This window comes from Ornithodoros turicata, chromosome 1 (assembly GCF_037126465.1).
Source record: "Ornithodoros turicata isolate Travis chromosome 1, ASM3712646v1, whole genome shotgun sequence".
Lineage (NCBI taxonomy): Eukaryota > Metazoa > Arthropoda > Arachnida > Ixodida > Argasidae > Ornithodoros > Ornithodoros turicata.
This window is the reverse complement of record NC_088201.1, coordinates 189,269,610-189,413,788: the sequence shown is the minus strand read 5'-3', so window position 1 is coordinate 189,413,788 and position 144,179 is coordinate 189,269,610. Positions and strand designations below refer to the sequence as shown.

Here is a 144,179-nt window from a genome sequence, read left to right as displayed (position 1 = left end):
GAAGCAAGCGAGCTGGTGAAGGTGACGCATAATGTAAAACCCCGAGACTAGGTCTAAGGTAAATTTTCAGGGAATATTTCTTCCGGTGGCACTTTTTACGGGAACATTTTTTCTGCTCCCGTGTTCTCCGACTACGAGCGAGGAAGAACCGAAAGGAGAGCTTTGATCACGTTTGGGATCAAGGTTTTGGGTTCTGTTTGTTTTTCTTAAATTGTAAATAACTGCGCATTATTTTATTAGGAATTCGAAGCGTACTCTGGCAAAAAAGTCGTTTCGAAAACTTGCGCTGGATATGCGCACGTCTGTGAGCAGTGAAACTCATTACTGGTTTCCATCTGTTGCAGCTAAAGCACCCCGAAGAATTTAAGCAAAAACAAGCATCGAAAAAGCAAAAGACGCTTCATGACTCTGTTGCTGTCTTCCCGAAAGAAGCCGCTGAATCCACAAAACTTGCACCGTCAGATGCCGTCCAGCAGAGATTTTACCGGCTTACTGAAATGATTGCCGTTGACGGCCTGCCTCTCAACATTACGGAACGGATTGGTTTCAAAAGACTGGTGCAATTTTTAATGCCCCAAATTAACCTTATATCTGCAAGGTCTGTGGGTCGAATCTTGGAGGACTTGGCGAAAAAACACGTCGAGCGAGCACTAACCAATGAGCTAGCTGCAGCCCCAGATAAGGGACTTCATTTCATTGTTGATATGTGGTCCAGCCGTACAAGGAATGCTGTACTTGGCATCAAAGTTCAGTTAATCAACAGCGAGTGGAAGTTACGATACGCGACTCTCGCATTCAAGTATTTCGAGTATTCAAGTATAGTCGTCGAGGAGGTGCTGACAGAAAGAGGCGTGAAACCCGCGAAAATTGGCTGTATAGTAGCTGACAATGCCTCGAATATGAGTAAGGCATTCAACATGGCGACCCTATTCCCCGATAGTTGGCGTCTCGGCGACAACGGGGAACAAGATCAAAGCCCCGAAGATTGCTCTGCAAGTGAAGTTTCGGTCAGTTTAGTGTCTGTAATGCAATAAGTTTACGAATTTTCAGGTTGTCGCGATGACCTCTAGTAGAATTAGCTTTTCTTTTCTCAGTCGTTATGACTCTGATTAATACAAACAAAACGAAATCTCCGTTTTTTGTACCTTTATTCTCATTCTCAAGTTAGTTACCCAGTGTAGTTACCGAACTAAAGAGCAGCAAGATGTACACAAGGCGTTTGAGTGCTGTGTGGTTCTGTATGCTTTGCACGCGATCCCATTACCGTGATACTAAAGCAAAGCAAACACTCGCTGGAATCAGCTCTCTTAGGTGTATACGACTGGTTAAAGGCTTTTCCGCTTCTGTCATCAGTTGAAGTAGCAGTGACACGTAATATAACGCTTCTACTACATTTACTGTATTATATGCTTGTTATACTGTTATACAGGAGAGCGTTTTCTCCGCCGTCGACGCCATTCTCCAGGGACACGATGAAAGTCACCCAAGCAAAGCCATTAATGTGGTGCCCCCGGCGGTAACTTTACGTCGACTGAAAGAAATGCGCGAGCCTTCAAGCCTTGTGGCATTGCCACTGATCGTCTGCAGGCCGACGGCGTCACATCATCAACGTTGAACTTATGCATCGCAACTTGTTACCTAAACGTTGCACATCAGATTTGTAGCGAGTAAGTAACTGCTAGGAGCCTAAATAACAAGACGAGAAACAGTGACCAGAATTTGACTGCTTCCTTTGCAAGATATCAATGACCTTGTCAAAATGCAAATTCATGAGCTTTCATTTCACTTTCCTCTGTCTCACAGCTTTTCAGATCTTCAGTCCAAGCTCCTCAATCAGCTCAAGAACCGGTTTCGGGAACCGCTGGAAAACGATTACGTCGTTGCTGCTAGCGTGTTGAACCCGAGGCAGAAGCTGAGGTGTTTCCAGGCTAGGTTTGCCCCTCAGCTCTCAAAGCCGACAGCTCATGAGGCCAAGGCAACTGTTATGGTCCTGCTCCAAGACTTGTGCAAGGTATGGAGCTATATGAACACTGTTATATCGTATTCGTTAATAGCGACATCACTACCAGCTCTATACTGATAAGAAAGTATGCGTAGCAATTTCTTCTGTAATGGCGCGCGATTGGCAGGGCTTGCCTGTAAAGAATATTCGATTTTTACCATCGTGAGCCTTTTATCCTTCGCTTGTTTCTAAGTTTCACATTGTCTAAGATGATTGGCTTTTCCCGTGTACCGTGTGGATGTCCCGCATTGCGTCATAGTGTTTCATTTATTGTTATAGGTGATTCTCAAATAATTGTTATCCCCCGAAATGAGGTACAAGACTTACAGTGTAAAATGTAATGTATATTGGCGGCAAGAGCACTGCTACAGTATCGTATTTATTTTCATTTGAGGCCCTGATCTCTATTACTTCTTGAGTCATAGCTCCAGTGCGGGCTTGATACATAGTGTGCTGTGCTGTGTGGTTGCTTCTGATTCTCGCTACGATTCCACAATAGGACCCTGAACCCCAACCTGGGCCCTCACATGTTGTGGATGCACCTCTACGCCTGCCGGAAGTGATGAAGACCCTTTATATAGCTTGCTGGACGATGCGAGCCCAGCAATTGTATCTCGAGAGGACAACGAGGTAGAGTTATTCCTGCAAGCGCCCTACATCTCTGAGGATCCCCTCGTATACTGGGGGAAAGAACCGGGCAACATATCCAGCTTTCCCAGGTTGCTGCTGTGTGCTTTGGGGTTCCTGCGTCATCGGGTTCTGCTGAGCGACTGTTTTCCATTGCGGGAGCACTGCAGAGGGCACGCCGTTCATCTCTATGCCCAAGGACAATTGAGCACCTCATACTTGTTGGAGAGAACGTGAGGTGCAAACTCAAGTAAAGACTGCAAGGAGCCGGGAACCAGCAATTTATAGTCCGTGCAAGTGTTTTTCTTCTCTGTCTGCCTTTCCTGGTCTGTGAATAAATATGCGTCGACACGGATTACAACAATGCCCACTCTTGCCTGTTCTTATCTGATATTTGAAACAACACCTCGTCATAATCACTTGACTGAAGTGTTCGTCACTTTTAGAGGTAACTGCGCCAAAGTATCGTGAGCAAAGCTAGAAATTACTTTCTATTTCGCTTCATGTCCAAGCAGGCAGAATGAGCAACGCGGACTCCTGTCTTCTTATTTTGCCGCTGAAAAATCTGACGACAGTGACAGGGTCCCTTGCACATGCGCGGCGCCAGCCTGTCTGCTGCGCGATGTACTGGATGTACGCTACGCTACCACGATTCCGACGTGTTTCTGAGTCACGTCGGAGCAGAGGGCTCGGTTTTTGTTACTTGTGCATTTTTTAATGCGGGATGTGATAAGGCCACACATGGCAAGGTTCCATGAAATGTGCGCGAAAAGAACTCGCAGAACTTGGAATTCCAATTCTGCCCAATAGACAAAGTATATTCGGCCCTTCGCTCCTAACTTAATTTTGGCATGGTAGCGAGAACTTTCATTTACCACTTAATTTCACTTTCAGAACTTGAAGGTTGTAACTTTGTAACATAAATAGCGTATGAATAGTGTACAAAAATGACGTAACCCGTAACTAGCAACATTTTGTGGTACCGTAATTAACTTCCCCACCTCTACTGAAATGTACTTTATTGGTGATGCATACCTAAGAAATAGCAGCTACGTGCCCTGATGGAACACTTGTGTCTGATAGATGCTACATGCATGCGGAACAGATAATCCCCAAAACATGAACTATACACCTCAGATATATAAGAGACATATGATGACTCCCGTGTATTGCATTTAAAATAAGAGACATCTACCGAGTACCCACACACACACACAAAAAGAACAAATGTCAACCCGATTTTGTCCTATTTGGATCCGAATCACACAAAGTAAAAAAAATGAAATCTACGAACACACAAAATAAGTCTAGTAAAACCACGTCGTCAGCACGACAGCAGTCTACCGTCGAATAGTAAAATGCGCATACGCGACCGAAAGTGAAGGCCAAAAAGTCCGTTCAAAAAGTATTATTCCCGTGAGAAGTTTTCACGCTGAACCACACACATTGATTTTGCATGGTGCGCATGTACTCGGTATTTTACTTTCTGGCACTATCTTATTCCTGCTCAGGGCATGGCAAGCATTACCACAAGGACAGTAAAGATACACACAGGCCGCTCGTGAAGCCATACTGCAAGAATACGCTATGGACAAAAATCGTCCAGGCAAAAGCACGCAGCATGAAAAGCAGAAATACCCATCGAATATACATATATATATATATATATATATATATATACAGGGTGTCCACGCTAACTGTGAACATATTTTTGTAAAATATGTATAACACTTTTTTTCCAAGATGAAATCATTGCAATATAGCATATGCTGAAGGGCACTCCCTAGCAGGGCATTAGCGAAGTCCAAAGGCAATGTCTTAATTAACTTTCATTAATTAAGTTTTTAATTATAATAGTTAAAACGTTGTCCCAATGAGAACATCTGTTCCTTTCGGTCACCTGATACCGTAGCCGTTTTCAGAACAAAAATCCGTTCGATAGATCGCCCGCAAAAAATTCGTGAAGGAATGCCATTTTTTCTTTATTTTGTTCATTGCGCTTCTTAGAAGACGTGTCTTTCTTTCACCCCCAATGTGAGAGGGAGAAAGAGCACACTATCGCCTCTCGCGTCCTGCAAGACAGATTAAAAGGAAACAGAAAACGCAACCCAAAATAAGGCCAGTTCCGATAGAGTCACCCGATACATTTGTTTTTGTTTTGTTTTTCCTTCATCCCCGTTGGGGATGAAGGAAATACGGTCACCGAAGATGCGCAATGAACAAAATAAAGAAAAAATGGCGTTCCTTCACGAATTTTTTTGCGGGCGATCTATCGAACGGATTTTTGTTCTGAAAATGGCAACGATATCAGGTGACCGAAAGGAACAGATGTTCTCATTGGGACAACTTTGTAGCTTTTATAATTAAAAACTTAATTAATGAAAGTTAATTAAGACATTGCCTTTGGACTTTGCTAATGCCCTGCTAGGGAGTGCCCTTCAGCATATGCTATATTGCAATGATTTCATCTTGTACAAAAGTGTTATACATATTTTAAAAAATATGTTCACAGTTAGCGTGGACACCCTGTATATGTGTGTGTGTGTGTGTGTATATACGCCCATTATAGCTGTAGGCGAGCAAAATGAATCAAACAGAACGACCGCAAGGTAGAGACCGCGCTACCGAAGAACGCCAAATTGCTTCTAATATAATCTACGGTTTACATTTGCAACCTACAGTTGCCTCCAGCTACATAACATTGCCCACCCCAGGCCACACTACGCGAGAGAGTAACGCGTTCAAACCACTTTCCCTCTTTGCGTCCACCAATACACAACGAGGGGGAGGGAGTCCGCTAGGCATCTGCAGTGCAGGCCCATACTCCCACACCAGACACGAAACGCGAAGCGTTTATGTTAGCTCGGTGCACTCCAATACACATTTGCCATTCACTCCGCAGTCCGCACCCGTTCGCACAAGTAACACTGTAACAGTCACGACACATGGACGTCAGACATCGGCTAAACATTGCCGGCTTCAAAACCTATTATGACAACTCCGCAACCTATCCATCATCTTCAAAATCCATCGCGCAGACTTCGCCTTCAAGACCATCGCGCTGACTTCAACTTCAAAACCCATCACGCGGACTTCAACTTCAAAACCCATCACGTGGACTTCAACTTCAAAACCCATCACGAGGACTTCGACTTCAAATCCCATCACGCGGACTTCGACTTCAAAACCCATCACGCGGACTTCAACTTCAAATCCCATCATATCACATCACAGTCCTTCATTCAACTTCAACTTCACATCACATCATAACCCTTCATTCAACTTCAACTTCACATCACATCATGGCCCTTCATTCGACTTCACATCACATCATGCCGTTCAATCAACTTCAACTTCAACTCCACATCACATCATCCCCTTCATTCAACATCACATCGTTCCTTATGAGGTGATGGTGAATGAAGTCGGTGAAGGCCATCATGAATGAATTCGCCGACCTATGCTCTCCAGTGCAATTGACATTACCTTCCACTTTCCTGATATACCTGCATACTGGGAAATCTGGCACGACACCTGCTTGTAGGCAAATGTGATGAAAATGAAGCAGTTGTCACTGCCCCATTTTCATCACACTTGCCTGCAAGCAGTTTGCACCAAAACGCACCTGCACAGTGACAAACTGGCCTTCTTTTCGTGCATCTCTCGCTTTCTTTCCCGAAGTCATGGACATCACGAGTGCCATCAGCTCTGCTTTAAGCACTGCAACACACTCCGCGCAAGTTTCACACTTTTCACCCAAGCCTGGCCTCAAATTCCTCAGACTATGTGCCGCACGTCGCAAAGCACAAAGATTGCTACGCAAGCACCACAACACAACCACTGCGCTGCAAGGCTGAAAACCTTACCAACTACAGACGCATCTCCGCCTGTCTCCGGCGCCACTCGAACACCCTACTCCGCACCCACTGGCGCAATTTTCAAGGACGCTCACCAGCCATACCCCTGCCAGGAACGTTGGAAAATCTGGAACACAATCAACTCTCTTATGGGCATGCACGAGAACTCCAATCGCGTCGCCTCACTAGCCCTTGCTTGGGGCTCCTCCCTCCCAGAACTAGCAGAAAACTTCGCCGATAAATTCCACAACGCAAAAGGTACCCCTGCGAAAGCCACCACCGTCTCTTCCAGCTGCTCCCTTGACCACCCAGTCTCCCACCACGAATTACAGCAAGCCATCCGCAGCCTGAAGACTAAGTCGCTCCAGGGCTGGATGGGATCTCGAACCATGCTCTTCGAAACCTCCCAAAAGAAGCCTTCTCCAGACTCTTGCGCCACGTCAACGTACACTGGAATCTTGCCATGCCTACACCCGCTTGGCAGGAAAGCGCCGTCGTTCCCATCCTCAAGCGCGGCAAGCCTGCCGTCGATCTGAGCTCGTACCGCCCCATATCGCTTACCTCCTGCTCAGCCAAAGTTGTAGAGAGGACGATCCACGCTCGTCTCTCTTGGATCCTAGAGTAAAAGTCCTTCCTGCTCATCTGTATGACTGGCTTTAGGCGAAACCTGAGTTCCGAAGATTCCATCCTTGACTTCATTTCTGATGTTGAGGAGACACTCAAAACCGGCCACAGAACAGCTGCTGTCCTTATAGACATAAAACCCGCCTTTGATAATGTTGCCGTCCATGTTGTTATGGAAGCTCTCCACACTGCTGACATTGGGGGCAAGACAGCCACCTTCATCCATGGGCTGCTCTATAACAGCTTGTTTAAAGTACGTCTTGGAATGACCCTCAACACTCCAAGAAGTCAGAACGTTGGCCTCCCCCAGGGCAGCATTTTAAGCCCGCTACTGTTCAACCTGGTCATGGCTGCTCTTCCAACTCAATTGCACAACATCAACAAAGACATCAAGCTCTCTTTGCACGTTGATGACATATGCCTCTCGATCCGTGGTGTGTGTGTGTGTAGTTGGAAGTTTAGTGGCGCGAGGGCAACTAAGGCCAAAAAGCGCCAAATCAACGACTAATGTGAGCTCTAGGTGAATTAATGGGTATGGGTGGATTGGTAAAATTACTGTTTAGCACGTCATAAAATAGATGCTCTAAAAACTGTTAAGATCCAAGCTTTTACAGGCTATTCATAAGCTTAGTGGTCTCTAAAAATTTGATTACATTTATGTGTGGCACAACTGGTTCCTCACTCAGCAGGAGAGAAGGGTGATAAGGGATGTGATATCGATAAAACGTCGAGAAGTATGTGCGGCGATGATGTTCATATAAAGGACATGTCAGAAGAATATGTATTACTGTCAAAGGTTCGCAACAATGATGGCATTCTGGCTGTTCTTCACCTAACAGTAAGTGACGATGCGTCATGTTGGTATGTCCAATCCGAAGTCTTGCAAATGTTACTTCATAAAATCTGTTTTTGTTGTGACTGCTACCCCATTCATTAACTGCTGGTTTAATCATGTGTAACTTGTTCTTTATTTCTTTATTCCAGCTCTCGTGCCACAACAATAGCATGGCTCTCTTAAGCACTGTTAGGTGATCCTGGAATGGTATAGCCATAATTTGCACCTCAGTTTCCGCTCCTTTCGCCGTAGCATCGGCAAGCTCGTTCCCTGAGATACCAACATGGCTTGGTACCCAACAGAAGTGTATAATATATCCTTTCTGGATAAGTCTTTGGATACACAACAAAAGATGGCGAAAAAGTGCATTTTTAGCTGGTTGTTTTGTTTTGATTGCCATCATCAAACTTTTGGAGTCTGTGTAGATGACTGCCCTTTTCTCCTTTCCTTTTTCTATGCATTCAAGTGCAAGCAGCACTCCGTGTATCTCTGCAGTGTATATGCTGGCTTTGGGATTAATCTTGACAGAGCTCACCTGACCTGTCTCTGTCACTGCTGCTGCAGCAACACGGTAAGGTGACTTAGAGCCATCTGTATAGAATTCTGCAAAACCTCTATAAGTGTTCTTTATTTCCAGGAACTCTGCTTTAATGACAAAGGAAGACGTAAGTTTCTTGTCGTATTTGCCCAGCTCAAAATTACACCTGATCTCCTTTTTCTTCCATGGAGCAAAGGCATCCCTGTGTGAAAGAATGTGTTCTGGTGTGAGCTCCAACCCTAATTCCTCAGCTATACTTCTAGCTCGAACTGCAATAGTTGGGATGGACCTTGGTTTATTTTGGAACAAGGCCCTTCTGCGATTGTTTTCAAAGATGGAATGACAAGGATGATCTGACAGTGATAAAACCTTTTGGACATAAGATAGAGTTAAAAACTTCCTTCGAAGTGTTAAAGACGGTTCAAAGCATTCGACATATAAACTTTGGACTGGAGACTTGCGATATGCCCCTGTTACCATCCTGATAGCCGAGTGGTGAACAGGATCAATGCACTTGAGTGTGGATGGTCGAGCTGACCCATAGACGATACTTCCATAATCTATCTTGGACCGTATCAAAGACCGATATACGCGGAGTAAGCATGCTCTATCGGTACCCCATGTCTTGTGAGAAAGAACTTTGAGAATATTTGATGCTTTCTGTGTACGTATTTTCAAGTCACGAATGTGTGGTCCAAATGTTAGCTTTGAGTCAAATATTAAGCCAAGGAACTCATACTGAGGTTTAACCGGTATCCTCTCTCCGTGAAGAGAAAGATTGGGTTCAGGATGCACACCACGTTTGCGCGAAAAGCAAACACAGGCAGTTTTCTCAGTGGAGAACTTAAAGCCGTTCTCCTCTGCCCATTTAGTCAAACGATTGATGGTAATCTGCACCTGCCGTTCACATATAGCAAGATTACAGGAAGCAAAGCTTATCTGTAAGTCATCCACGTACAAGGAGTAATGAATCGTGGAGGGAATAATTCTGGCGACTGAGTTAATCTTGAGTGCAAAAAGTGTGACACTCAATACACTTCCTTGAGGGACTCCGTTTTCTTGCACATACACATCTGAGAGTGTGTTTCCAAGGCGAACACGAAACGTTCGTTGAGAAAGAAAGTCTTGAATGCATCGGAACATGCTACCTCCTATTCCACAATTTATAAGGTCTTGAAGGATTCCGTATCTCCATGTTGTGTCGTAAGCCTTCATAAGATCAAAAAATACAGATAAGCAATATTGTTTACTCACATGAGCTTGTCTAATCTGTGTTTCCAGTCGAGTTAAGTGATCGAGTGTTGATCTGTGACGTCGAAACCCACATTGGAAACGATCTATTTTCTGTGTAATTTCTAAGATGTAGACTAATCGGTTGTTGACAAGTCGCTCAAATGTTTTGCAGAGACAACTTGTCAGTGTTATTGGGCGGTAATTTTCTGCGCAACATCGGTCCTTATTGGGTTTAAGGATCGGTATGACGATAGCAGTTTTCCAATCTTTGGGTATTATGCCCTCCTTCCAAATTCTGTTAAAGAAACCAAGCAATGACTGAAGAGAGGAACTGGGAAGATTTTGTATCATACTGTAATGGATACTATCTGGGCCTACGGCCGTGTGTTTACAACTGGATAGCACAGTTTCCAATTCGTGCATCGTGAACTCGCAGTTGTATTCAGCCCTGTCATTGGACGCTAAGAGTTTCTTTCGCTCGGATTTTTCTTTGTCCCTTATAAAATTGTCTGAGTACCCAGCAGAACTTGACACTTCAGAAAAGTGTTTACCCAAAAGATCTGCTTGATCTTTTAGTGAAGTGCTGCATGAATTATTTGCCGTAAGAAGTGGAACAGTGAAAGCCCGATTTTCACCATCCATTTTTCGTATTTTCTCCCAAACAGCTTTTGCAGGAGTCTGGCTGTTTATACCTGAGACATACTTCTGCCATGAAGATTTCCTAGCTTGCTTTCTAGTGTAGCTTTCGCTTTTGCCCTTTTGAACGATATTAGATTGTCCAGTGTTGGATAGCGTTTGAAAACGTTCCACGCCTTGTTCTGAGCCTGCCGCGTTTTACGACATTCCTCATTCCACCAAGGCTTTGGCCGTAGTTTTATCGTCCCACTGGTTTGTGGGATGGCTTTTATAGCTGCGTCGAGGATAACCTTTGTGATAGTATGGTTTTCTTGGTCTACCGGTAAGTGTTTTGTCATGTCACGATTGATTATGGCATGCTCTCTGAAGGCTGGCCAGTTCGCCTCTGACAGCTTCCATCGTGGAGGACGTACCTGTAGAGTTGGAGGACTCACTCTCGTCTCCAGAAGAACCGGAAAGTGATCGCTGCCATACGGATTTTGGATGGCATTCCAGGCATAGTCTAGCGACAGCCCTGGAGATGCAAGTGATAGATCAATACAAGAAAAGCTCCTGTGTGTTGAGCTGTAATACGTTGGACTACCATCATTCAAGAAAGAAATGTCTGTGGTGTCTAAAAGTTGTTCAATTAATTTCCCACGTGCATCTGTTCGCTCACTGCCCCAGAGTTGGTGGTGAGCATTAAGATCTCACAATATGAGGAACGGTTTTGGCAGCTGTTTGACTAAATTGACAAGATCACAAAATGTAGGATGGCTATTTGGTGCCATGTACAGGGATACAACAGTGGTTAGAGTCTTGAGCTGCGCCCTAACAGCTACTGCTTCTAGAGGAGTGTTTAGTTTAACTTCTTTGACGATTACACCAGAGTTCGCTATTATAGCTACACCTCCTCCAGAGTTGTTGTCCCTGTCCTTGCGGAAGGTTGTGTAATGTTTGAACAGTGTTGTTTGTCTTTTACTCAGCATTGTTTCCTGCAAGGAGAACAAATGTGGTCGATGTCTGTCTAATAAGTAGCAGATATCATCATAGTTATGTATGGCACCACGACAGTTCCACTGTAGAATGGAAACAGTCATCATACATGAAAGTAATAGATGTTTAAATCTGAAAGTTCTGTTTTGCATGTTATGTTGATGATGATGATTGGGATTTTTTTGCCGCAGCGGCAACGAAGGTCATAATGCGCCAAGGTTGGTGAAAGTTAAAATTGTAGTGATTTATTTAAAACCACAAGGTAGCATAGATAAAAGAGCAAGCGGGATTAAAAAGTTACAACTTGTCGAGTATACCGACGTCTCTAAAAAACTTAAAAACGTTCTCAAAATGAACAAGAGGTTCATCACCCAGTAAAAGAGCTGGATGAAAAGGAATAAAGTTCTTATAAAAGTGTTGAAAGTAGCGTTGACGATGAAAATTGTACAAAGGGCATTCTATGAGAATGTGTATAATGGAAAGTTGTGTATCGCAGTTCATACAATGTGGTGGATCCTCTCCCTCAAGTAGGAACCCATGTGTAATATGTGTGTGTCTTATCCTTAGCCGGCAACGTGTTCTCTCTTGAAGCCGGTTTTCAAGAGGATAAGTAGACCTCCCAATTTTACCTTTGATGAGACGGAGTTTATTATTGGTTTGAGTTTCCCAAAACTGCTGCCACTTCACCTTCATTTTGTATTTTAACACGCGAACTAAATCCTCAAACGGCACATCAAAAGGGGTAACATCATCGGACTGCAGGATGGCAGCTGCAGCCCGGTCAGCACATTCATTTCCTGCAATGCCCACATGGCTGGGCACCCAGCAAATGGTTAGCTTGTACCCTTTGCTAGTGATCAATGATGCTAAATGTCTCGCACGTTGAATAAGGAAGTTTTTTTGTTTTATGGAAGCTACATATCGCATGCAAGGCACTAAGAGAGTCAGTGTAGATGACTGATGATGTGATATGATTCTGTAAGATAAAGTTAAGCGCCAAAATTATAGCATAAACTTCAGCGCTGAATACCGACATCACCAGATTTAGGCGATGTGCCCTTGTCGATGTTGTCGTTACCATTGCGCACGATACGCCTGTGCTTGTTTTTGATCCGTCTGTGTAAAGGTCCACATGATCACCAAAACTGTTTCTGAGGTGTTTAAATTCTTGTTGCAGTACAACTGAGGAGGTATCGGTTTTCCTGTATTTGGTTAATGAGCAGTTTGACTGTGTTGGTGCTGACCATGGAGGAAGATCTTTGCCAGATTCGGATACCAAGGAATTGTATTCAGTGAAATTATAACATTGAACCTGGTGTGCAATACGCATGGACAAGGGACATGTAGCAGAGGGTCTGTTAAGAAACAGCTGTCTAAGACGTGTACTTTTGACACATGGAAGCGCCGCATGTTGAGGGTAACTTTTCGTCCTCAACGCATAACGGATAGCGAGATAAGTACGTCGCCCCTCGAGGGACATCTCACCACTTTCAACATATAGGCTTTGTACTGGTGAGGTCCGGAAAGCTCCGAGGACTAGTCGTAGCCCTTGGTGATGTATGGGGTCCAGACGTTTCAATGTGGAGGGGCGTGCCGATCCGTAGACGATGCTTCCATAGTCTAGCCTTGATCGGACAACAGAGGTGAAAATACGGTGAAGAATCTGTTGATCTGCTCCCCAAGACCTGTGCGAGAGGACTTTTAACAGATCCAAAGATTTTGTACATTTCACTTTCAGGTTACTTATATGTGGCAAGAAAGTGAGTTTCCTATCAAAAATTAGGCCCAAGAATTTGTGTTCCGGCCTGACTGCAAGAGATATCCCGTTCATATGAAGAGATGGATCAGGAAGCACCCCTCTCCGCCTTGAAAAGGGCACGCACACAGTTTTGTCTCCTGAAAACTTGAAGCCGTTCTCAGTGGACCATTTACTCAGTTTGTTAATGGCAAGTTGCAACTGTCTTTCGCATGTGGCTAAGTTAGAGGATGAACATGAAATCTGTAAATCGTCGACATAGAGTGAGTATGTGATAGTCGTGGGTAACGCTTTGGCAACAGAGTTCATTTTGAGAAGAAACAGGGTGACACTCAGCACACATCCCTGCGGTACGCCATTCTCTTGTACAAACGGGTGGGAAAGAGTTGTACCGAGTCGCACCCTAAACGTTCTTCCAGTGAGGAAGTCCGAAATACACTGGAAAAGGCGCCCGCGTATTCCGCACGATTTGAGATCAAGCAATATGCCGTATCCCCAAGTCGTGTCATATGCCTTTTCTAGGTCAAAAAAGATTGATACACAGAGTTGCTTTTTAACGAAGGCTTCGCGAATAGTAGTTTCCAGACGAACAAGATGATCAGTGGTAGAACAGCCAGCCCGGAATCCACACTGGTATCTGTCAAGCAGGTTATGTTGTTCTAGGTAATACACGAGGCGGCTGTTCACCATTCGTTCGAATGTCTTTCCTAAGCAACTCGTGAGTGCTACAGGCCTGTAGCTTGTTGGGTTTGAAGCTTCTTTCCCTGGCTTCAAAAGCGGTATGATTGTTGCAGTCTTCCAATTGGAAGGAAGGTGCCCTTCTTGCCAAATTAAATTGAAGAAATATAGTAGTGCTTCTTGGGAAGTTTTAGACAAATGCTGGAGCATGGAATATGTTATACGATCTGGTCCAGATGATGTTTGCTTTGTTATTGGCAGAGCTTTCAAGAGTTCAATCATTGTGAAAGGCATGTTGTAGAGGCACCTGTCACCTCCACTGCTTTGAATTGTTGCTTTTTCAGCACTTTGCTTAATTTTTATGAAGTCTCTACTGTAATGTGACGAACTGGAGACGTTTTGGAAGTGCTCGCCAAGGACATTGGCCTGTTCACTCATGTTTTTGCAAGGTACTCCATTAACTTGTAAGAGTGGTATTGTGAATCCTGTGTAATCGCCCTTAATTTTTCTAACTCTGTCCCAAACCACTTTAGAAGAAGTGTTGCTGTTCAAAGATGACAAGAAGCTCTTCCACTATGCACGTTTAGCTTCTTTTCTTGTCCACTTAGCTTTCGCTCGAGCTCTCTTAAATTGGATCAGGTTGTCTGGAGTCGGGTACCTACGAAAGATACCCCACGCTCGATTTTGATCTTTCCGTGTTTTCCCGCATTCATCTGTCCACCAAGGTTTGGGACGCTTGGGGAGATGGCCAGATGTCTGCGGGATAGATCGCTCAGCAGCATTTATAATTATCCCGGTGACAAAACGGTTTGCATCTTCAACAGACCTACCAGCTAAGGATGATGCCACAAGACTGGCTTCCTTTTGGAACAAGTTCCAGTCAGCCTTGGACAGTTTCCATCGTGGTGGTCGTGTAAGAAAAATGTTTGTGGAACCACGAATTGTCAGGACTACGGGGAAGTGGTCACTCCAACGAGGGTTCTGTTCAACGGTCCAGTCAATACAATGATAAATGGAAGGACTACTAAGAGATATGTCTAAGGATGAAAAACTTTGTGTTGAGGAGTTTATATATGTATGTAATCCTGTGTTTAGTAGACAGACTGGTCGTGAAAGGAATAACCTTTCTACCATTTTTCCCCGGCTATCTACCTTTGAACTGCCCCACAAGGGATTGTGGGCATTCAGGTCACCTAGAATTAGGTATGGCTGAGGAAGTTGGTCACAGAGCTGTTCCAAATCTCTCTGTTCTATTACCACTGAAGGGGGCAGGTACAGTGAACATATCGTAATGACCCTGTCCAGGCATACCTGGACAGCTACTGCTTCCAAATGTGTCACGAGTGGGATCTGTTTTGCAGGTGTGGATAGTGGAAGGACCACAGCCACACCTCCAGATGTACGTGTGGTGTTAATACGATCCTTTCTGAAAACATTGTGTCTGCGAAATGGGTTTACACTTTGTTCATTCAGATATGTCTCTTGTAAGCAAAAACAGACTGCATTGTATTTTTCAAAAAGGTCGTGAATGTCATTTATATTTGAAAAGAGGCCTCGACAATTCCACTGAAGGATTACCTGTCCCATAAAGAGTGTAGTGATAAATAGCAACAAAGAGAGACTGTACATTATGTGGGAGGTGTAACCCTTGGGGGCTTATGTTTCCCTAGGGACGTACTACCCCTGCCTCGGCCTCCTTTTTTCGTTCTCTGTTCCTTCCATGGGGAAGGATTGGGGGGAAGGCTTGATGATGATTTCTGCGACATGCAGTCATCATCGTCAACATCCATCGTGTGTGTGGCAGCCTGGGATGAGCCCCCTGTGAGCCCGTCCCAAACTGACAGCTCGCCATCAACCTCCGTAGAGGTTGTGGCCAGTACTTCCCGGCTGCCCACCTCAGCAGCTGGTGCCAGCGGAAGCAAGCTCTCCGCAGGCTTTTCTTGTGTGGGGGGAGTGTGGGGTGGAGACCCAGAAGTCTGCGTCTCCACAGATTTCCGCAGTGGTGCCACTCCCCGGCGCACCACTTCGGAGAACGTGCCTTTTCTGGCAAATTCTACCTGTGTCTTTGCTTCTCTGTATGAGATATTCTGTGTTACTTTCATTTTGAGTATTTCTTTCTCTTCCTGCCAACGGGGGCAGGACCTGGAGTAGACTGGGTGGCTCCCTTTACAGTTTGCACAGTGGACTTCGTTTGCACAGGACTCTGCAGAGTGGTCCATGCCAGCGCATTTTGGACAGATCGCGTGTCCTCGACAGACCTGCGAACCATGTCCAAAACGCTGGCACTTGAAACAGCGTCGCGGATTCGGGATATACGGACGTACATGGCAGTTAAGATAGCCTGCTTTGATGGTCTGAGGAAGCCTGTGCAATTGAAAGGAAAGGACAATGTGCCTCGTCGGGATGTCTTTACCATCCCGACGCATCACAATTCTCCTCGCCGTCACAACGCCTTGGTCTTTAAGCCCTTCCTCGATCTCAGTGTCTGAGCAGTCAAGGAGTTGAGACTCTGAGATGACGCCCTTCACGATGTTAAGTGTTCGGTGTGTGGTCACAGTGACTGATATATCGGCAATTTTGTCAAGTGAAAGGAGAGCGGAGCTTTGTTGCCTTGTGGTTACTTCAATTTGGAGATCTCCTGTGGTCAGCTTTCGAGCATTATAAGACTTCCCTATTGTCCTTTCTAAGTCTCTTGCAATAGTGAATGGGGATACCTTAGCCATGGGTTTGGTCTCATCTTCCGAGTGGACTATGAGGAACTTCGCAAACCAAGGTTCAGGAGTCAAGTCGAGGATTTGCATAGCTGGTGCATCGGTGCAGCGCCTCTTTTGGCGCTGATCATGTTTTTTTATACGAGATGAATCCATAAAAGAGAAGACTGATTCAGTGCAGGAGGTGTGTCGCCCACCATCGTGCCCAACGAGGGAACGTGTCCCACACGCTAACACTTGCCTCTGCACTATACCCAAGTGCAGCTTCTGGAGAGTGAAAGACTGCCCAAGGTTGACCCTTGCCGCCAAAGAAGGCGAAGAGAGGAAAAGGAGAGAAAGAAGGAGATCAAGGAAGAGAAAGTAATGAAAAGGGAGATGGCGACTAGCTGAATAATCCTGGCCGGGTCTTCCAGGACCACCCGACTATGGGAAGCAGGGGCCAAAGCGGTGTGTTGCTTTCCCGTAGGGGCCCAGAAGGGTCCTAAACAACCTCCGGGTCCACTCAATCGCCAGGATCCCCCTTTCCCCAGACACGGGAAAGCCACGCACAGCTATACGTGGGGGTCTCCCTCCTGCGGCGACCCAACCGTTGGTGCAGGAGGGGGCTACTGCGGCTGCTGCCGGGCGATGGGAGCGCCAATTTCCCGACGCCGGGGCATGTTATGTTGAACTGTCCTTTTTGGGTCCTGTAATTCGTGGTTTCCTTCCTTTTTCAGGTATTTGTCGTGGTTCTTTCGGTGTCAGAGTTATGTTAGTGTTATGTTGTGTGCCTGTGTGCCCAGACGTGCTGGGACTGGTCTCCATAGCCTCCTCCGTTGGCACACAACCGAAGGGGGATCGATCAGGCGGGTTTCCTGGTTGCTGTGGTTCTCTGGCTGGCACGGAACATGTCCGCGCCTGGGGGGCAACTGGTGTCCCACTGGACTCTCGGGGAGTCACTGTGGGTGATGTACTCAGGCCTGCTGTTGCCCCCTGGCGCACAGCCTGAGCATAAGGGGTACTCTTGAAGAAGGATACCCTTCTTCGAGCTTCAGGGAAAGAAATGTTCTCTTTGATTTTCAGTGTTACAATTTCCTTCTCAAGTTTCCATTGCGGGCAAGAGCGTGAGTATGCTGGGTGTTCTCCTTTACAACTGATACACCGTACTTTCTGGTTTTCGCAGGTGTCATTACTGTGATCTGGTTCGGAACATTTCGCACATGTCAGCTTCCCACGGCATACCTGTGAGCTGTGTCCGAAACGATGGCAGTGGAAACATCGTCTCGGATTTGGTATGTACGGTCGCACTCTACATACGATATAACCGGCTATCAGTGTTTCCGGTAGAACAGTTGACTCAAAAGTTAGAACAAGGTGCTTGGTGGGGATTTCATTTCCATCTCGACGGATCATGATTCTGCGTACAGAGGTTACATTCTGGTCCTGGAACCCTTCAAGAATATCATTGTCAGATATGTTTAACAGTTCGTTGGAGGATATTACGCCTCGAGTAGTGTTCAGGAAGCGGTGAGCTGTGACTGCTATCGGAATATCCACGATGGTGGTCATTTTCAAGAGGTTTGTACTTTGGATGATATCCTGGACTTCCACCAGCAGGTCCCCAGAAGACAATTTCCTTGCTTTGTATTTTGGGCCTACAGCGTTGCTCAGTACTTTACCAACGATGAAAGGGGATATGCTGCCCACAGTGGTTTGTGTGTTTTCAGAGTGTATGACTAGAAACTTTGGGAATGAGTGTTGGGGTTTGACAAGCCCTACAGAGATTTCTTCGGTGCGTCCACGCTTAGGAGGACGATCAGAAGCTTGAATTTTCTTTGAACCCATATGATTGCAGATTGTTTCGGCAGTGGTGCCGGCCGCCCACCACCGAGCCCAACGAGGGAACGTGATAAATGGTTGACACGTTAGCCGTACACCGCTGCTATAACCCTATGCAGCGTAACCAATGGTGATTCGATGCACAAGGTTAACCCTCGCTGCCTGGAATGAGCGGAAATCAGGAAAAGGTAGGAACTAGGACAGGCAAAGGCGACAGGAAAGTAAAAGAATTGAGGAAGTTAGGAAAAGGCAACTGGCTGATTTCCCCCGGTCGGGTCACTCCGAAGGTACCGTCTGCGAGAAGCGGGAGCCAAAGTGGAGTGTTGCCTCCACTGAGGGGCCATAACGGTCCAAAACCTCAGCATTGGCTCAGCCACCAGGACCTCCTTTTCCCCGGTTACGGCTAAGCCACGCACAGCCGTCACGTGGGTGGCTCCAAACCACTTGTGCTCGGGTCCGTGGTGTCGCAACCCACCAAACGCCTGCAAGGGCAGACGCCCCTGCGGGTTCGATCCGTGGTAAATCTCCGGCAGCTCACAGAAATGTCTTATAGGAAGCCATCAGTGCCATGGCTGATTTTCTACGTAGCAAGGGCCTCGCCATATCCGGGGACAAAACCAAGCTAATGCTACTCGGACCCGGCCCAAGCTGGTCACACCTACCCCCTGTAACTGTTCAACGCTACTACAGCCGCGAAGACACTTTACGATCTACGATATGCCTGCCTGAGCACTTCAGCACTCGAGTCCCAGCAGAAGCTATACAGAAGAAGACTGCGCCACGCCATCGGAGTACCCACTGCTGCACAAAACGAAGCCGTCCACGCTGAGACTGCCACACTACCTCTCCTTTTACGCTGCACGCAACTACTACTCCTACAGCTGTCCAGACTCCATCGATCTAGCGCTGGCACCAGGGCTCGGAACCTTTATATTGGGGGGTTCGGTTCAAGTTCCGGTTCAAGGTTATCAGTTCTGTTCGGGTCCGAGTTGAGCGGAACGAAAATAACGGTTTGAACCGCTATTAATCGTTCGAACCGGTTTACGTGTGATGTGCACACCAGCGTACCACATGTGAGAGGTAATATCAGGTTCCGGAGATGGCTTGCTCCTCCCTCTTACTCCCTCGCCTCTACACTTCATAGGTACAAAGGACCATGCAGTTCACAGCAGATCATCCTTTACTGTACCGAAAAGTGCTGGGAAATGGTGTACGGCATGCCATTGAAGTTCGTTGCAAAAGGCCATCGCCAATTTCTAAAGGAAAAAAAAAATAGAGAAGGCGGCGGTCACGTGGTAGATAGGAGTATTCCAGAGTCCTATGCGCAGGCCGGTACGCTGCTCCCCGTCGAAAACAGGGCGAGAGGCCATCCTCCATGCTCTGGACCACAAGCCAACCTCTTTCACGTGGTCGCTAGAGGTCCGCGTTGCTTGTGGACGTCACTGTGAACTATTAAATTTTACGTCGCCTCCACACTGCGATGCTGAATGAAAGGAAGCAGCCGAGTTGTGTAGCACATCTTTTTTCTTTCTTTTTTTGTTTTACACCTCGAGTCACAAAAATATACAGGGATGTCGTGAACCTTTTGGAGATGAGGTTGTAGGAGGTGCACGGACACACCACATCTTAGTTTATCACTTTGTCTGCTCTATGAATTCGGGAAGATTGCGAGCGATGCAGGGAGCTGGCGTGCGGCAGTCGAGTGGGAAGGTATAGGCGTTTTTACCGTCTGGCGAACCGGTTACCGCATCATATTTTTTTCGGTTCAGTTCCGGTTCGTTCAAGGGGAGAGAAAAAATGTTTACGGTTCGGATCGGCAAAAAATAACTTTTTTACGGTTTTCGGTTACGGTTCCGTTCCGGTTTCGACCCCTGGCTGGCACATCGCTCATTAGTCGCATCAGGGAAAGCAACCACAGCCGCTTTTCTGCCACACTGCTCACGTTCTCCGAGCTAGATCCATCCACCCCATTACTCCCAAAGAAGATCCCACCCTGGGAACTCAGCTTACCGAGCATCCAGCCACACATCAAGGGAATTTCCTGCAAACAAAAGGTTCCCGATATAGTCGCGCAAGCACTCACTGCAGACTGCATACAAAGAAGCTACCCAGGCTACACCGAGGTGTTCACCGACGCATCCATCGACTAAAGCCTGAACACAAGTGCCATCCCCTCCCGTCAGTTCAAACTCGCTACCTGTTTCACTGGCCCTACCGCCTCCTCTGATGCCGCACTGCTGGCAATCCGCAGAGCCACCAAACTGATCAGCCAACTAGACATCACAAATGCAGTCATCCTGACCGACTACAAAGGTGCCCAATACAGGACTTGCTCCATCGCCAGCCATACCCGGGACAACATACAAGCCCTCATCAACAAAGGTCTAACCATAAAACTCCAGTGGATGCCCTCACATAAAGGTATACCCGGAAACGAGACCGCCGATGTACTACGTAACAGAGGCATACGGACGCCTCCAACTGCCGCAGCCCTGTCCACCAATGCCACCATCAGAAAACGCATTCGCAAGCACCTGTGGCAACTGCATCCAGATAGGCCTACTGCCAATGGAACACCTCCTCCCCTATGTGCCACAGCGGATCTCTCCCGTCAAGATGCAGCCTTGCTCTTTCGATTGCGCATATAATCTGCCCATACGAACCAGCTTCTACATGTTCTCAACCGCACCGACAGTCCACTCTGCCGACACTGCTCATTCCCTCAGTCCATCCCTCATCTCCTGGAGCACTGCAGTGCCACCTCCTTAGCAAGACTGCAACTCGTACAAGCACGGAACAACGCAGGTATCAAGGATATCTCTACTGTACACCTGATCTACCCACCGCAGAATAATCCAGTATCACCTGCTTATGTTCCTAAACGCATCTAGCCTCCACCTACGACTGTAGGAAAGGTCACCCACAAAACTACTGGGTCTTCTTCCCCGTCTGCCTTCAAGCTACCCCCCTCACTTCACTTCCTTCACTCCCTCACCAACCCTCCCCTTTTCACAACGAGCGAAACGTGCCATACCCTGGATAGGCAGACCTCGCTTGCTTCGCTACGCCACTGCAGTCCACGCAAAATGCTCGCAAAAATTGCTTGGTTTCCTCTACGCCCCCAGTTCGCTTGCAGCTTCGGCGGTGAGCGGACGTGTCGTCTCTTACTCAATGCTTTGTACTGACCCCTGTTGGTGTACCATGGGAGGCTAGCTGACCCCAACCTCAAGCCACTTAAGTAAGAGCCCTCGTGAGGGCTCCCTCATTCTCGCCGAAAAAAGCTCTTCTCAGAGCTAGTCGCCGCTCTTCTCGCCACCTGAGTTTGTCAACCCAGAAAACTCAACAACCGCCAACGTTGTTTGTTTTTCTTGTGTTGTGCAGTGCAGCTCTCTGTTCACCCTCCCTTCTCGTTTGGTGTGTGTGCTGTTGCGACTGTGCTGTGAGCCCCTAACTCTCTTGTTTGCAACAGTGCTGTGTCTTGTGAACTATCCCTGAACTTTGTGAGTTTTGTGAACAATGCCCGCCGCCCACATCCCACGCCCTCCCGATGGGATGGCCGCTCCCTTCCACGAGCCACAGCCCCCCAGGAACGGTCCCTCCAACGTCGAAAAAGCGGAAGACCCAAGAGGGCTCTGACGACGAAATGTCAGACGCCCGCTCACGTGACCCGAGCCCACCCCGAGTGCGTTGCTGGAAGCACTGCCATCATGCCACCCCAACCTTCGGGCAAAGCGGCCTGAGCCAGCGTATTTGAAGTGTTCCCAGCCCCATCAGGGGTCCTGCTTCGTTGAACAGCACTTTTCAGTGCTACCACCCATCTTACGTGTGCAGCCCCAGCTGTCTACTGGGGCGAATGCGTGTGTGTGCAGTGATGTGCTGTTGATGATGATGATGATTGGGAGTTTTGTGGCGCAGCGACAACTAGGATCATAATGCGCCAAAACTCAGTGATGTGCTGTGCAGTGCAGTACTGTGCGCCCGTGTGGATTTAGGCTATCACACAGCCGAAGATGGCCACAGCCATGGAACTTTCCAAGGAAGGCGGCGACCAGACCTCTTCAAATATAGCAGGTGGGACAGCCTCCACTCTTAAGAGACCTCGCTTTGAATCAGAGAACTCCTCTGTAGATTCCTCCATTGAGTCGTTAATCGCAAACGAGGATCCTGAAAAAATGAATGAGGATAAGGATGAGACTCCATTCATAACGGTTGTCCATAAAAAGACCAGGAAATGCGGAATTCCTGTCATTCTAGCTCCCGTTAAGAAAGAGGATTCTTTCTTAACCGTAAACCCAAATACCCTAGCTAGTGAAGTGCTTTTAGCAACACAAGAGCGGATAAAGAGCCATCACATCTGTAAAGATGGCAGCCTTGTCATCACAGTTGGCTCTCTGTCCGCCGCTAAAGCCTTACTGAGACTCACATGCCTAGGCAATCTGGCAGTGACTACTCGCATACCGGTCGTAACGTTGGCAAGATAACTGGCATTCGCACGCCATACTCGGATGACCAGATCCTCGAATTCTTGCGCCCATTCGCGGCCATTGAAGCGCGCCGTCAGCGCAGATACCGCAAGGACGACCACGGCGACACCTCCTCGAGGCCGTCACATAGTGTTATTGTCACCTTCAAATCCGACATCCCTATGCCCGAGGAGGTGACGCTGGGTTTCAACACATACAAGGTGTGGGAATTTTTCTCACCAACACAGTGTTACCTCTCGTGAATCTAGCCTGGCCAGAACCATCCTAAAAAACAACAACAACCGTACCGAACCATACCGTAGTCCAGCCTGGACCGAACTGTAGACATGTAGACCCTGTACAATGTTTCTCTGTCTGCTCCCCCAAGACCTGTGAGACAGGACTATTCAAAGCCCTCAGCTAACAAACCCGGCTCCCCAAGCCGGGCAGAAGACAATAAACAACGGAAGGCTTTCTCCTCTACACAGGCCACCCAAAAAGGAGCGTCCCCTTTTTACAGTAGCACCGTCTAGGGCCGTCAGCAAGTTGAGTCAGCAGCCCCCTCCCACTCAGAGAAGCCCGCTCCACCGCCTGCTTCCACCAAGCACCACAAAGAACCACATCACACAGCACATCTCCACCAGGGCCTCACTGAGCTAACCGCCTGCTCCTCGGCGTAGCCGACACTCGTGGCCATCATTGAACTCGCCTTCACCCTAATCAATGCCTTTACAGAGTGTCCGGGGATCCAACGGGTCTGATAACAGTCCTCTGCCTCATCATCCCGCTCCAAGATGTCATCACCAGCTAATTTGCCGCCTGAGCCCACCCTCGTCGGCATACAGAACCTCGACCTTTCTCGGGCACACCGTGCTCTTAGGCACCATCATGGATACTCCACAACACTCGAATAAACCCTTCCCCGTGCAATTATCCAATGGAACTGCAGGGGCCTATGAACAAAGCCCAAGGAGATGAACCTCTTTACAAAAAAGTACACAGCACCCATTCTTGCCTTCAGTGAATGCGGATTGAAAGACGACAGCACCATCCAGGGTTACAGGAAATATGTCAAACCGACCATCCCTTCCTTCCCCACTGCGTGTGCCGCCCTCTTCGTCCGGAGCAATATATTTCGCAAAGGCGTATCGATATTTCGGCGATTTGCTGTGGCACCGCTGAGTTTGTAGCGGTCAAGGTCTCCCTAACAGTGCTCCCTATACAGTCCTCTCGCTCGTCTGTGTATATGTAGGGTTCCTCGTTTTCGGGTTAAACCCGGTTTTTCACGATAGTTCCCCCCCCCCCCCCCCGAATAAGTTTTCAAGAATCCAGGTGAAACACAATATCTACCCGAAATCCTTGAGGTCCTTCAACTTGTGGTTGTAGGTAGGCTGTGGGAAAAGTGAATCATAATGTCAGCAAAGAAAGCTATTTGTGTCAACCTACTTGTACTTCTTTGATAATCCCCTCCCGCAGGAGAAACCAAAAACTTTTGCAGGGCTCCGATATGTGTTTGAATACCACGGTCATTCACTGCCACAGTTCCAAGCGGGAATATAAAGATTATTGTTTGTCGTCCCATTGTCACAGCAGTGGCTTGTTTCATATGCCTTTTGTTTCACCCGAAAATTCCCCGATGACATATCAGATAGAGATCGAAGTGCCCGATTTCTTCCCCATTTCTCTTATGCAAATAGCACCCGATTTTTACTCCGGGTTTTACTACTACCCGTTTTACTACGGGTTTTATGTTTTTGAAAAACACATAAAACCCGAAAACGAAGAACCCTATGTATATGTTCCCTATTGCCTCCCTCACAGTCTCCTCGCAGAATGCATCAAGTCTATCTGTGCCCTCTGCCCGGACAACCTTATCATCTGTGGGGATGTAATTTCACCTCCCCTCCTCTGGGGCAGTAGCACGTGTTCCCCCAGCGGGGGGTAGAGATTTCGCACGCTAAGGATGACTTGGAATTGGCCCTGGCTAACTCTGGAACCCCCACGTTCTTCAGGCCTCCCAGCACTTACTCCGGCATCGACATCGCCCTGCACTCACCAGGCCTGCCGGTCCTCCGGGAGACAGGGAAAGACATAATGGGCAGCGATCACTTCCCCGCCTTCATCTCCCTCCCTGGCATTTCCCCGGAGGCCTCTGGGCCACGTAGAGCAGGGTAGTCCACTGGCCCGCTTATTTCCGAACCCTCCTCGCTAAAGGAGCCACTGCAGACCTCACTGCCGACATCAAGTCTGCGCTCAATGGGGCCTCCAAGTCCGTCGCCATCCGGGCCTCTGACTCGGTACCCGACCTTAATACCTCAACCTCTCCGCCGCCAGAAGACGGGCACAAACGCGACTCCGGAGGCCCCCAACTGCCGAGAACCGCACCCAATACAACCGCATCACAGCGGTACTGAGACGCTACACGACGGTACTCCGACGCTTCCAGTGGAGGGGTTTCTGCTTAGCTCTCTCTCCACACACCCCAGGGTCCAAGATCTGGAGGGTGGTCAATAAGCTCTCGGGCAAAGCAATGGGAAAGCACCCTTTCTAGCACTTTGCCTTGGCACACTCCATCTCGCTCAGCGACGTAGCTGAGATCTTTGCCGAACTCTTCACCCTCTGCACGCCAAGGCACCCGCCGGTTCAGCCACCTGAGGACACAGCCCTCCCCATGGACGCTCCTGTTACGCAACATGAGCTCCTCTCCGCCCTGCACAGCTGCACCCGCCGCACGAGCACTGGCAAGGATGGGATCTCCTACCAGGCATTAAGGAACCTTCCTCCATCACCCCAACAACGCCTCCTAGCCCCCTACAACCACGTCTGGGCGACAGGAAGGATTCCGAACACATGGAAACACTCCATCGCCGTCCCCATTCTTAAGTAAGGAAAGCCCCGCTCAGCACTAACTCCTACCGCCCAGTCTCACTCACCTCTTGCGTCGCAAAGCTCATGGAGCGCAAGGTCCTTGCGAAGCCGCACTGGCATCTTGAAGGAAACATCCTCCTCCCCTCATCGCTCACGGGTTTCCGAAAGAAGCTTTCTGCTGTCGACACCCTCCTCGAATTCGTTTCCTCGGCTTACTCCCCGACGAAACGCAAGCGCTCCCTGGTGGCAGCCTTCCTGGACGTGCACAAAGCCTCGACAACGTCACCGCCCAAGTTGTCGTTGCCAGGCTCCAGCAGATCAAGGCCGGCGGCCGCACCATCCGTTTCATTACTGTCTTCCTCCAAGGTAGGACCATTCAAGTCAGGCTAGGCTCATCACTCAGCAGATTCAAAAACAGTCCGTCAGGGCTCCCTCAAGGCTGTATCCTCAGCCCTGCTCTCTTCAACGTCGTTATGGCCGGCCTGCCCTTCTCTCTCACCATGTGCACTCTGCCGGTCCACATAAGCATCTGCGCAGATGACATCACCATCTGGACGTCAGTCAAGAGGTTTCCCACCCCGAGTAACAACCTCCAGAAGGCCACCAATGCCTTCACGCGCTACCTTTAACTACTCGGCCTGTCTTTCTCCGTGGAAGAATCCACATACATGCTCATCAACAGAAGGGGCAGAAAAGACCCTGCCAAGCTGAACATCGATGGAGCCCGGATTCCTCGAGTGAAGAAGCAGAAACTTCTCGGACTCACACTAGACGAGAGACTTACCTGGGTACCGCATGCTAAGGCATCGCATCTTCCGCAGCCCACTACCGCAACGCCCAGAGACGCCTAAGCTCCACCACTTGGGGCTCATCTGCTCACGGTGCACAAGGCACTTGCTGTCTCCAGGCTCCTTTATGACCTCCCCTACATCCTACCGAGCAACTCCTGAATGGAGCAGCTGGAACGCATCCATCGAGCGGGAATCAAAACCGCCCTCGTAGTCCCTCATGCCACACACAGCAACCAGTCCTATTCTGAAGCAACAACCTTCAATCTCAGACTGGCATCCACTCAGAAACTCCTCTGCCAGTTTGATCCACTCCGAGAGTGTCCCGCCGGGACCAGCATCCTCAAGCGACTTGCACACCATTCTGCTACCCGCTTCCTCAACCTCGTCCACACTTTCAACCGCTTGGCAAAGCCCGCCCCTGCCCCACCCCCTCCCCGAGCACCGTGGAAAACCTCCACGATCCACTGCCAGCCTCACCTTCCCCACCTGAGGAAGAAGAGCAGCACCTCTCCCCAGGAGGCCAAAACCATCACCCTCGACCATCTTGAAGAACTCTTCAGACGGCATCACAGAATGTTCACAGATGGTTCAGTTAGCCACCAGTCTGGCACCGCCTCTACCGCCTACTTTATTCCTTCTCTGGGAATTGAATGGAGCTGCAAAATCCTAAGCAAGGTCTCTTCTACCACTGCGGAGCAAATCGCACTCCTCGATGCAAGCAAGGAACTTGCAGTCTACTGCACTCACAGCCGACTGTCATCCTTTCACACTCCCGCACTGCACTAACCCGCCTTCTTACCCCCAGGCACGACGATTCCCTTTCCTGGAATATCAGGAGCGCCATAGAGCTGCTCGAGGGCATCGTTTTTTCCATCAGCATCCACTGGCTCCCCCCTCATGTCAACATCTCGGGAAACGAACACGCCGACCTCCTGGCGGCTGAGGCACACCTGAAACACACAGGCATATTGGCCCCACCAGATCCCCATGCTATCCGCAAGGGGATTGCTGCCTACCTCAACGTTTTGCATCGGGCTCTCGGAGTCCCAGAACTCGAGAAACCTCTATGCCCAACTCATAGACTCGCAAGAAAAAAGGCGACACTCCTTCATCGCATCCGCACGGGCAGCGCACGCACCCCTACCTTCCTGCACAAGATTGCAATCACTGATTCCCCATTTTGCCCAGGCTGTCAGGTTCGAGCGCACCTCGACCACCTTGTCTTGCACTGCTCCACCTACGAGAGGGAGCGCACCTCCCTTCTCTAAAGCCTACCTGTCCCAACAGCCCCTCCTGCCTGTTCGGATATCACTCACCTCGATGGAAACATGGCCACCAGAAGGCGAATGCGCGACGCCCTCCTTCAGTTCCTGGAGGACACTGGTCTGCAAGACATCTTTTAACCCCTCCCATCCAACCCCTTCCCCTCTATCACTTTTCTCCCCTCACCCCCTCCCGAAAGAAGCGAACCGCGCAGCCATCCTTGAGCAGTCAAGCCTCGCTTCGTTCCTTCTCAACGCCACCGCCGCGCCATTTGCACCTTCCTGTCTTTCGAAGCGAGCAGACAATGGAGCGGACGCTCTTTTCCTTCGCTCCTTCAGGGCCAGCCATCTCCCCGATGGCCTGATTCCGGGCTCTCCAGACCACAGGAGTGACACAAACCCACCATATTTGAAGCCACCCCCAAGCGGTCACTTCTAGCAAAACCGCCATCTTATCGTTGTCTCCGTCGTCCATTCGCATGCCTTGATTTTTTTATCGGGCTCTGTCATCTGATTCGTTTCTCCTGCGGACGGATACGTTTCCGCAGTTTTTGTTTACATGTCTGAGTGGCAATCCTTTACCTGTGACGATGGTTGTGTGCTGCTATGTTGGCTGTAATAATCAACGCGCGCCAGCAATTAGTCTGGCGTAACTTACCACCAGCAAGTACTCTCACTATGTGCGTAGCTCTTCAATCGCCGCTTACAGTTTCCGTTTCTCCATCGTGTTTGTTCGACGGTACCATTTAGCTTTCCCCGAGAACCCTGTCTGCGATTGCAATGGGTCAACACGATGGGGAAACAGGACCGGACGCCAACAAAGAACAGCGCTGTGTGTTCGGCACATTTTCGAAACGTGGGCTTCGACAGGACATCGCTGGAAGAGTGCGCTTGAGGGAAGGTGCTGTCCCGGTCATACATACCTCGGTCCGAAATCAGTAGGTAAATGCGCAGGTAAGCAGCTATGATGCGTGATCTGTTTGACGTCGGTCGCGACATCGTTGTGAAATTGGCAGGTGGTGGTGCTGCCAAGCGTCCCTGGACTGGGAGGGCAACAGCTCTCAATTCCACAGGTAGACAGCCATAGTGCACGTATTCTATTTGATGTCGGTTGTTACGGTGTTGTTAAATTGGCAGATGGTGGGTTTGCCACGCATTCCAGGGCTGGGAGAGCAACAACTCTCAACTGATGTAAGCATGGTGTTTATAGCATCATATATGGTGTGATGAGCTTGACCCTGTCATTATACAGGTGTGTGGAACTCTGGGTCCACCTATTGCCCCTGTTGTAGGTGTCACACATCCCTTCCTTCGCATCCAGCAGGTAAATATCCAGCTTTTGCATGATCACCTAGGAGCTCTGGTGTGTGTTCAGGTTTGGCGCAGCTAATCACGTTTGTCAAATCATCAGGAGCGAAAATCATCAAATCATCAGGAGAGCTTGGAGCGAACAAATTGCCCCTGCTGTTGGTGTCACGCATTCCCCTGTTGACATTCAGCAGGTAAACAGCTGCAGGGTGTGTTCAATTTTAGCTTAACTCACGACGTTGTTGTGAAATCCGCAGATGGTGGGCCTATCAAGCATCCTAGCGACGGGAGGACAAGATCTCTCAGCTTATGTGAGCATATGCTAAAAAACATGCATTGTGGTATCATGAACATGACCGTGTCATATTACAGGCGTGTGGAACTATGGGGGCACCTGTGGACCCCGCTGCAGTAAGTATCACTTTCTAGTTACTACTTTGATATTAGTGTACTCCAATTTTTATTTCCTTCCAAATTCATACCAATAAGATGAGTCAATTCATTCACACATGCCCATTTTGCAGCAGGGCACATCATGTTGTCCCCTTGATCCACAGTTCAGTGGAATAAGCGTTCTCAAGTTTATTGAACCATCCTCTACAAGTTTGCAAATACCATTTGCATAATTATGAAGCATTGGACAACTATCAGGACATAATGCATTTATAATACAAGGCATATATGGCTTTGGGATTTTTAACTGTGCTTACCACAATGTACATTAGCCCGAGTATCACGCATCTCTTTTCTAGGTGAGCACCGGACTTGGCCTCGGTACCACTTCAGTGTCCAGTGAATAGCCTGACACACCAGCACCAGTAAGATGTTTGCTGGTTTACTGCCTTCATGTAGTTGTTATTCACATTACTGGGGGCTGGCCCGTAATGTAGCCACCTGAATTGTTTTGAGCATGTACTATTGCGCCCTGCCTTTTCAGAGCTTCATCAATGAAGGTGAAGCCAGTCCCGAGAGAGAAAGGCAAATGTTGTCTACAGGGTCCCCTATGGTATGCGTTTCAAAATAATTTGCTATTTGCACGCTTCCAAAAGCTTATATTGTTGCAAAAGGAGAAGGAAGAACTGGGTAGGGCGCGTGATCACGGTCAATCAAATCATTTGTTGGTTTTCGTTGGGCAAGAAGGCGAGCAGTCGTGGTCCCCGTTACTTCGTTTCGCTAATTCGGAACATTTGGTGTCGAAACCCAGGAAGGAACCAGGGACCTTTACAATGCCCGGGCGGGCGAAGCAATTTTCCAGATGAGCGATGGTGCGGGTGACCATCCCACGGATCCCAGCTCGAGTCCTCTTGAGGCGATCTAGTTGACCCTCGCGGGGCATTGTCTAGTGAAGTCGTCCTGGGTTTCGGCACCAAATGTTCCGAATTAGCGAAACGAAGTACGGGGACCACGACTGCTTGCCTTCTTGCCCAAGGAAAACCAACAAGTGATTTTATTGACTCTGCTTCGCCGCCGGGTTCACCGATAGGGTTCACGGATGCCTGTCAGGGATAGACCACTGTTCCCACGTTTCTTGACAGAGTTTAAGGCTGCCACTTTCCCAGCAATTACCGAATCCATCCTGGGTCTGTTTCAAATAGCACGCTCCATCAGAAAGCTGTTCTCCCGACGGTTCCATCGAGAAGTCTCCCGGTCTATTCAAAAGTGAGAGCAAAGATCAATCAAGCGGCTCTCCGGCAGCGGGAGGATTAAAGGATCGGTGTTGTGGGAGTGCTCCTCCAGACAAGCGGACCTACTGAGAGACACATCCTGGGGGCGGCTCTGTGTCGGGACCACCATTCCCCACTCAACTGAGCTTCTAAGTAATCATCAACCGGGAACTGCTGTGTGCAAGGGTTGCAACGAGGAAAAGGCACTGTTAAGAGACCACATACTAGTTTGTTACCCATACGGCTTTTCCTCTTCTTCTGACAATCGGGGTCCAATGCCTGCGTACATAGGCTCTCGGACAACGGAATCCAATGTACACGACACACACACATCGCAAAGACTGTGACACCGCAGACTCCCCGGCAACTTCAGCAAAAATCCTCTTTTACACCGCACCCACGTGAGGACGCAACTAACAAGGAATCCTTGGCACCGACTCGGTCCACAATTGCTTCGTTTACGGGCATTGCCTTTACGGTTATCAGAACTACCATCGAATGTCCTGGGCTTCCAGTCACCTTGCGCTCGATTCTCTCCCTTATTATCCACTCCAAAATGGCATCCTCAATCTTTTCGCCGCCTGCGCTCCCTCTCCACTCAGCGCAGGTTAACACAACCTCGTTCACCTCTCTGGACGCATTGAGCTCTCAATTTTCGTTATGGACATGGAACCTAAGCAGATCCACCCCCCTTGCAGTCATGCACTGGAATTGCAGGGGCCTGGGCGGCAAGTTGCACGAGGTCGACCTCTTCGTCAGGAAGCATCATATGCCCATCCTGGCACTCAGTAAATGTGGTGTCTGGAATCATGCAAAATCCAGGGTTGCTGAAAGTATGTCAGCCCTAGCATTTCCCCATTCCCCACCGGATGTGCTGCGTTTTTCGTCAGAGACAGTCCCCCACAATCCGAGTTCGATCTCCGGGACATTTGCTACGACACGGCCGAATTTGCAACTGCCACAGTGAAGCTACAAAAGACTACACTTGTACTTCTATCCGTTTATGTGCATCGTCATGCTTGACGCAGCATGCTTCCTCGGAGACTATTATCCGAATGTCTCAAATACATTCGCTATGAGTGCGCGGGCAACCCGATTACATGCGGTGATTTCAACGCACACCGCCACCTTTGGGATAGTGACAAGTACGCTCCCCGGGGTTCGGAAATCGTTGACGCCATCGACGAATTCGATTTGGCCGTGGCGAACTCTGGAGCCGCAACTTTCTTCAGGCTGCCCTGTGCTCAGCCTGCTTAGCAATAGACATTTCTATCTATTTCCCAGAACTCCACGTTACATGGAATGCAGGAAAAGACACAATGAGAAGTGATCATTTCCCCACCTTCCTCACGCTTCCTGACTCCCCTAGCGAACTGGCCCGCCCTGCAACTCAGTTACACACTGGGATCGCTACCGTGGGATTCTCAACAAGGACAACCCCAGTAACATCACAACGCCCATACAGCCATCTCTTGAAGGGGCAACATGTGCCATCACCAAGAGGGCAACAGATCCAGTCCCCGACCCCAAATTTCTCAACTTCTGCGGCCGGGGGGAGAGCAGTAAAAACCCAATAAAGGACAACATCTTCTCCTTGAATCGAATTTCGGCCCTTCTCAGGCGGCACTCCAATGCCCTCCGACGTTTCCCATGGAAGGGTTTCAGCACCTCGCTGACCCCACACACGCCTGGTACAATGATTTGAGCAGTGGTAAACAAGCTTGCCGCAAACCGCCCCGACAAGCACCCCTTTCAGAATTTTGCCCTCGCCCACTCTCTCACCCTCTCCGAAGCAGCCAACCTCTTCGCTGAAACCTTCAGCCAGGCAGCAGTCCCATAGCCGGCAGTACAACTTCCGCAGCACGCGCACCACCACATGGACGCCCCCGTCACGCGCACCGAACTCATGTCTGCCTTACATAACAGCACCCGACGCAGCAGCCCAGGTCAAGACGGAGTCACCTACCAGGCCCTCAATCCAGCTCAACGCAATCCTGACAACGCAAGCTCAAGACCGACTCTTGGCAGAACACAATGAAATTTGGGCGTCAGGCAGTTCCCCCGGCCTGGAAACACTCCATTGTAATCGCCATCCTCAAACAGGGCAAGCCACCACTCAGTCCTGACTCCTACCGCCCAATCTCCCTAACATTCTGCATTGCAAAGGTTATGGAGAGATTGGTCCTTACCAGACTACAGCGGCATCTAGACTCCCGCTTCTTTTCGGTTTTCGCAAGAAGTTATATCTACTGCTGATACCCTGCTTGAGTTCTGCTCGGCGGCGGAAAACGCTAAGAGATCCTCCCAGACACTCCTGGCGGTCTTTCTGGATTTCCGCAAGGCTTTTGACAGCGTCACCGCCCAAGTGGTCATTAACCAGCTCCAACAGATTAAAGTCTGCGGACACACACCAGGCTTCATCGCCAACTTCCTGGAGGGAAGGACAATGCAGGTCCGTTTGGGTACAGTCCTAAGCCTTACGAAATCCTGCATACCTGGACTGCATCAGGATAGCGTTCTCAGCCCTGTACTTTTCAACACTGTGATGGCAGGACTCACTTTCGCTCAGCCCCTATCGTCCCCGCCACTGCACACCAGCATGACACTGATGACGTCACCATCTGGACCACTCGACGCAGGCTCCCAACTCCAACAAAGACCTCCAGAGAGCTCTAACTTCTTTCCAAGCCTATCTGATCAAGGCTGGGCTCGCCACCTCTCCAGAGAAATCCAGTTACATGGTGATCAGAAAGGAGAAACGAAAGGATCCATCCAGTCTGAACATAGATGGGACACCTATTCCTCGCGTCAAAGAGCAGAAGCTCCTGGGCCTTATCATCGACGAACACGTGACATGAAAGCCACACTCTTCCTCCGTCACCTCGGCTGTGCTACCCGACCCCAATGCACAAAGGCGGCTCGGCGGAACTTGAGGCTCTTCTCTAGAGGCGCTACTGCTCCTGCACAAGGCCCTCACCGTCTCCAGGATCCTCTACGGTCTCCCGCTCATCCACCCCTCCAAAACCTGGATGAAAAACTGGAAATCATACATCGAGCCGGCCTGAAAACTGTTCTGGGTCTTCCGCAGTCAGCTACCAACACCAGAACCTACTCTGGAGTTAGAGCTTACTCGCTGCGTATTGGAGTCACGTAGAAGCTCCTCCTACAATTCCACAGACTCAGCAAAACCCGTGTTGGAAAAGAGATCATGTAACGGCTGGAACAACACAGCTCATCCCGTTTCGTCAACCTCCTGCAAGCTATAGAACTCTTGGTCAAGCCAGAGCACCCAAAGGCTTCTCCCAGGGCCCATTGGGAACTTGCCAACATCTGCTGCCGAACTTCAATCCCGTTTTTTGCGTAAGAAGAGGAACATGTCATCCTTAGCTGCCGAAGCTAGCTAGTGCTTCAGACTTCATTGAAGAAGGTTACACCCACCACAGAAAGATTTTCATTGACGGCTCTCTCAACCGGTCTACTGGTTCGAGCTCCACAGCTTACTGCATCTCCTCCCTGGGAATCGCTTGGAATGGCCGCATACGGGACCAAGTGCCTTCCAGCAGATCGCCATTCTCTATGCAGTCAAAAGCTTAGCTGCCTTGCCACCACAACCTGTGGTAATCCTTTGTGACACCCGAGCAGCCCTTGGCCGCCTTCAGCACCCAAAGCACGACGTCTGTCCTGTCTATCAAGGAACGGCGGTAGCAACAGCCCCCTGTGCCTGACCTGCAACAAACCGGAAACCGTGTCAAACCTACTGAACAACTGCCTTGCGACGGCGGTAGCCCAGGCCTCTCTCCTAGAAACACCGCAACACGCACAAAACGGTGACACATCCGTCACCAACCTCATCTACCCCATGGGCACTCTACGTCAGCAGAGAATCACGCAATCGGCGCTTCTAGACTCCCTGAAATATACGCGACTGCAGCAGCGCCTGTAGCCACGTCCAGGAAGGCATGAATCTACGAGCATTCATGACCAGTGCCACGGCAAGTCCCAAGCCCAGCCACAGCAGAACAGGGAACCTGGCCGCCCGCCTGGACCGTGCTATAGCTGCACTCTACCATTGCATCACCAGTCTTCCTTTTCCCATCCTCTCTCTGTCTCTTTCACCCTCCCATCCCATCCCTTCCCCAATAGAGTGAACTGTGGGCCGTATTCCCAAACCTCCCTAACTTCGCCTTCAAGGGACCCTGGGCTACGGGCACCCTAAAGGCGAACATCCCCTCAAGAGAACGTGCGTTTCCCGAACATAAACGCGCGCGCCCTCAGCCAAGGGCACCGCATCGGGAGGCTCGAAGGGGATTCGGCCCGATTCCTCGTGGAATGAAGCTGAAGCGCATGCGCAGGACCGCGCTTCATTTCCGCTTCCGACAGCTGTCGTCTGCTAATTTAGTGTCACCTACTCGCCTATTCTGCTTGCGTTTAGCTTGACAACTTGATATAAATCAAATTTTCTGATGGCTCCACATGCACAATATAGTGCAGAAGAGCAGGAGACTCTTCTGGAACTGGTCGATAAACATAAACGTATCAACGAACACAAAGAAAAAAACGACAGCACATCACTCGGCGCGAAAACGAAGGCCTGGGCCCAGTTAACGCCCAGGGAATAGCGCGTGAAAGGAGAAAAGCGAAAGCAGAAAAGGACAAAGCGGCAGGTGTTCAATCCTGGAGGGGCACCGGCGGCGGGACGACAAGCTTCTCCAGCGATCCAATATCGGAGAGGGCATTGCAGGTGATGCCACATCTGAACCTCCGTATACCGAACAGGTAAGCAAAATTTGTACAACTGTTGCGTGCTGCGGATATGATATGTATACTAAAAAGGCAAGATCGTGAGTTGCTTTGCGTCATGCTCACAGCTTCAGAGGTTATATGGAGAATACTCGCATCTCTCGCCTGTGTATGTAATTTCCACAGACAAGATTGTTGGGAAATTGGTTTCTTGAGAGCGTGGTACAAGTAGACGAGAACTTTGTAATGCGTGGGAGGAAGGCTCGTTTATCTTGTGGCAAATTGTTTATTGTTTGTTTTTATGGTATGTGATGTTGCACGCAACATGGATACAAATATTAGCACGGTCATGTTTACAGGTATGACACCGACGCTCTAGCCTCGGAACACACACAGAAAACACTGTCATCGCTTACTGACGTGCAAAGTGTGACCTCACATCTAGAATCACCAGCAACAGAAATATCTGCGGGACGGACAAAGCAGAGCCATCTGGGTAGAATCTGAAGCTGTAAATGGAACAGCTGTCCCACTCCAGGATATACAACTGGTTGCCGCCTATTCAGACCAGGGCATTGCCAATCATGAACACCAGAGCCCTCAAGGGGAAGAACACGACATACGGCCAGGGACACCGCTTCCCATGAGATTTGCCAATTTTTGGACTATGTTTTGATGATTTCCGGCCAGGATCACCTATAAAAGCTCGGGATTTCAAATTTTCAAATATGTAAAATGTATATTTCAAAGTGTACGCAGCTCACCCACTCTTTGCGCTGTTAACACGCTTCTCAGCCATTTTTCTCACCGTATAGCACATCATGATGGCATGATTTCAGAACGGACAGAGAAATGCCTACATGCCACAGATGAAACTTTGCAACGTGGCCATAGGCAGGATATCAAAACCGAAATATCTCACATATATTGTATTTACTCTCACAGCACCCGGCAGAAACACTAGACAGGGGCGGTTCCACACAGATCCATTGCCAAGGTGACCCACCATCTGGGACACACACGTGTCTACTACAGATCATGCAGGTAGACTGTTGTTACTAGAATAGTGTAAGTGATGAATATACACGTTTGGAAAATGTATTTACGAGAAAAAAATTGTTGTGACATTGCAGTTTAACGAGACTTTCGATACTGCTAGTGTTTCAAATTTGCCATGCCGTGAATTGATTTGTGCAGTATGACTGTTATATCTTTGTGGACCACTCCTGATGACATATGTACTTGATTTATACAGAACTCGGTCAGGAGCCAGCGACCAGGCTCCGCCGTCTCACAGCCGCTGACGTCATGGAGGCTGAACCTAATGCACGCCTTGAGAATTTTGCAGCAGAAAGGAATGCAATGCTAGAATTACATCAATTAAAAATGGATTATCCAAAGGCAATAATGGAAACAAAATTTCAAACACAAAGACAAAATCTCAACAATGCAAAACTGAAGGAAGCCTTATTAGCTCAAAAGAAAAAGAGTTCTTCCTAAACGTGCTGTCGGATGAAGGCTCGCTGAAATGCCGAAGAACACCTGTCAGTTTGCTCAAGGTGATCTGTGATATCTTGTTCATCTGCTTCTGTAATGATTGTGTCACCATGGGTGTCCTTCCTCTGTAGCGCAAAATTGTATAGCACTGCAACTGCCACAATAACAGCAGTGTCCACCTTGGTACATGGTTTACTGCGAAGGCATGGGAACCGTCTCTTCCACACCCCGAACGCGCGTTCCACATAATTTCGTGTTTTTACATGTGCCTTATTGTACCTGTAAAGAAATAAAGGAGGTGAAACACATATCTCATATTGAACACCTACCGAACAGCACTAGTTTAACGACAGGTTAGGGTATGCCACATACCTCTTTTCACTTGAAGTTTCTGGCGATTGAAGGGGGATGAGCACGTAGGGCTTACGTGCATACCCTGCGTCACTAAGTATGATCCCTCGATACTGTTTCGTGCGCAGAAGGTTTCCAAAACGACTGTTTTCCAAGATTCTACTATGGTGTGTAGAGCCAGGCCAACTAACAACAATGTCCAAAAATTCAAGACTGGGGCCAGAGACGACCTGCAGTGTTTCCCATTTCACAAATTACCAAACTAAAATACAACAGAAGTGCACCGTAAAGTTATTACATAAAAGTACTGTACAAAAATACAATTCACAACATATATACAGTAGAATCTCGATGATACGAATCTCACGGGGTCGCGGAAAAAATTCATATCATCCGAAATTTGTATCAAACGAATTAAACCAAAATAAAAACTGAGGCAAGAAAATAGACAGTGACTGTTCATTTTCCGTTGCTGTCAATGAAAGAGGTCGGTTGTAACGCTTTTGTGTCTCCGTTTTTGGCGAATACTGCCCAAACACGCGAGATGATTCAAAAGACGGAGCACGTGCTTTTCACCCGGGAGTCGCGCGACAGTGATCTAAAGCGAGCTTCTCCTAAAGCAAGCAGGCGTTAGGTGAGGCCGACTTTCGGAATTGTGACGCGTAATGTTGCCACATGTTGCCCTGATATGTTCCCTCCACGTGTTCTGGGGTTCTGGTCGCTGTTTCCCGCCAGAGCGATGTTACACAGCTTCGCGGTTTATTGTTGCGAGGGGGGTAAAAAGGTAAAAAGGTCAAAACAGAGATAAGGTGATAAGGTTCCGGGCCATTCAATCGCTTTGATCTTATCTCCACCACCACTACCAAAAGGACATTGCTTGCATTGCACTACATGATGTAAGGGAGTTCGAGGTGAGGATCGCCCTCCCTTTTCCAAAGACGCGGCAGCATGACTCGCGCGCTCTCGCGTCACGAGGGAACGACCTCTGTCGCATCCTCGGCTCATTCGTATCATCCGTAAAGGCAAGATAACGCGTTCGTATCATCCGAACTCTAATACATGGGAAGGATAGGCATTCTGGCCGGGACCGGAAAAGAATTCGTGTCATCCCGAAATTCGTATCATCCGCGATCGTATAATTGAGATTCTACTGTAATAGTATCTTCAGGAGTGCTCGTACATTCCTACTTTAGACCTTTCGGGTTGTTTTATCGGCACCTCATATCAAATGCATTATTATTATTATTATTATTATTATTATTATTATTATTATTATCAACAGCAGCATCATTATTATTCCTCACTTTATTTCTGAATATTGTCTCTATTGAATCTGAGAAGCTTGATTGTGAAGCACGGACATTTAACCGACTAACTTCGAAGCAGCCACGTTGACTTCAGTCGGCGTGCGACTGTGGGCTTGCATACAGACACATAAATTGTGAAAGTGGTAAAGATAAGTACACCACATAAAACAATTTAAGCGACGTGACATAATTGTTATAAGCCCTTCGCATTGCGACCTGCGATTACCATGCGGAATACTTTCAAAAGTGCGTGTTGTGAAGTGGAGAAATCTGCACAATGAAGTTGTTGTCTGCCAACCTGGACATTGATGGAGAACGTCCCCTTCCTGCTGCGGAACACTTCAGCCATTTCGCCACCGGGACTGGCAATAGTAACGTGTGTGCAATCGATACAACCGCTTACGCCGGGAAAGCCAGCGATAGAGTGGAACTTTGCTTTCATCGATGCGATTTCAATACCCTTTGGCAGCCGCACGAATTGCTGCGTCAGACCCGCGATGGACCTCGCAACGAAGCGGCTCACGGTGGTTGTCTCACTTTCACCTGGTCACGATCAACAATTTGAAACAAGCCTGCTACGAAGTAGCGCAGGCAAGTAACAGCTGCTGGATGGGCGGAAGAGGGCAGCCACGATTGTCAATGCTCCTCCTGACGTCCAGTAGTCGGTGGAGTTCATGAACAGACGATTTCGATAAATGGTATCTTTCGAAGTCACATTCGTCGTACCGCTCAAGTGGGTCTTCCCAGTGGTGAATTCGTCGCACCGTCAGTACGGGAACGACACCGTGAAGGTATCGCTTCAATCGCTCGACGCGAGCTACCAAATCACACATGTCCTGCATGTTTGTTTCAAGGCGAGCGTCCCTCAGGGAGCGTACAGGGAGCTTGAGAACGCACTGGACTGGCGCGCGCCCTTAGGGCGCCCCCTTAGGGTTACGGGCGCTTTGGGAAACGAAATCCTCCACCCTCAGGGCTGGCGCTTACATAGGGAGCCCTCAGGCTTGGTTGGGTGTACGGGGGTAAGTAAGGGGATGTGGTTTCCACTGATGCGTTGTCGTCGAAACAGAAAGCTACCGCTTCATCAAAACGACGTTCTATAGCCATGGGAGTTATCCATCCTACAGCGCTGTTGCTCGCGGTCGATCCCAGTCACCTAGACCTCCGTATTCCCAGAGCGAACCCGCAGTAGTGCCTTTTTCCCACCGCTCACATTCAGCTGCCGAAAAAATCAAGTGTGTCATCGTCAAATGAATCCCACTTACAGCCTCGAGACCACCCTGAGACCATTGGTTTGGCACATACGCCAGGGTCTGTCCGCACCGTTGCTTCATTCATCAGACTGGCTTTCATGACAGTCAAGACGCTCGCAAGTTGTACATGGGTTCCATACTGCTTTAGAGCTCTGATATCCGTGCTGCTATTATTGGAACAGAACTTTGGTGACTCCTTTGCGCCTTAGACGCCCTCGGCCCTGGCATAGTGCGCCGACACCACCATGGCCAGCACAACCCATATCTGCAATAGAGCTGGGCAGCTCCCTTTCTTGCTGCACTGGAACTGCAATGGCGCCTGTGGGAAGATCGCCGAACTCCAGCACAGATTGAAGGGCCGCCCCATTCCTCTTGTTGCTGTGTGTGAAACCTGTTCCTATCGGTGCGTCGCACTGCAGGTCATTCTGTGCCATTTGTTAATCATCGGGAAGGTGGTCAACAACTGCGGAAAACGGTGAACCAAAAAGCTCCGTTTCACAACTCCTGTACTTGAATAATCTTTGCTCGCATTCACCGGCGAAATCACCAAGCCTGCGACTCAATCGGTCCGTTTCTTCTGGCATCGAAGATACCAATCTCACAAATCGGCCATGTAGGGCTTGCTCAGAATTTGTGGTAGGAATGTACTGTTATATTAATCGATACCAAATCAGACGCAGGGACAGGTTTAGAGACTCGTCATCGAAGACGATGAAAACAACATACAGACAGCCAGGGAACGTCGAACGTCGAACGAAAGGGAACGTCGAACTTTCAACCTTTCATCATATGATGAAAGGTTGAAAGTTCGACGTTCGTCTTTGTGTGACTTTCGTCGTCTTCGCTGTTGTCATGTGCCAACCGGCCCCGCTTGTCTCTTAGTTAAGAGAGTCACCTGCTGTTACAAGTGAGTGCTAACAGTTTTCTATCGCTAATTAACGCAGGATAAACCGCACGAGTGCAGTGCCCAATGATAACAGCACGACCGTTCATGAAGCCTGGGTACAGTACTTCTTATTTTTTGCTCGGGAATCATGCTGGTCGCATGGCAACACAAGGCGGGCCTCCACCTCGGCACCCCTGACCTAGAGTGTCCTAGAGGATGTCTACTTTCCCCAGAGACCTTCGTTGTCTGCTCCTTGACACAGAGAGTTTTACAACGTGCGCGAGCCTTCGTGACGTCGAATGCTGAAACAACATAGGGCGCAGCGCCCACAACATGGGACACGCTCAAAACATAGCAGACCAATCGCCCTGTCCAATTACACTTAATTACTTCTTCCAAATCACAGAATACACAGCACCGTGTTGTTACCTGGGATATTTTTCGCAAATGGAATTGATACAATCAGCAACGGCGTCCACATCTCAACAAATGTTGCTAATTAAAGTAACTAAACTAAACTAACTAAACTAAAACAGAGTAACTGTTGACTACAAGCTACCCTGGACCCCGAAGTTGCTGGAAAAAATCACTCGTTCTTCCTTACAGAGAGCCCTGAAACGATTGCAAGGGACCGACTGGGGATCTTCAAGAGCCCTGCTCGGCCTGCACAATGCATTAGAGCTTCCATGTGTGCTCTATATACTGCCTTATGCATTACCACACTCATCCAGGAAACGGTATTGGAGTGGCTTGCGGACAGTTTGGGTCCCCGCAGAAGGCTTCAAGTCAGCTGGTAGATGATGCAGCTGGTTCATCACCTCTGCGGTCTCCTCGCTACAGAACGGCTCCTCTGCCAGCATGACCGACGTCAGAGAACAACCCCTGGAAGAGTCACCCAGCAAGAAGCCTACTCCTTACATGTCTACACTGACGGTTCAACAAGTCACTCACTGGAAAGCAGCTCTGTGGGAACGTTGAACACTATCATTCACAAACACCTCCAGTTTCGGAAAGTTAGTGCCCGTTGGGTCCCGAGGCAGCTCTCCGTGTTTGACTGGCAGAGAAGACTGGAAATTTCCCAAGAGCTAAGGTACCGTCTCGACACTGAAGAACAGCCGTTCCTTGATCGGATCATCACGTGCGATGAAACGTGGGTGCACCATTTCACTCCTGAGTCTAAACGCGCATCAAAACAGTGGAAGCATCCCGGCTCGCCAGCTCCCAAGAATTCCGAAGCACCTCGCCTTCGGGTAAGGTCATGGCCACGGTTTTCTGGGACAAGGCTGGCGTTGTTCATGTTGATTTTTTGCCCACTGGTATTACCATGAATAGTGCATATTACTGCCAGGTTCTCAGGGACGTGCATAAAGCACTGAAGCAAAAGCGGCCGAGCCTCATCACCAAAGGAATCCTCCCCCTGCAGGACAATGCACGCCGCATACCGCGGATCTCACGACACGCACCTTACAGGAACTTGGCTGGGAGTTGCTGCCACATCCCCCTTACAGTCCAGACCTCGCCCCCAGCGACTTCCATCTCTTCGGGTCACTTAAGGCGTTCCTTGGGGGCCGCCACTTCAGCTGCGACGACGAGGTCAAGAATGTGGTCCGATCATGGCTGCTACGCGCCTTTAAGGATTTCTACGCCGCTGGCATCCAAGCCCTCGTGAAACGCTGCGACAAGTGCATTGGTGCAGCTGGAGATTACGTTGAAAACTAATTTCTCGCCTGTAAGTTCATTTTACTTTTGCGAAAAATGAGAAGTCCCAGGTTGACTTGAACACCCCTCGTACAATGATCTAGAACATCCATTTTACATCACAGAGGAGCTGAAGAAAGTATTTATGCACAAACGAAGGACATACAGCCAACAAAAAGTGCGACAGAGTGGACAAGGATCAGAGGATGCCACAGTGCAGTATGTGGGTACTTGGGGAAGTTAAGTGGATTGGTAGCTCCACCACTGCATCAAGGGACACAAGCTGCACATTTGATGACACGACACGGGTAATTTGTCTTCATCACATTTAATATATATACTAGTGGGCCAGAACACTGGTGTATGACCTACCAAATTATCTTTCTACCAGCATTACAGCCATACAAATTTTGTGATCCAGATTTCTCAGGCTGAAAAATGCTGCTGTAGAACCTGGAAAACTTTGGCCGATCTGCAAATATACAATACAACAAAGAAATTTATTCAGCTTTCAAAACAGCTGTCAGTTATGTTCTTCCTGGTTCCCTTCTGCTGTTCCCGTGTTCTGTATTCATGGAAGTGACAGCGTATCAAAACGTCTGTTTTCATTAGTACTCAGCAGTACGTTTCCTAACCAGGGGGATTCCCAGGCTCCTGCTGTGGGGGGCCATGCAGTGAGTTCAATTTCGAACAGCCCCCTGTCAGCGCCATCTGTTGGATACTTCCAAGAATAGCTCGCTCCGACTGGCTTGACCGGCACACCGTCCCATCCAGCCACCATAGTAATTAGAACAACCTGTCCACCATGGAGGAAGGAAACACAGGAGCGGCCCTTCCAATTTTTTGTGATTGGGACGGGCGTGCCAGCTTCGCACTGCATGCTGGGATGCTCCTGTCTACCATGTGACCGCTCACGTGACCCCAAGAGCGTGCGCAGGCCAGCTCCCAAAGCAGACGACGGGAGTCGTGGTTGTCTTGCAGTTCAGATACCTGCATTCTGATGAACGCCGCGCGTCTATCTTTATTTGTGTGTGTTCGAAGGTTTACTCTTGGTTTACCATTTTACTACAAGACCGGTCAGGTTCTGCAGGACAACCACGCAGGACTAGAAACATCATTCGCCGTAGCGATGTTTGTGTGACGACGTGGCCGCGTGCGGTGTGTTGCTGAAGTGGTAAAGCATGCCAGTAATCAAATTTGTACAACGATGGAGGAAATCAATTGAATCTGCAGCTGTAGCACAGCGCCAGCTTGCAAAGGAAGGGTTCAAGATGACTCTCTAACAGACAGGGGTACGCCTCTACGCCGAAACAGCTGGTCAAGTACGTGCTTACAGTAAACGTTATTCCCGTGACAGAGCTACTTTCTGTTGAACGACAGCCGCAACCGCGGTTCTAACACGTTAACAAAACGTTGTTTCCGCGGTGGTGCTCACATTTTAAGAGCAAATGACTTTGGAAAAGCGTAAAAGCACGAAAAGCAGCGAGAACAACAAAGCGTTGCCAAACCGAAACTTTAGAGAGGGTCACGTGGTGGACAGGAAGTAATGGCGGTTTTAACAGGAGCGACCGCCAGAGGGGTCCCACGGAAATCTGCTCGAAACGGCCGCTCCTGTGTTTCCTTCCTCCATGCCGTCCACTCCAGGTCCCCCAAACTCACATCGGAAAAGCGTGCAACGAAGAAGGCCGCCACTAGATACCCCACTGTTGCCGTTCCGGATCACTTCACCGCGCTAAGTTTAGCGGTAAAATGTTTTTGTTGTTTCTGCGAATGAATCTAGTTTTTATATGTCCAAATAAAACGCGTATAACAACCTTCTGTGTCGTGTTTCACTTTTTGGTCCCGTTTTTAAACGTGTTGAGCGATCGGAAGGATCTAGTGCACGGCTGCGTGCATCACATGGCGTACCTGTCGTACCAGGCGCCGCCAGTGGGCGCCGCAGGCGCAGTCGTCCATTTCTCCTTCGGTGACTTGGCCTGGCTTGAATTGTGCTTCAACTGGATCTTTAGCGCGCTACAATCAAACGCAAGCCAACGTCTGGTAACAATGGGGTATCTAAGGGCGGCCTCCGGCATTGCACGCATCGGGATAGGAACAAATACATGGGAAAATGGCGACCTTGGGGGACCTGGTCCACTCCGACCAGATCTCCGACATTACGTGAACGCGATGGCGATCGCTTGGAGCGGCCAGACGGAGCTCTTAGTTGGTGGTCGTTGGCGGATTAGAGGCACTTAAAGCACTGTTGGCGGGTTGGAACGCATCAAAGGCACGAAAATTTCCATTTTTGAATTTTGTCGCCTGGAAATTTTGGGGTATTTTTCCAGAAACACGGAAAAAACCCGAAAAGAACCATTTTTTCCCCCATGAACTGTTTTTTCCCCAAAATTTCCCGTTTTTTTCCTGGGCTTCGCATCTCTGGTCACAGCTACTCACGGTATAGTATGTTGCCCTAACTGAAAAACGGCTTCTATTCGGAAGCAGGTCCGGCAGGTATGTGTCTGCATTTGTTTTACTTGCTGTATCTCCAGCAACTTGACCATGTGCATCACGGAGGTAATTATGGAGCACAGATGCTGCTTTTACATATAACTTAGCTCTGTCTGGCTGTACTTGTAATGTTGTACGGAAGAATCTGAACCGATTTGAGGGTATCCCAAAAGCACACTCAACTACGCTACGAGGCCTTGTTAACTTAGGGATCGTAATAGTCAAGTCGTAAGCGTCACATACAAGGGCTGAAAAGCGGATATGAGAACAGATATGGTGTATTGTACCTGTAAATAAAGATTAACGACGCACTGGTCGGCACTAAGTTCTGAACCTCATGGGCTTCATGAGGTGTTCACCGAGAGGAAACGCGTGATAAGCCATGATAATTGGAGGCATGTGTAGTTCACGCTGTGCTGGAAGTGGGAAACTTGCAGAGGGCTGTGTGCTTTGCTCTTTGATGGCAGACGCTAGTGGTGTTGTCATCCATATTCCTCCGTCACTTGACGGTCCCCGAACCAACGCCAATATAGAGGAACTTGTACTGCGCATCCGCATATGCAAAAAGGACAATGCTAAAGTATTTCTTGTAGTTGGAATAGAGAGATCCGAATTTTGCAGGCTTCTTTACAGCTGCATGTTTCCCATCAAGGACTCCTACGCATCCAGGAAATTGCCACATGGTATTAAATCCATCTATCATACAATGACACTCCTCTTCTGTGTGTGAGATTTGTAAGAATTATGCCTTCATTTCATCGTACACCGTATTGCATGTGTCAAAAAGTATGCCGTTTACTGTGCTCTGACCCACACGAAATTGCCAGCTGAGCGAGTGTTGACTTTCATCTGCAAGAAGAAAACGATCAACGCTAGCATAGGACAGATATTCAAGCTTGGAAGTTACACAGGTAAACGCGTAAGCACATCATGGCGAAGAAACATACCCGTCGCAAGGTACCGTAGCGTTATTGCCAAGCAATCAGTTGGTGAAATCGGCCTTCGCATGTTTTTCGGGTGTCGTTGAAGTCCGTGTCTTATTCCTGATAGGATATCCTGGAACTGATCCTCGATTAGCTGCAGCATTCGTCAATACTCATTCGGGTCCTCTGCAATCAGCTCCTTGTACAGAAGAGAAGTACCAACGCGGTGTTTCCTCGCCACCCCATTCCTTAGCCCAATACGTGCGTTTCATCTTCTCAAAAAGCCCATCATCATCTGGTGCAGCTAAAGCGGCTACGATAGCGCAATGCGCCTTTTGCGTTGAGTATGCTTTAAAAACATTTCGCCCTCGGCTGTGGTCGTGAGAGGACGTGTTTTTGGGACTCTCCTAACCTTGAGTTAGCGCCTCCCTGCTTTAACAGCCCTTATCAGGGCTAAATGCCTCTTTAACCAACTTTGTTTTTCTTTTCTTTTCCAGGAATGAGGGTCGAACCTGACCCCGCCATGCTGCAACAGCCCGTGATTCCGTCGCGGTTTCCCACCCACGCCAGTGAAACGTCCAAGGCGTGCAAGACGAAGACAACGACGTCACGATGGCTTCATCACAGTCGTGTACAAGAAGACAAGAAAGGCCGGCGTCCCAGTGGTTCTAACGCCCACGGACCCCAAGGTAAGTCTCCTTAATATTGACCCGAATCTTACTGCTGCGCAGGTTCTAAAGTCCACCCGAGAGCCAGTGAGGAACCACCGTTTCTCGCAGAACGGCAGCCTGACTGTGACAGTCGCCTCCCTCGAAGCTGTCAACGCCCTCCTCGGCGTCACGCCGACACCCGTATCCCGCAATCCCACTCCAGGAACGTGGGGAAGATCGTCAGGTTGAAATCCAGCTACATGGACGCCCAGCTGTTGGAATACCTTCGCCCGTTCGGAGGCATCGACGCCGGTCGCCAGGTACGGTACCGCCAGAGTCCCGACAGCACGATCAGGACCCAGGAAACGACCAGCGTCATCCTCACTTTCAAGTGTGACGTCGCCATGCCTGAGGAAGTGCCACTCTGCTTCAACAAGAACAAGGTAAGCGAGTACTTCTCACCCACCCAGTGTTATCGTTGCCAGGGCTTTGGGCACGTCGCCAAGTACTGCCGTCGGTCGGAGCGCTGCCGTACCAGCATCGGGAACCACGCTTTCACGGACTGTACGACACAGAAGGAGACCCGGTGCGCTAACTGCGGGAGCCCACACTGAGCCAGCTTCGGAGGCTGTCCCAAGAGGAAAGCCGCCATGGCAGTCGTGAAGAACGAAGCCTCCGAAGTTCGCGTCCCAGAGCGGCCCCATCAACCATGCCGTTGTCAAGCCAACGCGCCCAGCTACCGAACGCAGCGCCAACGCCTTCCCAGCACAGCCGAAGGCAGCAGCCCCTCCCAAGAAGCCCGCTACAGCCAAACCGGCTCCAGGTAAGATTTATGACTCTAATTCTACCACCAGTTGCAGGACGCGTGTTGCAGGGCCACCAGTGTTTGGGATATGCCCAGGGATCCCGCCCCGACCCAGAAACAACCACAGCCCGCTGCCGACACAGTCCCGTGGACGACGCCAGCCCCACCAAAACCTGCTCCAGAGGAAGTTGCTGCCAACGCGGAACCTGCACCTCCCCAGGGCATCTAGCTGGTGACGATGTTGGTCCCCCCGCTCATCACAGCCTTCCGTGCCATGCTGGCTGCAATCCCGGCAGCCAGTAATATCCCAGAAGTCCAAGCCTTCAAGGTAATGGAACCAATGCTTGCCAGCCCGCTTTCTACGTTCAGTTATGGGCAGTAACCTCCACCGAAATCAACAATCCACCGCACCCGCCTTCCCACGCGTCCTGCAATGGAACTGCGCTGGACTGCGACCCAAGCTGGCCGAGCCCAAGCAACGCCTCACCAAGGCCACCTACAGCTTCATCTGCCTCGAAGAATGCAACATTTCCGACACAATGGGGCTACCTGGCTTCATCATGTACACCTCTCCCAGCATCCCACACGGCTGTACGGCACTCTTTGTTGCAAGGCATCTGGCCCAAACACAATGCCCACAGACGAACTGTCACCAACCATGGCCGAACTTACAGCTATAAAGGTAAGAATTGGGAAGGACGAACTCACTGTCGCCTCCGTCTATATCCGATCCAGCCCATCGGACGCGCCGGATGAGCTTCCTGACCACTTTCTGCGGCGAGTGCAGTCCTGCCAGGCCCTCTGCTTCTCTGTGGGGACCTCAAAGCGCACCTCCGGTCTGGGGTTCCAGCAACACAGACCGTCGAGGCCGACGCATGGTGGAGCTCCTGGAGGAATGCAGTCTGCTCGTCGCAAACACCGGGGAAGAAACCTTCTACAGGCCACCCGTCTCCAGTGCCATCGACGTCACCCTGCACACCCCAGACGTTTCTGCACACGGGAAATCGGAATGGACAGCGGGGGCAGCGACCACTTCCCGATCGACGTGACCCTAGCCTACAGGCACCGGGCCCCAAAGCGTCGGACAACCATCGTCGTGTGGGACTGCTTCTGAGCCTCCCTGACCTGCACACCAGCCTCCCAGGACGTCTGTGAAGACATCAGGAGAGCCCTGGCCAGCGCAATCAAGTCCGGGACGTCGCCAGCAACCGGTCCGAAACCTGACCTGAAGTACCTCTGTCTGTGTGCTGCGAGGCGCCGCGCACAAAGGTCCCTACGTCGGAACCACTCCCTAGTTCTCAGCGTCCCCGACCAGTGGCACATCGGCAGGGAAACTCGGTGTGTCGTCAACGCCACACGTTCGCGAACTGATCTGGTGGTGAGCGGACGTGCCTCAGCTGCTCTCCGGAATCGACGCCCCTTCCACGCCGAGCAGCCTCGCATGCATCGTCGTCGGGATTTTCGTGTGTGTGCCTCGCTTCCTAAGTCTGTGGACGGAAAATATAACTACAGGAATTCGGCTTAGCGCAGTAAGTTAACCTTCTTTCATTTATTTTTCTTTTGGGTTTTTTTTTTCTTAGCATTTTGAGGCACACACCAAGGGGCTGTTTGTTTCCGAGTTAGGGTTAGTGTGGAGCAGCTGGGGTGGGTAACCGCCCGCCACGCTATTTTTTTTTCTTTTTTGTGGTTGTAAAATGTACTTTATGGTTATTTTTTTGGGGTAGGGGGTTTTGAGTTTTCTTCTAATGGCGCGTGAAGTTTTTCAGGTATTATAGCATTGTGAGATTTGCGGTTTTTGCACATGCGTGGATAGATGTATTCCACGGCGTAGGGGGCATTTTTGACTGTTCAGTTAAGTCAATTGGGTGTGAAAGTTAAAAGTATCGTTGAGCACTTGTTTTCTGTTCGAGTACCTCTTTTTGGGTATTTAGGTATTACACGTGGCTAGCCTACGGTTAGGACTAGCATAAGTTGAGTCATAATATTTGGTTTCTAGTCGGTGCATTCACTTTTCTTGTCGTTTAACTTTATTTGTATTTTTGGGGGTAGGGGGGCTTCTGTTTTTCGTGTATTTTTCTTTTTCTGGTGCGCATATACTGTATTCAGTCGGTCGTCAGTTTTTTTGCAATATATAGTTCAGATAAAACTATGAGATTCGTGTGTGGCTCTGTAGCTTTACTTTTTACCCTTTTGCGCCAGCTAAGAGCTTGTTAATGATGATGATGATGATTCAGGTTTTCTTGGCGCATAAGCAACGAAGGCCATAATGCGCCAAGACAATGATAGGGAAAGTACTAGTTAAAAGTAAGAGCTTGTTAAGGTCACCCGTTAAATCGGAGGATGGGAAAGGTAAAACACAAAAGAGGTTGTCACAGCCAGGTGCATCTCAGACTGTGAAGGGAACTGTGGAGGATGTAAAGGGTGGCAGTAAAGTTATGGATATAAAGCTTACCGAACTCAAGGCAGAGTTCCTCAAATTAGAGGCCAACTTAACTAAGCCTACCAGAGTGGAACTAGGATATATTTTTCTTGATTATGAACGTATTATCCGTGAGGTTGAAACAAAACTGGTAGAGGCTGTAACAAGGGCCAACATGACTCTGGATCTTAAAATGGAAGCAGATCACGAGGTTAAAGAACTCAGATCCAGAAACAAGAAATTGATTGAGGAATGTGCCGCTAAAGAGGAAAGTAAGCGCATTCACGTCCTGTTGTTGGAGGAAGCAAAAGATAGAATTGAGGAGTTGCAAAACAGAAACATAGAACTTGAAAGGGCTGTGAGTGTCACACATGAAAGACTGCAGGTGGCCAACACGGGGGTACGGGATAAAAGTAACGAAATAAAAATGCTAAACCAGAGGTTGGAGTCCACACCTCCATCTTATTCCGAAACAGTTAAGAGGGGATATCACCCGCGCCGTTTCGTCGTTTCTGGGCACGAGATGGCGCCAGGATCTACCCAGCCACGAGGTGGCGTTAGGGGTGCCGAGTGCTGTAACTAGTGCCGTTGTTCAAGAAGCGCACGATACAGCGCGGTGGCATGTAGTCCCCACAGCATGCGTGACCTTGTTGTTTTTGTTCGCCCCGACTTCGCTCGGGATGCGCGGTTAATCTCCTAAGAAAAGATGGGCTCTTGAGGAGAACGCAGCTTTGGGGAACGGGTTCGGGTTTTTATGGCGCATGAGCAACTAAGGCTATAATGCGCTAATACTGTGATATATGATCTCTTTACCAGTTAAAAGATAACGATGAATTTAAAACTGATATAAACATAAAAAATATATGTGAATTCAGATATCTCTTAGGTATCCAGTGTCCCTAAAAAACTTGTAAACTCTGCTAAAACTTACAAGCGGCTCATCGCCCAGCAAAAGGGCTGGGTGAAGAGGAATTCTATACTGGTAGAACTCAGAAAAATGAATTTGGCGATGATGTTCCTGGAGAGGGCAGCTGATGAGAATGTGAAGAATAGACAACTGCTCAGCACAGTGCACACACTGAGGTGGGTCCGTCTGGAGAATTAAAAATCCATGTGTGAGAAATGTGTGGCCGATACGCAAACGAGACATGACTACTTCATAAAGCCTCTCTTTGAAAACTCCTGCAGGCTTACCTACATTGCACTTGATCAAATGTAATTTATTATTTGTCTGTGTGTCCCAGTCATGTTGCCATTTTAAGTTAATTGCTCTACGCAAGGCAGACCTCAGATCCTGAGCTGGTACGTCAAAGGGGGTTATGTCACCTGAGAGTGCGTTGGTAGCCGCTGTGTCCGCGAGCTCGTTACCGGGTATCCCGACGTGGCTGGGCACCCAGCAAAGTGTCAAGGAAAGACCTGTGTTAATTATGCGGCTAGACAGGTGTTTTGCTCGAAGAACGAGGAGGTTTTTTGGTGGTTGCAGGCTACATATAGCCTGCAGGCAACTAAGTGAATCAGTATACACAACCGATGACCTGATGGAAAGTCGTAGTATATGATTAAGTGCCAAGATTACGCCATAGACTTCTGCGGTGAAAATGGAAGTTGTGTTTGGCAATCGATGCGATCTACAAGATGTGTCTGTAACCATTGCACATGAGACACCGGTGTCCGTTCTGGAACCATCTGTGTAAAATGCGACATGGTCCCCAAAACCTTCTTTTATAGACAGAAACTCTTGCAGGAGTACGGCTGTGGGGGTTTCGTGTTTCTTGTACTGCAACAAAGATGTATTGTGTTCGGGCGGTGGTTGCCACGGAGCAATCCTCCCACTAGTTCCTACAGGCGTAGAATCGTACTCTGAAAAACCGTGTGTTTCAATTTCCTGCAGGATTCGCAAGCTGAAAGGAGGTGTACATGACGGTTTGTTAAGAAATAACTGTTTGCAGCGTGTCTGAGTAACACAAGAGATAGCTGGGTGCTGTGGATAACTTCGTACTTTTAGTGCATATGTGGAGGCAAGGTAAAATCTCCGCCTTTCTAATGACCACTCGTTGCACTCCACATAGAGACTCTCGACCGGCGATGTGCGAAACGCTCCCAAGACCAGTCGCAGTCCCTGGTGGTGGACAGGGTCTAGAGCTCTCAAGACGGACTTTCGTGCAGAGCCGTACACGACAGATCCATAGTCAAGCTTGGAACGGATGCAAGATGTGTAGATGCGACGCAGAACCTCACGGTCTGCACCCCAGGATCTATGTGACAAGATTTTGAGAATGTTCAGCGATTTCCCACATTTACTTTTTAGGTTCCTTATGTGAGGGTTGAAAGTGAGCTTGCGGTCAAAAAGTATACCCAGGAATTTATGCTCAGATTTGACCGTAATATCTTGGCCATTCATTTTAAGTTCTGGCTCAGGAAACATACCCCTTACTCTTGAGAAGGGTACGCAAACCGTTTTCTCAGGTGAGAAATTAAATCCATTCTCAGACGACCATTTTGCTAATTTGTTCACACAGAGCTGGAGTTGTCTCTCACATCTTGAAATGCTTGTAGACGAACAAGATATCTGAACATCGTCAACGTATAGTGAGTACATGACGGATGGCGGAATAGCGTGCACAATAGAGTTCATTTTGACTATGAAGAGTGTGACACTCAGAACGGAACCCTGTGGGACACCGTTCTCCTGAATAAAAGAACGTGAGAGTGATGTGCCCAACTGGACTCTAAAAGTTCTGTCCTGTAGAAAATTTGCGATGCACCGGAGCATACGACCGCGTACACCGAAATTGTACAAGTCGCGAACGATACCATATCGCCATGCTGTATCGTACGCTTTTTGAATATCGAAAAATATGGAAATACAATGCTGTTTTCTGACAAACGCTTCCCTGATTACAGTTTCCAGCCGCAGCAGATGATCAGTGGTTGAGTGGGCGGCTCTAAATCCGCACTGATACCTGTCGAGACATCCATTTTGTTCGAGGAAGTACATCAGGCGGTAGTTAACCATGCGCTCGAACGTTTTGCCTAAACAACTTGTAAGGGCTATAGGCCTGTAGCTACATGCGTTGGAAGGATCTTTCCCTGGCTTCAAAAGTGGAATGACTGTCGCCACTTTCCAACGAGATGGAAGTTCACCCTGATTCCAAACTGAATTGAAAAAGTGTAGAAGACCTTCTAGTGATGTTTTTGATAAGTGCTGCAACATGCTGTACGTGATTCGATCTGGCCCTGGTGCTGTTTGTTTTGGGGACGACAGAGCACGCAGCAGCTCCATCAAACAAAATGATTTATTAAAAGCATGTCTGTCATTGGTGCCATATGTAATTTTGAATTTCTCAGCATCATCTTTGACTTTTAAGAAATCCCTGGTGTAGTGAGAGGAAGAAGAAACGCTCTGGAAGTGTTCTCCCAAGACATCTGCCTGTTCTTCTAAAGTTTGGCACACCGTACCATTCTTCTCCAAGAGAGGAATAGAGAAGCTTGTGTAACTGCCCTTTATTTTCTTTAATCGATCCCACACAACCTTAGTTGGGGTATTGCTATTCAAGGAGGAGACAAAACCCTTCCACGATTCACTCTTTGCTTGTCGGCGTGTCCACCTCGCTTTTGCTCGAGCTCTTTTAAACGCCAGTAGATTTGCTGGGGTTGGATACCGCCGGAACTTGCCCCAAGCACGGTTCTGCTCTTTTCGTGTATTTCCACAGTCCTCTGACCACCAAGGCTTGCAACGCCTGGGCAGTTGACCTGATGGCTGTGGAATGGACTTGGTTGCTGCTTTTACAAGAGTGTCTGTTACATAGTTATTTGCGTCATTAATGTTCAGCCCAAGGAGGGACTCTATAGAAAGTGTGGCTTCTTGTTTAAAGAGGTTCCAGTCTGCTAACTGTATATTCCAACGAGGTGGGCGGGTTCTAATAGCAGCTGATGGTCGATTGATCTCTAAAACGACAGGGAAGTGATCACTACCATAGGGGTTTTCGTCCACTGTCCATGAAATGTCCTGAAATACAGATGGACTGCACAGCGAAATATCTATAGCTGAAAAGGACTGCGAAGCAGCATTAACATGAGTAGCGTTTCCTGCATTGAGCAGGCAAATTGGCAAGGATGCTAATAATTTCTCAAACATTTTGCCTCGGGTGTCAACTCTGGAACAACCCCAGAGCAAATGATGCGCATTGAAATCTCCCAGTAGTAGAAAAGGCGATGGGAGCTGATTAATAAGATCCTCAAGCTGTCTCTGTTCGACCCTGACTGATGGCGGTAGGTATAAAGAGCATACCGTCACTACACGGTCAGTGCAGATCTGTACAGCAATGGCCTCAAGATTTGTGGAAAGTAGAACGTCTCTCGTGGGAAGTGTTCTGGCCGTGAGAATGGCCACACCTCCGGAAGCACGTGCCGTGTCTGTTCGGTCCTTACGGTAAACGTTCCACCGTCGGAGGTGGAAAGGGGTGTCTGGAATCAAATTTGTTTCTTGGAGACAGAAACAGACAGCATGATGTTTGTCTGCCAAATCATGGACATCATCAAGATTTTTCAGCAAACCCCGGCAGTTCCACTGAATAATGCTCTGGGAACCCATAAGAAATGCACAGAAGAGGAAAAAGAATATGGACTGAACGACTACTCTAAGGCGTAAAGACCTTGTGGAACAACTGTCCATGAATGCGGAGGGATTAAGGAGCTTGTATTCTCGGTGGAGGAACCCTTTGTTGTTGTTCCTTGGCTTTTCCTCCTCGTCCTCGGCCAGCTTTTTTCCCTCTCTGTTCTTTGCCCATGGAAAGACTTGGTAGACTCGAAGACGACTTCTGAGAGCAGCAGTCGTCGTCATCGAGATCCATGCTCTGACTCGTGTTTTGGGACAGGCCCATGGCAATCCCGTCCCAAACGGAAGGGGATGCAACAACCTCCTCTGAGGTTAATATTGCATCTCCCTGGCTGTTCGTCTGAGAGGCCACTGGAGGAGAACCCTCAGTGTCCCTCTCTTTGTGTTGGGGAGTGTGGAGGGGAGCCCCAGAGGTCTGGGTCTCCACCGATACTCTGAGTGGTGCCACTCCCCTGCGCACCACATCAGAGAAGGTTCCTTTCTTCTGGAACGTCAATTGTGCCTTTGCTGCACTGTATGTAATATTTTGCTCAGTTTTCAGCTTGAGGATCTGTTTCTCCTCCTTCCAACAAGGACATGATCTGGAGTAAACAGGGTGGTTACCCTTGCAATTGGCACACTGAAAATCATTGCTGCACGACTCTGACGAATGGTCTTTGCCGGAGCACTTAGCACAGACGGGCTGCCCACGGCATACCTGAGAACCGTGGCCAAACCGCTGGCACTTGTAACAGCGACTCGGATTGGGGATGTAAGCCCTCACATTGCAACTGAGGTAACCGGCCTTGATTGTGTCTGGCAGCTTGTGGAGCTTGAAAGAAAGGATTATGTGCTTTGTTGGGATTTCTTTCCCATCCCTACGCATGACTATTCGCTTTACAGCTACCACACCGTGCTGTTGTAGGCCTTCTTGGAGTTCCGATTCCGAACAGTCAAGAAGGTCGCTCTCAGAAATTACTCCTTTAACAATGTTGAGACTCCGGTGTGAGCTTACTGTGACAGATATCCCATTGATGTTTGTCAGTGAAAGAAGCGCACTGCTTTGCTCTCGCTTTTCAACGTGGACCTGGATATCTCCAGAGCCCAGTTTCTTGGCATTGTATTCTTTACCTATCAGCTGTTCAAGTGCTTTCGCTATTACAAAAGGAGATACCTTTGACAGTGGTTTTGTGTCATCATTAGAGTGGACAACCAGAAACTTTGCAAACCATGGTTCGGGTGTTGAGGTATTTAGATCAATTTGCTGGTACTCGGTGCGGAACCGTTTCCGATTCCGATCTCGGGGTTTTAAGGAAGAGGAAGCCATAAAGGTGACAATACAATTCGATGCAAGGGTCCTGCCGCCCACCACGGAGCCCAACCGGGGGACCGCGTTTGACGCAGTAGCAGGTACGCCTACACTATACCCAAGTGCAGCTTCTGGAGAGTGAAAGACTGCCCAAGGTTGACCCTTGCCGCCAAAGAAGGTGAAAAGAGGAAAAGGAGAGAAAGAAGGAGACCAAGGAAGAGAAAGTGATGAAAAGGGAGATGGCGACTAGCTGAATAATCCTGGCCGGGCCTTCCAGGACCACCCGACTATGGGAAGCAGGGGCCAAAGCGGTGTGTTGTTTTCCCGGAGGGGCCCCGAAGGGTCCAAACCAACCTCCGAGTCCACTCAACCGCCAGGATCCCCGTTTCCCCAGACACGGGAAAGCCACGCACAGCTATACGTGGGGGTCTCCCTCCTGCGGCGACCCAACCGTGAGTGCAGGAGGAGGCTACTGCGGCTGCTGCCGGGCGATGGGGGCGCCAAGTTCCCGACGCCGGGGCTTTGGGGAACAAACGCATCTATTCATGTGTCTGTCGGCTGCTTCCTTGGTTTGCACTCTGTTCGACTTGTGTATCGTTTTGCTGCTTCACTAAAATCTCCCGGCTGGAAGAGTAGAAAACGGTTCACGATGGCGAAATAATATATTCTGTGTTGGCATCAGTGGGGCTGTACTTATGCTATGCAATGTTCGTTTGTAATACCCTCACCCATTAAACAAAAAATACAAACTTTTGAATTTCGCATGTGATGGTACCAACTGTCTACCCCATGAACGTGCACCTTCAGCAACTTCATTTTTGCGACAATCCCCAAATCGGCACCTCGTGGCTAGCACGTGGCCCGCCAATTTGACCGAATGCTGCTCAGTTGAATGCGGTTTTGTATTTGTGTTATAATGTGTGTTATAATATATGTGTTATAATGTGTTTTGCTCAAATACTATCATTTGAGCTGGAGTTGAACATGTGATATTACGGACGCAGGGATGCAACCGTTCCCTGTTGCGCGTGCACGTCTTGAAGTATAAATTAATGCAAGAGCAAACGTTTAGCAAATAATCTGAATGCTAGCAAATAAAAATACCAAAAGAATGGTACTTGTAATAAATAAAGCTAAGCAATAACGACCAGTAATGGCGGAAAAAGGGTGCTCGGTGTTGCTCGTGCATGCTCCATAAGCAGCGGAAAGAAAGATTGTCTCATTGAGAACTCAGCCCTTAAACCGGTAAATAATACTTAATGCATTAATTAAGTAGTTTTGTCAGAATCATTCAATGTCCATAAAAACATTTTGGGTGCTCAACAGAACCGCGCTGTACTATACTTTAAGTGCACTATAGCAAACGATTGAGTATGTGACATATGTGCTATTATATACTAAAACTCTGCCACAAAATTTAGTTTTCCTTTGTTTTCATTGCTGAGATAAGATGACATTGTTGAAAACTAAGCAACATACTGCAAAGATACAGCAAAGACAGAGAGAGAGAGAGAGAAAAGTCAACTGGACCGTTTTTCTTTTCTCTCTCGCTGGCTGGTATAATTTTTTCCGGGGCCATTCCTACGGGACTATTCTTTCTGGGACCATTTCTTCCTACACCCGAGACCGACATCGCAAGAAACTGTTCACATGTGCGCACCTCAACGTGAGAAGAAAATCATTCAACGCAGCCGGCGCTGGGCTTGAACTCGTTAGCACGGGAAGCCAAGTACAACGACATGTCCATTCACCAAGTCAGATCAACTGTAGTGTTTGAGAGGCTCTTCGCAGAGCTCCCGCCATCATAGCCGCTCAACCTGCTTGTTTCCGCTCCTCACTCTCCTTTCCTTTTCTGTTTGTTTTTTCGTACTGCATGACGGCATGTAGCTGAGAGGTCCACTACCCGCTTTCAGGAGTGTGGAAGCCTTCTTTCGTTTTTCTTTTCTTTTTGTGTGGGGGAGTATAATAACCCTTTTACCTCCGTTGGGTGTCATCGGTCTTGGGTCATCGTTGCTTTCTACCTACACAATGTCGGGTCACTTCGAGTCTGCGCCGGCCTCTTTCTTCTTTCTTCCCCCCTTGTTCCGTTGCTGCTCTTGCTCACATGAACACAAAGCTGGCTGATTCACCATCCCCTTGGCCTGTACACATATAAAGTGGGGCATGTAGTGAGAGGTCGAGCTGTGGCTTCAGTGTCTATCTGGCCGTGTTCACGAGAGATACCGTCAAGGACGACCATGAAATGGGCTTTGATCTGCAGCAGCCAACTAAAGTTTCTGGGCAGAGAGAGGTTGCCCATCGACCTGTCGGTGAGCATCCTGACGTTCAGCTACCCTGGGGCAACAGCTGCTGGGCTGACACAGAGGGTCCGAAGGCTCGGCCTCTGCATGCTCGACTTCATCGTTGTCTACGTTGGGGGCAACGACTTGCAAAATGGCAGAATGGCCCGGGAAGCTGATACGGTACTCGGTAAGCGCAAGTCTGTTTATGCCGTCGGTATATCCTGCTTGTGTTTAATTGATTCTCTCTGCCGTTTTAGGTTTTAATTGATCAGCTCAGAAGGCAGGCCGTCATATCTTCGTGTTTCGTCTCATGCCACAGCTCACAAAGCCCTCGGTTTCGCCCGAAATCAAAAGGTACAACAAACTGCTGGCCCGCCTCCCTCAAGTCTCCCTGGGGTGCGTCACCCTACTGAACGCAGATGTAGATGTAGAAGCAAGCTGGAGTGGAAGAGGCACAGTTAGCAAGGGAAGCCGGTGAAGTGGACGCTGATGGCATCCCGACTATCACCGTTGTAGCTGACGGCGCGTGGGCCAAGCGATCATACAAGAACAAGTACGATTCTCTCTCAGGAATGGTAAGTAAATTTCCGTTTCATTTTACTTTTCTCCGCCAACCTCTACCCCTGTCTTATCGCTACGCTTCCGCGCGTACAGGGTGGCTGCTCAAAAATTTCTGATGCGATTGCAGGGCGTCATCGTTGGGTATCGCACCCAGAAGGTTCTTTTCCTTGGCGTGAGAAACAAGTTCTGCACCATGTGTGCACGATCGAAACCCGGAGAAGCACCACGGGAGCACGTTTGCTATAAAAACTGGGAAGGCAGTTCGGCTATTATGGAGAGAGATGCTATAGTCGAGGGTTTCCGCCGAAGTGTCGAGATTCACGGCCTAAAGTACATGCAACTGATTGCTGACGGCGACTCAAGCACGTATAAATCAATCCTTGACGCAGCCCCTTATGACAGCCAGGTGGTGAGAAAAATCGAATGTCGGAACCACATACTCCGTAACTATAGTGGTCGCCTTAGGGACATCGTTCTGACGAAGAAAACCAGTCACGTTCCATCAGTGATGAAAAACCTCTTGATCAAGAACATTCCTAGGATCAGGGCCGGCGTGTACAAGGCCATCAAGCACCACAAGGAGCAATCCTAGTTGTCCCTTCACCAAAGAACTGAGAACCTCGTCGCTGACATCAGAAACGGTCCGTTCCACGCCTTTGGTGATCACCGGAAGTGTGCAGACTACTTCTGTCAGGGCTCAAAGGATGAAGAAGTTAACCAGGTGCCGGAACTGCGAAGATGTGGCCTCTTCACTGCGATGAATCGTGTCGTGAACAATGCCAGTAGCTTGATCCTGGACGTTGACAACAACGCGGCTGAGCATTTCAACTCAGTTGTTGCAAAGTACATTGGCGGAAAGCGAATCAACTAATGTCAAAAGCGGTCGTATCGTACGAGGGCATTAGGTGCAGTCGTTTCCTTCAATTCCAGACAGTATCATCGTTCTCTTCACAAGGCAATGTACAGCACCAGCCCTGGGAGGTTCACGAAATCCATGTTGAAGCATCGCGCAGCACTTCACAATGCCAGGAAGGAGCACCGCTTGTCAGGCCAAACTCGTTGTAGGCGCTCTCTCGCCGCAACCTTCTGTGGGACGTCACGCGAACCGGATCCCGACTATGGTCCCAGTGCACAGAAGCCGGATATGGACCCGACGCAGTTTCAGCTGGCTTGCGACAACTACAAAGAGGAACTACAGTTGTCACGCGCCGAGGCGGAGCAGCTGGAGGACACTACTGGCCCAGCGTCGCGTCCCCTTTGGATGCAGGAACGAAGGAAAAGGCTGACTGCCTCTAGCTTTGGAAAGGTTTGCAAAATGTTCCCCACAACCAGTTGTAGGAGCACCGTTCGGTCCATTCTTTACACCGTTCTAAACTGGAAGTCCGTGGAGTATGGCCGAGATAATGAGCCGATTGCGATTTCAAGATTGGAATAAAAGATGAATACGCCCGTGTGTCTATTTGTTGATCAGGAACATCCGTTTCTCGCTGCTACGCCTGATGGCCTTGTTGGTGACGATACTGTCATCGAGGTGAAATGTCCGTACTCCGCACGGTCCCTCTCTCCCTTGGAGGCTGTCAAAGCCAAGAAGATCCTGTACTGTAGCGTAGGGGCCGATGACAGCATTGTGTTGAAAGAGAACAGTGATTATTATTATCAAGTTCAAGGTCAACTCCCTATCACACAGCGACAGTTTTGTCTCTTTGTTGTCTTCGCAGGGAATGAAATATCCGTTCAGCGTATAGTTCCGGATGACGCTTCTTGGGAAGAAAAAATGTTGGGACCGCTCACGAAGTTCTTTGATAACTGTCTTCTTCCAGAGTTGGTTGACCCCCGTCAGGGTCGGGGGATGCAGATCAGGGACCCGGTCTACATCACTGGATGTAGACCATTCATCAATTTGAATGGCTGAAAACCGTTTTTATTCGGTCAAGCAGTGTGTAAAAATCATTCTGGTAAAATATTTCGGCTGAACAATGTTTTGTTACAGCGCAATTCGATTTATAAAATCGCTTCCGTGACGGGAGGCTCGCGCGCTCCAGGCACAAGCCACTCCCCATTGAATGTCACGTCAAACGTTAAGCGTGCTCTCATTCGTTACGGAAAATTCGTCTGCTTCGTAAATGGTATGCTCCTTGTTGACAGCGGTTCATGATGTTCTGTTGGTTTGAGGCATAAAAGAGAGGTGCATACGAACAATAAAACATCACGCTCCTAATGGTAACTCGATCGTGTGTCTTATAGTCATTGTTTTTGTTTATTATATACATCTCCAACTAACGAAAAGTGCCAGCGTCTCACATGAGGCGGTACGCAGGGTGGCGGTTCGTGCTGTTCGCGAAGCGATGCAACATGACGCGCCTCACCTCGTATTCGTTCCCGGAAAATCAAGACAAACAAAGTGCGTTATTTCTGTTTGCAACTTATTGAACTAGTTCAACGATCGCAACTTCCACTCGCACTGCACCTGCACGTCCTCATTCCCTTTTGGAGGAGTGCTGACCTCAATCCACACGCGAGTTCTCGATTTCGTTGTACTGCGTGTCTTCGCCGTGCAACCGAAAAGAATCGAAGAAAGTTCACTGGCGGCAGACTGATCAGACGACTAATGTTTCCGAAGCCATGTTCTGTAAAAAAGAAAAGAAGAAAGAAAGGCAGCCGTTTCTCATGCGCGCGCGTCTCTCGGCAGAACAACGCGCGCGAAAGGAGCCCGCCGTCACCTTGACAATTGTCGGTGTCAGGTCGCTGTCGAGGTCACTTGCGAGCCCTAGGAGTGGACGCAACGTACAACGTCACATCGTGACGGAGGTGTCCGTCATTTCTCACGTGTCTTCCACAAGAGTAGGAGAGAGCTCTCCGCACTCGTGAGAATCAATCGACAGCTGCGCGCGATATTTTTCTGCTACGCTCATATTTCTTGCGCGAAAACGTTATTTAGTGATCGGACATTCCATCACGATCAAAAACTTTTTTTTCTCGGTCTTAGACTGCTCCTTTAAGAGTGGTGTGCTGCACGTAGGGCCAACGGTACAAAAAAATGAGGCTGTTATGTTGATTCATGCAAAGCAGGGCGCAAAAAATGAGGAGATTCGAAATACAATTCAGTCCAAGTTGAACCCTGTGGAACTGGGAATACCCGAGGTGGAATTAGGAGATATCAAAAACGGGGGGGATTCTGGTGAAAACAAAGACGGTAACAGGGTTGCAGGCTATGGCTGACGCCATGGTCAATGACGAGGAGATAGAGAGTATGGTAAAAAGTTCTTTTCCCAAACAGAGAAACACCCGTTTAAAGTTATGGGCGTGGAAAACAGGGTTGATGCAACGTTACTTAGGGATGTCATAAATGTTAAAAACGATCTTAATATACTTGAGAATGAGTTCAAGGTTTTGAATCAGACAAAGCAGGGGGCATATAGTAACTTTGTTGTTGAGATGAATCCCGAGAAAGCTGCACTAATGGTACGGAAGGGTAGGCTGCACACTGGCTGGTCCTCGTGCCGGGTCCAGGAGCTAATTAATGTAAAGGCCTGCTTCAAATGTCTCACGTATCGGCATGGATCCAAAGCATGTACAGAGAAACACATGAGGTGTTCGAGGTGCGGGGACGTGGGACATTTGGCGAGGCAGTGCGGCCTGCCAGCGCGAAAACGCTCTAAGAGGGTCAGCACTCGGGGTTGAGCACTCTTTTAACACGACTAGGTGCCCGCTCTTTAGAAGAGAGCTTGAAAAATTACGGGGGAATAGCGAGCATAGATACTAAATTTAACAGCAATAGGGCTTACATTACGCTTGGAATTGGTGCTAAGGTCTTCCTTTTTACATGTCACAGTTAACATTTTTGCAATTTAACGCTGGTCGTGGTAGAGCCGCCATGGAGACCATGATACAATTTTGTTTAGAACAGCATGTTCACGTTGCACTTGTACAGGAACCTTTTGTTTCTTCTGATAAGATATTTTGTTTTCCTCACGGTATCAGTATGGTCTACTGCACGGCTGGAGCAAAAGTAAGTGCAGTTATTTGTGACCTTCAGGGTGAGGTGCTTCCATATCTTGTCGGAGATGACTTGATTGTGTTGGTTATCACGGTGGGTGACAAGGAACTGGTACTTGTTAATGTATATATCAGCCCCACCTCGGCAGTCTCGCCAGTGATGCAGTATCTGCGCCTTATCAATAGCCTCTTTCAACATAAAATGATTTTGGTTTTAGGAGACTTTAACGCAAAGAATCAGCTATGGGGAGGAATCAGAAATGATGATAGGGGCGAAGAGCTACTGGACCTCATATTAGCTAATGACATGGCTATTGTTAACCACCCAAATTCATTGTCTACTTTTCACTCCCGGAACGGGGACTCATGGATTGATGTCACTTTGGTGACAGAAAAGGACTTTGACAAGGTAATAAACTGGACAGTCCATGATCTTGTCACGGGTAGTGATCACAGGCTTATTTCATTTACATGTTTTGATAAGAACTATCATGGTAAAATTCAACTTACCGCGACGGGCAGAAAGAGGTGGATCGAGGCTATGATTAAAGAGGTTGGGCTTAATTAGAAAACAACGCATTTGTCATGTCCATCAGATTGAAGATGTCGTAACTATTATGCAGCAGCGTATCGAGCAATATAAGGTTAGGGAATTAAGATTGGCTAGAAACAAACAGAAAACGGTTGACTGGTGGACAGGAGAGTTATCTGCCCTTAGGAAGAGAGTACGCGCGATGCGTAGATTATACCAGAAAGCTCGAGGCGATAATAGAAATTCTTACAAAGATAAATATTTTCACTTATTCAAGACTTACAAGGCGTTGATTGTAATGGCTAAGCTAGACTCCGTTGATAATAAAATTAATGATATCAGCCCGGTCGCACAGTTTGGAAATATTTACAGAGAGTTCACGGGACAAGTTAAGCACAATAGAATTATCCCGGCGATTATGCGTCAAGACGGTACTATTACTAAAGATTTTTAAAAGAAACTTGTATGGCTGTACTAGAAAATATTTATGGTACACATCATTCTGATAGTATTGGTTTTGCAGAGGTGTATGGTAAAAGTATTGACAATAAAGGCATGGGTTATCAGGATAAACCGTTTGGGATGGACGAAGTCAATTGTGTTATTAAATCACTGAACGGGAGAGCTGATAAAGGCATTGATTTTTTTAATGTGGACATTTTGGAAACGTTGCAGAATATTCATTACAACTTCTTAACCTGGATTTTGAATAAAGCATTTGCATTGGGGGTTTTCCCAGATGCATGGAAAATTGGTAAGGTCATTCTGATACCCAAGAAGGAGGGTAGTATATTGGAGACAAATGATTTTCGACACATTAGCATTTCTATGGGCATTGGTAAGGTTTACGAGAGGTTGCTGCATGGCAGGCTGGAGTCAGCACTTTACAGAAATACTTTCTTTAGTAAAAATCAATACGGTTTTCTACATAGCAGATCCTGCCACACTGGCATTAGAACATATCATTTCATCTCTGATTGAAGCAAAGCAGGGTGGTGGATGTGCAGCCTTATATGCGTTGGATGTATCGAATGCCTTCACGACAGTACGTCCTAAACACATTATTTCCAGTTTCGCTGGATGGGAATGTCCCCGCAACTTGTGTAAAGCAGTTTGCGATTTCTTAATCAATAGAAAGTACTTTGTCATGACAAGTATGGGTAATGTTGGGGTACAAGGTGTGTCGGGGTGTCCCCAGGGGTCGCCGCTTAGCCCTATATTATGGAACATAGCAGTTAATGACCTCCTTTCTAAAGAGTTACCGGAAGGTGTTTGTATGTTCGCATATGCGGATGATATTACTGTGATTGTTCAGGGAAATACCCGTAAAGAAGTGGAGGTCAAGTCGCAAATAGTAATAGATTTAATCACAGAATGGGGTCATGGTAGTAATATTGAATTCAACCCAAATAAAACTAAGGCTGTTCTTGTTGCTAAGGGGGGTAAGTATGCATGTAGACCGCCAGTGGTTAAAATCGGGACAAATTCAATTAGATTTGGTACACAGGTAAAGGTTTTTTCAAAGGTTTTGATACATTTGCCAATGAGGCAAGGAGGTGTCGGGGACATGCCGGATCCAGAGAGCCTACCCATGACCCTCCCGGACTACTTCAGCAACCTTGGACCGTTGCCACCCCTACCTTGCTCTCCTCGTTTTCCTTTCTCTTCCCTCCTTTATCTTTCTTTCCTCCACTTCTCCCACCCCTTTCCCAGCAGGTGAACCATGCTGTCGGTTTTGACAGGCAGAAGCCCCCCCCCCCCCCGTCTTCCTCCCCATGCCACTCCACTCCTATGCTTTAAAAAGAGTACAGCTCAAGAGCGCAAGCAGGTATGAGCACGTGCGCTCCACGTGGACTTGCCCCCTATCGCCTGACGTGGGACCGCGACTCGTTACCCGCATGACGTCACTTCTGTTAAGCTCGCTTCACGAGGATGTATCTCAACTGCGGTCCCTCGTGTGAACCCGCCCTTAGTGCCTCAAGCCATGACACTGTGCAAAACTTCAACAGAGTATCAACCCGTTGTCTTTTCGGCTGACCGGTAAGCAGAACAGTGTTTCTTTCAGATTTCATTGCATCTGAAGCTCCGACTGAGCTAGCTCAGAAATCCGTGTGAATCGAGCTAAAAACATTATAGCAGTGGGTGTCAAAACCCAGGGAGGGGTAAACAAACTGCTTGGTCTCAGGCGTCTGTGTGCTACAGCCAGTGCGTTTCCACCGGCCGCCAAACAGGCCACAGTGGGTGTCATTAGTGTCTCAGAAACCTCTCTGAATTATACCGACCTCGCGCAGCGTCTGCGATCGGGCGTGACTATCACCAGATTGAAACGACTAGCAAAAAGTGACGCTTTGAACTAGTCTTCGCGAGAGGACCCAGGCCCCACTCAGTGTATGTTGGTGCGACCCCATTTCCTGTGAGTGAATGCCGGTCAAAGCCCACCCAGTGCTACAAGTGTGGACGGTTTGAACACGTTGGCACTTCGTGTCCACGCCTTACTAAGTGTCTTATGTTCGCGTCAGACTAATGATGATGATTATTCAGGTTTTTATGGCGCACGGACAACTAGGGTCATAGTGCGCCAAAGCTATGGTGAAAAGACAATGGGGATGGTTGGTGACAATGTAAAAGCAGCAAGATTAAACTAAAACCATAGTTTTAGAAAAGTTTAGATAGTAAAACAAGATACATGAGCAGCTGGGTAAAACTATATTGTATTTAAATAGCCAATATCTTTAAAATAGTTAAAAACTCTCATGAAGGGTAAAAGAGGCTCATCACCCAACAACAAGGCTGGATGAAGTGGCAACTGATATTTGTAAAGCTCTTTAAAGTGATACTGACGATGAGGTTCATGTGCAGGACACGTGATTAGGATGTGCAGCACAGACAGCTGCTCCCCACACTGCGTACATTCCGGTGGTTCCTCCCGGCGCAGTAAAAAACCATGTGTGAGGTGTGTGTGACCAATGCGTAAGCGACTAAAAACTACTGAATGGAGACGATTTTTAAAACTCGGTATGCTTCCTAAAATTGTGTTTTTTGACATCCAAAGCTTGTTGTTTTCTCGTGTAGCCCACTCTCGTTGCCATTTCTCATTAATTTTCCTCCTCAGGACTGACCTAAGGTCTTGAGAGGGACTCTCCAATAGGCTCACTTCAGAAGAGAGCGCAGCTGCAGCTGCTGCATCTGCGAGTTCATTGCCGGATATCCCAACGTGGCTGGGAACCCAGCAAAAACCTAAACAGAGACCTTTTTTGATTACCTTGGTTGCAAGATATCGGGCCCTTAATACAAGGTGATTTTTCTGTTTCTGCATTGTACAGATGGCTTTAAGAGAACTGAGTGAATCGCTGTAGATGATCGAAGACTTGATCTGACGGTCTAGGATGAAGCTAAGCGCCATGATTATTGCATATAGCTCTGCAGTAAAAACTGATGCAGAGTTTGGAAGCCGCTGAGACTTCGTGCAAGATTCAGTAACCATTGCACAAGAAACGGATGTGTGTGTCTTTGACCCATCGGTATAAAAAGCAGTGTGATCTCCAAAGCTTTCGGCTACATAACTGAATTCTTGTTGGAGGACACATGGTGGAGTGCCATGTTTGTTATATTTAGCTAAAGAGTAATTGCATTCTGGAAGTACATCCCACGGCGGAGCTCCAACACACGCTTGCAAAATTGGTGTGTGATACTCAATGAACTCATACGTTTCGATTCCCTGTAGCACACGCATACTAAAAGGAGGTATAACTGTGGGTTTGCTGAGAAAGAACTGCTTAAACCGTGTCTCCCTCACAGACTGGAGCGCAGGATGTTCTGGATAGCCTTTCACTCTAAGCGCATATGATGCTGAGAGGTAGAACCTACGTCTCTCCAATGACCACTCCTTGGATTCGACATATAGACTCTCAACTGGTGATGTACGAAAGGCACCAGTTATTAAACGCAACCCCTGGTGGTGAACTGGGTTCAAAATCTTGAGAGCAGATTCGCGGGCAGATCCATAGACAATGCACCCATAGTCCAATCTTGACCTCACTGTCGAAATGTAAATTCTATGCAACGTGTCACGATCTGCGCCCCAGGATCTGTGTGACAGCACCTTTAAGAGGCTTAGGGACTTGATGCATTTAGTTTTAAGGCTCTTAATGTGCGGTAGGAAAGTAAGTTTGCTATCAAACGTGACCCCAAGAAATTTGTGCTCACTCTTAACAGTGAGGTCCTGCCCATTCAGCTTAAGAGTAGGTGAAGGAAGCATTCCTCTGACCCTAGAGAAGTGAACACAGACAGTTTTCTCGTGCGAGAACTTAAACCCATTTTCGAGGGACCATGTGGTAAGCTTGTTTAGAGCTAGCTGCATCTGACGCTCGCATATTGCTAGATTTGTAGAAGAATATGATATTTGAATGTCATCTACGTATAAGGAGCATGACATGGAACGAGGAATTACATTGGCTACTGAATTGATTTTTACAAGGAAGAGAGTAACACTCAGGACAGATCCCTGTGGCACTCCATTCTCTTGAACCAGAACACGAGATAGCGTCGTTCCAAGTCGTACTTGGAATGTCCTGTTTTGTAGGAAGTTCATGACGCACCGAAGTATGCGCCCCCTGATCCCAAAAGAGTACAGATCTTGTAGGATACCATACCGCCAAGCGGTATCGTATGCCTTCTCAAGATCAAAGAAAACAGAGAGGCAGTGTTGTCTTCGGACGAAAGCTTCACGTATCATTGTTTCTACTCGAACCAGGTGGTCCGTTGTGGACCTCCCGGCACGAAAACCACACTGAAGTTCAGAGAGACATTTGTTTTCCTCTAGAAAATGGACGAGCCGAACATTGACCATACGCTCAAATGTTTTGCCGATGCAGCTTGTGAGAGCGATAGGTCGATAGCTAGTTGGATTTGAAGGGTCTTTTCCAGGTTTTAACAGTGGAACAACGGTGGCAGTTTTCCATGCGGATGGTAATGTGCTGTCTGCCCAGATTCGGTTGAAGAAACGAAGCAAGCATTCTTTCGATGTTTCGGACAAGTGCTGAAGCATGGAATATGTCACTCGGTCTGGACCAGGTGAGGTAGCCTTTGCTGAAGATAATGACCTCTGCAGCTCTATCATAGTAAACGGCTGATTATATCCATGGTCGTCCCCGCCACTCATTCGAATTGTCTTCTTTTCTGCAGTGTCTTTGATCTTAAGAAAGTTTTTACTATAATGAGATGAGTCAGAAATTCTTTGGAAATGCTCCCCAAGCGCATTCGCCTGCTCTTCTAGGCTTTCACATACCTGACCGTTAACTTCTAAAAGAGGGACGGAATGACTGATGTGTTCTCCTCTGATTTTGCGAAGTCTGTCCCATACCACTTTGGATGGGGTGTTACAAGACAGAGACGATACAAAGGCGTGCCAAGAGGACCGCTTAGCTTGTTTGCGTGTCCACCTGGCCTTTGCTCTTGCCTTTTTAAAAAGTAGGAGATTTTGTGATGTGGGGTACCTCCGAAATGTGCCCCATGCCCGATTTTGAAGTTTGCGAGTTTCCTCGCATTCACTGTTCCACCAGGGTTTAGGTCGCTTTGGGAGACGACCAGAAGCCTGGGGAATGAATTGTGTTGCTGCATCGAGGATGATGTTACTAATAAGATTGCTAGCTTCCTCGATCGTCACCGTATCAATAGGAATCAGAGAGAGGTCACATTTTTCAGAAAACTGATTCCAGTCGGCTATTTCAAATTTCCACCTGGGAGGGCGTGTCGTCAGAGTGTCGACTAGAGTAAGGTATTTTAACACCACTGGGAAGTGGTCACTTCCAAGTGGGTTTTGTTTTACAGTCCATTCTATCTCCTGAAACAAGGGTGGACTGCAAAAAGACAGGTCTAAGGCTGAGAGAGTCTGACTTGCAGAATGTATGTATGTAGGTGCCCCTGTGTTTAAAAGACAGATGGATGTTGATAATAAAAATTTCTCTAACATTTTCCCTCGAGTGTCAGTTCTTGTACTGCCCCAAAGTGGATTATGAGCATTAAAGTCACCTAGAACTATAAAAGGACTTGGAAGTTGGCTGCATAAATCTTCTAATTCTTTTTGTGTAATAGTGTCTGATGGCGGCAAGTATACCGAGCAGATGGTGACGATCCTGTCTAAACACACCTGCACAGCTACAGCTTCCAAGTTTGTAACTAGGTGAATTGCTTTTGTTGAGAGAGATCGTCGTGTGATGATTGCTACACCACCAGATGCTCGGGTGGCGTCACTTCGATCTCTTCGAAATATGTTGTGTCTACGCAGTGGATTTTGTGTTTGGTTGTTCAAATATGTTTCCTGAAGACAAAAACATGTAGCATTATACGTCTCGAAGAGATCGTTCACATCCTCTAAGTTAGAAAGGAACCCACGACAATTCCATTGGAGGATCGTGTGCTGCATAATAGTTGCAGTACTAAGAAGTAATAGTAAGTGTGTCAGAAACTTTTGCCGACTTTGAAAAGCTTTCATTACCTATTTTTTGTTGGAGGTGTGACCCGCGGCCTTGTGGGTTTCTTCCGCGCAGCCGCAAGCTCCTTGTCAGATATGTCAGGGAGTGACCCACTCCCCGACAGACTAGCTCTATTCTTTTGAAGGACTTGGGAGCTCGTGCTCGCGAAGGAGCGCTCAGAGCTCGTCTCGTCCTCGCAGTCCATGGATGTGGTCTCCGTGGACTGTGAGGACAGAAGTGGCGTCGGTGTTAGGGACGCCACTGGAGTTTCGGGGACTGGAGGTGGACGTGCACCTCCCTGGACTTCTTTTGTGGTTGTCTCTATCAGCAGTGATTGCTCGGTCTGTGTGAACTGTGTTACTAGTTTTACTTTCTGTTTTACGGCTGTGGCAAAGGATTTTTCGAAAAAGATGGGAGCTACTTTTTTCCTGGCTTCTGGGTAACTGATGTTCTGTGTAACCTTAACGTGCAGGACTTCTTTTTCATATTTCCACTTTGTACATGACCTCGAGTAGGATGGGTGGTTGGAAGAACAATTGACACAGCAGTCTGGCCCTTTGCATTCTTTGGTCTCATGGTCACTCTTTCCACACCGTGCACAACAAGCAGAGCCGCGGCACCCGTCTGCAGCATGTCCAAACCTGTTGCACCGAAAACAGCGCAACGGGTTCGGAATGTAAGGTCGGACGTCTACTGACAAGTAGCCTACTTTTAGTTTTGTTGGAAGTGTGGGCCTGTCAAAAGTCAGTACTATGTTTCGTGTGGTGATGTACTCCCCATTTTTACGGATTTTGATTTTGCGTACATCAACGACATCCTGGTCCCTGAGCTCCATCAAGATTTCTTCAGGTGGCACGTCAACCAGCTCGAAGACTGAGATGACACCCCTGCAAGTGTTTAGTGTTTTATGCATCGAAGCTGCAATCTTTACTCCCATCATTTCATGAGCATTTAATATGCGGTTGCAGTCTTTCTCATTCGTGCATTTTATGAGCAAGTCACCAGATCTGATACGTTTTATTTCAGTGATATTTTTAGACAGGGACGCCACCGCTTTTTCAATAAAAAATGGTGACATCTTTCCTAGTGGTACGTTTTTCTCTTTTTCAGGGTCTTCACTAGACAGTACTATATACTTGGCAATGAACTGTTTATATGAACTTTGTGAAACTTCGGTCCGTGGTCGCTTTGCGGCCACGATCTCAAGAGGAGAAGAAAATTTACCCATACAGGTTTGTTGAAACGAGTATTCCAAAGAGTCGCCCGTACTTCATACTCATACATACGGGAAGGTCCCGGAGTTTCGACAACCCATCGGCCGGAGCTTGACCAAGACCCCGACCGCCACCGTTCAAGGCTTCTACCCTTCGCCTTTCATCCCCTCGGCACGGTACGGATAACACCTTGGGACTGGGGGCTAGGGTCCGTGGTGGCGCCACTCACCAAACACCGGCCGAAGCCAGTGCCCCCTGCGGGGGCGTCAGACTAATGTCGTGAGTGAATGCCCCAATAAATCTTTGACAAAGTATGCCAACTGTGAAAAAGCCCACTCTGGGTTGGACAAGTTTTGCACCGTTTAGCAACTCCAGACTGCCACACTTCGCCTCAGCGTAAAGAAGCAAATCCCAACAAGTAAGGCATGGACGCTACTTCGGCAGCGAAAGAACTCTGCCCCCATATATCAACATCCATGGTCTCATCACCACAAAGCAATGGAGACGACAAAGGCTCAGCAACCGAGCCAAGGGCGGACGTCCGACAAAAGACCACAGCAACCGAAAGGGCGTCTGCTAGACCTCGGAACGTTTTGTACAGCAATGTTGTTGAGGGTCACAGCAAGGCCAACAACATTCAGCCCGCAAAGGTTAAGAATGCACACAAGGCTACAGGTCTCCCTGCTTCTAGTCAGCCACGGCAAAATCGCGGCTCAGCAACATGCCTGATGATCATACGGCTAGAGAGGCGACACCAGCACATCAGACTATCATAATATCTCTCATCAGCATTGCCTTCACGGTCATAAAAGCCATAGCGGAGTGTCCCACCCTACCAGCCACCTTGCGTTCCCTCCTTTCATTGGTCATCCCCTTCCAGGGTGCCATCACAGGCATCTTTGCTGCCTGAATCACCAAAACATGCCTGGACACACCTGGACGCATGGAGCATCCCCTTCAACATGGATAGTACATCAGCACCAAGCCAACCTACCCCTGATGTTGTACACTGGAACTGCAGGGGCCTTCAGGGAAAGTTACAAGTCGCCGTCTTCCTCAAGAAAGATCAGATTCTTATCCTAGCTCTTAGTGAGTGTGGCCTCAAGGGCTCTTCTAGCATACAAGGCTATAGATAGTACGTAAGCCTCAGTCTGCCGTCCTCCCCAGTGGAAGTGTTGAGTTGGCCTACACAGGAAACAACGGCAATGCGGTTGTCCTTGGATGGAACGTGCCCTGGACCTCCCAGCCTGTGGCATCCAAGTGAGGGGTGCTAGGACCTGTGTTCGAGGGCATCCTCCGAATGGACCGGGCTGGGGAGGGCGAGGAGATTGGCACGATGCGCCCAACGTGTGGCACTTTACTACAAAGGGTGCACGAAAAGGGACCAAAGCACGTTCGGGCAGCCAAGGCAGCTGCGGATGGGTCAGCGGACTAGCATATGTATGTAATGTGAACAGTGAAATGTGAACAATGTATATAGGGTACTCCAGCTAAATGCAAACATAATTTTTTTAAATATATATAAATCACCTTTTTCGAGATGAGGCCAGTTGCAATCTAGTATACGCTGAAGGGCACTCCTTAAGAGGGCACCAGCAAACTCCTAAGGCAATGTCCTAATTAACTTTGAATAATTAACTTTTAATAAGCCGATTTCACCAGCCACTGTGCGCGTGCGCGCGCAACATGGGGGAATTCCATCGACGCCATATTTGTAGTTCTTTCCGCGCTGCTCCAACGTAGAGGTGCTCGGACTCGCACCTGTCTTGACTCGCTTTTGCATGCGGAGGGTTTGTTCATAATTTGCACAGGTTGACATTGTACGCTTGGCCCAATCCGTCCCAATAGACACCACTTGCGGCTGCACATTGGCGACATCAAGAAATCAGCTGTCACAGCCCTGCGATGTTCAAACAGGTATGTAGTTTGTTTGGGAGTGGTATTCGCATGATGTATGAATTTATTATTTTTTCATCGATGGTTTTATTAACAGCACTGTGCCGCCATATCGGGCAGGCAGACCTCTCGGCTATCCGATTACACACACACACTGTCTATTCCGTGCGCTTTCGGCTGTGTGTTTAGCAAGTTTAGCCATCGCAAGATACATTCCGCTGCGCACACTGCGAAATGGCGCACTTGCGAATGTAGCAGTGACCGGCACATAAACAATGCGGTGCTACACGACGAAATGGAGAAATAATAAACGGGAATACCTCGTTGCTGCTTCTGTTTGAAGAGAACACGCCAGTTATACTAATCGGCATGATAAACTGTTTCAACCTCTACTTCTGCATTTTCCAGGTGCAACGAGAGAAGCCTACTTCACCCTCCCCTTATAGGTCACTACAGCAGTGGAAAAACGAAGGAGGATGGACATGTTCCACACGCAGTACGAGAACTGTTTTATTGTAATACAGGATTATGGACCCTTGATACGTATCATACTATCAAACATTGGAAAGTATCATTTTTAACATTTCAGTGACGTGCTTTCTTGTAGGTAAACTGAAAAGCATGGAGCCGGAAAGCACAAGGATGATGGCTTGCGGCTCGTCACGTCTGATCACGTTCAGGAGCTGGAGTTTTTCGAAGATCATTGCAGCCCAGATACACTGGTCCGGGCCGATATACTTGCAAGCATGCAGATCTCTCTTACCTATGGAGTGAGGGCAGTGATTGACAAAGCAACTGGAAATATCCGCTGGGGGGCCTGTAAGTGTAGTGCGGGTGGTCTCGGAGTCTGCAAACATGTTTACTGTTGCCTCTATGCTCTAGTGTATGTCACAACACATGAAGGCTTTTCCCAAACGCAAGTCATGTACTGAAGGCCCAAGGCTGAAGTTACTCTTCTCTTCCTATGAGCTGTTCTATGATGTTCCTCTGCCGAAGGAGCATTGTTCGGGGGTCATCATTTGTCTCTGGTGGAAGTCCGTAATTGTGATCCCTGCCCTGCTCTGGGTAGGATGTCACGTCATCTGTGAATGGAACAGGTTACGAAGCCCTTTCTTCAGCCTCGTTCATGGCCTCATCCTCAACCAACTCGGGCTCCTAATAATAAATGAGCGAGACTATGTGTTTATAGGTCACCACAAAAGCATATACAGTCGGACCTCGATGTAGCGAACGTCCATGTAACGAAATCCTCTACGTAACGAAAAAAGTCTGTTGCACATACATGTCTCCATAGGCATCAATGTATTTTTGCATTCCCCATAATGAAGCATTTTCATTTGAATATTCTGTGTAACGAAGTCGGAAGACAGCAAAAATCCGCCATTACACAGCACCACCAGCCTCATCGCTTGATGATTCATGCTTCCTCCCCGCCACGGGAGGGAGGGAGAGAGAGAGGGCGATCGCGAGTGTCGTAATTGGTTGTGGAGATTGTCACGTGAAAGCGAAGGCCTAAGATCATTGGCAGGATTGACAGAGCGGGAGCTGCTCCCTCTCCGCATCACGTGTGTTGTCGAAAGCCACGCCACGCTGTTGTACACTGCTCCACTTGCCTGCCGTACGTCGCCATTACCGTTTCGTGCGTCCTCCCTGTAGTACACGTATCGGCTTTGCTATGAGCGCGGCCCAAAAGCGAAAGGCGGTGTCACTGGACGACAAAATTGCCATCATCGATGCTGTCTCCAACGGGGAGAAGAAGAAAGACGTCGCTTCACGGTACAGCATCCCACCGAGTACGCTATCAACGATACTGAAGGCGAAGGAGAACCTGCTGAAGGCCGCAAGTTCTGGAGCCTGCAGTGGCAAACGAATGAAGTTGAAGGCTGCCACCTTCGAAGATGTGGACAAAGCCGTGTTTAAATGGTTCACGGACATAAGAGCCAAAAACATCCCCGTAAGTGGTGCTGTCATCCAGCAAAAGGCGAAGGACTTCGCTTGCTTGCTGGGTTGTGATGATTTTAAGGCAAGCACCGGGTGGCTGCAGAAGTTCAAAACAAGGCATATGATCGTCGGGAAGACTGCAAGCGGAGAGTCATCAGCAGCGGATATGAAGGGGGCATCGGCGTGGAGCCAGGATTGCTTGCCGGAGATCCTGGCAACTTACGAGCCGTGCGACATCTATAACGCCGATGAAACCGGGTTGTTCTTTCAAATGCTGCCAAAGAAGACATTGGCACATAAAGGCGACCGCTGTCATGGCGGAAAACAGAGTAAGCTACGTCTGACCATTCTGCTCTGCACGAATATGGACGGGAGTGATAAGCGTGTCCCGCTGGTCATCGGGAAGAGTGAAAGACCACGGTCGTTCAAGAAGGCGACGAGAATACCTGTGAAGTACACCGCGAATGTGAAGGCGTGTATGACACGGACCATCTTTACAGAATGGCTTCACGAATTCAACGCAGATGTGAAAAAAAGTGGACGGAATGTCTGCTTGCTTGTTGACAACTGCTCTGCACACCATGTGGGAGACTTGCGACTGAGCAACGTGGACCTACGCTTTTTTCCTGCCAACTGCACGTCTCTCATTCAGCCTTTGGACCAGGGAATTATTAACAGCCTCAAGTGTGCCTACAGACATCGCCTGATTGACTGGCTGCTTTTTAACCTGAGGCTCGACCTTCCAACGAAAGTGGAAGTGTCACATGCGGTGGAAATGGTGGCAGCGGCATGGCAGTCAACGACGTCCACAACGATCACGAACTGCTTCCGGAAAGCAGGATTTACTGCTGTTGAAGACACAGCGGCAGTCGAAGAAGTCGAAGACGCTACGGAGCCACCACCTGAGTTTGTCTCTGCTTGGGAATCCCTACAGGAACGCGAAGACTCTGTGCCAGCGGGCGTGGGGCTCTCAGACTTCCTCGCTGTCGACGACTGTGTTGTGGCTACTGAGGAGATGAACGATGACGAAATCATCGACTCTCTGCGTGATGCTGCGGAAAATGAAGACAGTGATCCAGAGGAGGAACCCCAGCCAGCAGCTGCTGAGGTAGTTACCGCTATAGACACTCTGCGACGGTACGCCAGTGCACTGGATGATCAGGAGAAGGCCCTGGAAGCTGTCTCGGTTTATGAACGCTGTGTGCTGCCGACACTACAGAGAACGGTCCAGACGAAGCTAACAGACTTTTTTGTGTCAACCTGAATGGGGTCGTAAGTACGGCAACTAATTTGTGCAATAAATAGTTCGGTATTTCGTAAACAAGCGTCCCGTGCGTATTTTTGGTGCACTTTTACGACTGTAGCCCAAAATAGGTCGGCACCATTTTGGCATGTTCGATGTAGCGAATTGCTCTCTGTAACGAAGGAATGCTCGATCATTTGCGATTTCGTTATATGGAGGTTCGACTGTATGATATATAAAAATCCCATATTAAAAAATATTACCAATTGCTGTGACTCTTTTTTTTTCTGGAACCGTACCGAGAAACTCTGTCAACACTGGGCTTTAGTGGAAACACTGTTGGGGTATGGTCCATATATGTCTTCTCACCATTCTTGAAGTGAAGACCAGAGACTCGATGACCATCTGTAGGCACGAACTCGGAGTACCTGCAAGCAAAAGTACTATGACTATCTGCTTCTACACTATACAACACGGACAATTGCTCACCGGACAATTGCTCACCACAGAACCACTGAAGCCGGTCAATTGCTCACCGCCTCTTTCATCGCACTTATATGTAATGTTATTTCGCGTTCTTATGTGATGTGATTTTATTTCTCGTTTATGGTGCTCATACACTTGACTTTTTTTTATGTGAACTGAACTTTGGTGTACCTCCGACAGAAATCCCCGTTGCAAAATAAACTACTGTAAATAAATGTTATCTGACTATAAAATGCACAGTCGCGCGCGGGAAACTGCCAACAGCGAAGTTAGACTAACCTAGTAATAAACTAACCAACATGCTATTCAGTCGTGTTCACCTTGCTAAGCCTAACAGCGCTAAAATGTGGCGTTCGTTCGCTAAACTGACTTGGACAGACGGAGAAAATTCGTGAATTTTAGTGCTTAAATAGTGACGTGTTTTTAAATCTCCCGCGGCTTGTGTCTTGGTGACGCAGGCATGGGTGTACCGAGAGAGGGGCACGGTCACTTGTGAAAACTGTGCACTATTTCTTTTGTTCTCGTATGTCATAATAATGTGAACCTGTAAACACCTGCACAGTCCGCAGCGTCTGTCCCCAAGGTTGATGATGATGATTGGGAGTTTAATGGCGCATTGACAACAAAGATCATAATGCGCCATAAACTGAGGTATGATTGAGACAGTGGTGATGTTATGGTTATTTAAGAGTAAACACGATGACTAATAAAAGATGAGTGTATACGTGTAAGACTACAGAAGGCTAATAACGCCAACGTCTCTCAGGAAATCAAAGACGCTTCTAAAAGGGACGAGAGCCTCCTCACCCAGCAATAGGGCTGGGTGAAGAGGTAAGAAGTATTTATAAAATACACTGAAGTGATGTTTGCGATGGATTTCATGATGTGTGCATGCGATGAGTATGTGTACAACAGACAGGAGCTGACCACAGTGCGCACACTGAGGTGGCTCCTCTCCCCGAAGTAAGAACCCGTGTGTAAGGTACGTATGGCCTATACGTAACCTTGCTCGTAAAGTGCACAACAGGCGGTTTTCCAGCCGGTCTCCTGTATCCTGAATTTGAGGTTTAATTAAGTGGAGCTTGTTATTTGTTTGTGTGTCCCAAAATGATTGCCACATTCTGTGCAGTGATTTCTTGAGTGTCAATCTCATGTCTTGCACGGACATATCAAAAGGTGTGATGTTATTTTGGAGAGCAGCTGCAGCTGCTTGATCTGCCAACTCATTTCCTTTGATGCCTACATGGCTGGGCACCCAGCATAGGATGAGAGAGTAGCCCTTTGTTCTTATCGAACTGGCTAAAGATCTTGCACGCTGCACAAGAAAGTTTTTTGTTATGTGCTGATTACAGATTGCATTAATGGAGCTCAAGGAGTCTGTATATACAACCGAAGACTTTATGGAATTTTGAAGGATGTAGTTGAGCGCCAAGATGATGGCGTAAACCTCGGCAGTGAAAATCGATGCAGAGGTTTTTATACGATGAGACCTTGTGTGCGTGCCACAAATCATGGCACAACTCACACCTGCACTAGACTTGGACCCGTCTGTGTAAATCTCAGTATGGTTATCAAAACTGTCTTTCAAGTGTGCAAACTCTTCTTGAAGTACTGATGAAGCAGTGTCTCGTTTCTTGTGTTTTGCCAAGGAATTGTCATATCTTGAAGGTGGTTCCCAGGGTGGGATCTTCCTGCTACACTCTACAACTTGTAGGTCACAGGATGAGAAACCATGACAATCAAACTCTGATGCAATTCGTAAAGAGAATGGAGGGACAACAGAGGGCTTGTTAACAAACAGCTGTTTAAAACGTGTGTGCTTGACGCAAGTTGAGGCAGGATTTTGGGGTAGGCTACGTATTCTAAGTGCGTACGACGTACCGAGGTAAGAACGCCGTCTTTGCAAGGAGCATTCCTTCGATTCAACATACAGACTCTGTACTGGGGACGTTCGGAACACGACCTACTTAATAAGAGAGCGACCAGGTCACTTTCCCAAATCCCTATGGAGCGGCTGTCCGCGGAACCTCCTCGCAATTTCCTCCTCTCACAGGTGAAACGCCCGCTTGGCGCGCTGCCCACATTCCCTAAAACAGGGGGACTCCGCATTGGGACATGTGACGAGATGGTGTTCGTATTGACTCGTGTACATCTTTTCGATGTCCATATTGATTTGTAGTGTACAACATCGACTCCTGTGCTCGTTTTGTCGGGGTATACTTTACATGGACGCCGTTTATTTTGTTTTCTCGTGCGATGACATATTGGTACGCAGTACTTCATTTGATACCACGCCGTCCTTGAAAAGCAAGTTCCCCCATACCTGGGAGAACTTGGGAGGTACCCGGGTTCGAGTCCCGGAGCTGGATGTGCAGTGTAGATTTTTTCGTGGGTTTTCATCAGACACGTTTAGACATATCTCCGCACAATTCCACTGAAGTTGCCCCAGGACGCGTTTCCCTCCAGGGCTTTAGTCGTAACATCTGTGAGGCAGACAAGAGTGAGCCCTTTCACCACCCCCATATCGCTGTCCAATCAACTCATTGGCGATCCAGCAGTGGAGACAATCATGCTCTGGCACGTGGAAGTGCGCGCAGGGACTGAAACCGGGGCCAAACCGAAGACGACTTGGAACCCAAATTTCTTCCATATCCACATCTGCAATCCACCATTCGCAACTAACCAAAGCCGCAACCTGAACCTAATTATGTGATTTCGGTTACCGGTTTATAAGAATATGCTCACGCGTGAACGCGATCAGCTTTGGATGCGATATATATTTCTTTACAACTCTGATTAGTGGCGTTGAACGTGCTTCTGCGACATCCACGCGGCCAGCAGATACATCCTAAAGAAAACCGAAAAAGTACCGGTTCAACTGCTTGGTTACCGGTAACCACAAGCATTAAAACGGCGAGCCTCCTACCTGTAACAGCTTTCAGAGTTCTGACACTGAACCGTAACCAAACCGATATCCGCTTCGGTTCCAGTCCTTCAGTGATAGACTAAGGCCCGGTTTCACCATCACCAATTAGCATTTGAACCGAGAACAACGGTCCCTTAACTTGAATTTAACGCTTAACTATGCTACACTAAAGGAAGTTACTGTCACTGGAATATTCATCAGATCACGCAACGCTGGATCTTAGTCCAGAGTTAACCACTGTTGGTAAAAAAGGGCCATAGGTTAAGAGCAGTTCCTGCTGCTCTTCCTGTGGCGATACGCTCCTGTATGCCGTTAGTTAAATTTAAGATTAATTTAAAGTTGGTTCCATCACGCACTGAACAAGTGCGTCTGTATGTACACACTCGGTATCTCCAAAGTGAATTGTTGTAGGAAATCTCTTCTACATGCTCAAAAAGAAAAGGAAGGAATGTTAGTAATATGTTAAGGGGCAAAGTAAAAGTGACCGCAGCTGAATTGCAAGGTTTTAGAGAAATATCTCAGATGGATGACAGCACACTTTTTCGCTTTTTACGCGAGGAGGCATCTTGCCTTGCAAAAAAGCACTACGGAATAAACCATGCTCATGTGAACTGAGGTCTTCGTGGCGGTTTGGTGCGTAAAGATTACGATATGTTTGGCAAAAAACAAAAAAAGAAGGCACAAATATCTGCACAAATAAGGCACGCGGATGCGAAGAAGTCCGTAGAAAGCTACCGCATAAGCACTACAACCCCCATTGAAGTAGGGAATGTCGGCAGCGCCACCAATGCTCCTGCGGCAAACATGTGAAACAAAAAAGCCGGCGCTGGAAGGGGGGTCAAGTGAACTGGTCGTTCTCTTATTAAGTAGGTCGTGGTTCGGAAGGCGCCAAGCACAAGCCTGAGCCCCTGGTGATGGACAGGGTCCAGGGCTTTCAACACCGACTCGCGAGCAGAGCCGTAGACAAATGACCCATAATCAAGTTTTGAGCGAATACATGCAGTATACACTTGGTGCAGTGTTTCCTGGTCTGCACCCCAAGATCTGTGCGAAATGATTTTTAGAATGTTTAGTGACTTGACACACTTTATCTTTAGGTTTTGGACATGAGCCTTGAAGGTCAGCTTTGAGTCAAAAGTGATGCCAAGAAATTTGGCTTCTGGTTGAACAAGGATATCTTGTTGGTTAAGCTGGAGTGTAGGTGGTGAAAACAGTCCTCTAATCCTAGAGAAATGGACACACACAGTTTTCTCAGCTGAAAATTTAAATCCATTTGATGAAGACCACTTGGCCATATTGTTGATGGCCACCTGCATCTGTCGTTCGCATATTGACAGGTTCGTGGAGCAACAAGATATTTGAATGTCATCCACGTACAAGGAGAAAGATATGGAGGGTGGGATGACATTGGTCACAGAGTTGATTTTCACAATAAATAAGACAACACTGAGAACGGATCCCTGCGGGACACCATTCTCTTGTACGAACGGGCGGGATTGAGTGGTTCCCAGTCGCACTCTAAAGGATCTGTGCTGGAGGAAGTTTGAAATGCATCTAAGGAGTCTGCCCTCCACGCCAAAGGAGTGAAGATCCTGCAGAATACCATGTCGCCACGCGGTGTCATACGCTTTCTCTAAGTCAAAGAAAACGGATAAGCAATGTTGTCTTCTGACGAAGGCTTCACGAATAGTGGTTTCTAGCCGAACAAGGTGATCCAAAGTGGAGCACCCCGTTCGAAAACCACATTGAAATTCAGAAAGGAAATCATTTTCTTCCAGATGATGAACCAGCCGGTTATTGACCATCCTCTCAAACGTCTTCCCAATACAACTCGTAAGGGCGATAGGTCTGTAACTGGCTGGATTCGATGCTTTTTTTCTTGGCTTGAGAAGGGGAATGACAATCGCAGTCTTCCATAATATTGGTAATGTTCCCTCTGCCCAAACGCGGTTAAAGAAAAGGAGCAATAATTTTTTTGAGTCATCAGACAGGTGGCACAGCATGGAGTAGGTTACTCTGTCTGGGCCCGGGGAAGTGGCTTTAGCAGCGGATAGAGATCGCTGAAGCTCCACCATCGTGAATGGCTGATTGTATACGTACTCATCACCACCACTCATGGGAATTTTTCGTTTCTCAGCGTTTGTTTTTATTCTGAGAAATTCGTGACTGTAGTGGGATGAATCAGAGACACGTTCAAAATGTTGTCCGAGCGCATCCGCCTGTTCTTGAAGGCTTCCGCACACTTGCCCGTTGACTTCTAAGAGAGGGATTGTATAACTGCGGTGTTCTCCTCTGATTTTGCGAAGTCTGTCCCACACCACTTTGGATGGGGTACTGTGAGATAGGGAAGACACGAAGTTGTGCCACGATGACCGCTTTGCTTGTTTCCGCGTCCATCTGGCCTTGGCTCTCGCCTTTTTAAACAAAAGAAGATTTTGTGATGTGGGGTACCTCCGAAATGTACCCCACGCACGATTTTGAAGTTTACGAGTTTCCTTGCACTCGCTGTTCCACCATGGCTTGGGTCGTTTCGGTAGACGACCGGAAGTCTGGGGAATGGATTGTGTTGCTGCATCGAGGATGACGTTGGTAATTACATTGTTGGCCTCTTCAATCGTCATCCTCTCCACAGGGATTAACGACAGGTCACATCTTTTAGAGAATGTGTCCCAGTCGGCATGTTGCAGCTTCCATCTAGGGGGGCATGCTGTCAGACTATTGACTGCACACATATATTTGAGGACCACTGGAAAGTGATCACTCCCAAGTGGGTTTTCTTCCACGCTCCATTCTATATCTTGATATAGAGATGGACTGCACAGTGATATATCTAGGACCGAGAACGACTGACTTGAACAGTGGACGTACGTCGGTGCTCCTGTATTTAACATACAGATGGAAGTTGATAACAACACCCTTTCCAACATTTTCCCTCGGCTGTCGGTTCTTGCACTGCCCCAAAGCAGATTGTGGGCGTTAAAGTCGCCTAGGAGTATAAATGGAGTTGGAAGTTGGCTGATTAAGTGTTCTATATCTCTCTGTGCAAAACTTCCTGATGGTGGCAAATAGACCGAGCAGATGGTGACAATTCTGTCCAGACACATCTGCACGGCTACGGCTTCCAAGTCTGTAACCAAGTGGACTTCTTTAGACGGAACATTTCCTCGTGTGACGATAGCCACACCGCCAGATGCGCGAGTGGCGTTGGTTCGATCTCTTCGAAATACATTGTGTCTACGAATTGGATTTGTTGTGTGTGTGTTTAAATATGTTTCTTGGAGGCAGAAACATGCTGCATTGTACTTGTCGAAGAGATCGTTAATGTCGTCTAAGTTAGACAGTAAACCACGGCAGTTCCACTGGAGGAAGTGGTTCATAACGGTCACACTAAAAAGGAGGAAAAGAAGGCGCAGCACTTGGTGACACCGACTATGAAAGACTTGTACCATTTAGGGGGGTTGGACCCTTCGCGGGGGTTGTTTCTGTTGATCATTCCCTTTGAAACCCCTTCCTCGTCCCTTTTCTCATTTTTCCTTCCCTTGTGAAGGAATGCTGGGAAGGCTCGACGATGACTTCTGCGACATGCAGTCGTCATCGTCGACCTCCATACTTTGGGTGCCTTTTTGGGAAGGGGCTTTTACGACCCCGTCCCAAACTGACGGTGTGCCATCGACCTTAGAGGAGGCCATGGCTGTTTCTTTGTGGCCAGTTGAACGGCTGGCCTCCGTCACGGCAGAAGACACCGGAGTGTCTCCAGCCTTCTCGGGTTGGGGAGTGTAGAGTGGAGACTCAGAACCCGAAAAACAGGTCTGTGTCTCCACGGACTTCCTCGGTGGCGCCACTCCCCTACGCACCACGTCGGAAAAACTTCCTTTCTGTCTGAACTCGAGCTGTGCTCGTGCTGCTTTGTAGTTTAAGTTCTGTTCTGTTTTTATTTTCAATATTTCTTTTTCTTCTTTCCACCGTGGGCAGGACCGAGAATAGACCGGGTGCCCCCCATCACAGTTAGCACAGTGGAAGTCTTTTGTGCACGACTCAGGAGTATGTTCTTTGCCAGCACATCTGGGACACACCAACTGTCCTCGACAGACTTGGGAGCTGTGCCCAAAGCGCTGGCATTTGAAACAGCGACGAGGGTTTGGAATAAATGGCCTGACATGGCAATTGACATAACCGGCTTTAATAGTAGAAGGAAGTGTGTGCAGCTTAAATGACAGGATGATATGCTTTGTCGGGATCTCTTTGCCATCTCTTCGCATAATTATACGTTTGGTGGAGACGACACCTTGCTCTTTCAGGCCCTCTTCAATTTCAGTTTCGCTGCACTCGATTAACTCTTCTTCGGAAATGACTCCCTTAACGGTGTTCAGTGTTCGGTGTGTTGTAACTGAGACAGGTATCTCCCCGATGTTCTTTAGAGATTGCAGTGCTATACTTTGTTCTTTGTTGTTGACCTCCACCTGAATGTCTCCTGAGCTGAGTTTCTTGGCCTGAAAGGACTTTCCTATTACGTTTTCAAGTGCCCTAGCAACAAGAAAAGGAGATGCTTTGGATAGTTGTTTAGCTTCGTCATCTGAGTGAAGTATCAGGAACTTGGCAAACCAAGGTTCCGGACGACTTAGATCGAAGAAATTCAACATTTGTTCTTCGGTGCGGCTCCTCTTCGGGCGCCGATCGGGTTTTTTTGGGTTGATTTTGTCCATAAGAAAACTAATGACATTCGGTGCAGAAGTCCTGCCACCCACCACGGAGCCCAACCAAGGGACTGCATACCATGCAGTAGCAGGTACCTCTGCATGATACCCAAGTGCAGCTTTCTGGAGAGTGAAAAGAACTGCCCAAGGTTGACCCTTGCCGCCAAAGAAGGTGAAAAAAGGAGGGGAGCAAGGAGGGGAGAAGATAAAGAGAAAGCAATGGAAAGTGAGATGGTGACTAGCTGAATACTCCTGGCCGGGCCTTCCAGGACCACCCGACTATGGGAAGCAGGGGCCAAAGCGGTGTGTTGCTTTCCCGGAGGGGCCCCGAAGGGTCCAAAACAACCTCCGGGTCCACTCAACCGCCAGGATCCCCCTTTCCCCAGACACGGGAAAGCCACGCACAGCTATACGTGGGGGTCTCCCTCCTGCGGCGACCCAACCGTGAATGCAGGAGGGGGCTACTGCGGCTGCTGCCGGGCGATGGGGGCGCCAATTTCCCGACGCCGGACTGTCCCCAAGGAAAGAGGTGAGGTGGTTGCACGCTTTGCCCCACTGGAAGCACTTTGCTGTCCCCCCTTGGGAAAAAATCCTATATGAGCGCCCCACGGATGCAGGTACTGACAAAGACGCTTCATGCGTGCCTGCAAGTGGACGACCTCTCGCCTCACCCTCTTCACTGGTGGATTTCCTAGATCTATTTGAAGCAACTTAGACAACTAAAAAAGAAGTTCAGCTATAGCATAAAAAATCAAGCGCCATAAACGCGAAATGATGATGATGATGATGATTCAGGTTTTTATGGCGCACGGACAACTAGGGTCATAGTGCGCCAAAGCTATGGTGAAAAGACAATGGGGATGGTTGGTGACAATGTAAAAGCAGCAAGATTAAACTAAAACCATAGTTTTAGAAATGTTTAGACAGTAAAACAAGATACATGAGCAGCTGGGTAAAACTATATTGTATTTAAATAGCCAATATCTTTAAAATAGTTAAAAACTCTCATGAAGGGTAAAAGAGGCTCATCACCCAACAACAAGGCTGGATGAAGTGGCAACTGATATTTGTAAAGCTCTTTAAAGTGATACTGACGATGAGGTTCATGTGCAGGACACGTGATTAGGATGTGCAGCACAGACAGCTGCTCCCCACACTGCGTACATTCCGGTGGTTCCTCCCGGCGCAGTAAAAAACCATGTGTGAGGTGTGTGTGACCAATGCGTAAGCGACTAAAAACTACTGAATGGAGACGATTTTTAAAACTCGGTATGCTTCCTAAAATTGTGTTTTTTGACATCCAAAGCTTGTTGTTTTCTCGTGTAGCCCACTCTTGTTGCCATTTCACATTAATTTTCCTCCTCAGGACTGACCTAAGGTCTTGAGAGGGACTCTCCAATAGGCTCACTTCAGTAGAGAGCGCAGCTGCATCTGCTGCATCTGCGAGTTCATTGCCGGGTATCCCAACGTGGCTGGGAACCCAGCAAAAACCTAAACAGAGACCTTTTTTGATTACCTTGGTTGCAAGATATCGGGCCCTTAATACAAGGTGATTTTTCTGTTTCTGTATTGTACAGATGGCTTTAAGAGAACTGAGTGAATCGCTGTAGATGATCGAAGACTTGATCTGACGGTCTAGGATGAAGCTAAGCGCCATGATTATTGCATAAAGCTCTGCAGTAAAAACTGATGCAGAGTTTGGAAGCCGCTGAGACTTCGTGCAAGATTCAGTAACCATTGCACAAGAAACGGATGTGTGTGTCTTTGACCCATCGGTATAAAAAGCAGTGTGATCTCCAAAGCTTTCAGCTACATAACTGAATTCTTGTTGGAGGACACATGGTGGAGTGCCATGTTTGTTATATTTAGCTAAAGAGTAATTGCATTCTGGAAGTACGTCCCACGGCGGAGCTCCCACACACGCTTGCAAAATTGGTGTGTGATACTCAATGAACTCATACGTTTCGATTCCCTGTAGCACACGCATACTAAAAGGAGGTATAACTGTGGGTTTGGTGAGAAAGAACTGCTTAAACCGTGTCTCCCTCACAGACTGGAGTGCAGGATGTTCTGGATAGCCTTTCACTCTAAGCGCATATGATGCTGAGAGGTAGAACCTACGTCTCTCCAATGACCACTCCTTGGATTCGACATATAGACTCTCAACTGGTGATGTACGAAAGGCACCAGTTATTAAATGCAACCCCTGGTGGTGAACTGGGTTCAAAATCTTGAGAGCAGATTCGCGGGCAGATCCATAGACAATGCACCCATAGTCCAATCTTGACCTCACTGTCGAAATGTAAATTCTATGCAACGTGTCACGATCTGCGCCCCAGGATCTGTGTGACAGCACCTTTAAGAGGCTTAGGGACTTGATGCATTTAGTTTTAAGGCTCTTAATGTGCGGTAGGAAAGTAAGTTTGCTATCAAACGTGAATTAGGGAATTACATTGGCTACTGAATTGATTTTCACAAGGAAGAGAGTAACACTCAGGACAGATCCCTGTGGCACTCCATTCTCTTGAACCAGAACACGAGATAGCGTCGTTCCAAGTCGTACTTGGCATGTCCTGTTTTGTAGGAAGTTCATGACGCACCTGAGTATGCGCGCCCTGATCCCAAAAGAGTACAGGTCTTGTAGGATACCATACCGCCAAGCAGTATCGTATGCCTTCTCAAGATCAAAGAAAACAGAGAGGCAGTGTTGTCTTCGGACGAAAGCTTCACGTATCATTGTTTCTACTCGAACCAGGTGGTCCGTTGTGGACCGCCCGGCACGAAAACCACACTGAAGTTCAGAGAGACATTTGTTTTCCTCTAGAAAATGGACGAGCCGACCATTGACCATACGCTCAAATGTTTTGCCGATGCAGCTTGTGAGAGCGATAGGTCGATAGCTAGTTGGATTTGAAGGGTCTTTTCCAGGTTTTAACAGTGGAACAACGGTGGCAGTTTTCCATGCGGATGGTAATGTGCTGTCTGCCCAGATTCGGTTGAAGAAACGAAGCAAGCATTCTTTTGATGTTTCGGACAAGTGCTGAAGCATGGAATATGTCACTCGGTCTGGACCAGGTGAGGTAGCCTTTGCTGAAGATAATGACCTCTGCAGCTCTATCATAGTAAACGGCTGATTATATCCATGGTCGTCCCCGCCACTCATTCGAATTGTCTTCTTTTCTGCAGTGTCTTTGATCTTAAGAAAGTTTTTACTATAATGAGATGAGTCAGAAATTCTTTGGAAATGCTCCCCAAGCGCATTCGCCTGCTCTTCTAGGCTTTCACATACCTGACCGTTAACTTCTAAAAGAGGGACGGAATGACTGATGTGTTCTCCTCTGATTTTGCGAAGTCTGTCCCATACCACTTTGGATGGGGTGTTACAAGACAGAGACGATACAAAGGCGTGCCAAGAGGACCGCTTAGCTTGTTTGCGTGTCCACCTGGCCTTTGCTCTTGCCTTTTTAAAAAGTAGGAGATTTTGTGATGTGGGGTACCTCCGAAATGTGCCCCATGCCCGATTTTGAAGTTTGCGAGTTTCCTCGCATTCACTGTTCCACCAGGGTTTAGATCGCTTTGGGAGACGACCAGAAGCCTGGGGAATGAATTGTGTTGCTGCATCGAGGATGATGTTACTAATAAGATTGCTAGCTTCCTCGATCGTCACCGTATCAATAGGAATCAGAGAGAGGTCACATTTTTCAGAAAACTGACTCCAGTCGGCTATTTCAAATTTCCACCTGGGAGGGCGTGTCGTCAGAGTGCCGACTACAGTAAGGTATTTTAACACCACTGGGAAGTGGTCACTTCCAAGTGGGTTTTGTTTTACAGTCCATTCTATCTCCTGAAACAAGGATGGACTGCAAAAAGACAGGTCTAAGGCTGAGAGAGTCTGACTTGAAGAATGTATGTATGTAGGTGCCCCTGTGTCTAAAAGACAGATGGATGTTGATAATAAAAATTTCTCTAACATTTTCCCTCGAGTGTCAGTTCTTGTACTGCCCCAAAGTGGATTATGAGCATTAAAGTCACATAGAACTATAAAAGGACTTGGAAGTTGGCTGCATAAATCTTCTAATTCTTTTTGTGTAATAGTGTCTGATGGCGGCAAGTATACCGAGCAGATGGTGACGATCCTGTCTAAACACACCTGCACAGCTACAGCTTCCAAGTTTGTAACTAGGTGAATTGCTTTTGTTGGGAGAGATCGTCGTGTGATGATCGCTACACCACCAGATGCTCGGGTGGCGTCACTTCGATCTCTTCGAAATATGTTGTGTCTACGCAGTGGATTTTGTGTTTGGTTGTTCAAATATGTTTCCTGAAGACAAAAACATGTAGCATTATACGTCTCGAAGAGATCGTTCACATCATCTAAGTTAGAAAGGAACCCACGACAATTCCATTGGAGGATCGTGTGCTGCATAATAGTTGCAGTACTAAGAAGTAGTAGTAAGTGTGTCAGAAACTTTTGCCGACTTTGAAAAGCTTTCATTATCTATTTTTTGTTGGAGGTGTGACCCGCGGCCTTGTGGGTTTCTTCCGCGCAGCCGCAAGCTCCTTGTCAGATATGTCAGGGAGTGACCCACTCCCCGACAGACTAGCTCTATTCTTTTGGAGGACTTGGGAGCTCGTGCTCGCGAAGGAGCGCTCAGAGCTCGTCTCGTCCTCGCAGTCCATGGATGTGGTCTCCGTGGACTGTGAGGACAGAGGTGGCGTCGGTGTTAGGGACGCCACTGGGGTTTCGGGGACTGGAGGTGGACGTGCACCTCCCTGGACTTCTTTTGTGGTTGTCTCTATCAGCAGTGATTGCTCGGTCTGTGTGAACTGTGTTACTAGTTTTACTTTCTGTTTTACGGCTGTGGCAAAGGATTTTTCGAAAAAGATGGGAGCTACTTTTTTTCTGGCTTCTGGGTAACTGATGTTCTGTGTAACCTTAACGTGCAGGACTTCTTTTTCATATTTCCACTTTGTACATGACCTCGAGTAGGATGGGTGGTTGGAAGAACAATTGACACAGCAGTCTGGCCCTTTGCATTCTTTGGTCTCATGGTCACTCTTTCCACACCGTGCACAACAAGCAGAGCCGCGGCACCCGTCTGCAGCATGTCCAAACCTGTTGCACCGAAAACAGCGCAACGGGTTCGGAATGTAAGGTCGGACATCTACTGACAGGTAGCCTACTTTTAGTTTTGTTGGAAGTGTGGGCCTGTCAAAAGTCAGTACTATGTTTCGTGTGGTGATGTACTCCCCATTTTTACGGATTTTGATTTTGCGTACATCAACGACATCCTGGTCCCTGAGCTCCATCAAGATTTCTTCAGGTGGCACGTCAACCAGCTCAAAGACTGAGATGACACCCCTGCAAGTGTTTAGTGTTTTATGCATCGAAGCTGCAATCTTTACTCCCATCATTTCATGAGCATTTAATATGCGGTTGCAGTCTTTCTCATTCGTGCATTTTATGAGCAAGTCACCAGATCTGATACGTTTTATTTCAGTGATATTTTTAGACAGGGACGCCACCGCTTTTTCAATAAAAAATGGTGACATCTTTCCTAGTGGTACATTTTTCTCTTTTTCAGGGTCTGCACTAGACAGTACTATATACTTGGCAATGAACTGTTTATATGAACTTTGTGAAACTTCGGTCCGTGGTCGCTTTGCGGCCACGATCTCAAGAGGAGAAGAAAATTTACCCATACAGGTTTGTTGAAACGAGTATTCCAAAGAGTCGCCCGTACTTCATACTCATACATACGGGAAGGTCCCGGAGTTTCGACAACCCATCGGCCGGAGCTTGACCAAGACCCCGACCGCCACCGTTCAAGGCTTCTACCCTTCGCCTTTCATCCCCTCGGCACGGTACGGATAACACCTTGGGACTGGGGGCTAGGGTCCGTGGTGGCGCCACTCACCAAACACCAGCCGAAGCCTGTGCCCCCTGCGGGGTAAACGCGAAATAAAATTACAATATAAGTGTGGTGAAAGAGGCGGTGAGTAATATTGTCCGGCCTCAACGGTTCTGTGGTGAGCAATTGTCCGGCCTCAGCAGTTTTTTGGTGAGCAATTGTCCGGTGAGCAATTGTCCGCGCCCCGAAGTGACCATAACCTAGAACGAAAGAGCTCAACATTCTAGACACAGCGCTGCAAACCGCGCCCTTCTGTGTACAGCCGTTCAGGAATTATTGATATTTTTCAAAATTTCGGAAATCAGCAACAACAAAGGGACCATCGTACTCCCGGATTTTATGCAAAGTAGTGTGTGAAAGCATGTAGTGTGGGATAGCGTGCAGTGTGTCGTGCAACACCTTGGATTACTGTGTGTAAAGTCCCCAAGAACAAACTAAGTTTTTCTTCAACTCAATCCGCATTTTTCCCCAAAAAAACCTGCAAAAAGCCAAAATAGGCCTAACCCACATGGTCCAAAAGGATCATCACTTCGAGGTGACCATAAGTTAGAACGAAAAAGCTCACGTCCTAGACACAGCGCTGCAAACCGCGCCCTTCTGTGTACAGCCGTTCAGGAGTTATTGTTTCTTTTTCAAAATTTCGGAAACCAGCAAAAAAGGGACCACCCACGAGGCGGACTAAGTTACCGGGAGCCACAACCTAAAGGCACCAAACAAAAGAACCCAGCCCCGCAACCACGCAAGTGAAAACCGCGTCCTCCTCTGACCAGCCGTCCAAGAGTTATTGATTTTATCCAAGAATCTTCAACTTTATGACAACAAAACGACAACCCACGAGGTGAACCAAACTACCGCGGGAGACCAACCAAGGGTAGCATCCAATAGAACTCAACCCCACCACCACGGGATCGAAAACCACGAGCCTCCCTGACCAACCTGCCAGGAGTTATTGATTTTTATTGAAAATTTGCATTTTTGCAAGTTTTGCACTTTTCACCTCAAGTACTCGACCAAGACACCATTCGAAAGAGCGCAACCCCATAACCACGAAAATGAAAACCTCACTGAAATAGATCCACCAAGGCAGAAGATACGGAATTAAAACCGGAATTTTGCTTTTCTGCACTCGACCCAAAAATTTGTCCTAAGAAGCGGACAAAAGATTCCAAACAAAAGAGCGCAACGCCACTAACAAGAAACCTAAAACCACGTATGAACAAAGGCAACAACTAGGAATCTACCAAATCAGAGAACAAAGACCTTTAAAGGGACCCTGAAACAGTAACGACAAGGGGCAAACCACCGCCAAAAGCCTCTAATAACATCACAGCACACCGAGAGAAGCAGGGAACCGTGCAAATTGATGTAACCGGTGTAATTCAACCTCGTAAGAACGACAGATATACAGGATGAACACCAGTGCTATGCCAGACGCATCACAGAGCACCAACACATACCCAGAGACCCCCGTGGCAAAGGAGCCCGGAGACTCCAAAGGGTGCCTCCCCACGCAAACAAAGTACCTCCCCCCAGTGGAAGGCCTTGAGGAGCTCCAATTGAGACGGCAGGAAATCTATGCCAAAATGGTCAAAGCTGGACAAAGGAACCAGGCCCAGGAGGCCTTCGACCAATATGAGGAACTCCTGGCCAATCTGTACCAAGATAATAAACGGCTCCTCAAAGACCTCGAGGTGGCCTCAGAAGCCACAGTCGCTCACCTCAATGAGAACCCGGAGGAATCGGAGGTGTTTGCCACTACAACCCCCCGACCGGTATGAGAAGCGAAATGGGCTCACCAGCACCCCACGAAGCCCAAAAAACAGAAATCTATGAAAGAATCAAACACCTGCAAGAAACATACATGGATGTGGCGTGCTCCATACCAGGGGACATAAAGAGGGTGAGCAGAGACATCTTCTTTGAGTATGCCGAAATCATCCGCTTCTTGGAGATGACCTTAATGAAAGAGGCGGGCAGGAGGCTGGAACTGCGCAGGAGAATCGAAGAGTTGAAGGAGGAGGTGGAGAGTGCCCGAACAGAGATGGAAACCCTAAAGCTCTAACAGCCAACATACGCCAACCTGGCCGCAAGAGCTGCCCCCCCACAAGCCCCTCCAAAGTTGCTAACGGCCACCATCAGGTCCAAAGAGGGAGTCTCACCACTCGCTGTAGTACAAACGGTGAAAAGAAATGAAGCCATCGGCAAAGACGTAAAAAACACCTCCCTAAGAATCCTCCGCTTTGGGACAATTATAGCCAAATCACCATGCCTACAGGATCTGGAGGCCATCTCTAGACACTTTGAGACGGAGAAGACCCTTAGGGAGATGGCCACCATCCGCCTTGGTAACGACGTCTTCCCGCAGGTCAAAATCACGGACATACACATGGACACGTCGACCGACACCTTCAAAGAGGAAATTCAAAGGCAAACCGCCGCAGAGCCAAACGACATCCAGGTGAAGCACATCCGACAGGAACGGAGCGGACGGCAGACAGCTTTCGTGGCAATCCCACATCGCCTCTACCGCCCTCTCCTAGACCTCCGGAGAATTAAAATGGGATGGACTCGCTGCCCGGTCGCAGAGGCCCTGAACATTAGGCGGTGCGCACAGTGCCTCAGATATGGGCACACCAGAAAGTACTGTGAAGACCAACACGACCGATGTGCAAATTGCGGGGAACACCACGAAGACGCATGCAGGAAATCCCCAGCATGTAGAGCATGCCAGGGGTCCAATATCCACCAAGGAACCCGGTACAACGCTGCATACCATTTCTTTGTCAAGGAATGCCCAGTGTACCAGGACGCCAAAGCCCGAGCATACCTCCAGTAACAACAGCAGCCCCGATTCCCCTACACATTCAACGCGTGCATAAAAACCCCATAACCCTCACAATGAACAGACAGAACAACAACCTAGGACTAAAATTCTTGCAAATTAATCTCAATGGAGCAAGGGCAGCTACGCTAATGCTCCTCCAGACCCTACAGCGAGAACGCCCCAATATTGTTGCTATTCAGGAACCATACTATAGACACCTGGCCAACGACGAAACACTAGTCAAGGCCAAATACACCCTCATCGCACACTTGGAAAAAACAGCAGTGGTCACCCTGGTCTGCACGGACGCATACGACATACTTCCCGTGCACACCACAGACACCACCCACGTCATCACAATCCAAAACAAAACAACAACTATCCTTCTCGTTAACACCTACCTGGCCCCCAGTAAAGACATGACCACCCTCATCGAAATTGAATCCCACCTAGACTGCAAACCCCATGTCCATGTTGTCCTACTGGGGGACTTCAACGCCAAAAACCCAGCGCGGGGAGGAACAACCGCAGACCCCAGGGGCGATGAGCTCATTGAGTTCATGCTGCTCAACGACCTCAGGCCTCTTAATAACCCCCCCCCCCCCCACACACACACACACATTCGACAGACCACGGGGAACCTCGTGGATCGACATCACTATAGTCAGAGAAATCCACGCCCATAATTACTTTAACTGGCAAGTACTGAACACACAGTCCTGCAGCGACCACAAATATATTTCTTTTGAAATTTTCAACCCTCCCAGCCCCTATATTTTCAAAACTACCAAAAAAAGCAGGCAAGAGACGATGGATCGCCTGGCAACAGATGGATGGTTCAAAATGATAACAAACAAATATACCAAAGAATCACTCAACCCCGACGCAGCTGTGTACGCTCTCCGCAAAAAAATCACTACCTACAACACTACCTACAAGCAACAAGCTATCCGTAGGATAACACCCCATCACACGGTCAACCCTTGGGGGACCCCCCAACTAGACAACATCAGAAGGGAAGCCAGAAGACTGCGGCGTCAAGTACAACGGGAAAGGCGAACACAACACAACCCTCCCATACTAATTCCGTACAAACGTATGGCAGCAACATACAAGAAAGCCCTTATACAGGCAAAAGCATGTGCCCGGGAGAACCTCTGCGCCAAGCTAACACCAAAAAACCCCTATGGGGAAGCGTACAAAAAAGTCAGAGAGGACTCACACCTGACACCTAACATTAATGCACTCATCAACAAAACCGGGACACCCACAACATCCGTAAGGAAGACCCTTGAACTTCTACACAGTACCATCTTTGGTGACCCCCCTCCCAACCCCCTCATTCCCTCCAACACCATATCCCCTCCCCCCTCCCTCCCACCTCTAATGGACCAGAAGGGGGAAAACAACCCAACACTGACGCCACAACACACAACTCACCCCCCAGATCACGACATCACACTACACGAACTCAAAGAAGCCCTCCGCCAGACCAAGACCAATACCGCCACCGGACATGACGGTATCACCCATGAAATTGCCACCTGCCTAATTACGCGCCACCCAAACTTTATACTCCTACTAATGGACACCTGCCTCTGCAGGGGCATATACGCACTTGACAGGAAAAAAGGGCGCATCAAATGGCTCCTGAAAAATGGAAAAAATCCTACCGACCCTACCTCATACCGGCCAATCACCATCCTTCCCATCTTAGCAAGAATCTACGAAAGAATTATCTACCCAGGGCTCTACTACTATGTCCAGCACAACAACGCCATCCACAGCAATACGGATTTGTAGGCGGAAAATCCACCACCATGATGCTACATGACATAACTTACAACATACGGGAAGCACGGCAAAAGGCACAACACACCACACTCATTACCCAAGATGTTCAAGGCGCTTTCAACGCACTAGAACACCACCAAATACGACAAGCACTTAGACGCACCTCACAACCTTAAACTACTTATCTCCAACTTTCTTGCAAATAGAACCCATATCATGACATCCAACACCACCTACATAGAAAAAGAGAGCAACAGGGGATGCACCCAGGGCTCCCCTCTCAGCCCCCTACTATGGAACGTGGTGGTCAACTCCATTTTGAGCACAACCCCACACAGAAAATGCACAATATATGCATATGCAGATGACCTAATAATGGCCATTAACGGCAGAACCCGCCGGGAAATAGAGGAAGTGGGCAACCCCTTCCTAGAAGAGGTCAATCTATGGGCCACTGCACACGACCTTAAATTTAACATTAAAAAATCACAATGCCTCACTATCGAACATGGCAACTCTATCTCAAAACGTCTTCCCATCCTTAGACGAGCCAGGCAAAACCTAAAAAATGTCAAAGAAATGAAAATACTTGGAGTCCGCTATGACCACAAACTCACATTCCTACCACACCTGGAAGACATACGTGCAAAGTTACCACAACAACAATGCAACTCTCCCAAATCAACTCCACCCCCCCACGGGACCGCCCCAACCTCTTTAAATTTTACTACAAAACCATCATAGAGAGAATCATCCTTTATGGAGCCCCCGCGTGGTGGACACCCACACCTACGACGATGGCTCCAGGCAATTCAACGCATCCCTCTACTAAAACTTGCGAAAGCATACCGGACTACCCCGAACGAAGCCCTCCCAGCCCTATGCAACACCTTGCCCATCGCCCTCCAGACTACCATGGAGTATAAAAGCTTCCAACTACTCCAAAAGAAAAACATCAGCCAAATCAACGAAAACACCCTCTCGCCCTGTGATATGGAATTCCCCGAGGGAAAGGAGGTCACCCACCCCGCCCTACTCATCTCTATTCCATTCACCAGACCCCATAAAACCACCTACAACAACATTACCATCTTCACAGATGGGTCAAAACAAGAACAGCAAGTGAGAGCAGCCTTCTGTGTTTTTAAGCAGGATGAACACATCCACTCCGAGAAGTTCCGCCTAAAGGGCGGATCCCATAACACGCGACAAGCGACACGCTACAGATTCTGTCGCTGTCGCCGTTGTCGCGGGAGCAGCTTCCCGATCCATTTGTGAGGCGACAGCAGCTGGCGACAGAACTATATTGGCGAGATCGTATTTTTCAATTGATTATGCGGCATATCTGTCAAAAACATCATAAAATTTCGACTGAAACGCCGCAGGAAGATAAACACCGAGAGAAATTTATACTACCGTAAGCTTGTTATAATATGTTTGTCTGTGGTGGCGCTGCAGTTCCATCCGTTTCCACACAATGTGCAATAGATTTTGGCCATACGCGATAACCATCAATTCGAACGGCTGCTTTCCCCTACAATCTCGAAATTTCATTAAAACGAAGGTGACTTGACACTCACGCTACGCTGTTTTCCCCGCATCTCTATGCTTTGTCGTTCGCTCCAGCTACATACCGCCAAATCTAGCCAGTTTTGGGCACGCGCCGGGCAACGGTGACTGGCGACAAGCGACAAATATCTACGGGGAGCAGATGCAGGATTTTGTAGCCGTGACACCGCTTTTTTGTCGCGAGAGCCCGGGTGCCGCCGCCGAATTTGTTGCTTGTCGCGTGTAGCTGTCGCTTGTCGCGGGTTATGGGATCCGCCCTTAACAGAAAACTGTAGCATCTTCGACGCGGTGCTTCTCGCCATCGACAGGGCCATTGACAGCATTATCCTAAATCAGCCACAAGGAGACATCACCCTGTACTCTGACAGCCTATCTGTGCTACAAGCCCTCGGTAACCCCTACCACAACAATCCACGAATCAAGCAACTGAAATTCGAAATCCACACCTTACAAACTGCACACACCCAATCCACACATTTCGCACACGTCCCCGCCCACACGGGCATTACCGGGAATGAAATCGCTGACAAACTAGCAAACAAGGCCCGCACACTACAAACAAAAGTCCATGTTCCCTACAGCAAGCGGTACCTCAGGAAACTGCTCTGGAGGGAGGCACGGGAAACATGGCAACAAAACTGGGCAACCGAAAACCAAGACCGCGTTATCAAAAAATGGCTCCCGCGAATTCAATATGCCCACCTAATTTTTTCCCCTTCCTACTTCCTAAGCCAGATGCTTACCAGGCACGGCAATTTCCCAGCATACTTTAAGAAACACAACATCGATCACACACGAAAATGTAAATGCGGCGATCCAAATGCGGACGTCCTACACTACCTAACCCAATGCACAGAAACCCTGCCCTTCACAAACAAAATGGCGCGCGCCATCAACACCCAAATTACCCCCGATAACCTACACAACATCTTACAGTGCCCCTCCGGCCTGGACCTCGTCCGAGAGATGGCAGAACACATCTCCACCAACATCAACCCACCACCGACAAACCGATAAACCACCAAGCAACACCCACGTAACAATTCACTGGGATGACGTGTCTTTGGCCCGCACAAAAAACCCAGCTACCTGGGCGAACGGGACAAAGTACCCGACCCCCCCCCCCCCCCCCAATCCGGACACGTTCAGAGACACTCAACATTACCCTACAATCCGACCCCGGAGCAGAACAAGCTCAGAGAAACCATAAAACACCAACCCCTCGGCCCCCTCACTGCTCGAACCGAGAGGCCGACCAGACCGACCAACACCGGCGGTAACCACACCGGACGACCCTGAGAGAGGCTCGACGACCGGACCCCGACTATGACTCCGAAACCGATAAGCCACTCCGAAACCGAAACAGAGACAACTACGACACTGAAGCCTGAAACCCACCAAGAAAACAACAGACACAACTGGGAGTCGACTCTGCGGCAACCACGAAACAACGCAGTGAAGCAGGGAAGACCAGAAGCAACAAGGAAATTACAGGACCCACAACAAAAAAAGCGAAGTGTGGATGTTGGGGGACGCCCCAACGGCGACCCTACACAAGCATAGTGCAGTGGCAGTAATAGTGCAGTGGCAGTAATAGTGCAAAGATGATAGTGCAAAGTGATGGTGATGATGTGCGACCTTTAGACTGCTGTCAAAAGACTAACTAATTCCTCGTGTATTCCTTTTGTAATTCCTTTTTCGTATATTCAGCTCACTGTACTCACTGCGTAGTCATTCTATTCATTGTATCCACTTCTATTCTTTGTATCCAGTTTGGGACATTCACCTTTTTGTACCCACCGTGTAGCCATTCTAATCACTGCATTTTTTATATACCTTCTTATACTTCCACTGCGTTCTACTCATTGTAGATTCACTTTTTGTACTCACCGTAATCATTGCCTTTTTCATGTACTTTCTTATACTTTCAATGTTTTCTACTGCTTGTATCTCCACACGGCCACTGTGCCCTACGTATCCACTCCCAAAGTGACCTGTGCCTACTTCTCAGTAAAACAATAAAAATCACCGCTGAACAAGTCGAGCCCGGGCCCAAGGCACTGGTCATGCTGGATAGTGGAACCCCCTCTCCCACTTTTTCTATCCTATCTCTTTCCTCCTTCTCGCTCACCCACCACCGCCCTGCGATACCCTTGAGGTGGTACGGAGCCTGGTGGACTAAAATATCTTCTCATTACTATAGGTATACCCCCCCATTACAGGTATATATCACAATAGGTATACGAGTTCATAATGTATGCAAGTGTATCAGTAAGCAATATGTTCACAAGTGTGCGTGGTTCAGTGTACGCATATGTGTTACCTGCAATACATGTCTGCCATTCTCATTCATTTTTTTCCTTCCAAGAACTTCACCTGCTCCAGAATTGGGTGGCTCTTAGTACAGTTACTTAATTACAGTTAGTTACGATCTGGGTATAGCGTGTTCCGTAAAGGTGCTGTCACACTGAACAGACACGACGCCGACACTGACACGGCGCCGACACCCACGGAAGACAGACATTGCCACCATACGTTGTATTGCCAAGCACACCTGTCACAATGCGCCGACCAACAGCGGTAGACGCAAGTCGACAAAACATCGCTTCAGTGTGACAGATTTCGATGACAAAATTGGCAGGCAGACAGTGTCTGAGGACGTGTCATCAGCAATTTGATCGTTGCTCAAAAATACGATGACTGACATACGGCATCCACTGCGCGAACGGATAATATTTTATGAAAAATCTATGTTGTGGGTGTTGCGATTATTTTTTAAACATTCAGCGCCTCTGACGGAGGCAACGGAGGTGTGTTCTGTTCGCGAAAACCATTCTCTTTTGGAAAGGTTTCGCTGTTTCGCTGCAGGCATCGTGTTGCCCTCGGCTATGGAGTTCACAACGGAAGATGAGAAAACTTTGATATCTACAATGGAGACAAAGACGTTACTCTGGAACGTTCAGCATCCCTGCTATCACCGGAAGGAGCTAAACGAAAAGGTGTACGGAGAGGTAGCAGAGCGTCTCGGACGTAGCGGTGAGACGCAACTTACTTCGCTTCATTTTCGTTTTGTGGAATGTTAACATTTGGTATTTAAGCGTCAAGAAAATGTTTGCTGCTTGTGCGATGCGCTCTTATGACGATGAAGGTTGACTCTGGGCACGTCGCTGACATTTGGTAACAACGCAAACTAATTTCATATGCACGTAGGCACGCGCAAAAGGCGATCACTCGGTTTGGGACGCGCGTAACACTTGAGCGTGGATAGCAAACGCTTCAGATTGACCACCGCTGAATCTTCACCATCCTAACGAACGCAGGTAAGCTTGGAAGCTTATTTTCACATTGCATGATCAATCGCGCACTAAGCCATCATGAGTGTCGCAGATCATGCGTGTTTCAGTCCGGGACAGTTTGTGTGGCAGCATCAGTGGTTGACAGCGTTCGTGTTGACACTGGCCGCGGAAAGGCAGGTATAAGGTGCCTGTGTTAGCGTTCAACAGACTGCATTAGCAACGTTATTTGTTTCCAGATACTGACTATATCGCCATAATGGAGGTCGTCTGCCTTGTGACACCGGAATGGCCAGAAAGAAAATAATCGCCCACGAAATTATTGATTTGGCACAATTCTTAGGAGTTTCAATTCTATTCATATAAGAAAGTCACCTCTTCAAACAAGAATAAATTGTGAACTTGGAAAAAAAATCACAGTAAAATCCTACTGGAATTTCTGAATACGCAATTCGAGAGGCGTAGGCATTATTGTCGTGTACAGTAAAAAATATTAAAGGTAAAATGGGAAAGAGATACAGAGGGAAGAATTATTAAAGTAGTCATGAAAGCTAATGGAGAGGACTTAGTTGCTATAAGGCTTCATGTGCCGGAAGCTACTTGGGATGACAGAATGCACAACGTGTCGTCAGAGCCTCACATCCGAAGCAGAAGCACAGGCGCTACCCGACAGTGCTCTTGTAGACTGCAAGACAAGGGGTGGCCTTCTTCACTACAGTAGGAACACTTATTCGAAGAAGCTGAGGCAGAATTTCAGGAACATGCTATGTACCTGCAGGACTGCGTATGAAGTCACAGTGGACAACATGCTCGAGAGCGCAAAGTTTTCATTTCCACGTGATGATCACAGAGAGGAGATGATGGTTTGTTTAATCAACAATTACATATCAATGCGAATGAGACAGTGTGCAAGCAGAGGAGACCTGAAGAAAAAACAAAACACAGCATCTAAGAAAGCTTGGAAAACCCCTTTTAGACAGTACAGCTGCTCCTTATTATTGCACGCTTGCACAAAATAAATGCTAAAATATTTTCATTGGTGTTAGATGAAGGTTGATGAAGTGCACAAAGCTCACAAAGATGTGAGTCGCTGTCAATAGCACATATGCGTTATCGCACACTGGTTAATTGGTGGATCTTGCAAAATAGTCCTAATATGACGCCATGAAGAAAACGCTAAAAAGGACAAAGACGGGGGTGACACACATGGATGTGTTGTGCTCGTGTGTGCACCCCCCCACCCCCGTTTTAGTGCTTCAGTCATGCATCAGTACCAACCAGTGCGACATCTCAAGTTAGTACGACACAGATGTAATTATGAGAATATCAAATTATCTTTAGAAAAGTCATAGGTCTTCACTCAATGAAAAATATGAGCATTTAATTATTTTATAGTGTCGCTCAACAACCGCTCTGTGACCCGATCGAATGGGAGCGTGCGCGGGGGGTCGCGGAAGGCCCCCAGGCCTCCTACAGTGTAGCTCCATCTGTCGGGAGGCGCGTGCAAAGATTTGCCGGCCAGGCGGTCTTCGATCAGACACCTCTCTCTTTTTCCACTGTGGGGCAGACACAGCAACTCCGCGGCAGCAAAAGGATTGGAATTCCTAAAATGCAAAAGAATGAAGGACCTCTGGGTGCATACCGCAAATGGCGACAGGGGCTACACTTGTTTCAGGAAAGCAGCAGCGAACCGATTGGACACAATTTATTGCACAGAAGCACCGAGCAAAAAGAAAAACGACATTACCGTTATCAACACCATTGGAATAACTTGATCACAAAGCAGTCCTGGCGTATTTGGGAGAAATGAGAAACTAGGGCTCTCGGGTTGCGCCTTGGAGGATCAACATGGCATTATTAGATAGCGAGGATGTTGACAAAGGTATGCGTGACATACTCCAAGGCCGGCTCCAGAGGAGTCAGTCATGGATTGCCCGGTGGGCAAAAACAAAGATGCGCAAGTCTGGAATGTTTCAACCCCACTTATCGAAAGTGAGCAGGATCTTTTCTTGTTTCGCCCAATCATAGAAAAATTAAAAAGTGCCTCCAGAGATGGGGGCGGGAAAAGGCAGCAACGAAAAGGGAGCGCCTGCAGAGGCATCTCCTAGCCCTCGAAAGAGGAGAGTCGTCACAGGCCGGAGTGAGTAACGCACAGCCGAATGAACATTTCAGGCAGCTCTGGGTGGAGCGCTGGAAAGGGCCTCGCTACTGCCTTGCGTGCGATGATTTGGAACGGGAGGTGTCATGCTCCCGACAGCTGCTTGCAAAAGCAGCGGGGCGGGCGACGGGGATAATGAGCTCCCCGATATCATACGAGGGAGACAGGCTGGAAGCAGTCGCAGACATGGCCAATGAGGCCCGACGTTTCCACGAAAAGCAGTTCCCGCAAAGAGTTGGCTGTGATACCCCATTCAATGGCCAGCGCATGCACTTCAGTATTAAAGAGGTTGTTGCTGCACTAAAGGGGTTGAGAAACCACATGGATATAACTTCGTCTTTGGCAGGGTCTGTACGCCTCCCTCCATGCACGTCGTAAGCTAAGTCCCACCTCCCACATCCTCTTATTTTTTTTTATGCTACAGAGTTTTAAAAATATCCCATTTTTTAGGCCCTTGCTGACCGTGGTGCCAAGGGGTGGCAGCTCCATGAAGTAGGCGGGATGTCAAGCTTTGACCAGTCGATCTATGGCTCTACGTCATATCGCTTCCACTCATTTCACTTCGCCGTGTTCCTGTTCATAGGCGTCATGAGTGACAAAAATCCTGGAGGACCCCCTGTTATCAATAAAGGGCAAGGAAGTGAAGCTCCACTTCATGGGGTCCCGGATGAAGGAAGTATTGATCATGTACATCCCACTGGACCTCGCCTCGAGGACATGTGCGCAACTTCCTCACGGGATTTGGCACTGTTCACGAGGTGACCGAGGAGGTTCAGATGGCGCACGGGCCATCTCCGTGTTGTCATGGATATGGCCAAGCCTGTGCTGAACTTGTTGCACATCGTGCAATGGACCGTGCGTTTAAATAACCAATCAATCATCAATCACGGCCGTGCGTCGCTTTTGCAGGCGCTGCTCGTCGGAGGGTCACATAGCGGTCCAATGTGCGACCGTGAAGTGCATTCGATGGGGTGTGTTCCGCTGCCTGCCTGCGCTGTGGGGCGGACCACGCAGTTAGTCAGTGCCGTCGGCGCACATTTGCGTCGGTAGCGCCCGTTCCTGATCTGCCCGTGGAGGAGGAGGAGTATTCCCCCAACCCTGTGTAGCCCCTGAGTTGGACGAATTGTCCGCCACCGTGGATCCTACCCGTGAGAAGACGCCAGACGAGACCCAAAGCGCCGTGGAACCCGCCGCCCTGCCAAGCGGTACCTGCGCTGAGGACTTCCCCGTGCTTCCCTCCCCCGATGCGTCAGCTGCGCGTCCGCCAAGGAGAATGCGGTGGAGCCACCTGCTCCCGCCCCTGTGGAGAGAGCACAGAGGACGCTGCACCCACCATGGTCGAGCCTCCCGCTTGCGCCCGGAAAGCAGCGCAGTAACTCACCACGAAGTCGTCGCGGAAGCGCAGGCGCGTTAGAACCAAGCGCTGTCCGGGTTCCGATACTGAAACCTGCTCTTTGCGCGAATAAAATCTAGCCCCTACTGTACTCCCAATATAATTTTCACTGTCCCGCTTTTCTTTTTATGGCCGCTAGTTTAAATATTGTTTCTTTTAACGTAAGGGCCAAACAGCTCGAAATTTTAAATGAGGCGCGCGCCTTACATACTCACATCATTTGTGTTCAGGAAACCTTTTTTAGCTCTCCGCGCCAAATGCGGCTATTCGATAAACGCCATGGTACCAAATCGTATTGGAGTCTCAGCTTTGCCGGAAGGCAGGGGGTGGGTATTATTCTCATACCCCACTGTGGGGCTAAAAGTGATTCAGCACGCTCGCGGTTCCGACGGGCGTGTCGTCTAGGTTGACACTTCAAGCGGCCTGCGGATTGTTTGTATATACGCCCCGAACCGCGGACCGCAACACGCGAATTTTTTGCCAACTTGGATAACTATTTTGCTGGGGCCTCCCGTCTCATTTTGGCGGGAGACTTCAACTGTGTTACCGAGCGCGGCTTAGACACTTCCCATTCTCGTCATCGCTTCTGGCGTGCTGGCAGCCGCCCTCTCACTACCCTGATAGAGAACCTGGATTTGGTGGACGTGTGGCGGACACTGCACCCTGCTTCGCCAGGTTTTACGTGGAGTGGCAGGGGTGCGGCTACGCGCATCGACCGCTTTTACATCTCACGCAACATCACAGTGAATCAGGCACGCATTGACGCCCAACAGTCAGCACACAGTGACCACTCCATGTTGGTGCTATCTTTTGGTGGTGCACTTCGCAGACCACAGGGCATGGGATGTTAGAGGCTCAATTCGAAGCTTCTGGACGAGAAATACGCACGCGCAAAAATCGAACAAGCCATGTGGCCCTTTTTACAGGAGCCGCTCACCCCATCATCGTGGGACGCACTAAAACGAGCCGTGAAATCAGCCGTTACCACTAGAGCCACTAAATTTAGTGGCTCTAGTTACCACTGGGGGCCGAGAACAAGCGCGGCGCGAAAAGAAGGACATCATCGCCATCGGTGACGCGATTGTGCTCCTCTCCAAGCCTGGGTCTGGTGGCCCAGGCATGCCCGAAGCCATCCAGAGGCTCCGCAGCAAGCTACGTACTCTCCTACGCCAGCAATGGGACCGCTTTGAAGCTTCGCAACACACGGAACAGTGGGAGCGCGAAGCCTTTTGCTCGCGCACGTTACTCCGCCGCCGCCGCCTCGGCCAAGAGGCCACCCCCCTCACCAGTGTCATCGACCACGGCAGCCACATCGCCGACGAGCCGTCAGCTGTGGTCGACGCATGCGCAGACTTCTACCAACGCCTCTACACCGCAGACGCAGCCAGCCCGAGCGTTTCCCCATTCTCCCTACGCGCGAGGAGCCGAATGTTGCCGATGGTGACGTCACGCTCGGGGAGCTGCGAGCAGCGCTCGCTTCCTTTCTGCGCGGCCGTGCGCCTGGCTCGGACGGTCTCGTGCCGGAATTTTACCTGCGTTTCTGGGGCGTTCTCGGGACTGCTTTCACCACGGGGGTCGGACTAGCCCGGAGAAGTGTTACCACAGCGCCGCCGCCATACTTTTGGCACGGAGTCTGTTGCTTTCCTCTCGGGTGTCCCTCCGCTAAGTTTGGCGGACGTTTCTATTGTGTGACGTGCTCCATACGGTGTATGCGATGTGTTTGTCAAGTACATTACGAGAATAAAGACGCAATAAGAGCTTGCCAATAATCATCTGCCTGTTTTTTGTCATTCGCCTGTCACTTTTGTGTGCATGTGAAACGAATGGTTTCAGTTTCCCCTCCCCGCCTTCATCTTGGTACTGCTGTCGCCGTACGTCATCCATGCACGCAGACAGCCGAAAATGCCGGTTAGCTGCGCGAAGTGCAAAATCAGATACAGCAAATCCTGCTTCTATTCTATTCAAAACTTCTATTCCCCCCGGGCCCACAACTATGTGGCAAAAATGTTTCCTATGCCAGCAGTTGACACTCTTCGTCAGTGGTCAAAGGTCGTAGGAGCGTGGCCAGTATTCACAAAAGAGGTGCTTGATCATCTGAAATCCAAACACCAGAACAGTGAGCGAAGGGACAAACTGTGTTCTATTATGCTCGACGGGATGAGCATAAGAAAAAAATGTGAAGTCGACAAAGCCACAGGACGCCTCATTGGGTTTGTAGATTTCGGGGAGGCCCACACTCCACACGAAACTGATGACGCGCCACTGGCAGGTGATGCACTTGTGTTCATGGTAGTGGGTGTGGCATCACCATGGAAGATACCCTTTGTGTACTTTCTCAACAAAGGACTATTGGGCGAAATGCTTAAAAACCTCCTGACAGAAGCCATAACAACAATAATGGACTGCGGTCTAGAGGTTGTAACAGTAGTGTGCGACCGCTTGTCGTCAAACGTAATGATGGGACGCCTCCTGGGGTATCGAATACATGTCGACAGCACAGAAATCTTCAAGACGCATTTCCCACACCCCTGTGACAAGGAGAAGAGAGTCCATCTAGTCTTCGATGCGGCCCATTGCCTCAAGCTGCTTCGAAATCTAGTGGGAGACCACAAACTGCTGCACAGTAGCTACTATGGGGTGAGATTTAACAATATCTGTATATCTGTACAATGCAGCACACACAAGTTGAACAAATTTTCTCTATTCCCATGCAGACCATCAGGCGGGATTTCATTGAAAAGCTACAGAAGTCCCAAAAGGCCGAAGGACTTCGTGCCACCAACAAGCTAACTAGAGCACCATGTTGAGTTCCGCCGCCAAATTATGAAGGTTAGACTGGCTGCTCAGACCTTCAGCTCGTCAGTGAGCAAAGCGCTCGACTTCTGCAGACTGCTCGGAATTACAGATTTTGAGGGCAGCGAAGGCACTGTGAGGTTCATCACAGATGTGGATCAGTAAGGAACTTCCACCCTTTCTGATAGCTACTGTCCTGACATCCTTTCCTTTTTTTTCTAGGTCATTCGACATACTAAATTCACATAGCCCCGTAGCGACTGGGTTCAAGGCACCTTTGCGGAGCTCCTCCATAACACAACAGAAGGAAAAGATGATCAAGCTATCCTCAAGGTTAATGACGCTACACTTATCCTCTGGCGTGCCGGTCACCCAGCACGGTCGTCGCATGTCCGTGATAAGCCCTGCCTTTACACTAAAGAGCATAGCAGAACTTGCGGAGGAACTCTTCCAGAATGACGCGTGCAAGTAAGTGAAAAAAAAAAAGCATGAGTACATGGCAAGAGAGAAATATCTTTCCTACAGGTACATCACAACGTATCGGCTGAGTCACGACCACCTCGACCTTTTCTTCAGCTGTATACGACAAAGGGGAGGCTGGAACAACAATCCCTCTGCGTCACAGTTTAGGTACGCCTACCGAAAATTGCTGCTGCATGCTGATGTTCAAGCTCCCAGTACAGCCAACATATCTTCCAGCCTGGAGGGCATTGGGACATTGTCTCACCAGGGTAGACCAGGGCAGCAGGCATCAGAAGATTCACAGAGCAGCTCTACCGAGGAAACCCAGGCAGAAACCAACCTTAGCACATTCCTTGACGCTATCGAATCACGACTACGGTGTCCTGTCTGGTCTAAGCAGATTCAGCAAGGACGTTGTAGCGTACATTGGGGGTTTTGTCGTCAGAGTAGTGTCAGCAAAACTCACATGTGATGGGTGCCTTGATACCCTTCTTGATGATGACACGTCAAGCCTTCTGATCATCCTTAGGGACAATGGTGGTCTGTTGAAGCCATCTTCCTTTGTACAACGGCTGCTTTGTTGTGCTGAAGAAATATTCCGGCTTGAGCAGTCCAAGTGCAGAGAGCTCACAGTAACCAACATTGTCGTGAAATCATTAAACTATTTCATTGCTAAACATGGTGAAAAGTTGCTGAGGTGTAAGCACTATGCTGATGAGCCCAGCCATATTATCTCTCTTGCAAAGGTAACACTACAGAGATACACAAACATCAGGCTGAGGGAACATGCACGCAGGGTTACTGTGGCAAATCGTGGTGTTCAAGTAAGGCAAATGCTCACGAAACAGATTTTGTTTCGTAACCAGTAGGTGTGCTGTGCAACTATGAAGGACATTTGGCAATTTCGGCACATTCTTGTAAATATTCTATGCGTACTCTATATTTTATTATGTGCTTCTAAATATTCTACGTTTTGGTATTTCCATGTTGATACAATGTTTTAAGTGCCTCACTAGTTACATTGTGAGGCAGTTTTCTGCTTGTACGAGTGGTTACATTACTATATTTATGTATACATATGGGTGTTTGCTCTAACATGTACAGAAATTTTATTTAAAGCGAGCAATAAAAATGAAACGAGCGCTATTTTTCAACTACTTGACTAAGAAACAAGTGCTACTAATGAAGCAGTACCTGTTTCTTAGTCAAGTAGCAGAAAAGTGCCGCTTGCCTTTCTTTTATCGCTCGCTTTAAATATAATTTCTGGACACGTTAGAGCAAACACCCTGTACATCCAATTTGTATTTATGCTGTTCTATTGACACACAGGCTCTGAGTCCCTTCCTTTGTATTTTGATACTCTTCTGATATTTCCTAAATTTTGTATCGTGCTATGTATTACATAGCTTATCTGCAGTGCATGTGGGTACATGTTCGATATAATAGAGAAATCTTGGGCACCTTTATCCAGTTCCCGTCTTGCACAGTGTGGTTTCCTCGACATCTCGCCAACTTGAGATTACGCCTCAGTCTACAATGACGATCCACATTCCAGCTGTAGCATCGTAACATGATCTGTGGCCACGGCGGGAAACAAGCACGGACTGCAGGGCATGTTGCGTCCATTCTCTGTATTCAAGCTCTCAGTGCCCTGTAGTACCCACGTGAGATAATTGAATTTTTCGAACCTCGACATGGGCGATTCCTCCTTCACGCCCGCCGTACATAGCAACGTTCGCGGCGCCCGTATCCCTAAAAAATATGATCCACAGCATTTCTCCATGCGATATCAGTCTCGTAATCGCAGAGCAACGTTTCCGTGAACGCTAAAAAGTACTCTGTTCGCCTTAAAACTTGCCCAGACCGACCCACACTTGTGATTCTTATAACATCGCTGCGGATTCCGGGCAGCGCTTGCTCTCATGTCACGTGACATCCCAGTGTGGCTCACAAACTGCAAAGCTCCGCCGTATTTGGGCGGGGAAAACTCGTTGGATAACATTGTCCATGTCAAAAGTTTGGCGGCGCACGGGTGGTATCAGGAGGAGCCTATACACCATTTTTTTAGGGTCAATGGGAGAAGGGGAGAATAGCCTGGAACCAGCTCCTTGCGGAGCTCCTTTCCTCCTCTCGGGCTGTGAAATGTGGGCGTAGATAGGGCACCTGCCAGCCTTTCTCGGTTACGTGCGTGAGAATTAAGTATTTTTTCGACGCTTCAGTGAAGTGACAGCAACGTGGTCAGGATGTGGCATGTCATACGCTCACGAGGGATCGTCTGGGCACCATTGTGTCGTTTTTGGGTGCACTAATAACCAGCGAAAATGTAAACTGCTTTCGCAAGAGGTCTGCACTGAGCATAATGTCCGGCGGGATAGCTGTGGTTGCGGCATGTTTGCGCTGCATCGTTTCCCGGCTGACGAGCAGCTTCCACAGCAATGGTTGGTATCCATCAACAGGAAGAACTTCGAGCCATCGTCTTCTTCGGCGCGTGTGTGCTCGAATCACTTTGTTGACGGAAAGCGTACTCCGTTGAATCCGGTCCCCATGCTGCAGATGGGGTACGCGAGGAAGGTTGGTGAACGGCGTGTTCGATGTTCCCTCGGTAATGCTGCGTTTCCACGTTTGTGGACATTTTCAGGTGTTAGTAGGAAGACGGCGCCTTGTCAGAGTGAGCTACGAACCACCAAAAAAGAAGGTATGTTTATTCGACCTTTGGAATAGATCGGACCGTTGCAGTTTATGCTAATGATTCGTACTACAGCAAAAAGTAACGCCAATGGTGCAAAAGAAAGGAATCGGGAGCGGAGGTACAGCAGATGAAGCGTTGCCTCAAGTTGTCCAGTGCGAACCTGAAGGCCACATTGACAGCTGCGACATGGAGGTTAGATATTACACGTGATCATTGCCTTCCTATTCCTGTGATTTCCTCTGACAGAAAATGTATTTAATTGCCATCTAGCTCCCGTGCCCACATAGAGAAGAAAGTGCGCAACCTGATGTGTCCTCACTAAGTGAACTACAAATACAATACCGGGAAGGTTTCCAGGAAGCCGCAGCGACAAATTCTTGCAACACACAGGTTGGTTCCAGTGACCCATCACAATGAGTAAAAACAATGTTGCAACCAGTAACCAGTTACAATGTTGCAACCAGTAGCTTCTCTAAGCTCACCCAGTAGTGACACTGGAAGTCTGAATAATGATCTTTGGTAATTATTAGGAGGCTGCATCTGAAGCACTGGAGGATACAGACGATCCCATTGAAACAGTAAGTCTGGCATCGTATCTGGTCTACATCAGGACGATGTTTTGAATAGGTAGTGGAAAGCACTTCAGTGCAGATGCTTGAAAATGGTCTTTATGCTAAAAAGTGACGACCAGAACCGTGTCACTGATGCGCATAAGTTTCTTCACTTAGTCTCCTGTGAAGACTCCAGCATCCTTTGAGCAAACGTACCACGTGGCAGCTAATGAAACCGTTCCCTTCTCTGCTTCTGCTGTTCAGGTTGGTATATTTCTACAGATACTGTGACAACTGCACATGTTTCATATCAAACTGATTATATCTGAGGTCCAAGTTACTAATCAGTGCTGTTGCATCACGATAACACTCTTATGGCCTAATCTCATATTCTACCAGGACACACCGACACAGCTCATGGCAGAAGATTTAGAAGGTACCGATACCAGAAGAGAGGTATGTAGAATGGGTTTAATGGAATTTGCTTGCGACGTCATGCAGCATCCATGTGTAACACCGTATCTTACATAATTTGTTGCATGCATAGTCCCAAGAAGCCAGGAAGTCTAACTGAACCGAAAACTATTACTTTTGGCTGAACCGGCCGAATAATATTTTCAGTTAGACTCTCTGCAAGAAAGAGGGACTTATGAATTTTGTTTGGCAAATTGTTCCATTTCTTATCGGGACATTTCTTTCTACCAAAGGGAGTCCTTGGCAGCTCATCTGGTGATCATGTATATGCCAAGTCAGCACTTCACCACAGTCCCCAGAGGCATGTCATGACCCATGACATGACACCTGATGATATACAGTTCTACACTGGGCTCTCACATGAGGTTTTCATCAACTTGGTGCGTGCTGTTTCAGTAGTTGACCACAAGAAAGGGAGGCAGCTTACCCTGGAGGACCAGGTACTGCTAACCTTGATGAGGTTACGGCTGGGACTATTGCTTGGGCACCTCTCTAGGATATTTAAGGTGTCTGTGACCTGTGTTAGTATGACAATCATTCGTACAGTGAACAAACTGTGCAAGGTGATGGAGCACATTGTTATGTGGCTGCCTGCTTCTTACATACAAAATAGCATGCCTGAAAGCTTCAAGGAGAATGGATACAGTAGTACAACGTGTATCATAGAGTGCACAGGAGTTCCTCTGCAGCGACCAAAGAAACTGATGGCCCGAGCCCAAACGTACAGTGCATACAAGGCAAACAACACCATCAAGTTTCTGACTGCTATTGCCCCAAATGGGTTCATAATGTTTGTCTCGCAAGCATATGGTGGCAGGGCGTCCGACAAGTACATTATGAGGGACTCTGGAATAGAGGAGAAGCTTTCCAGAGGCGATGAAGTAATGGCAGACAGAGGGTTTTCTCTTAGCCTTCATTTGCAGGTTGAAGGTGTGAAGCTGAACGTACCTGCTTTCACAAAAGGTAAGTGACTTTTCTCTTTTGGTGAGACCATCTGTTTCATAGAAATCGACCTCTTCAGGGAAAAAACAGCTCAGTGAGAAGGAAGTCACAGCAACAAGGAGGATTGCGTCTGTGCGAATTCACGTTGAGCGGGCAATTAATCGGATCAAGACATACCGAATCCTGCAGCATCCCTTGCCAATCAAGTCCAAGTAATTAATCAGCAAGATTGTTTTTGTTTGTGCAGGTTTGTGCAACCTTAAGCCTCCACTAATTAGAGGCCGTGAAACTGAAGCTGAATAATGTAATAAAAGCAAAATGTTGCAGTATCCTTTGAAATTGTGTCAGCCTTACTCGGTCACAGAAAATGAAAGACAATTTATAAAAATCTACAATAGTGTGCACTAAATGTTTCAGATTGTCGGTAAAGCACTACTCAACACCATGTCTAGCAAGAAGCGAAAGCACTAGAGTTTTGTTATTGCCTTGTACATGGCGCTTACATTCCATTCTTCATTTTGATGCCTTTGTTCAATAATCGGTAGCAATGCACAGAAGTAGAATTTTCTGAGGCGCACAACTGTCCGAGATAAAAATGCGGCATCAAGTGGCACTTTGACAAGTACATCCGTCACTTCCCCACTGCTACTGGCTGTCCATACATAAAAGTAACATTGTCTCCTTCCGGAGCACATCATCTGGAACTGCACCTGGGAATAGTACCCATTTGGACCGTTTTGTACAAGCACATACTCATTCGCACTGGACAGTTTTACGTCGTACTTTCCTTTCTCAATCAGCATCCTGCAGTTGTCGACATGTGGGCACTTTATCTCCAGGATTGCATTGTCCGACTCAATGACACCATCCGGCGATGCCGCTAGCCAAGGGTAGTCCTCGCTCACAAAGATGCCACAGCGGGTTACTGCAAGCCCTGTCTTCCTAACGAAGTGGTCACGAGCAACACTTTCGCGTCGTTTGCCATGATTTGTGGCAGCATTCCCAAAGAATGATGGTGCCACAATGCTTTTTGCTGCCTTCTCAAATGGAGTGGATTCTTTCTTTGGCACTTTTCTGATATTTGAGGCAGTCATCACTCAGGCGGCGTGCTTCAAACCAAAGCTCAGTGTCTTGACTCCGTGTACGGCTTTCAAGTGCCTCCGCAGCAGAACACGAGAGGACAACAAAATTGTTGAAAAACATGTCGCATGGTGCACAATCGTGTGGCAGATCACTTCCTCTGTCATGGTTTCCATGGTTTCCAGCTGTTTCATTCTGGCACGGCTCAACTGCTAGCGACTGGATGACTTGTTCCGGTGTTTGGGGTGGAGCATGGAGCGTGTGGTACAGCAGAGTCCCTGAGAGCAAGCAAACAAAACAAAAAATACATTAATAGTGGAGCGACATATAATGCAAAGTAATAGGACATTGCAGCATGCTACTGCAAGACATAATGAAGTCACAGACTGGTTACAGCAAATTTTTCACCTCAAACCCTCATCACAGCAAAGTCGCCAGGGCTAGTCAAAGTGTTTTAAAACCAGAGGCAGCAGTGTCAGTAGATTACGATGGAAGGAAGATGTTGAAAACAAGCCGGTAAAAGGAAACGTAAGGAACACAAAGGTAGGGACAAGGAAGGACAGTACATTAACAAATTAAGAGAGCACTATTCTCCACATGCGGTACGAAGCAACCATAAGGTTTGATATTACTCAAATTACCTTTCGTATTAAATAGAAATGAGACCGGTGAGGTCCTGACAAATTCTGAAAATTTCTTCTCTCCCATCGGTGGGTCGGTTGCAGCTCTCTGACGTTTGTCTTTTGGCACATCACTGTCAACCGTCCGCTTTTGTAGCCTGAATGTAATGTCTTGTAATACGGCTGGCTCGACATTCCGCTTTGTGCCTCGGTTCCATTCTATGGTGGTGTCTGTACACGAAATACCTGTCAGGCCTTTCGACACAGCGAGGTCAACCTTCCACAGAATTGCACCGATGTGGCTGCACACCTTGGCTTGGCCAGCCATGCATGTGCACCCAGCAGTCACAACCATGCCGCTGTATTTTGCACAGGCCCAGGAACAGTGCGGTTTGTTGCTGACTGACTGGAACGGCCTCACTTTGCCTTTCACGTACACGGTATCATTGTTGATTCTGTGTGCCATCAATTTGTCGACCCAGCCGCACTGCAGGTAGTTATAAGATTCCAGGCTCTTGTACGCCTTGGCTTCTTGCAGATCACACGCTTTCGACTGCAGGAGGTAGCAAATGATATCTGCGGACGTGATGCTCGGCCAGAGTTTCATGTCCTCGCTCCATTCCTTGATATCGTCGGGGTGTGCGTAGTGCTAGCCATCAAAATCACACATAAAAATAAGTGTCATCAAAGAGCAATCACATCGTGACCGGTATACTAAGTTGTTATAGGATAATTTATTGACGGTAACAACATACAACACACCCGAGACACTACCATGTACTGTACGAAGTTTTCGTCATTCCCACTACCGGCTAGCAAGGGCCGCTAATAGCTTAAGGGGACATTCATCCTTACATGATGAACACAAAAAACCGAAGGCAATACGGGAAACTAAGACGACAGCAAAATCCAAATTTTCACACGCAGGAAAGAAGAATCTTATTCAATCACCAGCCTGATCATTGACTTTGTTGATCCCAACTTCTCAAAGCTCAACGTTAGGTTACATACAGACGCACGATTTTGGGACAGATGCCAGCATGTGTACTATCTTTGCCGGATATTTGACGTGCATAAGCAGAAGCAAAGTCTCACCTGCAATCGTAAGTGGCGTCTTTGGAGCCAACGATCCCGACGAGGTCGAAGCCATGCCGTCATAAAAAGTTGCCCAAAGCAGCTTTTATTGCCGATTAACAACAATGTCGAACAACAAACAGCGGAAATGTTAGACAACCAACAGTTAACAACAATAACAAAACAGTAAATAGAAACAACGAGTCCGTAAATCAGGAAACTATGAAGCGCGAACACGAAGGAACACAGGCCCAGCGGGGATTCTAACAGCCCAGTATGGAGGAGCCGCTAGACGTCGTTAACGTCGCCTTGGAAGAACAACATGGCGACCCACAGCGGCCGATTTGTAAAACGGTGTATAGGTGGTGCGCGAACTCCGTTCTCTAGAATCCTACTATATTATCTCTATGTAGATGGGTAGAAATCCAGCGAACCGGTAGAATGTAGGAAGGAGTTGCCTCAGGACAGAAGCCGCCGATATTTCGAACAGAGACTGTTCTTCTTCTGGGCCCAGAAGAAGAACAGTCTCTGTTCGAAATATCAGCGGCTTCTGTCCTGAGGCAACTCCTTCCTATATTATCTCTATGGCTTTCACCACGTTTGTGAACGACTGCTTACGGAAGGGTGGGGGGGGGGCATCCCTCCCGCCGTCGATGTCTGAGGGGCTTATTACACTCCTCTGCAAGGACCAGTCAAAGCGCATGGATTTGCACGCTTGGCGGTCTATTACTCTGCTCAACGCAGATTATAAAGCCGTCGCACAGTGTTTCGTCGCGACTTTAGCCTGAATTCCCCGGCATCCTCGGCAGCAGCCAAGCAGCTTGCATGGAAGGATGTTCGACGCAGCTTCACGGGCTTACTTTGCATGACTTGATACAGTGGGTGATCGATCGTAATGTGTGTTAACACTAGACCAGGAGAAAGCTTTCGATCACCCTATTCGTCTTTACCTGTTTGAGGTGTTGTGTACTGCGCGCCTCCTGCGCGTTTTTGGAACGAAAATTAAAACCCTGTATAGGGCACCCGAATCACGGGTGATAGTTAACGGTTTTTTGAGTGACTCCTTTCCTATCGAGCGCGGCATAAGGCAGGGATGCCCTCATCGTCCGCTCTGTATGTACTATGCATCGAGCCGTTGCTCCAACGTGTTTGTTGTGACTCTCGCATCGCGTGCACGCCGCTCCCTGGTGCCCCAGTGTGTGTTCCCACCTTCGCGTACGCGGACGACGTAACTGTCGTCGTTCCGAACGAATCGTCCGTGCACCGTGTGATTGCCATCTGCAGGGAGTGTTGTGCCGCAAGTGGAGCGCAGCTCAACATCGACACGTGTGCCGTTTTACCCATCGTGGGAAACTTCGATGGTGCAGTGAACCAAGTGAAAGTGCTCGGTTTTCTATTCGGGCGTCGCGGTCTACTCTCCAGCACGTAGATTCCTGTTACTGACACTCTGAGTGAACGGGTGAGCCTGTACAACCAATTACAGACTTCCCTCGCCGCTCGTGCCAACATTGTGTGCAGCCTACTCTTCTCAGTAGTGACTTACATCGCAAGCCTACTGATAGTGCCACGTCGCACGCGTGTTCGAGTGCACTCGGAAATCTACAGTATTTTCTGCGGTTTTGCTGTTGACCAGCTCCCCCGCGTTATTGTGCAACTACCTCGCGATGCAGGCAGGTGGGGCATATCCGATCTTACCGTGGTTGCTCTCGCCCTTCACGGCTTCACCTGCGCTGGACGCTGCGCGCCCTTGACAGCGACAACCCCCTGACCACTACTTTAACCCGCTTCTTCCTAGGTTGTTTGACGTCCCCCTGTCGCACACCGTGCCGCGGGCTGGATTTTTATGCAGACGCGATGTCCGTGATACGGACTCCCTCCCGTGGCTGTGATGTGGGCGTACTCCGGCTCCCCCTGCGGTGCCGGCTTGGCGTCTTTTAACGGCCCCGTTCTTGGATTCCAGCCGCGCATCGTTCATGTGGAGACTGGCGCATGGCATTGTGCGTATCCGGGGGCAATCGCTCCTCCGAACCCCTGTGACACACCGTTGCCCGCTATGCGGAAGCGTAGAGACACTACTACAAGCCTACACAGACTAATTACTTCCGGCTGCTCTCCTTCGGCGCGCTGCTGACGTGTTCCAGGTACGGGGAATCCCCTTCTTTTCTGCCCGCTTCCTCTCGCCTGTGCCTCCTCCCCGCCATGCGGAAGCGCAGTTTGTGCTTCTCATCGCGGAGATTGCCTACCAGACCAGCCGTGCGCGCACTGCTGCCGCACATCTTCGTCGTTACATGGGAATCATCCGTCGAGAGCTTCGGTTCAACCTGCTCCGGGAACTCCGCCGACTGGAACAGCAGCGAGACTTCTTCCACACGTGGTGTCACAGCCCCGTGATCTTTTCTTTCTCTCCCCCTGACATAACCATCCTGTACTAACCATGTGTTCATTTTTCTGTTTTTTCAGGTAAATCCTGCGTCCCGCAGCGCCCCCGCGCTGCACCTATCACCTTCCTGCACCTTAACTACTTTCACACTCCTGTGACCCGGCTCTAGACTCCAAAGTGCCACCCAATCGACCTTTCGTGAAGGGGCTGCCTCCCTGAGCCGGTTGTGATGACGAGTGTCCGACTTTGGCGTCGTTGTGCCTGACCCGTCAGGGTCAGCCACGCTGACACGAATCTGAAATGGCGAGGACGGGATCTTCTTATACCCTAGTTACACTAGCGCTCTCAACCACGGTTGAGTCGACCACGGTTGAACTCAACCGCGGTTGAGAGTGTTACACTGCAGCGCCAACTGTGGTCGACTTTCATCTGAGCTCCTCGCCGTCAGTTGACCGACTTAACTGACAGACAAGATGGCTGCCTCCAATGCGTCGTCGGCTGATTTTGCGATGGATCAAACGAAAAAGAAGCGTTTCGTCTGGTCGGATGCGATGACCAGGCATCTCCTAAACTTGTGGGAAGACAGTCTAGGGGCTTTGAGAAGCCAAAAAAGGAATGCTGTGATTTACGACCGGATCGCGTCAGCCCTAACCGACCCAGACAACCATTGCGAATTTTATACGTCCTGAGAACGTCGGATGAATGCCCAATAGGGCGATTCAAAAATATGCCCCAGAAAAGCACCGTGAACGCTGAAGGTGGGCTATTCCCTGAAGAGAGCGCGAGGGCTCGAGGAGGGAGGGGGCGAAAGCTCGGCAGCTGGCGCGTGAAGCTCCTCGAGCGTGGCGAGGGACGCCCAAGCCGAAGACAAGTCAAGATATGCTCATTCGCAAGTGGAGGCAATTGAAAGACGCATGTGTAACAGGCAACCCAGCCGAAAATCAAGGTGGAATTATTCTGCATGCGGTATGTTCCCGATTAGTCATTTCCATTGTGTGTTTTTGTGTGTTTCCATTGTGTGTTGTGACGTTGTTTTAAGAACGTTATATGGGTTAAGCGTTAAGCGTCCTGCTCCGGTGAACCAGAATATGACGCCTCACACGTTGGCGTTTTCTGCGTGTTCCTACTTTTGTGCTGGCGATATAGATATGTTTTCTCAAGTTTGCATACGCTTTTGGTTGCTATACGTGTTGAGGAAATTACATACGAGCAAAAAAGCGTTTGGCGATTTTGCCAGAAAACTAGTGATGCGCACAAGTGAACGCGGTGCGTGTATGTGGGTTTCTGATGGAGGCAACATTAATGTAAACATTAATGTGTGCACCCAGTTCATTCTTGAACCAATCCTTCATTACCTTGCACATTTAATGCACCTATATGCTGTGAGACGCTTCGTACATTGTGCGTTCTAGTCGCTTCGGATCGCAGTGTTGCTTGCATGAAGATCTTCTCAAACGGGCTTTTGAACAGTTACAGACGGATTGAGTGTGGTACCACGCATATTGTTGTTGCAGACGAACTTGAAACGCTTTCTGGAAAGTTATTTATTTATTTTTTTTTCAGAGCTCAGAGTTGGCATAGCGCTGCATGCGAAATTAGTGCGTTTTCTTTATCCTCTGTTCCTGTGTTTCAGGCTCGCATCCATCAATGCACAAGAAGTCGTCCACAATTTTGTCAACCCGTATGAATCGAATCCAGCAATCGTGCCCGCACCCACCCGCACCAACCCGTGTGTTGAACTGAAATCTAATGTAAGCACGTAAGCTAATCTAAGTAAATGTAAGCATATCGAAGTGATTTTCTACTAGCACATATAAAAATGCCGAAACACAAGGGAGTACGTGCCAGCCGCAAGGCACGCAAAATCACGAACAGGGTTATTGACCTCCTCAGTGAACCTGGGTCTTCATATGAACATCCTGAGCACGAAGGGATACAGAACTTACCATCCATCCAGCCGAGTCATGATGGTTCTTCAGAGGCAGCGATATGCAGTGAGGTTTCTCAAAGGTCTCTCAGCTACTTGTCGGGAGGAGAAAATAGTGGTGACATAGGACCTTCAGAACATCACGATAGCAGTACTGCAGGATCAGTTCCTGACGCTACCCCACAAGCACATAGCTACAACACATGCAGCAGCACCGCAGCTGTGCACACAAGCGGAGAATGCACTGAGGCAAATGACAACCCGGAAGCTTTTCGAGCACAACTCAAGGCTTGGGCAGTTAGGAACAATATCCCCCAGTCCTCTGTAACGTCCCTTTTGAAGGTCCTCAGGACTCATTCCTGCCTCGTGCACTTGCCAAGCGATGCTAGGACACTTCTGGCAACACCACGGGACAGCAAGATTTCTAGTAACGTGACGGACATGCAGCCTGGGCAGTACTGTCACTTCGGATTGGCTACGGGACTCAAAGCACAGTTAAGATATGTCAGCAGTGACCTCCCCCCAGCTCTCAGTTTAAGTTTCAGTGTTGATGGACTCCCTCTCTCAAAAAGCACGCGAAAGCAATTGTGGCCTATTCAGTGCTTGGTGAAGAACTGTGCTAGTCGACAGCCGTTCCATGATTATCTCCGTCAATTAGTATCAGAATTGCAGTGTATACTTCGAGATGGAATCCAGATTTCGCAACACGTTATTAAGATCCGCATTGTAAGTTTCATTTGCGATGCCCCAGCCAGAAGCTTCATCCTCATCACCAAAGGCCACACAGGATACTCTGGTTGCCTAAAATGCACTGTGGAGGGCGACTTTTTGCAAAACCGTGTTTGCTTCCCAACTTCACCAGGAATGTTGCGGACAGACTGCAGCTTTCGTCGTCAGGTTGATCCAGAACACCACAACGGTACTTCAATTCTGACCGAGCTTCCAATAGACTGCGTAGCTTGCATGCCTCTCGACTATATGCATTTAGTGTGTCTGGGTGTAATGAGGAAAATGCTTCATACATGGCTGGCTGGGCCACTGAGTGTCCGCTTAGGCCCTCGGCAGCATAACGTACTGTCAGATGCCATATCAAACTTAGCACCATACACACCAAGAGAGTTCAACCGAAAACCAAGGTCGCTGGATGACCTCGACCGCTGGAAGGCGACCGAGTTCCGTACGTTTCTCTTGTACATAGGGCCAGCAGTCTTACAGGGTATTCTATCACAGGAGCATTATGCCCACTTCCTTATTCTTCACTGCGCAATGCTCATCCTAACAAAGAAAGAACTATATGCAAGCCAGAACGACTACGCACGTTCTCTGCTGGAGCTCTTCGTGAAGAAGTTTTCATACCTGTACGGAGCAAGTCAAATCTCTTTTAATGTGCATTGCCTCTTGCACCTTGCGGACGATGCCAAAGTACATGGGCAGCTTGATGAATTCAGTGCCTTTCCATTTGAAAATTATATGCAGCATCTTAAATCGCAGCTGCGTAAGCCTGATGAGCACCATGTGTGGCTTCACAGTGTGTAATTTGACTATATATTTTGTGTTACTCATGCCTGAAGAAAAACACAGAGGGTACATGGGTCAAGACCCATAGCAATACATGCCACGTGATCCTCTGGTCTCCCTTCAATGACGGCCAATGTCTGCCCTGAGGGTTCCGGAAGCTTCGGGAAACACTTCTGTCAGTAATCGAAGTGACAAGAAGCTGCCTGTAGTGGCTCTTGAAGCAGCAAAAAATCCCATTTTATAGCAGCTTTTACAGTCTATGGAGCAGAGTATACAGACTCCTAACTTGCATGGGTCTAAGCACTGTTACACATAAGAAGCTTGCTGTTGGCATAAGATTGCGTAAAGCAGTACAATGGTATCCCACAAGAATTGAAAACCTTCCAAACACATTCATTTAGAGAAAGGACAACACACTAAATTTTACGTTGCGGGGATGTTGTGTTAAGTGTGTGGGAAGACAACACTGAAGAGAAAGAGAGGCACGTGCCAAGAGCACAGCTGGCAAGGCGAGAACGCTTCCAGCGGCTGTCACCTGCAGACAAGAGGCAGGATCGGACAGCTGAGCCAGGCACGGCAGAAACTGAAGGTTTTTGGTAGACTTCGGAAGGAGTACTTCTAGGGCATCGTTTGGGACTTCTCAGATATTGTTTGCAGCCATAATGTAACATACCATGTTGGTTGTGTTATGTTTTCAATGGCTTGGCCTCTCTCCTTTCGGGCCACTGGCAAAGGGTTTGGAACCATACGCGATTTTGTGAACACATCAAAGCCTCACATCCCACTGGGTACACACCAGTGTGCGCAGCATGCGGCACAAGATTCCTGTTTTTGGCTCGGTACAAGAATCACCTTGAAGATTGTTGCTTCCAGCAAGAGATTTGCAGAGAGCAGTGTTTGTCACCTTCACGTGATGTTCTTGTAGTCAACGAGGAAATACCGGCCTCGTTTAGTTCGGACAAGCCCCAGGACTCAAGACTGTTATTATCTGATCTCTGCAGGAAGCCTGAAGCGCAGCATAGGTGCCCCAAGGTAGCGATAGATACGGTTGTCAGTACCATTGAGCAGATATTTTCTATTGAAGGCTTGGAGCTAAATGTGTCAGATTTTCGGGATGATGGCTCCGGAAGGGTCCTATATGAACGCCAGGGAATTTATGTCCCAGCGGCGGAAGTCAAGCTTCCCTGCGGAGATAGAGCTTATTATGTCCAAATGAAAGCTCTACTTGAAAACCTATTGAAGCACCCATCATTTCAAAAGTACTTTCGGTTGCCGCTTGTCCCCAGCAATGCTGGAATATTTCATGACTTGATAGACGGTAGGCGTTTAGCGTCTCACCCAGTTACTTGCGTCAACAAATCCAATTCCATTGTCTGTCTTTTGTACTCCGATGATATCGAAGTTGCAAATGCACTTGGGATGAAACGAGGCTTCCGTGGAAAGCTTTCAGTTTTCTACGTTACATTTGCTAACATTCCTGTCACACATAGGTCAAAGCTTAGCAATATATTCCTCCTGGCTGTGGGAAAAGCAAAAAGTCAGAAATCACAGTCTGCTAAACCGTCCGCTGCTAGACCGTCGTACGCGTAACTCGTGCATATAAAAAGAAATACGAAGCTTCGTTATCGTCTTAGGGCACTTATGCCCAGGGCTCAATCTGGACGAGGGACGCAGAGTCGAGACAACACGTCTTCACACTTCGCGCTTCGAGAACAGACTCCTTTATTTCACACTATGTACAGTAAACGAAATCAGAGCATTGGATTACGTGAGTTACAATATGTTGCTCTAGGCACGTACAGACCACCCTGTCGGGGAAGCGTACCCTGGCCCGTGGTATCCCCTTGCAAGTTATGACCAACGTGTCAATGAGGGCAAACACACGCACTTGCCGTGTTTATGTCTGGCGTGTCAGAGTACAGCTCACACAACCATCGACTTCTGGCCACGTGATCATCTACCCTCGGAAGCAGCGGAAAGGCGGTGTTTAGTTTCCATTCGTCCTGCACCGTAACGCCATTGCGGAATTCAAATGTCGAAGCCACGCAAGCTGAGGACTTTCACTTTAGCCGAGAAATCCGAGATAATTGAATCTGTGAACTGTGGGAAGCTATCCAGGGCAGCAGCAATGAAGAGGTATGGACTTCCCAAAAGCACGTTGTTGTGCTTGCTGTCGTCAAACGATACCATTCTGGCGTCACGAGACGCAAGTCTTTTTAAGCCGTCGTGTAAGCGTATGCGCACAGCACAGCACGTAAACATAGAAAAAGCTTTGTTGTTATGGATTAAGAAAGCCAGAGCCTCGAAGCTGCCACTCAGAGGTGCCATAATCAAGGAGAAGGCGCAAGATATTGCTTTGCAACTCCACTGCACGGATTTCTCAGCTAGCGATGGGTGGCTGTCTAGATTTAAGAATCGCCACGGACTCGTTTATCGGTCTGTGGTAGGCGAAAGCAAGGATGTTCCCCGTGAAGTTTGCGAGGACTGGCAAAGTGGACGTTTGCGGGAGCTGCTTAACAGTATCAACCTCAAGACGTATACAACGCGAATGAAACTGGGTTCTTCTTCAAAGTTTTGCCAGACAAGACATTTCATTTCAAGGGAGAACCTTGCTGTGGAGGCAAACTCAGCAAGGACAGCGTAACAGTTCTGCTCGGGACCAACATGGACGGATCTGACAAACTTGTGCCGCTGGTGATCGGAAGATAAAAAAAAAAAAACTGCTTTTAAACACATGAGAAGCTTGCGATCTAACTCGAAGGCATGGATGACTTCTTCAATTTTTGAAGAGTGGCTGCATCTACTGGATAGGCAGTTCACACGCGAAAATCGGCAAGTACTGTTGATCATTGACAACTGTCCTGCCCACCAAAAAGTTGAGGGCCTGAAAAGTATCAACCTCCAGTTTCTGCCCCCAAACACGACGTGTGTGCTGCAGCCACTTGATCAAGGGATCATACAGAATGTAAAGACCCTGTATAGAAAAATGTTGCTCAAGAGGACCATTCTGTGCATGGAGAATGGTTCAAGCTACAAGATAGACCTGCTTGGAGCTGTGCATCTTCTGTGTCATGCCTGGAAAAATATGGAGCAAACTACCATAGTCAATTGCTTCAAGCATGCAGGATTCTATTCCCAAGAGGACAGAGTGTCAATGGCAGTGGAAGAAGATAATGAACTGGTGCTAGAGCTTCCCGGAACGACAGGAGGGACACTGGCAGACTACATAGAAGTTGACAACAGTGTAGCTACTTGCCACCAAGATACGCTTGAGGACATTATTGCAGAGGCGGTGGATTCATATTCTACGGATGAAGACTGCAGTGAAGCGGATAAAGCCGAACCAGAACAGAAAAATGTGTCATGTTATGAAGCCCTTAAAGCTGCTGATACACTTAGGAAGTTTTTTGTGTCAGAAGTCGGTAGTGAATCGTACATGTCGTCATTATGTCAGATGACTGACTTTGTAATGGCCAAACGCTTTCTAAAAGCCAAGCAAACCACTTTGGATGACTTCTTCTGCAGCTAACAGCATAGCTGTGTACATGTAAATAAGCTATGCTACTTCCCAAAATGGACATAGTTTAAGCACTTGTAAATAAATCTTGTTAATAGAAAGTAGTTGTTTCTTTCCAGTACTCATGTACTTATCACAATCCAACCACATACATTGCACACTGTTGCAAAGATAATGACTCCTGATACTGCTTATGGCAGCATTTATCAGGAATTCAAAATGAACGATAACTGTTCAATGCTAAGCTGTAAAAAGATGCACTGATGGTTAAGTGGAACCAATTCTTGCTTTTCTAGGAGTTCCACTTAAAGAGATTCTACTGTACAAGTCTGATCGCTGATGACTGTTATTTTGTCATCATCAGCTCCAGGGGCCTGCCTCAGAACAAGTTGAAAACGACGCTACGTTGGCAGAGCACAAACTTTTTATGGTCAGAGAAATGCACAAGCAACTTGACCACAGACTTTCCGAGCTTGTCGCGGATGCCGTGAGGAGGACCTACAATGCGAGAAGGTCCTCTCGGTCGCTGAGGTGCTCACTGAATATCCGGCACTGGCTGTGGAGCGTGAGGCAAGTTGCATCGGTTCGCCACACTCTAGGTGCTCACATACTCTGTAATCTTCTTATCAGGATGCTTCCATATTCATTAGATTTATAGCGAGTTTCATCGGCTCACAAACGGCCAAGTAGACAGTTGGATGGAGTGGTCCGTGGAGAAGTACGGCGGAGCTACCATATCTGCAGCATTGAGATGCAAGCACGTACAGAAGTTCCTAAAGGAGTTTCCTGCACATGTAGGAACTGCTGACAACGGGGTTATCAAGCATAGTGAAAATGCCATGGCTGTTGCCCTCAACATGGCTCAATTTCAGAGTGTACAGCTGGACCTGTGTGGACGGTCCTGCCGGAATTGCTAAAAGAAGCACCTGGTGGCATCACCTATGGCGTAAGTATCGACATTCAACGGTGCCATAGATTGAACCGCATCAATAAATGCTTGTATGTTTCTTTATCACATTTGCAGTTGTCCAGATGTCGTCATTTACATCACATATACACAGAAAGGGCCTGGGCTAGGTTACACCGCCTTGCGGGTTTGTTGGGACTCCCCTGTTTGGCATTGTAGTTAATCCCTCAGGGAGAATATAATTAACTCCACAGGGGAATACTTCCTGAACTCCTCCTTGTGGGTTTCACATAATTCCACTGCATGGCATTCCTGTTACTCCACCAGTGTGTGTACAATTAACTCCACTGGAGAGCTATTCAGACACTCCCTTTTATGGTCTACACGGAACTCCGCTGCATATTATTACAGTCAATCCTCAAGTAGAAGTTTCACAAGCTCCATTGAGGGTGGTGTAATCACTCCCCTGCAGTGCTGAATTCATACTTCTACAGGGCATTAATGCTACCCCTCCACTGGAGATACTGGTTACACCTGTGTGAGCATAATGTTGAGTCCGTTTTGAAACTTCCGAAGGGAGTAACGCACATGCAAAACCAGGGCGCTGAACTGACCCCCTTGTATGGTGCCAGGATGCCTCCTCTCAGTGTTGTCATGTATACCCCCTGGAGATGGTGTAATGTAACACTCCTCCTTGTGGGTGTAACTTTTACTTCCAAAGGGAGTGTCATAGGGGGCAATCTGTTTACTCCCCTAAAGGAGTCTGGGCGACACCTTGTTTTTCACTCCTTCTGGCAGGTGTAACATTCACTTTTACTCCTAAAGGGAGCCTTCTGGAGGACAACTTGTTTACTCCCTTAAAGGAGTCGGGAGTATGTACGTATGTAGTTTGAGGTTTTTGGCGCAGGGGCTACTTAGGCCAAAGAGCGCCGAGTCACTGATGAAAAAAAAAAAAATTTGTGGATTATGTAATGGGTGATTTCTTTAAAATCAGGAAAACATTAAAATGTACGCATATATGTAAAACTTATCTCTAGAGGTGTCTTGTAAAGAGTAAAACACCAATGATGACTAAAAGACTTATATACTCTAAGATCTTGATACAATCTAAAAACCTTAAAACATTCACGTGAGGTACTACGGGTTAATTGCCAAGCAAAAGCTCGAGATGAAATCGAATGCATATGCGATGCAATGCTACTGCAAGATAGAATGGTGAAAAGTGGGTCAAACGATACTGCTCATATGCTGGACATGCTATTAAAATGTGAATTACTGTTCGAGGCTCGTGACAGTATTGGCACTCTGGCTGCGGTTGTCCAAGAAGTAGATGCTACAAGGTTAAAACTTGGGCAGGTTGGTATGACATTTTAAAATCTATAAAATCCCAGTGCGAAGGTAAAAAAGGGGACGAGACGAACACAAACAAAGCGACGACACAGAGCACTGACTGCAACCATATGAGTTTATTTCTGTCACCTACCTTCCTTTTACGCCTAATACCTCCTCTCCACACTACCACAGCACCACGTGAGAAAACATTCTATCTTATCAGACAAAGTTACAAACGGCACACTTATACACAAGTTCCCCAATTTCTTTATCGTTAAGGCTTCCAAATATAACAACGCCCCTCGTTTCTTATTTTGATACAAAACTTTCGTGCTATTTAAGTCAGGTTCACTTCCTTTACACCGTGCGAGGTGCCCACCTAGTGTTGTTTCCATTCTTTACCTATTTTGATTATGTTCCCTTAGCCTTGTGCTTAAGCAACGTGTTGTCTGTCCAACATATTTCTTCCCACATTTTAATGGAATACAATATACTACCTCTATAGCACACTTAACGTACTTTGTTTGATGTTCAACTTTACAACAATATTGTAAAAAAGTAGATGCTGATGTGTTAGGTACGTGTGTCCTATTCTTATACCCCTGTGAGACGTACTAATTTAGTGTCATTTTCGTGAAGTGCACTTCACCCGAGCGAAGTTCACTTTTACTACGTGCTTGCTACACGAGATAAGTAAGTGTCACTAAGGGATGATAGCGACGACGATAGAAGAGGTGGAACTTCGACGCTCCATGAAGCAATTCACAATTATTTATGCCATGAGACGAGTTTTGTCTCTGTAGAAACGATGGAAAAAATTTACTAGCCTGATCAAAAATAAATAATTGTAACCAAGTGCCACATGCCAGAACAAGTATGAAGCAGATCCAAAATCTACATGCGAACATGGCGACCGCGTTTGCGATGTGCGACGATCCCCCAAGAATGGATGATGAACGCAAGAAACATCTTGTATCGGCGCTGCTGTACTTGCGAGCTAGGCGGCAGCATAACGAAATGCGTGACGAAATGCATTTCGACCTAGGTATGGACATAGAGGCAAGGGCATGAATTTCAAGGCACATTGAGGACCAGCTACATGCCAACATGTTCACAATAGCCGCCGTGATCGCAGATTGCGTTCGGAGAGTGCATCGAAGACGGTGGGCCTTCGAACGCAACGAAAGGTGGTTCGAGGACACGTTACCGCATTTGGGGGACCTCCATTTCAAGCAGGCCCTGCGTGTGTCACCAAGTACATTCCGGTACCTTCTTCAATCACTACGAAGCCTCGAGCGTGAAGATACGAACATGCGAGGAGCAATATCGCTCGAGAAACGTGTTGCTGTCGGTCTCTACAGGCTGTGCTCGACAGCAGAGGACAGGACAATTGCTCATCTATCCGCCATTAGTCGATCAACAGTGAACACAATATTCAGGGAGTTTTGTGGCGCAGTGATTGAGCACCTCAAAAGCGAGTGGCTACGCATGGTGCGTCCTGAGGAAATGGCGTCACATATGCGAAAGTTCTTTGCTCTCAGCGGCTTTCCACATGCTGTCGGCGTGCTGGACGGCTGCCACTTTCCCGTCTCCCCCCCAAAGCTCCATGCAGTTGACTACCACAACTACAAGGGGTGGTAAGTTATGTAGCACCTTTCTTTATCAATTTAGTGTTGTAATACCACATCTCTGTGTGTAGAGTGCACAGATAATTACTATGTAGGGCTGATTGAAACTATACAATCACGTGCTAGGATTACAGCACAAAAAGAATGATTAAAGTGTAGCAGTGTGTAAATTGTAAGACTTTGAAGTTAAAAGGGTTGCGACAAGTTATCCCAGATAAATACAAAGGACTGTTCGTTGCATCGATGTGAAGCAGCATTGAAAGTTTCATGGCGAAGAGGATAATAGATGCAGAGAAAATTGGCATCGCTGATACCGAAACTCACTTATGCTGCTCTGACATCGCAGCCCGAGCTGCTGCCAGTGAGGAAACGGAACAGTCTCCGTTCGAAATATTGATGGCTCTTGTTCTGAGACAATTCCCTACGTAGAAGAATAATTATTTTTTCATCAGTGTCTTGGCATGCAGTACAATGGGACCATGGTGTAGAGTCACGTTTATGAAACTCCCAACCCCTTTAAGAGTGTTTTTTTTTTCATCCCAGGCTCATTTCAAATTGACTGTTACTCGTCCTATCGAATCAATATACATGCAGTTTTATCTGTGCTCTTTTTTCCATTGCCATTAAACGCATAATCTCTCTCTCTCTTTTTTTTCCGTGCAGGTACAGCATCATACTCCTTGAGTTAGTGGATCACCACTATCGGTTCAGGTACATCAACCTGGGAAGCCCTGGGAGGTGCCACGACGCGCATGTGTATGGGCGCTCCAGATTGTGTGCCCTTGTTAATGGTGATCATTTCCGTTCACCAGTGACTATCATTGAGGAAACCCCTGTCCCACCGATAATACTATGTGACCAGGCATTCCCGCTCACTGCAAATTTGATGAAGCCATTTGCAAATGCATCGAAGGACACACCCGAGGCAGCATTCAATTACAATCCCTCAAAAACAAGACGCATTGTTGAAAACGCATATGGACGACTGAAAGCACGTTTTAGATTTATAATGAAGCACATGGAATGCCGAATTCCAACAGCAAAACGTGCTATCCGTGCTGCTTGCACATTGAACAATATTTGTGAAGCCCTGAAAGACAGTGTAGAGCAACAGTGGCTGCAAGAGGCACAGATTGTCGACGGCCATTACGGCCAGCCTTCGCACAACACGGACGTGTGCAGCAGTAGAGGTGATCAAGTGAGGGGCGCACTAACGAAGTACTTCTGGAAGAATGCTCCACACAGGAAAGAACACTAGGACAATATGACTGTGGTAATGTGAGCTCTTGCGAGCTCAAGGTTAAATATATGACACAAGTTGCATACTAAAGCTTTTTTTTTTATTTCGTTGTTGTATCTCATTTTTGTAAAGCTTCAGTAAGCATGTTTATAAGTGCTTCCTCCCTTTGGGCAGCACGTTCTTGGAGCTCCAGCTGCCGCTCCCGAATAGCTAGCTGCCGCTCCCTGAGCTCCAACTCTTTCGCCCTAGACTGCTCAAGGGCGTACCTGAGCTGCCTTTGCTCCTCAAGCAGCTGTGCCAGATGCACGTGAGTTATTTTGCACGACTTAAGTGTCAACGACATTGTGTTGCGCGTGTGTTAAAATGGGGAGCTCTTTTCCTTCGCACATGGAACCTGGCCTCATTTCTTGGGTGGAGGACCGGCCACCCTTGTGGCAAATAAGGCACAAAGACTACTACAAGAAAGACATTTGCGAAAGAAATTTTGCGGAAATTGCAACTGAGCTCGGCGTCAAAGGGAAGTGATTGTTTACATAGCTGTACCAGTGGTGTCTGTCAGCCCTACGACGTCGTTCGTTGTCTGTAGTTGCCGCTGCGAAGGCGAAATGGAATTCCTTGCGGTCAGCCTTTGCACGTGAACGACGTAAAGTCGACCGAAAGAGGTCTGGCGCCAGCGCCAACCAGGTGTACGTATCAACCTGGATGCACTTCAAAAAACGGTTGGGATTCCTTGTTGGCAGAAACCCGAGGTCCGCAAGCGAGTCAAGCCTTGACCCAAACTTCCCGCAGGGATCACCGCTGGTTCCGTCTCTGTCTCCAGCTGTCCGGGTACTGGGCTAACATCCCATCATCTCACCTTAAATACCAATTCCTATTAATTAGCTTAACACGCGTGACGTTTCTCTCCGTAAAAGCAGGTCGGCATAAATGTCAGCTATTGCTGGCACGAGGTTAAGTACAGGGTTCGCCAAGATAAACTTTGGGGTTTGTAACAAAGATAAAATAAATTAGAACAGTGTCGGAAAGCCAAAGTAGGTGTTAGAAGACGTATTATGCCCCAAAATTTTATGTCGATAATGCCGCTTGGTCTGTTTCTCTGCGGATAAATCGTGAAAATTAAAAAATCGCCGCTGCCTAAACGGCTATACCTGTGTTTCAGCTTCTTTCCGCCAGATGGCGAAACGGTCGAATGCGGCGTTGCAGAGTACGATTGCAGAGTACATCGTCTCACCTCAGCTACTCCTCTTTACACACGGAGTGGCTTAATATCGCTGGTAGAGCGTAGAAAGACCCACCAGGCTCCAGTTCCTTTTTCAATTACTCAATGGTCAATTTCGAATCAATCAGGAGTATATCACTCCACACGCCACACGTTCTTTCCTTGAACCGTCGAAGAATGGAATTCTCTGTCATCTACTCACATCTCACACCGCTCTGTCACGGCATTTGTGAAAGGCTTAAACGCGGTTACATAATGCGATATATGTGTCTTCTTGTAAATTATTTTGGACTTTCTGTGCCCCTCCTACATGGACCCTTTCAGGGTTTGTAGTATTTTATAAATAAATAAAATAAATAACCTTTCACGGTCCCTTTAATCCATTTGGACAGAGACATTCGAGTTGTAAGTTTTGAATTCTTCTTTCGCATCCTGGGTGGCGGACAATGGTTGAGTTCCCATCAACTTAATTTCTTTTTGTAGAGTTTGGAGTTTAACGTCATGGTCGTAAAATGATGTCAAGAATGCGCGGTTTCACAAAGTCCAGGAACTACACCATAAAACAAAGGAAAGATCACCAACCTCTCAAAGGCTGTGAAGGTGAAGCTCGTGTCAATGTAGGTGTCCTAGCACAGGTGAGCCGGGCACAAAGTTATGTGCAGTGACTGGCGATGTTGCTTTCAGCTACTTGAGAACCCACTGAGCGACATCTTCGTGTTCTGGCTTGTTTGTGTTGATGCAGTGAGTCAGGTCTGATGACTTGTTGAGCAGTATTCTGTCAAAGATAGTGTCACTTCACCATTGTGGTTATGGTCAATGCAGATAGCACAATAAGCATGGCTGCGACCAACAGAATTTGATATGTTTGGTTAATGAAAATCAGATTGGCAACTTCCACGCGAGATCTGGGTGATAGCACCGGAGATAAGAGAAGAGCGAGCGCTCTGGGAAAGTGAGGGATTCATTCGTGTGGCAGTCACCCTGTCAGGCAGTCACTTAGGTTTGGATCCGAGAAGCGGTCTGGGCGGCAAGCAGGTTTTCATGTAAGCCAGTAAACCTTGTTCTTCGTTCCGTAATTGCTGTGTTTGTGTTCTTCGGGGTTACGGTGGGTTGGCTATTCAACCACCCCGGGTTTCTGGGCCGAGGTTCCCACATACTCGAGTATCGGCAGGGGCAACTTCCGCGGGAGCACGTTTTCGCGTGAGAAGAAGTGATTGTGGAGAAGCAGGGGCCTCACCAGTGATGAAACACCACAGCGATTCTTCGAGAGCGACAATTATGAGGATTGTGATGATGCAGAATGTACAAGAGATTATGAATTTGAGTATAGGGATAAGGATAGAGTCAGTGAGACGTCCGATCCTAACATTTCAGTGATGCCTTTTCACAGACTTCCACCGCACCTGTGTAGGTCGGTTTATTTATTTATTTTATTTTTTATTTATTTATTTATTTCCACAAAGTGGAGGAGGCGGGACAAAAAGCTATCAATGTAGCTTATACCTGTTCTTATGCCTGTGTGCTTTAAGTTATATCGCAGTTATATCCTCTGAGTGTCTCACATTAGCCTAAGTTTGGGGACCAAAATAAAGCAAAAATTATTGTCCGGCATCTTCTCGTGAAAGTAAGAAGCAAACAAAGGCAAAACTGTGTCACTTTTAAACTTGCAATATCAGAGATTTATGCCTTGGTTCTGGTGCACTCGGGGACCGAGCAGGCTTTCGGAGGATTCAGGAGGCACCAATTTTGTGAAGAAACAAACAAACGTGGTTGGGGGATCCGAACGATTTGACTCACTCTTTTGGGCACTGGGATTCAGAGTTCCGAATCTCGAATCAGTTGGCCCATCCCTAAAATAAACCACTAAATCCTCTGCTTCTCAGAGTACTGTATAAGTAGTAACTTTCGCGAGGACCGGACGCGGATTTTCCGTGAAATTCGCGAAAAGCCCTTTTTTTTCGCGAATTTAAAGACCCGCGAAACATTCGAACCAATGAGAGGAAAATACGAGAACGAAATATGTAAGGAATTTTACCCAGGACGCTGAGGCAACTTATGTACACGGAACTTTCCCCACGTAACCACTAACCTACTAACCACTAACACCTAACGTCTGTTTTCTTTGATTTAGAAAAAGCGCATGATACCGCTTGGCGGTATCATGCGCTTTAAGCATAGCGAAAGATAAGGAGGTTAGTGGTTTCCCCACGTAACCACTAACCTCCTTATCTTTCGCTATGCTTGCCAATTCTTGCCTGTTGTCCCGTTTCGTCCACGTGTTCGTGAACCTTCCATTTTTCTGCAACCGGTCTGTAGCCTAGATCACTATGTTCACATAATCCCCTCCACACTCTAACAAAGCAGCCATTCACTCCGGCCGTAGAAGCCCGTACGGACCCTTTCTTCCCTCCCGGCTGTTGACCCACAATTCGCATGAACCTTTAAACACGTCACACCTAACCCTTTAAATACCCTGCCAATGATGAGGACAGTGCCCAGAAGAAGAACAGTCTCTGTTCGAAATATCGGCGGCTTCTGTCCTGAGGCAACTCCCTTCCTTATGTACACAGAGTTTCTTACGTTATTAGACTGCATTGGCTCGCAAAGTTTTAAGTTCGCTGCTGCAACTGGAGACAGTAGTTCAGCCTTCAGTTACAAATCCCGTGCGAATGCAGGCGTCCCGTGATTCCAGTTCCTTGTAAGCCTAGATCGTCCATCAAGCGTGTATGCACATTGCCACGCGTATAGGCCTTTGTAGAAGTTGCCGCATCAGTATCGACTGCCAATCGCACCTGCTCGATGCGATGACCAGAATGACGGAAGACAGGACAATTCAGCAATGACACAGATACAAGTCGAGTAGGGCACCCTAGTCGCAGCCCTTTCATTCAGAAGTGCTCAAAAGGAAGACAAATTGAATGAGTTACCTGAGTTACATGAGTTATGTAATTGTGATACCTTAGCTTTTTCATTTTATTTTTATTAGCTTTATAAAATTTATTTATTTTATTTGCTTCTTCATTTTATTATTAGCTTCGTTCAGGAAGTTCAAGGTGCAGGGCCCCAAAGAGACAGGGTTGACGCACCGCAGTACCGGGAATTTAAGGTTCCGCGAATAACAGCCTGATCCTGGCTTCTCACAAATTGGCGAATTATTGAGCCCGCAAATTTAACCACTTATACAGTATGCACAGTCGAACATCGTTACCCATCCCCAACATCCCCGCGAACATCCCCACAGCGAACATCGTTAGTGCGAATTATCGGTTATTGCGAGTTTTTTTAAGTGATTCATCGTGACTTTCCAACACGCAAGCACATTTTTTCCGGCACATTCAGGAGATTAGCTCCCGTTTTGGAAAGGTGACCTGCATGTGGAGGCGAATGGCCACGATAAGTGAGCAACGCTTTCACGGGTTGTGTGCTTCTAGTGCTTCCACACTCGTTCCTTCTCTCCGCCGTGCTTTCGTCCTCGTCACCGCCTAATTGACCGTGGATACATCATTCCCGAAACTTCCCATCATCGAGTAGCCGGTGTGCTGCTGCAACGTAAAGCACTGAGCATCGAAACGAAGGAGAACATTCTTCGTGACGTCAACAGTGGCACGAAGAAGAAAGACGTCGTGTACAATTTCGGCATCCTGGCCAACACTCTGTCTACGATACTAAGGGCAAGAGGAAACATCGAGGGCACCTTCCAGGTGCAAGCCATCGCCAGCAACCGGAAAAAAGGCTTCGCAAATGATCCTTCCCAGACGTTGAAGACACAGTTCTTGCATGGTTCAAAGACGTGAGAGGAAGGAACCTGCCGGTGTCAGGTGGGTTATGGAAAAAAAAAGCATATGACTTCGCATTTTTCCTCGGTCACAAGGAGGTCGGCAGATAGCATTGCCGTGGCAAGCGAGCTGACGGACGCCGACGTCATTGCTGGGGTCAGTCAAGAAGGCAGCGGCGAATGTACAGAAGTGGCGATCTGGAAGACACGGACCTCCGTCTAACACACTGTGAGGCTCTCTGTATGGTACGCGCACTGAAGGACTTCTTTCTGGAACACCCGACAGCGTCCGATGAAATCATTCGTCATGCGTTTCATTCACTTGACAAGGTTGAAGTGACTGTCATGAACAGTGCACAAAGCACGAAGCAACAGAAGATTAGAGATTTCTTCAAATAAAACGGTTGTGTTTGCCTTATTGTGTTTTGAACTGATTTTGAAATATTGCGGACGCTACGCTTGTTCCGGCGGGAAGCAACAGAAGATTAGAGATTTCTTCAAATAAAACGGTTGTGTTTGCCTTATTGTGTTTTGAACTGATTTTGAAATATTGCGGACGCTACGCTTGTTCCGGCGGGAATTTGTGCGAATCATTAGTCACATTTAAATGCTGTACTTTGACCGCGAATATCGCATATCACGAACCAATCTGCGATTCCCGTGCGACTTCGTTGTAACAAGGTTCGACTGTAGTACATCCACACGAGTGTGTGTGGTGGGTGGGTGGTGGTGGTGGTGGGGAGGGGGGGCACCGTGAGGGTCAACATGTATGTTGATGTTATGCTCCCAGAAGCAAGATAATACCGTTCCACTCATCTCATTCACAGATTTTAGAAACAGCTGCGTTGAGTAACTGCTTAAATAGTGCCTTGCACAACTCCTGCTTCCACCGCGTAAAAGAGGCATATGATTCGCAGATTGATCAAGCGCGAAGTGCTGGGTGCCCATACGAGCTCATATTCAATGTGAGTGAGGTGTTGCCAAAGACCATCATGGGAGGGAAGGCTCCGGCGAAGAACAGACCTGTAGGGGTACCGGTTGTCATTCCTTATATGCATAAATTATCCCACAATTTAAAGAAACTTGCAAACAGGCATTCTATTCCTGTGGCACTCTCTGCTCCGGAAAAATTAGGGAAACTGTGCAATATGAACTGCCATAGAAAGAACGTCGGTCGGTGTGACATACAACACCTCAAGAAGTTTGTTCCGTGTAAGGCAAACGTGGTCTATGAAATACCGCTAACCTGCGGTAAATGAAACATTGACCAGACGGGGAGAGGTTTAAACATTAGGCTAAGGGAGCATGCTGCTACCCTGAGGGGTACCCCATCCGGTCACTTGTCTATGCATTGTAACACGTGTGGCTGTTCTCCCAAGATTCCCGGAGATGAGGCTAAAAGGTCGTTCTTGTCATCAGCGTACCAGGGAAATAATAGATGCATTCGAAATAAGGAAAAATGAGCAACAGTGTGTGAGTCATGCTTCTATCACTTTGTTTGATAATGAAGTAAAATTCTCAAAAATGTGGGACAAGGAAAAGGATGACGAGTGTGTGGATGACGTATTAGCCATGTGAGTGTTATATTTAAAGACGGTACTATGTTGCCAATAAATTATTTTGTTGGAACTTTAGCACCTGTCCTGTCGTCTCTTCTCTCTGTCCCGTTCCCAGTGCTAGTTAGTCATGCAAGAACAACACAAACACGCCCGGTTTTTCACTGCAGAGAAATCCACTGAGCAGTCTGGTCATTTCAGACTGAGAAGGTCCGCAAACGAGGAACCCTGCGCTGCAATCACAGATGACGACATCGTCAGTGTCGTCGCTTCTGATAGTGTTCAAGAAGAATCTGATGATTAAAGCGTTGATGGCACCAGCTGTGATGGTAGAAAATGTGCGGGCGTAACTGAGAACAGTGCTGGTACTTTCCGAGCAACAAAACAATATTGCAAAGCTTTGCAAGAACTGGATGCGTGTATTAGAATGGAACAGATGACAATGGATAGTTTTCAGTGTAATGGTCAATAAAGATGTCCTTTTAGTATCACTCATGATTTTCGTGTTTCACTTATCCGGTTCGCCCACTATCCGGACATCTTCGCAGCAAACGAGGCCGCCCAGATAAACGCGGGTCAACTGTATTAACAAGTATAGATTGTATTTCACAACCTGTTTAGCCAACAAGAAAATCCCCAGGACCAGCAAACACTGCTGTACCCGATGAACTGAACATGACGGTCAATACCCTTAGGCTGGGTTCACACAAGGGGTCCCCCGGATGGGTCACCGGATGGCAGAAACATAAGAGCTCGTGTCATAAAAATGCCTGTTCTCTTTCATCCCCTGGGGACCGGGATCCCACTGCGGACTATTTGCCTCTAACTTACAAACAGTTGCCATGTCTGCTGGGAACTTGAGGATGTAGCGGTGCTTTTTAGCTGTTTTTTTTTTCTTGACAGGCTGTTTTACGGGTCTGACCACTGAACAAGAGGGGATTTGAAGAACCATGTAATAAAGAAAGAGGAATCATGTACGTGTCTCCACTAAGCAACGAGAAAGTAAGGGAAAGAACAAAGAAAGAGGAATACGAGCAAGTGAATCTCCTAATACGATACCCACAAAGGCATTGCGTGGAAATGCACACCTTACTATGCAGCAGCAACAACAACATATAAATTATGGTCATGACTGTTATGAAACACTAGCAGTTTCTTTTCAATTTTTGCTGGTGCAACGGTTTCCTGCACTGTGGAGTGTTTGAGATCAAACGTACCACAACATACAAAACGTCTAGTTTTTCTGTTCAACCACATCGCAGGACCCCACGCATCATCCTGTGTGAACGCCCAGTTGGGACCAGGGCTCCTCAATCCACATGACTCTACTGCACCGAAGCAGATTTCACCCCCGGTCCAGTCCCTCGTGTGAACCTGGCCTTATATCCGTGTATATCACGTGCTGAGAGCCGCGCCGAGCACCAAACAGACACCTTCAGCTGCACACTGTCATTGGGTGGGATCCAAAACACGGTTTGCCAAGACGAACACGGTAAAACGGACGAGCCAGTCAGAACTATGCTACCTACATCATCTATCTATCAGCTCACACAAATCCTAGGAATCCGCAACATACTAGGCAATACAGGATTCCAAAGTTGCATTACTATAACTTAATTTTGACACCATTATTGTAACTTAAGTTATCGTTGTTGTACCTTTAACAGGTAGTTCGCGTTATCCTTGGTGTAACTCTGGCCGGCAGTTTGCGTTACCGTTGGTGCAACGCTAGCCGCAACCAATAATGTTTCTGGTGGTTACTCGAGTCTTAATGACTCCGTTTAGGCGCATGAAACAATTCTGGCATTCATTTCGTGCATTCGGGTTTCAAGAGATTCTGTATTGACCATGCGCTGAATTCAACCACTCGTGAACCCCTTATGACATTCCTAATAGAAACAAAGAAGTGACACCCTGAAAGAAAGTGATCTGGCAAGTATCAACGCGAGAGAAATCCTTTGACAGTATCGTCGTAGCGTTGACTGCTTCACAAATTTCCATGGACAGCAGTTACGCACCCGCAGCGATCCCAACAAGCCCAGAGAACTCACCGCTCTTTTTTTACGATTTCCCGGTAAAACAGACGATACTGTGGTCCTGTGTTCCCTCTTGGTGATGTTGGAATCGCCTTGCAACCATTTCTTCTATAACAAAAGAAAGAAACGTTTTGGTTGCCGCACTTCCCAAACATTTCCGTGCTAGTACACGGAACACTGCAAAAGTATGACAATGTCACTCTCGTGGCACTGTACAGTCGCACTAACAGCTTTTCCTTCTTGCACGGGAAAGAAAATAGAGCTGAAAATGCTCACCGCATTGTCATTTCACACTGAAATCACAGGCGGCTAAGCGCTATACGAAAGTAAACGCTAAACCACGTGAAACACAGTCGACTGCATAGCGTTATGTAAACCCTGATCCAAGACCCGATCCTTGACGATGGCGATAACGATGCTGATTCATGTCAATGACTACGAGTAGTCCACCATACTGCACTTTTTTGTCCACGCATTTAATCCAAGGTATATGCTCCATCTAAAACGCAAAAAAAAAGAGATATGGAAAGGACGTTAGTGCACAAATTAGTCCGCCAAAGCCCTGTTTGTGTTCGCTTTTTCGTGAGTGCAGCCGAAAATGTTAAATAGCGACGTAGCAGACGACGTCAAGTTGTCATTATGGGGAACCAGGAATCGGAACCGGAACTGAACCCGAACCGAAAACAAAAAATAACGTTATTTTCTGTCGAATCCGAACCGAACCATTTTTTTCCTTGTCCCGAACCGAACCGGAACTGAACAAAAAGAAAATGATACAGTTACCGGTTTAGGAATCGGTTCAGAGGTGAAATAATTGTACCACCGACCCACCTTTTTTTTGTTTATTTATTTTTTGCACGATGCTAGATGCGAGTAAAGTTTGTGACCGCGCGAGTTTTTTTGCCGGAGCAAAAGACTGCCCTGACCGGGTTCTGCCAAAAGGCTTCCATCACTTCACTTTTCGTTTTCAGCAGACGACCACGAGAGGACAATAGAGTAAAATATCAGGTAAATAATAAATGTGATTATTACTTGTCTTGTGTTTTCACCTGCTTTCATGAAAGGTTTCTCACCTGAAACAGGCATCTCACACTTTTCTGTTACAACCGTGTACGGTGAGGGTAAGCTCGCTTTCATTTAGCAAAATTACTGCCGATGAACCGGTTAAACCAGGACCGAAAAAAGTTGCGGTTCCAATCCCTGTAAATGTCCCAACCGCTGACCGCTTTTCTTTTTTCTTTTTTTGGCGGGGGGGGGGAGGGTTCACCCTGAGCCGAACCGGAACCGAACCCACCCACCAAACCAGCAATATCCAACAGACCTCCCAAATTGGTCTCACACGTCACAGATGTCACGTGTATCCTCACAACGTCCGCTGTATATCCACAATGAGACGTCACAAATATCTCCTAGTGAATATTCTGTGGATATACTACGAATATCACAACTGTGACATTTCTTTACATTACAGTAAAGATTTATTGGGTCAATAGTGTCATCAATTGTGTCATTTCCAGCATTCTCAGAATGCATGACAATTTCATTCTTTTTCTATCAAAATGTTATAAACTACCTTTAATAAATAACTTATCACTTCAGACATGTCCAACAGAACAAATAAAAGCTCTCACAGAATAAGCTGCCAGTAACAGCGACTGTTGATTTAACGTAGAATGTACGTTGACTTCGGTTGACAAACGTTGTATGTAGATATATAGTACTGAATGAACGCTGTTTCAACTGTACCTGGTCAATGGTGGATTGTGAACATAGAGAACAACGTTGGTTTTCCAAGAGCCACTCTAGTTACGCAGCAAATATTTGCGTGGATTCTACATTGTACCTTCAACATATTGTCAGACTTTATTACGAATGGGAAAGTCGTTGCTTCTTTACCGATCATACTGCGCACCCGATTTGTTTATGTGCCGTTCGCATCTAGAGTAAGGCCTGTTTGACGTTGTATTTATCTTAGAGCACTGCACGGGCCCGAGCTTACCCGAAAGCTCGAGCCCGGCGCGGGCCGGGCCGGGCTCGGGCTTCAGCCACCGGGCCGAGTATGGGCTTGACAACGCCAGACATGGTCGGGAATGTACGCGAACATATTTCACTTCACGAGACTGGACAGCTGAAGTTTCACGTTACTTTTTTTCCCCCTTGTGTATGGGATATCAGGTATTCTCATCTGATGACTATCACTTTTTTACATGTGATCATGCTTATTTCGTGAACGGGTCTGGATTTCACGCGTGCACTCACACACATTTGGGGACGATTGGTGTGGGGTCCTGCACGAGCGTCAGTTATAGGTTAGGTGTTGGGACATATTTCGTTCTCGCGAGCGTCTGGCACAAGGGTCAGTGAGGTTAAGTGTTCTGACATATTTCGTTTTTATGAGAGTCCGGCAAGAGGATCGGTTAGGTTAGGTGTTCTGACATATATTTCGTGCGCGTGAGAGTTCAAGAAAAAGGAACTAACACTGGAGCATGTACAATAGAGCGGTGATGAGTCTCCCTTGAATCGCAATGTACACACGCCCACGCGCCGCTGCGCGCTGCGTTCCCAAACAAGCAACGACCAAGCCCAGAGCGGCTTGCCGGCAGAGAAACACAGCCGCTGCTGCGTTCGAGTGTACCTCCTGACTCTCCACCAGTTAGCTGCGTCCTTTTCCTTGCTCCGTTGTGCTCGTTAATAAATTTAAATACGCCACCGAACCTCGAGAACGAATAGAGCAGAGGCGGGCTTGGACCGGGCCTGAGCATGGAAACAGTCGGGTATGGGCTGGGCCCGGGCCGGTGGAGTCGGGCTCGGGCCGGGCCCGGGCTGGAAATATATAGAAGGGACCGGGCTGGCCACGGGCCGTAGCGGCTGGGCTTGTGCCGGACACGGGCCTGAAAATTAGGCCCGTGCAGTGCTCTAATTTATCACATGCATTCGTCATAATAATAATATTTATTTTATACCCTCCTACCAGTACATTTGGTAATCATATTTGTAACGAATCATCACGTATCGCACCACATTCAATAAAAAAGAGAAAAAAGAAACATATTTTCGCTTTTCCACGGGAATTATAATGATCGGGCATGTAACCATCTATGCTCTGAAAAAAAAAAAAAAACTGCGATAAGTCATTGTCTTGCATTTGTTCCCACTTGTTGTTGTCTTCACGCCTATTTATGGCATTGTTTGAGCCGCCATCTCAATAGATGGAATGAACTATGTTATTGGTTATCTTTCAGGGATGACAATCCCGAACGCTTCCGGTCAAGAGATCCAACGAGTCAAGAGATCCATCGAGTCAGGAGATCCAACCGGTCACGTGACAGGCGAGTCAAAAGATCCAAAGCGTCAAGAGTTCCAAAACGGTCAAGAGATCCAACGAGTCAAGATATCCATCGAGTCAGGAGATCCAACCAGTCAAAGCGTCATACTGGTCAGGATTCCCGACAGAAAAGAAAGTCTATCCCTTACCATGTTCATTGCAGAACGATTGCGGTGTACGTAGTATTAAGTTAGGAAGTAATATGCCCGGTAACAGTGAAGACTTTTCGGTGTTTTCTCTCTTCTTACCACACACGCACACGCACAAAAAAAAAGTAAGCGATAAAATCCTGAGGTTGTGCTGTAGGTTACGGCGGCGAGTCCCCCTTTTGCCTTTGCGTCCATTGCCCCTAGCGCCATAACACGCTATGCCAGAATGGATGCTTGTTACCAAGAATATGGAGCTCAACTTACAAAGAATCGTAGGCTACAGGGCTTAAAACTTATCCTTGTCGCGTTCTTTTCATTGGCCTCCACCCATATCACGTTATTCTATTCTTTTACTGACCGTGCGGGAAAATACTGTCCGTCTGCGCTTTCCAATCAACATTGACCTGTCACGTTCATTGACCTCAACCCCAAAATGCAGGATATATTGCTGGACTCAGAGTTGTCTTTGTAGTTTTGTGTCAATTGGCGCAGCCGTCCCCACGTTATGCCAGAACTGAAGTTTGTTACAAATAATAACGGGCCCAGCCGCAAAGTGCTTTGTCTTTGTCCTTTTGTGGACGGCGAGAAAAATTAAGGGAAAACTTGATACAGAAAAACACACACACACACACAAAAAAAAAGATGTTCGGGCATATGAAGCTATCTTTCGTACCCTGAGAGTGTCCATGATCCGCCATGTCGAACGTCTGTCCACAACAGCGACTTGGCTCTTCGACTACGAGCCCGCTGTGATACGAGAAGTGTTTGAATAATCAACGTGTTTGAAACAGCGGCCGGCCCACCCAACGTGAGTGTACGTAGCCTACGCTAACTGTAGAAATAATCTAACACAAAGCGCTGTCAAAAAAAAAGAGAAAAAGAAAAAAGATGACCGCACTCCAATAAATCCTGTGTTACAAACAGGTTGATCTTACAATGCAGCCGCCTCTTTTTAACACAAATGACATAAAAGAACTGTCGGCTTTTCTTTGACTGCGTTATGTGTTACAAAGTAAGTAACTAAGCCAATAAAAATGATACGTTGATTTGCCACCTGCATTTGTATTCTATTTATACCGCACGTAAAACGATCGAGTCCTTCGTATTTCGATACGAATAATTTCTGCGTAGCGATGTTAGAGTTCACGACGTAACACAACGGGGTCAAAAGATCCGAGCCTGGCGAACCCTCAGACGAGTCAAGAGATCCAACCGGGTCAAGAGATCCAACGGGTCAAAAGGTCCTCCGAGTCAAGAGATCCATCAGTGGATCTCTTGACTCAATGGATCTCTTGACCCGTTGGATCTCTTGACGTGGAATCGCGTCGGCGCGTGGCCACAAATACGCTCTTTGTGTTACCGAACTCCACACTAGGTGGCCAGAGGTCATATGTCTGACTTCGCCGACCGCAAGGAAAACCTGCGACGCGCTTCTTGAAATCTTTTCGCGCACCGGCATCCCCGAGACTATCTGCTGCGATCAAGGAACGAACTTTACTTCGCAGTTAACGTAATAATTTCTAAGAAGGATCGGTAGCTCACCTCGCTTCTCGACAGCGGAACATCACGAAAGCAACGGTGCCGTGGAAAGGTGGAACCGCGTATTCCGACGAATGCTTTTTCATATGGTTCGAGATGATCCGAGAAATTGGGACAAGTTTGTTCCTCACCTCCTATGGGCGTACTGCGAGGTCCCTCATGACACGACCGGGGTATCACTCTTCCAGTTGCTCTACGGTCGACAACCTACGTGCCCACTCTCGATATTAAGGAACACCTGGGAAGGTGAGGTGGGAACCCCGGTACAGCTTCGTGAAGCCCCAGCTAAATATCTCGATCAGTTGAGGGAGCAGTTCAAAGCGGCAGCCGAGGCAGCGGGCCTCGTCGCAGAAAAGAACCAGGCGGAGTACGTCGAACGTTACAACCGCGGAGCAAGACAGAAGTGCTTTGAACCCGGCGATCAAGTAATTGTTTTCGAGCATACGCGGACAGCAAAGCACCAGCAAAGTGGAAAGGGCCGTATCAGGTCGTAGGAAAGTATCGGCAGCATTCATACGAAGTTCTAACAGACGACGGCAAGACACGCCGTATTCACGCGAATAATCTGCGCAGGTACAAAGCTAAAGTAAATCAAGTAGGAATCATTTTTCACGGCGAGGAGAAATTTGGCGACGTTTTGCCTGCACCAACGAAAAGTTGTAGGCAAGTGTCGGTCTTACCTCCCGAAGCGACTTCTCATTTGCAGAAAGAAGAAGCCGATCAGATCTGACATACGTTTCAGTCGTTCGCAACGGTCTTCGGCGATGTTCCTGGGGTGGCCAACGTAGCCGCGCATGTTGTAAAATTGCGAGAAGGGCATGTACCAAAAAGACGCCATCCCTACTGTACGCCGCAATTTTTGCGAAAGGAAGTCGAGCAGCAAGTGGGCGAACTGTTCGAACAAGGGCTGGCATATATCCCATCGTGAGTGAATATGCCCACCCAGTTGTATGCGTCGCGACGAAGGACGGTGGAGTCAGACTATGCGTGGACTACCGGGCTCTAAACGCCGATACCGTAGACGATGCGTACCCGATGGCGCTCCAACAGGAGTTCGTGTTTCGAGTGGGAAGGGCCCGTTTCATTGCACTGCTAGATCTACGTAGAGGATACTGGCAGATTCCCTTTGACCCTGACAGCCAGGCGAAGACAGCATTCGTGACGCACTTCGGGCAGTTCGCGTGGCGAGTGATGCCCTTTGGCCTCAAAAACGCAGCTGCGACCTTTCAGCGTACAGTTAACGCTATTCTAACTGACCACCAGGCATACGCCTGCGCCTACTTAGGTGATATAGCGGTCTATTCGGAGACATGGTACGAGCACCTGCAGCATATGTCAGCGGTACTAGCCACGCTAGAAGCGGTAAACTTGACTGTAAACTTATTTAAGTGTCAGGTGGCTCAGAGCACAGTTCGTTATCTAGGTCAGGTCGTGGGCTCCGGCTCGAACGCGCCAGACCCAGAGAAAGTAAAAACTATCTCTGAACTAAAGCGTCCTACAACCAAGAAGGAACTGCGCAGCGTACTAAGACTCTGCGGATATTACCGTGATTACGTGAAGGGTTACGCGGAAATAGCGAGTCCATTAACGCGACTAACCGGGAAAAGAGTCCCGAATAAAATTCCCTGGACTGACGAAGCAGAGGCCTCTTTTCACGCACTAAAGCTCAGCTTATCGCAGGCGGTGGCACACACGACGCCTGACCCCGAGAAACCTTACTGGGTATTCACCGATGCGTCAGCGTACGCAGCGGGCGCGTGCTTAGCCCAAATTGACGACAGCGGCAAAGAGGTGCCGATATGCTTTGCAAGCCACAGGTTCTCCGACACGCAGATGCGGTGGGCGGCGATTGAGCACGAGGCTTTCGCGGTCATCTGGGCCTTGAAGGAATTTGACCATTGGGTGTTCGGGGCACAGATTACTGTTGTGTCAGACCACAACCCTCTTTCTTATCTAACGTGCGCAACACCTCAAGGCTCTAAACTTGCGCGTTGGTCTCTCGGCATGCAGCGTTATAACGCCAAGATTGTCTACCGTAAAGGGACCGCACACAGAAATGCGGATGCGTTGTCGCGAGTTAGGTTTGAGTAGGTCAGGAGCATTGATAGTGAACACAGGACCTCCGGGGCACTGACCCTCATCTCTTAGTAGTGTAGTACTGTTTCACTTTGCTTGACTTTGGTGTTTTATTGTCATCAGCGTGGACTATTCAGAGTACACCAGGAGTACACAAGTGTGTGAAACTGAACTATTACGTTTGTTTCATGTATAATTGTGATAACTTAGTGGCCTATATGTTAGTATTGCCATCTGCACTACATGGTTGTGAATTTCTGTTTTGCAATTATTGTGTTCCTTATGGAACAATCGAGTCCCACAACGAACTTTTGGAGGGAGCCGTAAGGTTTTAATTGCAAAAGCAAAATATTACTCAGTTATATGAATTCCATCACTCTGTACCCCGTAGTTAGTGCTTGATGTTTCCCACGCATTCCGGCGTCCGGTTCGGCCTTGGGCGTTCGGGAATGACCCACTTGGTTGGCGCGTCTTTGTTACTGGCCGAAGTAATCCCTTGAGCAACTTGCACTGTGGATACTACAGCATGTTCAAGATCGCGGACCGGCTTACTGGATTTAGTTCATGTTGGAAAGGGGAAATTCACGTGACAAACCTAGTTATGTTAACGAATTA

General features: G+C 48.0%; 5 protein-coding genes and 1 long non-coding RNA gene across 6 annotated transcripts; 2 read left to right on the top strand and 4 right to left on the bottom strand.

Annotated features, from left to right (window-relative positions):
• Positions 1–15,389: 15,389 nt before the first annotated feature.
• LOC135392125 (uncharacterized) lies at positions 15,390–16,562 on the bottom strand. Its single transcript, XM_064622811.1, has one exon. The coding sequence runs from the start codon at positions 16,560–16,562 to the stop codon at positions 15,390–15,392; it is 1,173 nt and encodes a 390-aa protein (XP_064478881.1).
• Positions 16,563–69,431: 52,869 nt separating this feature from the next.
• Positions 69,432–70,349, bottom strand: LOC135392118 (uncharacterized). Its single transcript, XM_064622801.1, has one exon. The coding sequence runs from the start codon at positions 70,347–70,349 to the stop codon at positions 69,432–69,434; it is 918 nt and encodes a 305-aa protein (XP_064478871.1).
• A 2,665-nt stretch (positions 70,350–73,014) lies between these two features.
• Positions 73,015–136,833, bottom strand: LOC135374369 (uncharacterized). Its single transcript, XR_010416866.1, has 5 exons — positions 136,752–136,833; positions 136,491–136,583; positions 129,691–129,883; positions 75,970–76,134; positions 73,015–73,677 (listed from the first exon to the last, which is right to left on the bottom strand). It is a non-coding gene; the product is annotated as an uncharacterized LOC135374369 (long non-coding RNA).
• LOC135379148 (uncharacterized) lies at positions 109,911–110,882 on the top strand. Its single transcript, XM_064612398.1, has 2 exons — positions 109,911–110,687; positions 110,746–110,882. The coding sequence occupies exons 1-2, from the start codon at positions 110,033–110,035 to the stop codon at positions 110,880–110,882; spliced, it is 792 nt and encodes a 263-aa protein (XP_064468468.1). The 5' UTR covers positions 109,911–110,032.
• Positions 112,476–114,784, bottom strand: LOC135379147 (uncharacterized; the record flags this gene model as incomplete). Its single annotated transcript, XM_064612397.1, has 2 exons — positions 114,650–114,784; positions 112,476–113,015 (listed from the first exon to the last, which is right to left on the bottom strand). Coding segments are annotated over exons 1-2 (675 nt in total), but the record flags the coding sequence as incomplete, so codon positions are not given.
• LOC135379146 (uncharacterized) lies at positions 125,928–127,907 on the top strand. Its single transcript, XM_064612396.1, has 3 exons — positions 125,928–126,066; positions 126,142–126,658; positions 127,313–127,907. Exons 1-3 carry the CDS (start codon positions 125,928–125,930, stop codon positions 127,905–127,907), a joined length of 1,251 nt encoding a protein of 416 aa, XP_064468466.1.
• Positions 136,834–144,179: the final 7,346 nt, after the last annotated feature.

What these genes read in the sequence shown, in the direction of transcription:
- LOC135379146 (XM_064612396.1), top strand. Translation starts at nt 125,928, where the DNA reads ATGGCGACCGCGTTTGCGATGTGCGACGATCCCCCAAGAATGGATGAT. An exon ending in CGAAATGCATTTCGACCTAG is followed by an intron (nt 126,067 to 126,141) that starts GTATGGACATAG and finishes TGTTCACAATAG; the next exon opens with CCGCCGTGATCGCAGATTGC. An exon ending in TACCACAACTACAAGGGGTG is followed by an intron (nt 126,659 to 127,312) that starts GTAAGTTATGTA and finishes TTTTCCGTGCAG; the next exon opens with GTACAGCATCATACTCCTTG.
- LOC135392125 (XM_064622811.1), bottom strand. Translation starts at nt 16,562, where the DNA reads ATGCAAATCCTCGACTTGACTCCTGAACCTTGGTTTGCGAAGTTCCTC.
- LOC135392118 (XM_064622801.1), bottom strand. Translation starts at nt 70,349, where the DNA reads ATGGGAGTAAAGATTGCAGCTTCGATGCATAAAACACTAAACACTTGC.
- LOC135379148 (XM_064612398.1), top strand. Translation starts at nt 110,033, where the DNA reads ATGACCCATGACATGACACCTGATGATATACAGTTCTACACTGGGCTC. An exon ending in CGTACCTGCTTTCACAAAAG is followed by an intron (nt 110,688 to 110,745) that starts GTAAGTGACTTT and finishes CGACCTCTTCAG; the next exon opens with GGAAAAAACAGCTCAGTGAG.